The following is a 126,121-nucleotide window of genomic DNA, read 5'->3' on the forward strand; positions in this document are numbered from 1 at the left end:
ATGGTGGAAAAGTTAGGGACAAAGCGCCGGTAATACCCCACCAACCCCAGGAACTGCCTCACCTGTCGTTTCGTGGTGGGAGTGGGGTATTCTCGGAGGGCCTGAATTTTGTCTATTACGGGTTTCACCTGTCCCTTCCCCACCGTATACCCCAAGTAGGTTACCTCTTCTTTCCCTAGGTGACACTTGGCCGGGTTTGCTGTTAACCTGGCTTCCCCTAGGGCCCTCAATACCTCCTCTAAGTGGGTTAGATGTTCCTCCCATCCTTCGCTGTACACAATAATATCATCGATGTACGCCGCTGCATACGCATTGTGGGGTGCCAAGACTTGATCCATCAGCCGCTGACATGTGACAGCGGCTCCATGTAGTCCGAAAGGCATCATCGTGAATTGGTAGAGCCCAAAAGGGGTTGGGAATGCTGTTTTGGCTTTCGTCCTCGGTGTCAACGGGATCTGCCAATATCCTTTAGTGAGATCCAGGGTCGAAATATATCTGGCCCTCCCCAGGCGTTCTAGTAGTACATCTACCCGGGGCATGGGGTAGGCATCGAACTGGGAGATGGCGTTCACCTTGCGGAAGTCAATGCAAAACCTCACTGAGCCATTGGGCTTGGGGACCAGCACTATGGGGCTCCTCCACTCGCTTCGGGATTCTTCCACCACCCCTAGGGCCAACATTTCTTTTAGTTCTTGGCGCACGGTGTCCCACATCTTCCTGGGCAGGGGACGGTGATTATCCCATACTTTCTGCCCCAGTTTTGTGGCAATGTGGTGACTAATTAACGGGGTCCTTCCTGGTTTAGCGGACAACACATGTGGGAATCGCGCTATGAGTTCTTGTAGCTGTTGCTGTTGTCCCTCCTTTAGGTCTTGCCCGACATCTACCTGGGGGCTCTTCATCGAGGCTCCCACTTGTGGTCCCAACTCGTCCTCTGGGGGGAAGGGGGTGATCATCATTGCTTCCCTCTCCTTCCAGGCCTTCAGGAGGTTTACATGGTACACTCGTAAATCTTTCCGCCGCCCTGGTAGCCTCACCTCGTAGTCGACTGGCCCGATCTTCCGCACGACTTCGAAGGGTCCTTGCCACTTTGCTAATAGCTTGGACTCCGAGGAGGGCAATAAGAGTAACACCCGATCCCCGGGTTGAAAGATCTGCATCTTCGCCTTCTGGTTGTAGTGGCGTGCTTGCGTTTCCTGCGCCGTCCGCAGGTTCTCCTGAGCTAGCCGGCCCAATTCTTCTAGCCGCTCCCGTAGTTGTAACACATAGTGGATGGTCCCCTGGGCGCGTCTCTCTTGTCCCTCCCAAGTCTCTCTCAGTAAGTCCAGAATTCCCCGCGGTCGTCGGCCATACAATAATTCGAATGGGGAAAATCCCGTGGAGGCTTGGGGGACCTCCCTTACAGCGAAGAGAAGAGCTGGCAACCACCTGTCCCACTGTCGCGGGTCGTCGTCGACGAATTTCCACAGCATTGACTTCAGCGTCCTGTTGAACCGTTCCATCAGCCCATCCGTCTGGGGGTGGTACACGGAGGTTCTCAGGGAATGAATGTTCAGTAGGTGGCACAACTCCGTTATCAGCTTGGATGTTACGTTAGTTCCCTGGTCTGTTAGGATTGTCGTCGGGAGACCCACCCGGGCGAACACCTTTAAAAGTTCATCAGCAATGGCGCGAGCTGTCGTGACCCGGAGGGGAATCGCCTCTGGGTATCGGGTGGCGTAGTCCACAATGACCAGAATGTATTTGTTCTTATTAGCGCTTCGCTCCAGCAGCCCGACCAAGTCCAACCCTATGCGTTCAAAGGGCGTCCCTACCACGGGTAGAGGGACCAACGGGGCTCGGGGGACCCCTCCGGGGTTAGCCCGCTGGCATTCGGGGCATGATGCACAATAGTCCCTCACTGCATGATGTATTCCCGGCCAGAAGAACCGCTGGGCTAGTCTGCACAACGTCTTTTCCCGGCCAAGGTGGCCTGCCCAGGGCACATCGTGGGCCAATCGCAACACCGTTGTCCAAAGCCGCTGGGGTACCAGCAGCTGGCAGATCTCGGCGTGGGTCTGTGGGTCTTGGGTCAGGCGGTACAACAGGTCACCCCGTATCTCGAACCTCAGGCCTTGGGGCCCCCCTGAGGGGGCCCGGTCCGTCGACTCGGGTCTTCCCGCCTGCTCCCAGGCCCGGCTGAGGGTCGGGTCGTTCCTTTGTTCCTCTAGGAAATCTCCATCCAGGGCGAAGGCTGTTTCTTGGGGATCTATGGGGGGGGGGCGTCAGTTCGAGAGGGTTGTGGGGCTCCCCTCCTGGCCCCTCTTGAGGTCCCTTCCCCGGGGTCTTCTTCCATTGGCAGTTCTGTTAACGCTGCCTGTGGCTGTTCTGGGCCTCCCCCCTCGGGGTCCCCTCGCCTGTAGCCCTGTAGTAGGGTCCAAAAGTGGGGCCAATCCCGCCCTACCACCACGGGGTAAGCCAGTCGGGGGACTACCCCTACCCTGCACATCTCTTCGTGCGCCCCGATCGCTAGCTTCACCTTAGCAGTGGGGTACGTCCTTACCTCCCCGTGAATACACTGCATTCTCACCGGGGGCCCCCATTGCTCTGGGTCGCCAACTAGGTCTTCTTCTATCAGCGTCCGTCCACAACCCGTATCCACCAAGGCTGTGGCCTCCTCCCCTTGCACCTTAACTGGGATGAGTATCTTTGTCCCACCTTCTTTCTGTGGTTGCACCCCAGCTACTAGTACTTGCCCATAGCTACAGGCCCTGGGGGTGCCCCTCTCTTTCCCGGGGTCTCCCTGGCGGCTCCCTGGGCGGCCTGTCACCCTCAGGGCTCCCCCGCCAACCCAGTGCCCTTTCAATAGGGCTACCGCCTGCCCCAACGTCTTGGGCCCCTGTCACCGGATCCACTCCCGGTCCTCCTTGGGCAAACTCTTCAGGAGCTGCCCCACAGCCTCTCTATTACCTTTCTGGGGGCCCATCTTCCCCCAGGTCCCCTCGAGCACCCGCCCGACTAAATCCTGCTCCCCTTTTTTTTTCCCTCTAAGCACCCGAAAAAAAAAAGAAACCCCTCTCTGCGCCCCCTTTTACTCAAGGGAGGGGATTGATACCCACATTCTCCACCAGTTGTGGTGGGGTACCACCCGCCTCCGTCCCCTTTCTCCTGGGAACAAAGCGTGAACCACCAGCCCGGAGGCCTAGTCCAGCACTCGCAGCAGGCCCCGAGGCCTAGTCCAGCACTCGCGGGGTGGGGTAGGGGGGTCCAGGCCCTCCCTCTCCACCAGACCCCAACCCAGGGCCCTAATGGTGGTGGGTGGTTCCCACCACCGGCTCAGCGGGGGGTCCTCCCCCAAAACATGCCAAGCCCACTGGGGGGGGTTTTCCCGGCCCCTTGCCCTGGGTTGCTTCCTACCCCCAATCTGGTGGCCGACGGAGGTCCCACCTGGCGATGCTGGGTTGCCGGCAGCGGCCTCGTCCGCTGGTCTTGTCCCTGGGGCAGCAGCACAGGGGCGTCTTCTGCAGCGGGGCGGGCGGCCACCGGGCGGCGGTGTTGGGGGCGGGCTCGCCCCGGGGCTGGTGGTAGCAGCAGCGGCGCTTCCTCCAGCTCTGGATCTGGTGGCAGGTCCGGCAGCGGGCCTGCAGCTTGGGCCGGAGCTCCTGCCTCCCCAGCGGTCTGCCCCAACTGAGCAGCCCAGCAGTCTTTTATAGCGAGGCTGCACTTCGAGCATGCCCAGTAGGGCTGTGGGGGAGGGGCGTGTTCTGCCCAATAAATGGGCTCCCCTTCCTCCTGCTCAGTGTGGGGCAGGTTAGCCCCGTCACAGGACTCATAAGTTGCAACATCATTAGCATATTTTCTGCTGTTTCTTTTTGCACTGGGGTTTTTGTGCAAAAAGAAGCAGTGTGGATGTTTCCTTTTTGCGCAAAAGCCCCATTTTGTGCAAGATCCTTATGCCTGTCCCCTCGTAATGTAGACGTAGCCTTAGACTCTCTGTACACAGTTTAAATTCTGTTTTCAATTACTCTGGATTTACAGAATATCTCTATTGACTCCACTGGAGTTCCTCTGGAGTCACACACTGCATCTTAGTTAGATCAAAGCAACTACATTTGCTGTGCGCAGGCAATATGGGGCCAAAAAACCCTGGTACAAGCAGATGTGGCTCTAAGATCAGTTAAGTTGTATCTATTTATATCTGGGTAGAACTTGTCCTGTGACGTGTGAATTGTTGAAGAAATAGACAGTCAACTAATAAACAGGTTTTTTTCCTCAGGTTTATCTCATTCTGTAGTACCTACTTCATTATTACTCTTGTGTGAGTGTGGGTATAAATATTAATGTGTATGCTGCATATAGAGACATGCTCTGTGATGAGTCCAATATAAATAGCTACATAGATTAGATATAAACATGTGCTGGAAAGTCCTTGTTTTTCTCCGCACAAGTTAGAAGTACTAACAGCATCTAGAGCTGTAGAAGCAATAGTTAAAAGCTGTTACTGCACCAGAACGTTTTCTTTGGATGGCTCCACGCATACACTGGTGTGCTGCCAATTGAACAACAGAGCGGAGATGATGGGAAGAGTGCCACCAAAATTACATCTTAAAAAGAAGTGAAGGCTGAGAACTATAATATTCTTACTGTGTAGGCCATTTAAAAAAACACAAAACTCCTGCCTTATTGCAATGTTAACATTCCAGATATAGACTCTTCTGGGAAGATTGGTATTATATAGGACCAACCCTTATGAGGATTTCCTGCATTTAAGTAATACAATTACAGGAGCCCAGCTCAATGAAGACACCCTGCTCTTCTCATTCCCTGGTTAGCACAAATGTCAAACATTGTGTGTGCATTTACAGCACAGTCTTGCAAACCCTTCCTGAGATGAGCAGTTCCGCTCAGAGGCCCTGATATTCACTTTCCTGGGTGGATACGCCCCACCACACACACACTCTGTGTGAGGTCCCACCCGTACTTTGTCTCTTTCCACCCTTTTTCCCACACCTCCCTCCTACTGAGCATCACTCTATCTTTTTTCCATGTGCCCTGGAGTCGGCACTTATGATTCTCCTAGGACTTTACATATGAACAAGCCCTTACATTGAACGCTCTTATCTCTATAAAATGAATGCCCCATTGCTGGAACTATCAGATCACAATGGTAGTTCTTAGATACTTGACAGTTGCCTTGGATAACTAACTAAAATGTGCATTTAGCTATTCTCAACGTTCAAGGTATCTCCTACAAGGAAACAATGAAGATTCTGATATAACTGTATTTACCTTGTCAAAATGAAAAGTGTGTTTGGTTTTTTTTTTTTTTTTTTTTTTTTTAACTGATATCACCACTGCTGCTTCACCTAACTTTGCAAAAGTCTACACTTATCTGCAGGATTTCTTTACTGACTTCCATGACAGTTGAAAACAATATCTTCAGTCTCTGCTAAACTCCAAACATGGAGACACATCCAGCTGCCAAGTACTATGAATTCAAGGGAAGTTGCACCTGTGTGTTCAGAAATTCCTGAATATGCTTTATGGAATTAGATCAATACTTTGGCTCAGGTCACCCCTGCTCATGGAAAAACTGGGGCCAGAGGAGAACAAAACTCTACAAGCTTGCAGAATTTCTTGTACAGAATCCCCTCAAAAGGCAAGGAATTGGGAAAGGGATACGTATTTGGGAGGAGATATGGTCTTTCAACCCCATAATTCCTGGGGCCTTTGGAAGGACAACCTTCGCAGTTGCTGAGGCAGACGAGCTGTATGGAGGGTGATAAATGAGCTGATGCTGGTCCCGTGTGCTGGCAGCATAACTCTCTGAGGTCACTGGCTGAGTCATGGCAGCTAAGCAACAGTGGCAGAAGGTACTTAATAGGAGTTAACAGAAAACTGACTATAACAATGGCATTCTAGAATTTCACATCTGTCTTTCAGTGACTCCCAGATCAAGTTTTCTCAGCTTGCTATTTACAGTAGATAGCAGTTGGAATTTGAAGGACAGGAAGAAAAAACATGTAAAGTGAGAAAATTCAGTATGAAATTATTAGAAGGGGAAGGGTGGAACCCCACAATGTCATTTTTACAGTCAGTACTCAGAGCAAAGCGGCACTTCAAAATGATTGTGTGGTTTTGGCTAGATTGGAAATGGATAAAAGAGAGAGGCCAAAATTATCAAACTTGGTTTCTGATCCTGGAATTTGATCATAATGGTGTGGACTTCTCTGCACATGGAACTGTGTAGATCAGATTACAGGATAGGGCTCTCAATGTGGAGTTCAGTGCCAAAATATAGTAAATGGCCTGATTTTTTTTCGCCAAAGATGCTGAGCACTAATTTTTAATAGGAGCGATGAGAGCTTAACACCTCTGAAAATCAGGTCACTTATTAGGTGCCAAGCTATGGAGCTTGAAAATATTGGTCTTACCATCTTAGAGTTCTTTCTGGAGATCATTTATTGACAATGAATAGTCCTGTGGCACCTTAGAGACTAACAAAAATATATAGGATCTTTAAGATGCCACAGGATAACTTGTGGTTTCAGTTACAGACTAACAAGACAACCCCTTAGTGATAAAGAATGATCTTGCAAGATGCAGCTCACATCAGTACTGGAGCCAGAACTTAAATCCTTTTAACTGTACTGGAACAAATTGGGGGAGTGGGGGAACTCTCCCTAGCTAAGTGTCTGAACATTCATGTGTAATGAATGATAGCTGCTCCTCCTGCTGGTCAGCTGAAAAAGTATTACAAATCAAAATGTTGTTAATAAAATCACAAAAATAATGATAGGGCAAATGTATTCCAGGAAACCAGCTTCTTCTCTTTGGCCCTGAACAGTTAGGCTGTGTCTAGACTGGCAAGTTTTTCCGCAAAAGCAGTCGCTTTTGTGCAAAAACTTGCCAGCTGTCTACACTGGCTGCTTGATTTTGCGCAAAAGCACTGACGTTCTACTGTCCAAAGTCAGTGCTTCGGGCAAAAGCCCTTTTCCGGAAATGTTTTTGTGTAAGAGGGCCAGTGTAGACAGCTAAAAACTGTTTTGCACAAAAAAGCCCCAATGGCAAAAATGGCGATCGAGGCTTTCTTGTGCAAAAGTGCTTTTGTGGAAAAGCATCTGTGCCAATCTAGACGCTCTTTTCTGCAAATGCTTTTAACGGAAAAACTTTTCCATTAAAAGCATTTGCGGAAAATCATGCCAGTCTAGATGTAGCCTTAGAGTAATAGGAATTATATAAGTATTCAATAAATACCATATGTTACCAGTGATTGAGAGGAAGCAAAGAAGAGTAAGTAGGAAAGACATTTGCTTATTTATATACATAAGGCACATTTTGGATGCGCTTGCTCACATCATTTTGTGCCTTACCTCACAAATAGTTCCAATTAAGCCAATGAAACTTGTGACCAAATAGTCAGCCGTTAAGGGTTGTAGAGCCTAGTGGTCAGCCCATTGCATGGCCTGGCCCTTTAAGGATCTGAAAGGTGTAATAGGTCCTTAGATATAGTCATATCTATGGGGGATGTGAAAGTGGTCCTAGCAATGAATGCTACATAAGAGGCAATCCTGTCAGTGTATTTCTAAGGCCCTGGGGCTATGTCTGGACTTCAGGCTTCTTTTGGAGGAACCTTTTTTCAGAAGAAATCTTCTGAAAAACCTTCTTCTAAAAGAGAGCATCCACACACACAAACGCATCAAAAAAGCGATGCGCTTTTCCGAAAGAGAGCATTCAGACTGATTGGATGCCCTCCCACCTAAAAGGCCACCTGAAACTACTTCAGGCAGGGCTTTAGGTCACCAGTTGCTTCCGAGTGCTGGTGCCGGAGCCTTGCAGAGACACATGGAGAGGCGATCCCATCCCTCCTCGAGCTGCGGGGTCCTGCCCCTGAGCGTGAGGTGCACTCTCTGGCCCGGACATATCCCTGGCAGGGCTCTTTCACCTTACTCTGGACCTGTTCCAAGGTCCGGGGTGGGTGTCCATGCTCCGCCAGGGACTTGGTCATGCGCTTGAATATCTCGGCATTGCAGCACTTGGAGCAGAGATCCTGCAATGTCTTCTCCTTGCCCCACAGCTTGAGGAGGGACAGGATCTCTGCTCCAGACCACGACGGTGCCCACCTCTTGGTCCTTCTGGATGGGACTTGGGACCCCAGGGCTGCTCCCTGCAGGGACCAGGAAGGTTGTAGGGGGCTTGAGGCTGGGCCATGAGTGGCAAGGCCTGTGGTAGGTAGAGCTGCATAGTGAGGTGTGGCTCTCAGGCCGGCTTCCTGCCACAAGGCTTGTCCAGGGTGCCTGCAGCTTTAAGAGGGACCAGGAGACAGGAACTATAGAGTCCTGATTAATTTGGATGGAGTGGCCACCAGGGCACCTGTGTTATTTCCTGGAGGTCTCTTCTTTCGGGGGGGAAAAAAACCCTCCTCCCTGTCCACACCCACCTTTTTCCAAAAGATCTCTTTCGGAAAAAGGCTTCTTCCTCATAGAAAGAGGATTACCAATGCCAGAAAACCCTTCTGTTCTTCCGATTTACTTTCAGAAGAATGCAATCGCAGCGTGGACGTAACACAGATTTTGTCAGGAAAATGGCCGTTTTTCCAAAAACTCTGTAGTGTAGATATACCCTGGGGCATGGAGACTTGCAAGGAGGGTGATACAAGACTCTCCTCTCTTTAACCACACAGAGAAGGGGAACCAGCTTAAAAGCTGCCTCTGCGCCGGCTCTTCCGGGGTGTAATCTACTCACCACGGGCGAGTAGATTACATTGTTTGTCGAACCCTGCAAATGAGGCTAAGCATGGAATATCGCCAAGCCTCATTTGCATACCTAATGAGCCACCATTTTTGTGGAAGAGGCTCTTGCGTCATTATTCCTGAAAATAATCAGCGTAGCGGCATTGCGTAAGAGGGCTTTTCTTGCGCAAGAAGGGGCGGTGTAGACAGCTCCTTCTGGCGCAAGAGCCTCTTCTGCAAAAATGGCAACTCATTAGGTATGCAAATGAGGCTTGGCGATATTCCACGCATAGCCTCATTTGCATATTTCTGGCACAAGAACCTACCAGTGTAGACATAGCCCTACTGTACTGAGATCTTGGTCCAGGATGGCTCCGCAGTGCTACAGAACAATAGTAGGGCAACACAATGATAGGTGGATTTCGTCATAGAATAGGCAACTCACACTGAACGATGAATAACATTTTAAACTGTATTGAGAATAGAGGAAAATGAATTGTATAAATTGATGGTTTACCATCCCTTGCAATAGTGTGTTCAGTTTTGGTCACTTCTCAACAAGATCATGGCAGTAGGGCAGAAAGGTCTTTGCCTAATCCTCTTAAAATTGTTGCTACTTTTTGAGGGGCAGGGAATGTGGTATCTTCCATACAAGGCAAGGTTTAAAAGCTTAAGGCTGCTTAATGCCCAGTTTTACCATTTATTCATGTTGAATAAGCCCTTCCTCTGAGTAATCTCATTGACTTCAGTGGCACTACATGTGAAGTAAGGAAGGTCACAGAATCTGACCCCCAAGTTTTCCTTTAGTACATACCGTCAGTGCATACTGGAAAGCCTCTGGCATCTTAGGTGCTAAGATACCACAGTGGTGATCGCTATATTAGCAGATACTGATGTCTTTCAGACTAAGGATGTTAAATAACGATTAATTTACTAGTTGAGTAGCTGATGGAATTTCCGATAGGCACTTCTGCATTCCTCCTTTAAAACGTACAAGAGCCCCCACTGGGACACTTATGCATTTCAGATTTGGAACTCATCGTGCAACCTGGGGCCAGTGGGAAATCCCACTGACTCCAGGCTCCACACGGGCGCTTCTGCTTTGAAATGCACAAGACTTCCTGCTGGCCCTGGGTTGCACGCGGCATGCCAGCTTTGAAATATATGAGTCCCCAGCTGACCCCAGGCTCCATGTGGTGCTGCCACTTTGAAATGCCACCCAGGGCTCTGTGCGGCACTTCCCTGGAACCCGGAATCAGCTGGGGATTCCCCAGCTTACTCCGGGTTTTGTGGAAATGCTGCACAGAGCCCGGGGTCAGCTAGGGAATACCCAGCTGACCCCGGACTCCGTGCAGCTCTGCAGCTTTGAAATACTGCGGCGGAGTTTCAAAGGGGCAGCGCTGTATGGAGCTCGGGATCAGCTCTCTGTGGGGCTGCCACTTTGAAACAGTGAGCCTGGGATCAGCTGTGCCGCGCTGCCCCTTTGAAACACCGCCATGGCATTTCACAGCAGGAGCGCCACACAGAGCCTGGGGTACAGGCTCTGTTTGGCACTGTCGCTTTGAAGTACCCCTTTTCCACCACCCCCTTTGCTACCTCTATCTGATAGAGGCAGCAAGGGGGAGGGAGGAAATCGATTAGTCCTTAACATCCTTACTTCAGACTATTGTTCCCTTTCCTCATTTTAGAGTAACAGATGCTGTTCTCTCTTTTTCTTTAGAAACAGGTATTTGTGTTGATATTTGCTGTTATCTTACTGAGTGGTTCCAACAATTTGGTTTTCTATCTAGCTGGTTTCAGTGGCTTGCTTAAATACAACCATTCAAGGAAATAAAATGCTTGGCTGTGGCCACCCACATCTCTGCTCCACATGTGGTAGGGACTGCATGCCTCTCAAACCTTTCCTCCTCTGCAAGGGGAGGGAGAGTAGAGAGTGAATTGAGCATTGACTTTCTCTGCTGGGGTGTGTGGTGGACTAGCATAAGTTACTGCATCCAGGAAACATGAATTGAGTGGAGATGAAATTGAGAGTCACAGTTCCTTCTCCCAGGCCAACACTTATTTAAAAGATTGAGCAAAGGCTCATTCTAATCCTAAATGGTGGCATTCTAACAGCATACATTCTGGAATTGTTGATGAAATGCTGTCAAGTTTAAAGTGCAACAGATTAAATATTCCCCTGATCTGAGTACACTTGATGCTGAGTGAAAACATTTTTGGCCTTTATCTTGGGAGAGGGATTTTTTTTTTGATCTACAGAAAACATTATTTATTCTATAAAGGCTAATGGGGATCATCTCTGAAATCCATCATGCTCTGTGTGGAACTAAACATCTGTTCAAGACTTATTAGAGAAAAATTGTTGTGGTTTATTTTTTTAACTTTTTATATTCTGAATAAAATCTTGATTATGTCTAAGGCCTTGTCTACACTGGCAAGTTTTGTCATCAAGACCTGCCTTTTGGTGACAAAACAGACAGCATTTACACTACAATGCGACTTTTGTTGGGGGCGGGGGGGAACCAATTTTGGCGACAAACTTCCAGGCTTGTAAGAGATGTTTGTCTTTATCCTCCTTTTATTGTTGACAAAAAGCCAGCGTGGACTCTGTTTTGTTGAGAGAACTGGCTTCCACCAGTATCCCACAATACCTGCCCTGCTGACACTGGTCAGTGTTTTGTGATCTCTGCTGCTCTGCAGGCACACACCCCTTCCCTTTTAAAGCTCCAGAAAGTATCTGACAGATGAGTGAGATGCTCTGTTTGAGGAACACACAAAAAGAGCAAATAATTGGCATGCTCACATTCTGCCTTGCTAGAAACATAACAGCAGTCTGCCTGCTGCTACAGGGGAAGGAATGGAAAGATTGATCTGCTGCTTTGAAATTCCTCAGCATGGAGAGCTCAGAGAGCTACTCACGCTGCCACTTCCCGCAGCTCTGAGTGCTGTGGGAGAACTTGGAGGGAATCCCAGGAAGTGCAGAGATCAACTCTCCCTTTCCACAATATTGCGCTGTGGGATGGTTACCCACATTGCTTTACTCTGTCGGTCGACAGGGGAGCTAGCAGTGTGGACATGAAATGTTGGCAATGGGAGGCAGAAAAAACAGTTAGACCAGTTTTCGCTTTTGCATGTCAACAGCACTTTTGTTACCAAACCTTCCCTGTTTAGACATAGCCTTTGACCCCGATTCTGCAGTTGGATACATGCAGGCAGATCCCTACATTGTTCAGTCTTACTGAAGTCAATAGGCTCCATGCAGGCACAAGTTCCTACCTGAAAGGATATAGCTGCAGGACTAGGGTCTAATAATATCCGCTAACAAACTGATGTTTAAGTAAACTTAAAACACAATGATCCTGTAGCATCTTAGAGACTAACCAAAAATATATAGAGACAGTATCATGAGCTTTCGTAGGCACAACCCACTTCTTCAGATGACACGCAACATGACAAATGATGTTTATAGTAAGATCAATAGCACATAGATTTGGAATGAGACAGGTCTGTGATGTTTTTGGACCTGTTTAAATCCCACAATTCAGCAAAACACCTAAGCATGTGCTTAACTTAATGATAAACATGTGCTTAGCCTGTAATTAGAATGCTTTCTCTAAATGATGTGACCCAAAGTTCAGTGTCCATTAAATTGAGCTGATATGTAATTTAAAGAACGTATACTATGCATTTTCTCTAAAAGGCCCTCACAATAATTCAGCAAGTCAGGCTCCATTGTTCAGCAGTTTATAAATATGCATTCTATAAAGTTTGTCCTATATAGCCTGCAACTGAGCAGATGTTTGGGCACATTAAAAATACATGATATGGTAACTAAGCAATACAGATGCTACAGAATTAGTCTGATCCATTTATACAAGTTTTATAGTAAAAATATTTTATTCAGTTCATTGCATTTTTGTTCAAGTTTTGTATTTGACATAAAGATTATTTCATAGAAATAAACCATTTATAAATAGAATGACAGGAACAACCAAAAAAAAGTGGGGGCAACTGATGTGTCCTCTGTTTACATTACTGTCCTTTCAAGGTGAATCTGAAATCACCTCTGTCTGCCATACAGATCCACAAAGTCATGTAGCAGGAATACTGAGCCCCATCCCACCTTGGGATTCATACTGATAAAATCTTCCAGGTTCATCTTGGCATCTAGACAAGAAGCACAAAAGGGGAATATTAAGAGTCTTATATAGAATCTATGTAGCACAGACAAACAGTGGATTCTCTGTAACTTGAAATCTTTAAATCATGATTTGAGGACTTCAGTAACTCTCAGCCAAAAGTTAGGGGCCTATTACACGAGTGGGGGGGGTGAGGTTCTGGGGCCTGTAGGATGTCAAATTAGATGATCATAATGGTCCCTTCTGATCTTAAAGTCTATCAAATACACAAAATCATTCCAGCACTGTTAGAAGTATCTAAACTAGGGTGTGCTTATTCCCCAAGGAAAGCTTGAGTTATTTTGAAATAACCAGCCCAATATTTTGAAATAACAGGTTTGCTTGGTAATGTGTGTTGTAAAGCAGGCTTTTTCTGTCCACGGCCTTCGCGTATAGCCCATCCTGCCACACAAGGCCCCTCACACAAAACCCAGATACTCAGAGGAGCATGGGAAGCACAATGCAGTTTTTGTGAATGGAATTTGACCTTATAGGCATCCTGGAACTCAGAGGCACCAAGAAAATAGGGAGGTAAGCATAACTAGATAACGCCTAGCTGAATTTACAGATAAGCCTCATTTGACCGTAGCTTGACCAGTCTTAGGGGCAAGGGAAAAAGTAAACATAGGGGCTGTGTCCAGACTCCATGCCTCCGTCGACGGAGGCATGTAGATTAGCCAGCTCGGAAGAGGGAAATGAAGCCGCGATTAAAATAATCGCGGCTTCATTTAAATTTAAATGGCTGCCCCGATCTGCCGATCAGCTGTTTGTCGGCAGATCGGGAGAGTCTGGACGCGATGCCCCGACAAAGAAGCCTTTCTTCATCGACACAGGTAAGCCTCGTGAAACCAGGTTTACCTGTGTCGATGAAGAAAGGCTTCTTTGTCGGGGCATCGCGTCCAGACTCTCCCGATCTGCCGACAAACAGCTGATCGGCAGATCGGGGCAGCCATTTAAATTTAAATGAAGCCGCGATTATTTTAATCGCGGCTTCATTTCCCTCTTCCGAGCTGGCTAATCTACATGCCTCCGTCGACGGAGGCATGGAGTCTGGACACAGCCAGGGTAATAAAACACAGTTGTCTCACACTATGCCCCAACTGGTCCTGTCCACGAGGGGATCACGCATACATCACGAAAATTCCTATAGGGCAGTATTGTCATACTACCTCATCACTAGCCTATCAGGCCCTGCCAAATGCAGACCCTAGCATGGCATTAGACACCGAATTTTTGTATAAAAGACCATCTACCCCTTTGTTCGACGGAGGTTCCGTGTATTGAGGGCACGTGTCTTTTTTTTTTGCCCGGCTAAAGGATTGATCACTCTGAGGCTGCCTCCCCACCCTTCGAATCAAATATAGGGGTGCACGAGTCCTGAGCATGCTCCGAGTTCTAGTGTGTCTTTGTGTTGTTATCGTTTCTGGATTTGTAAGTATTGCTTAAATGTATTAGTTATTGGTTTAATAGTCAAATTGTGTTAATTTCACTGTGTAATTCTGTAAAGCGTATCTAAGTTCTGTTAACCACACTGTGTAAATTGTATAATTTTGTGTTGTGTAGTAGTGTTGTATTTAGGTTAAATATAAGTGTTAGAAATAGACGCCCCGGAGTTGTTAAGTTGTAAAAGTAGATTTATGACTAACTCCACCAGCTGCCCTAAAATAACCATAGAGGAGCTGGCTTTAGACAAAGTTTTTATTATCATTATATTGTCTTTGTTTTGTATTTTTGTTAAGCAAATTAGAGACAGTGATTTGGTATAGTTGAATTGTAATCAAAGAAGTTTGTAATTAGTTAAGTACAGCTAAGTTTAGGGTTTTCTACACTGTAAAAGTACTAAGCAATTGCTAGTTTAAAAAAAAACCATTTGCTAATTGTTAGTTTTGATAAAAAAATCATTCTATTTAATAAAAATAATTTGTTTCACCATCATCCAGTAGTTTTCACTGGGTAGTCGGCTTTAACCCTTGAGGCTCCCATCACATCACCGAACCAAGATGTAACAATGTGGACACTCTGCTTGTTTTGAAATAAGGGCTACACTGCAGGCTTCTTGTGCAAGAATGGCCAGTCTTGTGCAAAAGCTTACAGAATGTCTACACTGCACATGCGTACTTGCTTTACTGTAAATTTACTTGCGCCTCGAAATAGAGGGCTTCTTGCGCAAGAGTTATTCCTCTCCCCATGAGGAATAAGCCCTCTTGAGCAAAAGCTCTTGCGCAAAAGGCAGTGTGGACGGGCAACAGGAGTTTCTTGTGCAAGAAATCCCTATGCTAAAATGGCCATCAGAGCTTTCATGCGCAAGAGTGTGTCCACACTGCCATGGACGTTCTTGCGCAAAAGCACATCTCTTGTGCAAAAGCACATGTCAGCAAGGATGCGCTCTTGCGCAAGACCTTTTGACCAAGAACTCTTGTGCAAAACCGTTCTTGCGCAAGAAGCCTGTAGTTAGACGTAGCCCCTTAGTGTAGACCAGGGCCTACAGTGCTATCTGGCATTGTAGCATAGACATAAATCTACTGTATTTACTGTAGTGCCTTACTGCTGTATTTGATTTTTAAAACATGGATTATTTAGATAAATCTGAGGATTCAAAGCCAGAGCCTACTATTGTTTAACTGATAGATATACAAATACAGTATACTGTATAAAATTAACTTCAACTGAGTAATTTGATTTTTTTACTCATTCAGTGCACTAGGGATTTAGAAAGAGTAGAAACCTCTTAAATGCAGAGTCCTCCTCCTGTTCCACCTTTCATTCCAGCCTATGGTAGGGCCTGTGTATAGTGACAGCAAAATAATTATTTAAAAAGTGTTCCTTACATGGTAGGCAAGCCCAGAGGGACACTTGACCAGTTAAGTTACAAACTCTGAAGCGGGGGGAGAGGAAAAGTGATGAGAGTGGGGAGAGGAAAAAGTATTTTTAAACAAGGAAACACAGATGCAACTGTAGGCATTGTGAAAGGATACTGCCACAATCTTTTAGGGGAGTAAAAAAGATTCTTCTAAAAGGTCTATTAAAACAATTTTAATGAAGGGATTTTTTTCCTTTTAAATAGCAGGCCAAAACTTCTAAGTCGACAGTGTTTCAGGTATCAATCAATAAATAAATAGCTGGCACTGAAACTGCATGACAGCGAGTTCCCTTGGCATTGTATGTCTAACAAGTAGCATATCTTGCAATCAGACCTATCAAATATTTTATTAATAAGTCCTTTGTTCTGGTTGCAAGGAAAAAGCCAGGAGAGGAGAAGGCAGCAAGTCGACACCCCCTTGCCAATGATGAGTGGCCATTTCAGACTTCAAGTTTGCCCCTGAGGTAAGGGGCTAGATGATGACTGGCAATGGGTCACTGAAGCAAGGTGGGTATAGGGAAGTTGTGGGTTCCCTGGGAGGGGAGGACCCCAGAGTACAGGGGCACTGACCTAGGACAATCTGAGGAGGAAAGGGCACTGTGGCCAGGAAGGGACACTGAGATCAGTGCAGGTCTGCTGGCTTGAGGCTGGGACATTAACCAGCAGTGGGCACTCTGAGGCAGGAGTGCTGAACCCCAGAGCTGTCAGTGGGAGGTGCTGGGGGAAGGGCGAGTGCTCCCTGTGATTCTGGGGCTTTAATTGAAGTATTTCAAGCTTCATGATAAAAATCATGAAAACAGGCAATCCTGGAAGTGATACAGGAAGTTATATTGGTAATGCTGTAGGTAGCACTTTGCCTTCTGAAGCTATTTCTACACCACCAGATTATTTTGAAATAACTCCTGCTTGTGAAGAGGAATAAGCTTACAGTAATTCCTCATTTAACACTATAGCTACATGTCTGAAAATGTTCATGCTAAGTGAAAATGTGCTATGCGGGGTCAATTTTCCCATTACAAATAATGGAAAAGGTGGGGGTTGTGTTTCAGGTAGTGGTGGCAAAGTCAATTTTCTATTGGAGCTTGGTCATCAACGTCAACATTAGATATCTAGCAACACAAGATGCCGTGGTTTATTAAAACACAAAGATAAATACGTGAGCGAGCGGAGGAGCGCTGTGACCATGTGTATTCATCTGCTCATGCGTATTACCACTGTTTTTACCAACTTATACCGTCGCACAAAGTAGTCCACCACTTGACCGTCCCCAAAATAACACGAAAAAAAATAACACGAAAATAATAGTGTTATTTGAAAAACGTTCCCTAAAAAAAAAACTGGGCTATTGCGAAAACGTGTTAAGCGGGCTCGTGTTAAACGAGTAATTACTGTATTTTGATATAGTTATTATGGGAGTTATTTGAAATAATGGGCTTGGTAGTGTGGATGCTTGCCTTGTTATTTCAAAATAAGGGGGAGTTATTTCAAAATAACTTGCCAGTGTACACATGCCTTGAGTCATCATTGAACCAGTTTCTTAGGGAAAGACACTGTGCTGCTATTTAGAGGTGATGGAATATAACTCCTGACCATTTGGGAGAATTAAAAATCCATAAAAGTGGGGGTGGAAGTGTTCAGTCCTAGTTAAACAGGATAATTCAATTTATTGTATCTACATTTGCTCTTTCATTTCTATTTGATATTCTTTGTCACATTCTGTTGTGCTGTGATCCATTAAGCAGCTGCTACATTCCACATGAAAGTGGAAACATTTCAGTAACAGGAAAAACACATTTCTATCATTTGAGTTTTATAAAAGACTGGATCCTTCAAAATAAAAAGGAACTACAATATTGAATACAAATAGGCTACGTCTAGACTGGCATGATTTTCCGGAAATGCTTTTAACGGAAGTTTTCCATTAAAAGCATTTTTGGAACAGAGCATCTAGATTGGCACGGACGCTTTTCCACAAAAGCACTTTTTGCGGAAAAGCATCCGTGCCAAGCTAGACGCGCTTTTCTGCAAAAAAGCCCCGATCGCCATTTTCGCAATCAGGGCTTTTTTGCACAAAACAAATCTCAGCTGTCTACACTGGCCCTTTTGCACAAAAGTTTTGCGCAAAAGGACTTTTGCCTGAATGGGAGTAGCATAGTATTTCCGCAAGAAGTACTGATTTCTTACAGTAGGAAGTCAGTGCTTTTGCGGAAATTCAAGCGGCCAGTGTAGACAGCTGGCAAGTTTTTCTGGAAAAGTGGCTGATTTTCCGGAAAAACTGGCCAGTCTAGACACAGCCATATTTTGTAGGAGCAGAGCAACAAAACTGATCATCATTAATAAATTATACCTAGATATCTACTCTATATTATAGAGTTTGTCTGTGTCAAAACTGTTCCCCACTGTCGCAGGAGGTGGGGTCCTGCAAGAGACCTTAAAATACCTTGCCCATAAAGGCTTTTGCTTAGACTCAAGGGCACGGATTCCTTGACCTTGGATGGTACACTGCCACCACCCAATTGCGAAAACCTCTTGAAAACCACGAAGATATACTTGGGACTTTCTCTGTAGGATAACCCCAAGCTTTTTAATCCTCCCTCAGGAAAAAGCTTGAAAATAAACTAATCTCTTAATAGCTAACTATCAGTCTCAGAAGCTTCAGGGGGTAGCTGAGTTAGTTTGTACAGGATAAACTTAAAAAACAACAACAAATGGTCTGGTAGCACTTTATAGACTAACAAAACATGTAGATGGTATCGTGAGCTTTCCTTGGCACAGCCCACTTCTTCAGATGACCTGAGTCTAATGACTATTAGTATACGATACCTTACAAATGAACTGATAACACAATAAGCAGGAACAACTTTGCCAACCACTAAAATGCAGTAACCGCTAGAGTGAAATATGTGAGCAATTTAATGAGGAAATGCCATATTTAACCAACTCTGCATGAATTTCTGCAGAGTGAATGAATTCTTGAACTGGAATTTCGTCAGGACACTGGGGCTAACTCCCATAAGGTCTTAAGCACAGGAAGTCAGCCCCCCCTCAGTTTTCTCTCCCCCCAAGTGAGAGAGAAAAGACACCTCCAGAAGAATAGGTTCTTTGTAACAGTGCTGAAATATTAGTTTATTATGGAGTGAGTGAAGAGTGCCACCTACTGATTTACCAGTAGCAAAGTATTTCAGTTTCTTGTCCCACTTCTATCTTCCAAGGACAAACTTTGAATTACAGTTACCTCCAACAAAATTATTAGCAGAACTTTGATTTACAGGGTTCATACTGAGCTTGGGGCTTGAATCATTGGTGACTCAATTTGGGAAGGAAATCAGGCATCTCCCTAACTTTCTAAGCACATGATTAGCTCCACTCCTTAAGAACCTTCTGTTCAAAAAGATGTTTATGAATATCTTAAGTGAATGAAGGAATAAGACTGGAGGAGAAAAAACTGAACCTGGCTAAGAAAGGAAAAAGTATAAGGATAGCAGAGAAGAAGGGAATGAAAACAAAACAAAAGCATCAAGTGTTTACTAGACTGTGTCAGAATATTCTGGACCAAACTACTTCAGCACGTGCTCAACTTCAAACAGAGGCATAACATTTGCACTGAGTGCAACAATACTACTCACCTGCTTAGTGTCAAGCACAAGAGAAAGTGCTTACCTGGAGTGGGGTGAGAGAGCTCAGCAACCTGATTCATATCCCTACAATAAAGCATTCCAGGGTGCCATTTCAGGAGGTGAAGAGGCAGCCACACATGCCAGGATGCCGCTTGCTCTTCTAGTCAGAGGAATGGGAAAAGCAAGCAGTGTCCCAGTATGTGCGGCTGCAGCCCCCACTGCTCTCCCAAAATGGCACCCTTGAAAGCATCCCTACTCAAAGTAAGTACATGCTTAAATCCAAGCCCCACTGAAGACAGTGGGTCTTAAGCACATGATTAAGAGCCATCCTGAATAGAGATGAACTTCTGCATAGGGATTTAAGTTACTAATCAGCTATCTGATAAGCTAAAGCTTATAACACACTAGTCAATTAGTTGCTCCTTCCCCTTCCTGCCTCTATCAGAAAGAGGCAGCAAGGGGGGGATAGAGGAGGGTGTGCTTAAAAGCCAGCTCCTCCAGCTCCGTGGGAGGGGGCAGGAGCACAGCAATGGTGTTCCACCTTTGAAACGTACAAGAATCCTGGCTGGGGTTCTTGTGCATTTCAAAGATTGAAATGCTGCATGGAGTCCCCTGCTGACCCAGGGCTCCTTGTAGCATTTCAAAGGCAGAACACAGTACTGCTACATTTCAAAGGCAGACGTGCAACAGCCATGCCAGCTCTTGCTACATTTCAAAGCAGAAGCACCCTTATTGACCAATCAATTAGTTGATGGAAATTCCATTGACTAGTTGATTAGTCTAATTTTAACATCCCTACTTCTGCACATGCTTAAATGCTTTCCTGAATTAGCTATTTAAAAAAAAAAACAACCACACCCCCACTATGCTTTGAGCCACTGAGCCAAATTAAGGGATAGGCACTGCTGGCTTATTGAAAGCCCTAGCTCCTGGAGCCCCATGACAAGGTCAGAACCTCAACTCTCCTTTTTAAATTATGTTTCTATTCCTCACATATTTAAGCACAAGCTTGAAAATGTGACCTGAGTAACTGAAACCTGATTGGCAGACAACTTAAAACATTAGTTTTGAGAAGAATGAATTGTCCCATTCTTCTGAACTGATAGCTGCGCCATGCCAAGGTGAGGCAGGGCTGTACCATGGGGACAACATATGGGATGTAACTACAGTCCTAGTGTATCTTAACTCAGTCCTCTTACTCACAAGGACATATACTTCCTCCCTGTGAAGAGATTCTGAATACAAGACAGACGCAGGAATTCCTAAATTCCAATCGCAAGTCTATCAGAGATTCACTAAAGGATTGTGAGCAAGTCACTTTATCCTGTGTGCATCAGTTCCTATAATGAGTGGACACTGATGCTTACATGCCCATCTTACACAAGGTGTTGTGAAGTGGGGATGTGAATGATAAATGATAAAATGATAAAATACTAGGACTGGAAGGGACCTCGAGAGGTCATCGAGTCCAGTCCCCTGCCCTCATGGCAGGACCAAGTACTGTCTAGACTATCCCCGATAGACATTTATCTAACCTACTCTTAAATATCTCCAGAGATGGAGATTTCACAACCTCCCTGGGCAATTTATTCCAGTGTTTGACTACCCTGACAGTTAGAAACTTTTTCCTAATGTCCAACCTAAATAAGCAAATGCTTATTGTATAGTCAACACACTCATTGACTAATCAGTCCCCACCCCCTTGCTGCCTCTATCAGAAAGAAGCAACAAGTGGGGGCAGGAGCGGAGAAGAAGAGGTGGTGCCTCAAAGTGGCAGCACCATGTGGAGCCTGGGGACAGGCAATTTGCATCGACTATTTGATTAGCCAAATAATTGAAATTTTACATCCTTATTGTGAAGATTAACGTTCAACAAATGCCAGAAACGGTGTTGAATGTTACATAATCCCATAAGTATATACCAAACATCTTGGGAGTTCATTTTTTCTGAAGAGCTAATAAAGCACTTTGTCTTGAAAGGTGGCAGTGCTTTCATGGTATATTATGGAAGCATAAATATCATGTATGCAACTTCCTCAAATCCTGTTCCTTCTGATTGAAGTAAAAGGGGTAGAGTAGAATGCTGTTTACCTTCAGTTTCAATGCAAGGATAGGAAGGAGGAGGCTTCTGCCAGTGTCCACTAGCATCTTTCATGTGGGATCGGTCAGAAGCAAATGTCTTCAGATACAAGTCTGCTCGCACCAGTCTGACTTTTCTAAATAAACATATAATTAAGAATTGTACTAAGTGATGGAGTTATATAACACTGTTAGACATTACTAACCCTGATCCTGCTCCTGCCCTTGTTGAGTAATAAAAAGTGAGGTATTAATAGTGTCATGTAGCTGAATGACTAACAGGAAGGTACAAAAGGAAATACTTTTTTTTTTTTTTAAAGGGGTGAACTATTGTCTTCTAAAGAGCAGTATCACGTGTTTATTTCCTGCACAGTACTATTGATGCAACCAACATCTTTCTTTGTATGCATAATTGTAGGGCCCTGGCTTTTGTAAAATATTCTGTACCCCAGGGGTTCTCAAACTTTGGGATACCTAAAATGCTAAATGAATTTGTGACCCCTCACCCGCTCTGCCCTGGGTCGCTTCCTCCCCCCTTCTCACCAGACTCCTTGTCCTTCTGGGGTTCCTTCAAGGCATTTGCAGTCCTCAACGCCCTTCCACCTGCAGGCTCCCTTCCCCAGTCTCTTTCTCCTCTGTGCCTCTTTTGCACTCCGTGACCCTTTGGTTCCTTCTCTCTCTTCTCCTCTGTCCTCCACTCCTCCCCCATGTCTTCTCTGCCTCCTCCTCTGACCCCCACGTGCCCTTATTTACTTCCGGGTCCTCCGCCCCAACCCAATCCCCCAGCCCACTGCCTGAGGGATTCTGCCCTCTCCCATCTGGGGAAGCGTTTGGTCACCCAGCCACCATGCCTCTGCCAGCCCCTCGCGTGTCTGCTCCTGCGCCGGCGCCAGCTTCACTCTCCTGCCGCCTCGCCTCCTCCTGCAGCTAAGCCACGCTCCTGGCAGCCCCGGCCACGCTGCACAGCTTGCTGGCACCTGCTTTTTGCCACCCTGCTGCTCTTCGCGGCCCGGGGGGAGAGAGGTCGCAAGTGAAAAACCGAATCCAGCTGTGACCCCTCTCCCCCCCCCCCCCCCCCCCGAGTTGCTCGCGACCTTCCCCTCCCCCCCAGTTTGAGAAATGCTACTGTACCCTGTGTGTGTTAATCTTCTCACCTTCTGAATTCTGGAAGAAGATCATCATCTGATTTAAATGCCTCCTCAATGTAAATGTCAAATGGACATGGAAACGGCAACACGGTGTCAAGATCATAAATGAAGTTCTGGTCTCCACTTGAAAGGTGAAGTAAAACAACATGATAATCCTAGGAATAAATGGCATTGATATTTAAAAGCTGTACATGGTTACAGACAAGCCTCAGGGATATTAAGAAAAAGGGACAAATTGCTTCAAAGCATAACCCGTATGGCTCAGAGAGGAGCTGCAACTGATCTTTCCCTGAGTCTCTTCCGTGGACACTTTTTCCAAGTGGAATTTCACAGCTTATTCCACGTTAGCCTGGATTACCAGGGTGAAAGGCAATTTTATTGCCACCATCCTGTCATACAATTACAGGGCAAACAGTACTTTATACCCCCTTGCAGCCATTCATGAGTGCAACTCAGGTGACAAGTTTCATTACCTTCACCTCTCTCTGGCCCATAAGTCTAAGGCTACGTCTATACAGCACCCTTCTTGTGCAACAGCCTATGCAAATGAAGTGCAGATTAGCATATCATCACGCTTCATTTGCATAATTAATCAGGGGCCATTTTTGTGCAAGAGGCTTTTGCGCAAAAAGGAGCTGTGTAGATGGCTCCTTTTTGTGCAAAACCCACCACTTGCGCAGGAGCCTTTCTTCCTCATTTTTTCAGGAACGGCTCTTGCACAATGGGGGTTTCTGTGGAAAAAGGAGCCATCTACAGAGCTCCTTTTTGCACAAAAGGCTCAGAGTTGCCAAAGGGCTGGAGACCAGCTCACCCTGAGGCAGATAGAGGTGAGACCAAGGCCCCGATCTGCACCGCAGCATCCTCATCCCTGCTCTCGGAAGTCAGCCACAATCTCAAACAATGAAACCAAGGCATATAGTATTCGTACAAAATGATATGAACATCTCAATTGCTATACCCTCATAAAATATTTGGATAACATGTTTTTATGTCAATTCCAAGGACTAGTACAGATAAGAGGTGACATCTTGCTTCTTCTGAAGGGATTACCAGATAACTTTAATGTTGTGTTTGGCCACTCATGATTAATTTTAATTGTACAATACAACTGTAACCTAGTAAAGTGAATACAAAATCCACATATGGAAAGACATGAAGGAGTTTTCTAATGACATTTTCAGTGCTAAATATACGTAACTATTTGAAGCAAGATATTGAAAAGCTCTTGGGCAAATTATTTTCCCATGCTAATGCTTCACTTCTAATTCATGCATCTGCAACAACATTAAATAGTTACAGTGAAAATGGGGGGAAAAGGCAGCTATACTCTTACGCAAGTTTGCATTTGTAGTTGGATTGGCTACCAAAGAACGTTAATACATTTTTGTGGGAAACTCTTAAAATGTGTAATGGCCTTTTCTGTCCATCTTCTGCCTTCCTTCTTGAATCACTTGGAACTCATTAAAACAATTTTAAAGTTAGCTTTTAAATTACACTATTTTTCAGTTACATTTGGAGGCAGGTGGAAAAGGGGTCTAGCAATCATAATTAAAATGGTTCCGTTTTTTCTGGTTTTCCCAAAACAATTTACTCCCAGTCTGAGATGACATGTGCCACTTTTTTAAACTTATAAAATGTATAAGTCCCTGAAAAGGGCATTTATATTGGAAGTCCCCTCTAATCAGTGATGATTCAGAACACAAAATTTCTGTACCAGAATTGGAATAGTACTCCAGTACTGGACAATTCAGATAAAAGTTCAAGAATAATTATGTCCAAAAAGAGAAAAAAGTTTCCCTAATACCATCAATCAGGGTATATGTCTGATACATGCAGCTGTCTAACTCTCACTTATTTCCTGTCCTACGTACTATTTGATATTTTCATTATCCACATAAATATTTGTACTAGTTGGAAGGCTCCTGGTGTCAATAAGCTCTTATGGCAATATATTACACAGATTTATTATATGTTAGAAGTTTGAATTTTGTTGCCTTTTGATTTCATTAGATGTTGCATCTGTTCTTCCATTTACAGTAAAATTTATTTTCTCCATATCATTCATTATTTTGTATACATCTGTTATCTCCCTTGCCAGCCTCCTCTCTAACAATGCTCTAAAACATGTAGTACTCTGTTACTTATTTTTACTGTATTGCCTACATTGGATTTAGTGAACAAAACATAGGGCAGATTTACACTTGCATCAGTGCAGCTGCAACACTTGAGAGCTTGAGTGAAGCCATTCCTATGCCAATGGAAGAATCCTGTAAGCCACGGCTACTCAACTTTGGAAGCCTCAGGGGCCACAATGATACTCACAGCACATGCGGAGGGCCACAAGTTAAGTGTGGTTGCATATACATGCAAATATCTTCTTTCACACTGACAGGTATGAATACAAAGCACTTTCCACAATGCCCCAGCACCTTCTCCCTGGGGGCTAGCAACACTGACACCCTCTACCCATCTGTTCCAGCCAGCCTGTCTGCTTGTGTCTTTAAATGCTCACGCCACCTGGGAGACGCCTCACCATTGTGGAGCGTATTCCCAGTGGAGGCCATGTTCAAAGGATCCCACCCGCAGGCAGTATGTTGAGCCCCGCATAAGCCCAAACAGTACCGCGGGCTGCAAACAGACGGGCCACATGTTGAGTAGCCCTGCTGTAGGCATAGTTAATCTACCTCTACAAAAGGCAGTAGCTATGTCAGTGGGAGAAGCTCACCTGCAGACACAGCAGAGTTTCAAACAAGGGTTAGGTTGATGTAACTCAAAAGGGATTTTTCACACCTTTAAGCTCTGTAGTTCTACTGCTAAGTCTGTAGTGTAGACCTGGGCTTAGAAAAGCACGCATGAGATGTTGTCATGTTAAGAAGTAGGACTGTTAAATGATTAAAAAAAAAAAACTAAAATTAACGGCACTGTTAAAAAATACCCATTATTTATGGATGTTTTCTAAGTTTTCAGCTATATTGATTTAAATTACAACTGAATGGAAAGTGCACAGCATTTGTATCCTATTTGATTACAAATATTTGCCTGGGACACCAGCTACAACAGTGCCACGTGAACGCCTGTTCTCACTTGCAGGTGATATCGTAAACAAGATTGGGCAGCATTATTTCATGCAAATGTGAAACAAACTTGTTTGAGCAATTGACTGAACGAGAAGTAGGACTGAGTGGACTCAGGTTGTTAAATTTTACATTGTTGTTTTTGGGTGCATTTTTTGTTGTTAATTCTACATTTTGGAAGTTCAATTTTTCATGATAGAGATTGCACTACAGTACTAGGAAGGGGGTTGAAATACTGTTTTTACCATGCAAATATTTGTAATCAAATAGGATACAAACCCTGCAGCACCCCAGCTGCTCTGCCCCACAGCTTCCCCAAGTCCGCTGCTGCTGAAACTGACCAGCGGTGGGCTTGGGGAAGCCATGGGGCAGAGCAGCTGAGGTGCTGCCAGGCACCGAGCAGGGGAGTGAGGGGCGGCGCTGCAGGACCAACCCGGCAGCACCCCAGCTGCTCCGCACCACTTCCCCAGGTCCACAGCTGGTCAGTTTCAGCAGCGGCAGCAGCAAACTTGGGGAAGCTGCGCGAGCAGCTCCAGTTGTCCGGCTGGCCGGAGCACTTCCGGGTTCCAGTTGGTGCCGGACTATTGGGAGTTCCGGACCACAGGATGCCGGACAATTGGAGTTTTACTGTAATTTCCATCAAATTACCCCTTCACATAACACATAAACCAGGTGTCAATACCACTTTCTTATTCACTTCCTCTATACAGTTCATGATTTCTCACTTCTATCATATCCTCCCTTCCTTAATCATCTATATAAACTGAACAGCCCCCGGTTTTTTTATTCTGTTTTCTTACAGAAGCTGTTTCATATCCCTAATTATTTTTGTTGCCCTTTTCTATAAGTCTTCCAATTTTAATATTTTTAAATAGGGCAGTCAGAATTGCACACAATAATCAAAGCATGACTAGACTGTGGATTTATATAGTGATATGGTGATATTCTGTCCTATGTATCGTATGCCTTATGGGTCCTATCATTGTTAGCTTTTTTAGACTGCTGCTGCACACTCAGCTGCAGAGCAATATCCACAATGATTCCAAGATTTTTCTTGAGTGGTAACAGATTTAGACCCTGTCTTTATGTATGTAGAGTCAGGATTCTTTTTTCTAATGCTTTGCACATTTGTTAATGCTGAATTTCATCTGCCATTTTCTTGTTCGGTCACCAGTTTTGGGAGATTCTTCATAGTTATCTTTGGACTTGACTGAAGATAGTTATTTTGTATCATTTTCAAAGTTCAACACTTCATTGTTCAACCCTTGTTGAACCGCATTGGTCACAGTACAGATCCTTGGAAAACCTTGCCATTTCCCTTTTTCCACTTGAAAACTGTTTCCAGCTTTTGTTTCCTATCTTTTAACCTGTTACTATTTAATTTTATTTAGTTTGACTATTTGCCATACAACAGCATTCTTAGTGGCCAAGTTATTGATACATGAAAGTATTCAGTTACTCCTTACTTTGCTTAAGAGCAGGCAAAGGGAGTTGTTGCCCTGGGCTCAGTAATTCCCTTTAAATTGGCACGCCAGGTGGCTCTGAAGGCAGAGGAGGGGGGCACTGAGAGCTGGCTTCTCAAGCCCCACCCCTTCTGTCCAAGACCCATCCCTTCCCAGAGTGCACAGCCACTGCTCTCACCCCCCTTGCCCAGAGGCCCTCAGAAGCTTTCAGCATCCCTGCTTAAGAGATTTTGGTGAAGGACCTTGTCAAAGACTTTCTGAAGGTTCTGGTACACTACATACACTGGATCACCCTCATTTGCTGACACCTTCAAAGAATTCTAACAGGTTGGTGAAGTCTGATTATTTTTATTGCTTAACATGTTGGTAGTACTAGAACAATTAAACATGGTACAAGAATCTATATAGACCAGAATGTCTTACCCAAATCACAGGTTCATCTCCACGTCCTGATTGTTGCTTCCACAGTGGTATCTGCAAATTACCAGTTAGAAGCTAATGTTAAGTAAGCTTTAAAAAAAAAAATCTACAATTTGTCTAATATGAGATGATAAAATTAGTGTTTATCTGTGATGCAACACGTAAGCTTTTATCAGATTGTTTTTTAACTTTTGAGCTTAAACTTTGGGCATTGTTTTGGATCACACAGACCATTCAGTCTCCTCCGCTGACTGATAGTAATAAAGGAATCCCTGCTATCCCATTCTCAGGGAGGTGATACTTCTCCAGATGTCCACCCCAAGGGACAGACTACCATACATGACTAAAAGACGTGCCTTTTAGGTTCTTTTCAATATCTGTGTGACCAGGGGGCCCAGGTGAGCTACAGGGGTCTGGCCACATTTGTGCCTGGATTAGGGTTACCAGAGTGTTTCAGAAAAATACCGGACATACATGATCTCACATTGGGGATGAGGGACCAGTTACAGGAAGCAGGGCTGACCAGGAGGGAGAGAAGGGGAAACCGGCCAGCGGGAAGCGGGGCTGGCCCGGGTGCACGGAGATCCCGGGGTGCTGCCCGTCCCGCACACGGTCTTGGCAGGGTGCACAGGTAAGTCCGGCCCTAGGGATTCCATCCCAACCTGGCACCACCCACCTCCTCTCTACTGTGTAGTTGCATACTGCCTGGCCAATAGACACACTCACACAGTGTGAGTGTGTCTACGAGCCAGGCAGTATGCAACTATGTATTGTTACTCATGATAATAATAAAACTTACTTAATTAGAAAATACCAGACATTTATATGTCCGGTATTTTCTCAATTTGTTTCCTAGACAGAAAGCTCAAAACTGGACACATGGCAAACCTAGCCTGGATCCATCTTTCATTCACAGTAAATCGGTTTTGATTCAATAAGGCAACTTATCAACTTACCATCCTTCTTTCATTGGATATGAAAACAGCAAAAAATTCTTCTAAAGGATATTGATCATAGCTTCTGATGTATTCACAAAGTTTCCAAACATTTTCCTCACTGTAAAAATACAAGGTTTTTTTTGTCCCCAGTTCTTGTTTTATTTCTGATTTATACAATAAAAACAGCATGGCTGTTATAACTTTCCCACTTTTGGATTCATTTTTCTGTTGAAGACTTTTTCCCAGCTCCTTTCACACATGTATTTTTAAGCTCTAAAATGTAGGTTCAAGCCTTTAAAAAGGTTTTACACAAATAATTCATAGGTTTTTTTGGCTCTACTATTAGACAGCAAGAAGCATAGCTTGGTTTACTCTGTCATGACATGCTTTAATACCAAATGATTGGTATAGTTAGTGTTTTGTCTTTTCCTTACTGTTTGTGGCAAAGTAGTTTTGATTAAAGTGTCAACAAATTAGGTTAAATAAACATTTTACCTGGAAAGATACATGTCATCAAGTGTATGAAACAACTTGACAAATATAAAATTTTAAATAGACTTCCATCTGATCTTAGTGACATATTAATTTTATATATATATATATATATATAATAGTTTAGCACAATTCTAAAGTAATAATCGTGTATATAACATTTAATACTACTATTAATAGTTTTGCACAATTCTAAATAAACTGTCACTGATAATAGGACAGGATGCACAAATTATTAATGGAACCATAAATTATGTTCTGATAAGCTATTCAGAAAGCCATACAATGATCTTGTATATTGTTATTTGTCAGTAAATCATCCTCCAATCATCTTGGTTAACCAGTACTATGAGTGTCCTAACCAATGCATCCTTTTTTCCTAGAATATCAAATGCTATCATAAGAAAAATAATATTCTATCTCCAGGCTGTTATGACCTCATTTTCTTCTGCTTTGCCTCCTGCAAGAGTATGTACAAGTTTTCTAAAGAAAAATGGAAATATGGGAGATTCCAATGGAAAACAATGACTTTCAGTACATCCACTCTTTGTGCATTAATTCCTTGACTAATGAAAAAGAAGATTTACCCAGCCACATTTCTTACATACCTATTACTACTTACCAATAGCAGCTGGTATACACACAAGCATGCCGAGCAGGGACAGCTGGCTGGTAACCTGCAGCTCCTACTTCTGTCTGTTCCATATGCGACCCTCATCCAGAGATATGGGAGTGCTGGGTTTAATAGGCTAATAGGCTCATACACCTCCCCCAGCTGTATAAAGCACCGGCTCGCTCAGGAAGTGTTTATGCCGGAAGTTAGTGAGTTACAAGCAATTTCTTCCCCCAAGGAAATCCGGATGTTAGTGCTTTCCTATGACTAGGAGCTCAGGCAGGCAGGAGGGAGGGGTTTTATCTTGGATACGAAACAAGATAAGTTTCTAATTGCTCTATTAAACCCCACCATGTTACATCAAAGGCAGGAGAGAAGGGGTCAAGTTGAATCAGAAGGGTGGGAAAAGGGAATTTTTTAACCCAGAATAGGTTGCAAAATTTGAGTCAGGATGAGCAAAAGGGACGTTTTAGCTTAATGAGATGATCCAGAGGCTGCCAAAACAAAGGAGAGGGGGTTTGAGTGGGGAGGTGAGATCCTGAACTTACAATGGAAGGGAGGGAGAGACCAGAACAAGCCTTGACAAGAGGGCAGGGCTGGGCTGGGCTAGCTGATGAAAAGGGAAGATTAATTAAATCTGCACCTGTTAGTGAGGGAAAGGCTGAACATGAGCCACAGGAAAATGCTGGGGATGAAAAGGAAACCTGTTCTCAAAGTGCATAGAAAACATCCCCAGAGAAGTATTTTTTGTCTTAAATGTACAAGGCCAAACAGCTATTTCAAAAGCTTCAGAGGGGTAGCAGAGTTTGTAACAGGAAAACCTTAAAAAACAACAAATAGTTCAGTAGCACCTTAAAGACTAAGAAAATATGTAGATGGTACATGTAGATGTCGCTTTTGTGGGCACAACCCACTTCTTCAGATGACCAGAGTGTTGGAAATTCATATCCAAGAATAAATAAGGGAGGGGGGAGGAGAAGAAAAAAAAGGAGGGGCAGAAAAAATGTGACAGTGAGTAGATAAGCTTTAGAGCAGTGGTCCCCAACCTGTGGAGGTTGCCGGGCGCCAGGGGGCGTGGCAGTTCGCCCGCTGGGCGCCAGGGGGCGGGGATGGGGGCGGGGTCCCCCCATAGCCATGCGCCCGAGGCCGGAGCCCCCTCCCCCCCAAGCTCCGTGTGCCCGGGGCCGGCGCCGCCCCCCTCCAAGCGCCCGGGGCCGGGGCCAGCGCCCCCCCTCCAAGCGCCGCGCGCCCGGGGCCGGCGCTCCCTCCTCCCCCCCCCCAAGCGCCCGGGGCCGGCGCTCACCCCCCATCCCCGCCCCCCGGGGCCGGCGCTCACCCCCCATCCCCGCCCCCTGGGGCCGGCGCTCACCATGCGCCTGGAGCCGGCTCCGGCACTGTGCGTGCACCACGTGCCCAGGGCCAGGCCAGCCCCGAGCACGTGGCGGGCGCACACGAATGCCCCCGCGGGCGCCATGGTGGGGACCACGGCTTTAGAGAGATAGCCAAGTTAGTCTGTAACAGGAAAGACTTAAAAATCAAGAAATAGTCTAGTAGCACTTTACAGACTAAAGCTATTTCAAGTTCAATATATCCATTTCTAGTTGTCTTTTTGTTAAATTAGTGGAAAGAGATCAAGCCCATTTAAAGTCCTGAAAACCTGTGGAAACTTGCATACCCTGGCAAAACCAGTGGCTGCACAAGGGACTTTAATCTCCTGGCCATACAACACACAAAACAGCATACTTTTATACAGTGTTTTTACAGGTAGCACCACACAAAGTCAGGAGGTTTAATAATGTAAAATACTTTTGATATTAAAAAGCTGTATTCGTTGTTGTGCAAAAGTGCTGTACATTTGTCTAGTAGCTATTATGTCTTACCCCATAGTTTGGCAATGGGCAGGACTACCTTCAGGAGGGACTGTGTAGAAAGTTTGACATTTTTTCCCCTAGCACCACAAAACATTTCTTAATTTATTTCCAGGCCGTGACACTTCTGTAAAATGGTGTCACATCAAAACTACAGCAAGTTCTCAATTTTTTATGACTGAGATCACATCAGCATTTTGGCTGTTTGGCTATGAGCTTTGTAGCACACAACTTACTTTTTATTGAAGTGTGCTAAACTTTGCATGATTTTAAACTTTTTGAGAGAATGAAATCTTAATATTCTAAACTTCTATTTGGCTTATTGCACTGGCAGTGGGAAGCAAAATAGAGGAAGTGGGGGCAGGACTTTGCTTAAACAGTTTATTTTGGAGTCAAAATGTGATTATTGCACTCCTGTGATGGAATATGCTAGCTACTAGAGTTATGTCCCCAAGATGGGCCTAGGATAGCCAAAGATCAATATTTTCTAAAATAAGGAATTTACAGATGGGCTGCTTACTAAATCAATGCCCAAACCTCCCCCAATACGAGTTTTGGGGTGTCCACTATTTTTAAAAATCAAACCATAATCCAGGTGTTAAAAAGTGGAATGGGAGTCTAACTTTAGGTCCTTGTTTTTTTAAAAAAAGAGCTTGTTGCTACAAATATTAAAAAGTTGGACTGCAGATGTCACAGGTCCTAGCAGATCACACAAAAGCCAGGTCCTTTACCGTAGGCTCTTGTAAGGACTGCAGCTGCCCCACGCCGGGCTCTTGCTCTGTGATTGAGGAACAGCTGTCTGAAACACGGGCAGTGTCCCTTTAAGGGACGGGCATTTGACTCAGTCCCATTTCAGCGGGAAACACTGGGGCGGGCTGCTGAGCGCCTTTCTTGTAGCCAATCAGAGCCGGGTAAAACAGTCTTCCAACTTTGCACGCGCCAAAAATTCCAAAAGGACGCATCACCTATGCGTGTCTCTCCGCCTCCCTTCGGGAACTAACCTACAGGGAGAAAGAGTCCTAAGAGACAACCGGACGGAACGGTCCGCCTCGGGCTGGCCGAAAAGTCAACGAAGGAGTGTAAGAGCGGGTGCCGTATTTCACTAGTGGCGCTACTCTGCTCTAATGAGAGGTAGAGGCGGAGGGATACGACGGGAGGGCGGTGACGCGGCAGCCCGCGGTTTGTGGCGCCAGAATTCGGAGAGAAGCCGCCGCCCCCTTCTTCAGCCGGGGACGCGCCAGCTCCGGCCATGGTGATGCTACGGAGCAGCACGGGCAGCGGCAGTCCGCTCCAGTCTGCCGCGTCCCGGGGCAGCCAGGCGTCCCTGTACGACCTGATGGACTCGAGTGCCGAGTTCCTGTCCTTGACCCCCGCGCCGCGGAGCCGCAGGATGGGCACCCGCTCGGCCACAGCCGCCTCCGGCAGCAAGTGCGGCAGAGGAGCCAGGAGAGCGCCGTCAGCAGCGGGCAACGTGAGTACAGGGCAGCCTGGCTGTGCAGATCGAGGCGGATGCCGCCTGGAGCGCACGAGAACCCCACCGCCGCACTGGCCTCCGTGGTGAGGGGCGCTGCCAGTGCGCACTAGGTGGGGGAGGGGGAGCTGAGCTCTCCTGGCCGCGGGCGAGAGGGGTGACCCCACCCCGCCTGCAAAAAAATAGAGGCGTGGCCTGCTAAACTCCACCCCCTGGTGCTGGGCGGAGTAGGGAGCCAGCCAGAGTGAGGGCTGAGGGAGCTTGTGGTGGCACGTCGAACTCGTCTTCCTTATTCTGGGGTTGTCTCTGCCCCTGGCTCCTTCTGGCTTTTGGTAACCGGAGTAACCGCGAAGCTGTGGTCGCTCCCCAAGGGCTGGCTCCAGAGCCTCCTGCTCACCTACTGTTTAAGGGTCAGAGCCTGGCCCTTAGGGTTAAAATTGTGTGGCTTTAAGTGCGGGGATAAGTAACATAGGTGAGACAGCGCTTTACACTCTTTCTGATGTAACTTGGTGAGGTCATAACTCTCTTACTGTGGTTGGCTCTGTTTATCTCCTTGCGGCCACTGTTTTGTTTGATTTCAGGATAGTTAATGTTACCTCAGGAGATAACTCATCTTTTTAAAAGCTGAGGCCAAGGCTACAACGATGAAATATTACCGAGGTGGATTGTGCAGATTAACACATAATAAAGCTTAAAATTTTGTTAACTGCAGTCATTAGAGTTCAGTTAACACTTTAAACAAATCAGTGAGGGCAGATCATGTCTTTACACGATGATGGAACCTGCTGAAGCATAAAATTGTAGAGTGCTAGAAAGGAGCAATGAAAGTCGTTTGGTTAGAAAGTTAAACCAGGTCAAAATGCTCCACACAGATCTGTCCCTCTGTTAACTCCTCTGGAATCCATTAAATGTTTCCATATCCACAGTAAAACCATGGGGAATGCCACTCTATAACTTCAACTTTGTAGGAAAATAATTCGTATATGAAAGTCAAATGTTCAAATCTATTTAACTACTAAATGACAGTCTGGACATTTCTGGTCTACGTGACATTCCAACTGAAGGTGTATGTATGTACATGTCACTTCTGAAATGCAAAACAACATGTTTTTCAGTTAATTTCACAGTAGTCATAAAGCTTCATAGTTGCATAATTTAAATTTTAACAGACCTAAATTTTAAACTTTGCCCAGCAGAGTAAGTATGAGATCTGTGCCAAAAGGAACTTTTGGGAGTTAAGTGTTTTAAAGGGATCAGGGTCTGTGGGCATGGGGGCATGTGAAGTCTCCTGGCCTGTAACCATTTCAGAAATTTGTGAAATGGCCCTCCTTCAAAAATTATTGTCCACCTCTATTCTAAAATGTTCTTCCTGGGGAGTAGTCCTAAACCTGGGCTCTGAATAAAGATCTGGGCTGCCTCCTGTTTCTATGGGGATGTAGACTACTCCACTATGAATACTTTCTGAGTTGGAGGATCCCAGAGTGAAAATTGGTAGGAAAGAAGTAATTTTCCCATTTTGCTAAATGCACATACTTCAGCTAAAGCATTTTCTTTTTCTTCATCTTCCTAGGAATTTTCTTCTAACAACACTGAATGTTTCACTGGACATTCCTTAGGTCCAATAAGAAAAAGTAATCTGCACTCTTCAGACTCTAGCTTTGACAAAAATATGGAAATGTTACGGGAGAATGTTAATGGAGGACACTTTACAAGGTAATTGTTCTCCTTCCATATTTCTTAATAATCACTGTTAAATTGTGTTTTCTCTTGTTTAAATGACTGACTTTGAAATATTCCATCAGCTCCTAGATGATCCTAAATTTTGCTCTTTTACAAATAAATGATTTTGGGAGAGGAGAAATATACGTGTCTTCCATTACAATGTTAAGAATCTCTGCAAACAGAGCTGACAGTCCCGTGTGGGGCCAGAAGTGATTTCTAGAAGTGGTAGCCCTGCACAGGGCTGGGGCATCCCTCTGTCCACAGTGGGCCGCTCCCCGGGTATTGTTTAACTGGTGATCCATTCACGTAGCTATTTCAGATCTTTTCCTGATAATATTAACTAGGGATGTGACCATGTAGCCAAGAACATGATTAACCGATGAGCCTGGACTACCTCCTTACCATAGTCAAGCCCAAGGAAAGCCACAGTACTGTTTGACCTTAGAATTTGTTTTTTAAAACTTCAGTAGGGCAAATCCATATGTGTACATGTCTGGAATTACAAATACCTCCCAGATCAATATCTTCATATGGTCCCCTGATTGTTTTTTGTGGTTTTTGGGTCCTGTAAAAATAATGGCTCTTTTGTCTTTATAAGCCTCTGATTTTTTTTTTAAGCTAATTAAATCTTAGAACTTGATGCCCAAATGAGTTAAGCAGTAGCAATAATACTTATTTCCCATTTCTTTGTATAGGCAGTTGGCTAAGCTGCAGGCTGACAAAAAAAATGAGGATTGTAAAGAAGGTAAAGGAAGAAAATAAGTCTTTCCAATTTTTAATTAGTGTTAAGTTTTAAAATGCCTGTGTTGTTGTGTCATTTAAATTGTTTCATTTGAAATCAACCTGCAGTGCTGAATAAATTAACTTAGTATTTTTAAAAGTGGCGAGGAGTCCTGTGGCACCTTATAGACTAACTGCCCACAAAAGCTTATGCTCCAACCCTTCAAAGACCCACTTTGTCAGATGCATCTGACGAAGTGGGTCTTTGCCCACGAAAGCTTATGCTCCAACCCTTCGGTTAGTCTATAAGGTGCCACAGGACTCCTCACCGCTTTTGCAGATTCAGACTAACACGGCTACCCCTCTGATACTTAGTATTTTTAGCTCAGATTCAGGCAACTAACTTTAACAGCAGAATACAGTGTAGGCTGTATTCTGTCATTGAAAGTTACTGATTGCGCATAGCTAAGCTGTCTGAACTTTATATGCATCTCTATGAAGCCAAGAGCAGTACTTGACTGCAAAACCTGTAGTTTGACATACTTCTACTTCTCATTGTTTACTGTAAATTCATAACCCTGTAACCAAGACCTATGTTTATAATCAAGTTTAGGTTTAGTAAAGTGTGATCTAAGTGATTATTTTGTGTGCTGTTTTAACTGTGATACAACAGTGAAATAATTGCTACTGTATGTTAACTATTTAAAAATCAAGCCTTTAATGTGAGGTAACTGATGCCATATATAAATGTTTTCCAGGTTTCTTCAAAAGTGACTTGAGATTTTGAGTGTAGGTGCACAACTAGAAACAAATTAAATCTCCTGAAAGTGTGAACATTGACCCTCTGAAAATGTGATTCTTTTATCTGTTGAGTGCTCAAAAATGGAGGCACCCAAAATGCTAGTAAATAGCTTGACAGCATAAGTGTAGAATATGTAGACTAAAATTGGACACAGTTTGTGTTTTACAAGATAGGAATAATTATCTTAGGTTGCTCTTAGCTATTCTATAAGCTGCATACTTAAATTAGCTGGTTATAGTTTCTAAAATCAGTTAGATATAATGTGTACATGAGTGATTTTTAAGTGTAGAATATAATATGTAGGTGTGTTTATCACTTAAATTTTAAAATTGGAATTTGTGGTCAAAGCAATAATTCACATATTTAAACAAAAGTCCAACACTGGTGGTTTTTTGTGTTTAAAAAAAAAATTCTCTAAATTTGAGGGGGAAATGTGTTCCTTAATATAATGTACATTTATAAACAGTAATTCTAGTCACCAGGTCTTTGAAAACCAGAGCTGATGTGAAAGCTGCCAAACAAGTCCATGGAGGGAATGGGGATGTGGAAGTGCGTCGCAGTGGCAGAATCAGACGAAGTCGTTATAGTACTACAAACCAGTCTGTTTTGTTTGACAAACTTATAACCAAGTAAGTGATCTGTCCTCCAAAAATGGTAGCAATCCCTAATGACTTTGCATGTGCTTGAGTACCATGTGAACTAAACTTATAAAAGTGCTTGCCAAAAATAAATTCACTATGACAGTTCTTTATATATGTCCCCATGACACTGCTGAGTTTCTATAATGCAGTACCCAGTGGAGAATTGGAGAATGCACAATTATCTGCCATGGCATCAAGTTCAGAACCAAAGTTACAAAACAACCATGTGGTCCCAGCCACATTGTTTCCTTCCTGATTGCTGTCAGTTGTAGGGCCTTTCTTCTCTGTTCCAATAACTTGATCTCCAAGCTTTTCCTGTAGTTGATGTTAGTATTTTTAGATATATTAATGTAGTGTTTGCTGTTGTGCAACTAGGCCAGTTTGACCCTGGTTTTAGCCTCTGAACCATTGTGATTAATCCTGTCTTCAAAGAACTACCAAGACTGAGTTTAAAGGAGTGTTTTATATCCTTAGAATATCATGCATACATTTGCCTTGGAGACCCTGTTCCTGGATTGTTGCTTAATATAAAGCCTTCAGTGTTTCCAAAACTGTGTGGTGTACCCCTTAGAGATCACCAAGGATGATGATGGATGATTGGGGTACACAGCCTGTGGCAACCCCGATGGGGGAGGGGTGAATGCCACCCAGCCTCGCCCTGCCCCCGGCTCTGTTCTGACCTCCTGCCTTCCCCCTCTGAGCCAAATCATTACTACGGACCTAGGTTCTCAGCTGCAGAGGGGGGGCGGGTGGACAAGGGTAAGGGGGTTGCAACATGACAAGTTTGGGGGCCATTGCTCTAACCCTGGCTTTATAGGGTCAGGTGAGTCTAGGCTTGTCTTTATAAGCTGGGGTCCTGATTCGCTTTGCAGTCAACAATTGGTTCTACTATCATCTTCAGTTCAGAAAATGCCAATTATGATGAAACCAGTAGCATGGTGTCGAAACAACAAATACTGTCTCTCCTCTGTTCTGATTTAGGAATAAACCATTCCAAGAAAGGAGTTGGTTGATTCGGGGATGTTAGTGATTCTATGAGCATCTTTTATGACCATCTTATGCATCAAAGAAGTATATATCCAAACAATGATGGATTGGTGCAGCAACTTCCTTGGTGTCAGGAGTTCCTTATGTACTAAATAGATTTCATTCCACTTGTGTACAAGTTGTGGCGAGAGGGAGGGTTAAATGATAGAATTTCTCTTGTAGCTAAGGAAAGAATTGATTGGCTTAGGATCTACATAAGTGCTGCAGTTGCCTTTGTATTCTATCCTATAAATGTTTGGTGCTACAGTATGACACTTGTGCAGCCCCTGTCATACTTACCTGGAGATTCAAAGCTCAACAGCAGTAGGATACACAGCTAGTAAGTTAAACAATGGGAAGAATCTAGAAGTACAGTTTTGGGCGAGTAAACATTTTGTTCCAAAAACTGATATAAGAAAAATATTTCTCTATTTTTCCTATTTATGTGAGTTTTTCACAGCAATAAAGGAAAGAAATATCCTTTTAAAAAAAAAAAGGTAAAATATGATTAGTCCATGCATATAGTTGGGGAGAGTAAGTAGCAAGTGCAGCACCTGAACTATTTTTGAACTTATTTTTTAAAGGCTGATTTATGTCAGTTTGACAGTATAATTTTAAGCACATCCCATTGAAATTTCATGCTGATGCACTTTTTTTTTATACTGTCTGAACTCCTCACGTATGTGTCACTTTTTTTATCTCAGCACTGCAGAAGCAGTATTACAAAAAATGGATGACATGAAGAAGATGCGCAGACGTCGAATGATAGACTTGGAAGATCTTGGAGTGTTCAATGATGCGGAGGAAGTAAATATGGACTCATAATGTTTCTTTAGAGGCATAAGGGGATCGTCTTAGATCACCAAATGACTTGTTTGGTTTTTTTTAACTAGCTTATTTACCTGGTGTTGCTCAGGCCCTTAAGGAGGGGTCAGGGTTGGGAAATGAGGAGGGAGTCTGGGCGGGGGATATTTTGTGTAGAGGAGAAGGCGGGGGGGGGGGGGGGCGGGCAAAGCACTCTTTCTCTCTTCCCCCCCCCCCCCCCCAAGATTTGTACCAGAGTTGCTTGCTCTTCACCTTCATGCCCCTGTCAAGGAGCAAGAGCAAAATGCACAGCTCATCTACCCCCTGTGCTTCCCAGCCAGAAAGAGGAATGTAGTACACATTCCTCTTTCTGGCTGGGAAGCACAGGGGGTAGATGAGCTGTGCATTTCTCCCTTTCCTTCCCCCTCCCATTCCTTAACGAAGAACAGCCAGCAATGTCCATATCCAAATCTGGGAAAGGGGCAGCAGCAGTGCCTCTCCACCTCCTCTAAAAAGCATATGTGGAGTGGGAGGTTTGGGGTTGGGGCAGTCCCAGACTGTTGGGGGGGGAAGGGGGCACTCCAGCTGGGTCACGACAGTTGGGGCCCACCTGACTGCCCCTCTTTAATCGATTAACTAGTTAAACATTATATTTAACCGGTTAACCAATTAAACAGGATTTTACATTCCTAATACAGCTTAGGAACTTGGAACTTACGTGTGTAGCTGCATACTTTTCACTGGTGCTGAGAGAAGTTCATTCAGGATACTGATTATCCTTCCTAATTTTATTGTCCATGAAAGAAGGTATTAACTAGGAAGACAAAGGCAAAACAGTGAACTGACTTTTCTAATTCTTCTGTTCCTTAATGCTTATTCTGCTCAGTATCAATATACAATATTTTGATTGAGTTTATGAAAGGAAATGGAACATGTGGGATGTGACTATTAAGAGAAAGTAAACTTGGTCTTCCAATGCTACTTTTAGTTCTACCGAGTATAACCACACTTTAATTTATCCATTTATACATATGCAATATCTTGATAAATATGCTGTGTATATGATGTCCGTGCTGCAGGGTCTGAAGTATGTGTATATTTTATAAAACTGCCACTGTTTTTTTTTTCTGTCCCATAATTAGGAAAATCTAGATATGTACACTCGAGGAAAGCAAAAGAGAGAGCAAAGAACTGATGAAGAAACCACTGATAATCAAGATGGCAGTGCAGGTCGCTGTTTATTTTAATTTTCTTTGTCTTGTAGTGAACATATGTAATATGGTCTTAAAGCAGTGATTTTCAAACTTTTTTTTTCTTATGACCCAGTTAAAGAAAATCGTTGATGCCCGTGACCCAACTTAATTTTCCTAGAGTATGGGTGGGCTCCAGAGTGGAACTGAGGATGGAACTGAGAGCTTTGGGTATAGGAGGAGGCTCCAGCTTTGGGGGTATCACAGCTGTGGCAGAAGAGGCTTCTCTTGAGCGGTTCCTGGTCACCATTGCTTTGGTGGTGCTAAGGCAGGCTTCCTGCCTCCCCTGACACTGATGACCATGCTGCACTCCAGAAACAGCCAGCAGCAGGTTCCCAGCCAATGGGAGTACGGAGCTAGTGCTCAGGGCAGAGGCAGTATGATCATGAGTATGTAGATCTGCCAACTCTCATGTGAACTTTTATTTAAATAATTATTTTCATGACTGTATCAAACTTTGCTTTCCATGCTGGCTTTGGGGTAGGGAGGCTATTTTTTCCTATATACTTGTATTGTATTTAGCAGAATAGGGCTCTGATCTGGTTTAATGCTCTAAAGAAGTGTTTCTCAAACTGTGCTCCGTGGAGCCTGAGACATCTCCAGGTCTCCGCAAGGTTGACAAACTGGAAACATTGATAGGTACTACACATACAATCAGTGGACCGCTGGGGCTCCGGAGCCCAAACAGTTTGAGAACTGCTGCTCTAAAGCATTACTACAGTATACAGTGAAACTCTGATGGTCTGGTACTCCTGATGGTCCGGCACCATCAGGAACCCGGAAGTGCTTTGGGCAGCTGGACCATTGGAGTTGCTCTGCCCCCAGATTCCCCAATTCAGCCGCTGCTAAAACTGACCAGTGGCTGAATCGAGGACGCCTAGGGCAGAGCAGCTGGGGCGCTGCCAGGTTGGTCCCATAGCACTGCCCCTCGGGGCTGGGAACCCAACCCGGCAGCGCCCCAGCTGTCCCCGATTCAGCTGCTGCTGAAACTGACCAGCAGCGGCTGAATCAGGGACACCTGGGGCAGAGCCGGACTATCGGAAGGGGGGGCTATGATGGGCCTGGGGTGGCATCCCCCCACCCCAGCCCAGACCCCTTATAGCCCCCCCTTCTGATAGTCTGGCAAATCTGATAATCCGGCACCCCCTGGGTCCTAAAGGTGCCGGATTATCGGAAGTTTACTGTACATAGTAGACGTTAATCATGTTTAGATTTTCATTGTACTTTTTCTTAACTTACTCTTTTCACAATATGAGTAAAAATTATCAGATTCTAGTCCCAGATCAGCTTTTTACCCACATTCACCAGGATTTTAACATTTTACATTATATATAAAGGCAGTTGACAAGTATGTATTTTGGGTACACTGCGGCATTGCTTAAAAAGGGCAGAGTTAAGCTTGCATTGTCATGAACCTTTAAGTTTGTATTTCAAACCTCTGAAAAAGCAGAAGATTTTGCTGAACTTAAAATTCTGGAAGGGCAAGAAATACTATTGGGTTATGTTAACTATTAATCATTTTTTGTCAGTGTATTTCATAGTTGGTACTTCTGTTTAACTGAAAGAAGTGTCTTTTGTAGGAGTTAATATTCATTTAGGTCAGGGTGGGCAAAAGGGCCTACTCAGGCCAGATCCTGCCTTGCAAGCGGGTTGATCTGGCCCACAGAGGCCCTGCCATTCCCACGACCCCAGGCCAATTAGGATCTGGTCACAGGAGGGAAGTGCATGAAGTTTCCTCCACCCTGCCAGGAGCACGGAGTGGTTTGAAGTGGCTTCGCCTGCTCTCCTGCCCCCAGGCTCTGATTGGTCTGGGGGCGGGGTAGGGTTGCCTGATGGTTTCAACGAAGATACCAGACACACTTGACATTACATCACAGTCTACATTACATCTTTAGAAAATACCGAACACTTATATTTTCTAATTTATATTTTCTTAATTTGTTTCCCAAACAGAGAGCTCAAATACCGGACTATTCAAAAATGGACACCTGGCAGTCCTAGGGTGGGGGAGCACAGGACGTCTCTTCTCACCGCCAGGGGCATGGGTGTCTAGGGGGAACCTGACGGGGAGCAAAGGGGCTACCCCAGGCCAATCATGGTCTGTGGGTGGGGAAGCCCAAAAGCATCATGGCCCTACTCCTTCTGGTGTGGCCTGGGGCTACTAAAATTTTTTTAAGTGGCCCCCAGCAAAAAATTATTGCCCACTCCGATTTAGGTAAAATTATTGCCCACTCCGATATTGAAGGCTTCAATATCTGAGACATAGGTGAGAGGATTATTCTAAGAGGGGTGGGCGAGATTCTGTGGCCTGCGCTGTGCAGGGGGTCAGACTAGATGATCATAATGGTCCCTTCTGACCTTAAAGTCTATGAGTCTATGAGGTAGTTGTATTTCTTCCCTTTATTTTCAGTTGAGGTGCTACTGTGGTTAGCCAAAGGTAAACACTTATGAATGGCTGTCCCACCTCCTGTTCAGTTTGTTATGGTGGACTGGTATAATGATTATGCTTTGAAATGTTTGGAGGGTGAAGGTGCTGACAGGTCAGAAAGAAATCAGACATAATCTGTTTCGAAAAGTCTTGACTCTTCTTTTCATGTTGGTAACATTAACTTAGAGTATGTGAAAAGACCAGTATGATGTTCACCTCCTTTTCTCCCTCCCTGTATCATGTAGCCTCCTTGTCAGATTTTTCAGCTCAGCCTTCCTTTTCCATCCAATTAAATTATTAGTGCATGAAAAGTTGCTCCTTGCTGTCTGGTGTCCTCTGCTGATGAATAAACATCACTGGCAGCAGATCACTAGAAGTTTTGTATGCTACCTGGTTATATAAATTAAGCCACAAGCTGGGTTATTTGAGGCTTGGGGTTTATGTCCTACTGCAGCCAGGCCCTCCCTTCAAGTTGATTGCTTTCCCCCATGCTTTGGCAAGCCCCTCTACCCATTGTGGGGATGGCATGTCCTTAACAATTCATTCACTGCTTTTTGAAAGTTTAATATGAGCTACTTTTATGAGCTGCCTAGATACCAGCACACACACACACGGGAAAGGGAGAGGGCCTCTCATCACCTTAGAAAGGCATGGGCCTCAGAGCCCATGTGATTGGCAGGGGGAGAATCTCCAAACTACCCATCAGGTCCCTATCCTCACAAAATCCTGGCACACGTATGGAAAGGAAGACTATGGTGTTGGCCACTTCATCTTGCTTGCTTTCTGCCTGGGTGCATCTGTACAGCACCCCTAGCTCGAAATAAGATACACAATTTGCACTACACAAATTGCATAGCTTAGTTTGATACTATTTCGAAATAGCTTATTTCAAAATAATTCACTATTCCAAAATTCCCCTTAACCCTCATGGAATAAGGATTACCAGGATGTCGGAATAAGCTGCCTGTTGTTTTGAAATAAATTTCAAAACATAACGGGCTCCTTCAATAGATGCCGAGTAGCTAGTTTGGGATACTTTCAGTATCCCAAAATATCTCCACGGTATAGACATACCTCCAAGTTCCTAATCCAGTGATGGGCAAGCAAGGATAATGAGTAGGCCACATGAATGGCCCTCCTCCATCTCAGTGGGCCACAAGATTGAAATTGGGCATGTGCTGTGACCATAACTCTGAGAATAAGATGAAATACATTGCATTTAATTCTTGTTTTTTCATGGCTTTTTCAATATAATGTGATCCATTATTGGGGCAAATTAAATTGCTAGCAAAAGTAACAAAGCAGAGGGAGTGCACGACTCAGTGTTTGCTATCAGCATGTAACTAACATGGGCCCTTGCTTTAAATGTATGTCACTTCTCATTTTACCAGGGACTGATCCACCCTCTTCTCTGCTGAAGACCCCATTTCCACTCCACCTTTTTCCTTAAACCCCCACCTAGCCTCTTCCTTGCCTCCTACCCCAAGCATGTCCAGTTCCTGCTCTCCCACCCAGCATTTCCAGAAAGCCATGAATAATCTGATTCACAGTGAGATGAAAGTGCTGGGAGGGAGGAGAAGTAGGTAAGTGCAGAGCCCTTAGCCTCCAGGGGCACAGAGGGAGGGTGCACAGGCTGTACTAGAACCACAGTGGAGCCACATGCAGCCTGGAGGTTACCTACTACTGACCTTGTCCTTTTCCCCTTTCCACCAAGACCCTTCCTCCCTTATTCTCATAATCCCCCAAACCCTTTTTCTCTTTACTCTTCAACTTCCTGGTGTAACATCCACATGTTTACTTTATTAGTTTGCCTTCTGAACTATCTCCTGTACTCCCCAAAAAGAGCTCAACAGATGCATATTTAAAAACATGCCTAAGGTTTTCTCAGATTTCTGCAAAGAAGGGCTTTCAAGCATAAGATGTCTCAGTGTATTTCAGATTTCATGGCCCCAGCATGTCCCTTTGAGCCACACAGGTCAAGTGACTTTTCTGGCTGGAAATTCTCTTGGATAGTCTTTCTGTACATGTCCATGTAATGTATGTTTAGAGCATACGTAGTTAACTCCTTTCCTTACCAATTTCAGTGTTGCTTCTCCAAAGAGGTAGTGGGTGCCATGTAGTATCTGGAGAAACAGTGAAGTGATTGAGAACATTTGGATGACAATCAGAACCTAGGTTTGATCGCCAGGCATTGTCTCAAAAAAAAAAAAATAGTAGTAGTCTGTCAACCTTAAGAAATGCAGGTTTTGATGGAAAGCTGTGTTTTGGGAACTCTGCTCAGATAACTCCATATTTGCATGACAAACTCCACGTGGCATCCCTGTGAAGCACATCAAATGTTAAGGCAATCCAAATAATTGAGGATTTTAGAGCATTTTGAAGAGTCTTCCTTTTAATAGAAAGGGCTTCTGAACCTTAACATTGAAGAATATGAAGGGCATTTCTTTTGTATCAGTTAGCTAGATTTATGTTAAATATGCTTGATATTAATGGTATATGTTATCAATGAATTAAGGTTCTGTTGTTTTCCATTAAACTAAGAGAAAGTGTAATTTATTAATATTAGAATCATCTGAAGAAGAAGCTGAAGACCAGGAGGATGAGGATGGAGAAGATAACCAAAAGCGCTATGATCTTAGACAGAGGAAAACTGTTGTACGCTACCAAGCACCATTGGAAAGTAGGTCGTACATGTCTTTTCTGGTGACCTTGTTTCTTGTCTATAGTTATAGGCTTCAGAAACACCCATCTTTGGCAAAACACATTTTCATTTTCTTAGCTTTCCCTCCTTTGTTCTGAGATATCTGGCCTCTTTTATTCTCTCCTGCATCTTCTCCACTCTGTTTTGCACTCAGTTGACTAGTAATGCTCCACTTTTTGTCTTTTTTATAAATCTGTATGTTCCAAATTGAACAGATAATGCAGTATTTAATCAGAATTAGCTTCCATGGTGTTAACCTACAAAAGATCTTGTGATTAAGATCACTGCATAATTCAACCTATATATTTTATTTATTTCCAGTTTACAACACAATTACTCTTCGACTACATTTTTATAAGTTTCTAATAAATTACAAATTAATTCTACATATGCCTACTGTTTCTTAATGAAGGGTTTTGTTTTTTTTAAGATCAAGATTAGGAAAGCCATTCTATATACTCCTGAAGGAACAGTAACAAATAAAAACTACTTGCCAGTAACTTTCCAGTGTTACTGTTTTCTATTGTTTTTCATGACTTATCTTAAATCTAAACACATTTTGGCATTAACAAAAGAAATGTAATTCCTAGTTATTACTGTAATCTGCCATATAATAATTAATTTGTGGTATTTACTCTGATTTTAAAGATGTAAAAATATCCTAAATAAACTGCTTTTAATAGAGCCAAGGCACCAAAGAAAGCCCAAGCTGTTCTACACTGGTCCATCCTCTCCTGTGAGACGAAGATTCCCTTTTAGCCCTGCAGGGCCTCGAAGTCCATACTGCAAAAGGATTAACAGGTTGGTATATGGATGGTGATTATTCTCATTTATCGGTATTGGTGGCAGTCACATCATGTAAAGTCGCTTAATGACTTTCAGAATAATAGTAATTAGAAGACTTACCCAGCATTGCCTGGGTCCTTCAGGGCAGGGGGGAGGTGTGTGTGTGTGAGTGATTTGGGGGAGGGCTAGGGATATGGAACGGGGTCCGATAGTGAGGGTTGGAGGTGAGGAAGGTTTCAGGATGGGGGGGGGTCCCATTGGCCTTTTCTCCCCCTTCCTCAGTTCTTCTATCAGAGAGGCAGCAAGCTGGGGGGAGCCAGTTTAAAAGCCAGCACCCCCCCCCCCCCCCCAGCACCATCTCAGCAGAGGCGTAGTGGGGGGGACCAGGCGCACGCTGGTAATCCGCATTGTTCACTGAGAACTTAAAATTTATACTTTTGAGGATGAAAACTTTTTGTCCGGGATCTTCAAAAGTGACTAGTGGTTATTGGATGTCTTAACTTTTTATCCCCAACTTGAAAATCTTAAAGGATCCTGTGTTTCTGGTAATATGCTCTGTGCTTTCTGAAAAACAGGATCCTTAAGGTGGTGTTTTATGTAATTAAAATCAGTAGCGCATTTGAAATCTTTGATATATTTTACATGTTTACTGTAAACATTTTTACTTTTTTTGGTACTAAAACAATTTTGCATCAGTGAGGATTTTTATATCCCCTAAGGGAAGTGTATAACAAATAGGAAACCAATCCTATATTTACAGGGAATGTGCTGAATAACCTAATGGATCTGTACCCTCAGTACATTATGAGGTAGAATTTGGAATAATTAGTAACTTGACTCTTTTTTTTTTTTTTTTTTTTTAAGAGCAAGCACATACTTAAGCTTGTTACTGGTTTTCTTTAAATATTTTATTACAGACGAAAGCATGCAATCCATAACAGTGACTCCACATCTTCCTCCTCTTCGTCTGATGATGAGCAACATTTTGAAAGGCGTAGGAAATGTAGTCGTAACAGAGCATTAAGTCGGTAAGTATAATTAAGTAGCTTCTTCCCTCCTGTGGGAGAACTGGCATCTGCACATTTGTAAAATGTTAGTCTCTTAATATAGAGAAGCTGACATATAAGAATTGTGACAACTTATAGCTAAATTTGTATATTACTGCATTAGATTCCTTAGTCCGCCATAGAACTAGAATGTACCATAAATTTGGGGCATTTGCTGCAAATTTAGGTCCATTGTTTCACAGTGGTATAGAAACTGCAGGCCTGATCCAAAGGTTATTTGGATCCACAGCAGACATTGAAACAACAAACCTATCCTGTTGACGTTCCAGCACTGGGTATAGAAATAACCAATCTGTGAAAGTTTTAATGATGGAAATCATTCTAATTTAAGTTCACAATGTCCAAAAATGAGTACAGGCAGTCCCCGAGTTACGAACGGGGCCCTTCCTCTCCCTGGTCTCCAGCAGACCAGGGAGAGGAAGCAAAGCGGCGGAACACGCGGGCAGCGGACAGCCCAGACGGGTCTGGGCTGTCAGCTGGCCGCGTGTTCCGCCGCTTTGCTCCCCGTCCCCCTGGTCTGCAGACCAGGGGGACGGGGAGCAAAGCAGAGCAAAGCCACGGAGCCCAAGGGCAGCAGGATAGCCACGGCGCGTCTGGGCTGTCCCGCTGCCCCCGTGCTCCGCGGCTTTGCTTCGGACGCCTGTGGTACAGCAGCTGGGGCGCTGCTGGTTGGTCCCGTAGCGCCGCTCTGGGCGCCACTGGACCAACCCAGCAGCACCTGAGCTGCTCTGCCCCAGGTGTCCCCAAGTCAGCTGCTGCTGAAACTGACCAGTGGCTGACTACAGGAAGCCCCTGCCCCGGGCTTCCTGGAATCAGCTGCTGATCAGTTTCAGCGGCTGCTGACTTGGGGATGCCCGGGGTTCTTAAGTTGAATCTGTATGTAAGTCAGAACTGGCCTCCAGATTCAGCCGCTGTTGAAACTGATCAGATTCAGCCGCTGTTGAAACTGATCAGTTTCAGCAGCGGCTGAATCTGGACGCCAGTTCCGACTTGCATACAGATTCAACTTAAGAACAAACCTACAGTCCCTATCTTGTACGTAACCCGGGGACTGCCTGTATAGGGAGACGGCTAGTTATTCCAGATACCACTTGTAATGTGGTTGGCACCCTCCTCTCTCAAGTACCCCCACAAGTGGGCAGGGTTGAGTTCTTCAGCTCTGGTGACCTCTTTCAGTGGTTCTCTGGTGGGTTTGGGGGGCGGGAAATAAGTGACAGCACTCCAGCTGAGTTGCACCCTATCTTTGCATTAACCAGACCCAGATCCCTTCTGGAATATATAATCCACGTGGATCTGTCTCTCTCTAGCCCTTCCTGGGCTTTGGTTGTTAAATATTCCAGCCCTGGTATGGGGCTGTATCCCCACAGTGTCCTCCCTGGAGACTCTTATCTTTTTGCTGCTCTCCCCAGGCTCAGTCTCTACTAATTTTCTGGTAGCCAGACAGGACCGTTTTGCTCCCTTGGTCCATCCCTGCCAGCATACTGTCTTTGGCTCAGTCCTAGCAATCAACCAAGAGCATTTTGCTCCCGTGGTCCCTACCCACGCTGAGCTGTACTTGGCACTGCTGCTCTTCCAGGAAGCCAGGCCCGCAGTCCTTGCTTCTCCAGTTCTAAGCAACAGCTAACTATTGCTCTAGAGCTCGTTTTGTATAGCCCTGCTGGACCCTGAATGGCTGCTTCCCTGCAGTCATTCTAACTTGCTTGAAACACCTCTTTACTGCTCCCTTCCTGGGATGAGTGTGGCAGAGAGGTCTTCACCAGGGGGCCTTTGGGCCTAGATCACCCCCATCATATCGCTTAACTTCCTTGGAGTGGGATTTTCAAAAGTCCCCAAGTATTTAGAAGCACACATATTTAGGCACCTCCAGGAAGTTGGTAGTATTTAGGATAACTGGTCCTCTTTCTTGTTCATATTTGGACATTGTGAGCTTAATTCAGTTCAGGGATGTGTTAGTGCAAAGCTGCTTATTGTAAGACCATATAATTTGCCAACCAAAATCTGGTTATATCTTTCATAATACCGATCTTCCCCTTTCTTTGACTTTCAAACCAGGTGTCTTCCACTAAACTTTCGGAAAGATGAATTAAAAGGAGTTCACAGGGATCGGATGAAAATTGGAGCAAGCTTGGCTGATGTTGATCCAATGCAAATAGATTTTTCAGTAAGTACTTTGTCAGTTGATACCCACTTATTGAAAGAGTAGCTTAGTAGAGCTTTTCCATTTAAAAAAATCTCTTTACAGCTACCTTTGTATATGTCTCCCATTTCCCCCCCCCCCCCAATTGTATGATAGCCTAGAATATTTTCTTTTATAATGGCATATATCTTCTATTCTTGCATGCTTAGTATAGTTGTGCAGTTGATCCTTGCTTGCTTTGAAGTGTGTATGAAATACATTATTTGTTTTTTAACTCTTCCTAAATTAGGTACGATTTGATAGTGTGGGTGGACTATCCAGCCACATCTCGGCTCTAAAAGAGATGGTGGTTTTTCCATTGCTTTATCCAGAAGTATTTGAGAGATTCAGAATTCAGCCTCCAAGGTACTGTGATGTGTATTGCAATTTGAAAACTTAGCCTTTTGTTTAAAGAATAATGTTGCATTTTAAATATCTGTCCACCTTTTCATGTCGCAAAGCATTCATGTGTGAACTTTATTGAAGTAACACTAAAAGACAACTTCTTTAAGCAGACAAAACCCAGAATGCACAGTTTCAAGTTTCCGTATAGTTCCTAATCAGAATTAATGTCTGAAAAGTGATTCAGTTAAAAATGCCATTTTTACTATCTATATATGAATCTTCTATTTCATATAGTTTGTTTAGTTTACAAGTGAAGGATTTTCTAGCTACCAGCTCTTTCACTAATTCTGTCATCAGTCAAGTCCTTCTGTCAGTCATGATGGATAACCGACAATACTTTTGTCATCCTATCTCCAAGATGGAGCAAGAGTCCGGTCCTTATACGTGGAAACACTAAGGGTGTATCTAAACCATACCCCTCTGTTCGCAGAGGCATGTAAATTAGACACATCGAAAGTGCAAATGAAGCTGGAATTTAAATATCCCGTGCTTCATTTGCATAATGGCGGCCGCCACTTTTTTCGAAACGGGGCTTTTTTTGGGGGGGAAAAAAGGCAGTTTAGATGGGGCATTTTCGACAGAAATGCCCCATTTCGGAAGATCCTGTACTCCTCAAAAAATGGGGGGGGGGGGGGGGGGGCAGGGGAATGGAAATGTCCTGTTTTGAAAAAAGCGGTGGCCACTATTATGCAAATAAAGCATGGGATATTTTAATCCCGACTTCATTTGCACTTTCGATGTGTCTAATTTACATTCCTCTGCTGACGGGGTGTAGTTTAGACGTACCCTAAGGCTATGAAACTGGTGCATTTCCCATCCGACAGAAATAACAGTAGTCTACTACACCTCCCAAATGCAATTGCAAACTCCACGGGCAGTTGGTGCAGCTAGGGCTGGGGAGATACAGGCCCCCAGCCCCACATACAGGCATGCCCCATCTGAGGCCCCACCTCTACCACAGGGAAGGGACAAGCATGCGGGGGGTGGGGGGGTGCACCCCAGCCTCCCCAGTCCTGGAACATCGGGGAGGGAGGAGACCACATGGCTCCAGTATTCCCAGCCCTGGAGCACCAGAAGGGCAGGTGTTGGGGGCAGCAACACTCCACCCCAGAAGACCTACAGCAGGTGTTCTCTGGGCGGAGTGTGGGTGGGGCCATGCCTGGTGGTTTGGGAAGGCTGTGATTTTCCCCCACCTCGGCTATCGAACATCCATGGAAGAGTCATTTAGCAGACATTTCTGGCATTATCGTGAATGGGAGATCTTCAGACAGTGTTCCGCAGCATCTGCCAAATGTGGAAAACAGAGGGGTGAAATGTTACCTGTTCTGCTACAAGGGATGTCATTGTTGCAACTCTCTCTCAGGGATGACATGGTAACACCATGTCCATATAGTCTCCTTTGTGCTTACCTATCTATACCACTGATCCTCAAGATACTATAAGAAGGAGCAAGAGGTGTCTTTGTCACATGCTTGGCCAAGACTGATATGGAGGCATCACACCTCAGACATCTTATCAGCAAGGACCTCTTGATGTAGAACTCGGGAACCCTTACCTTTCTCAAGTAGAGATGTTAGAAATTGTTTAATTTCGTGATTGTTTAATCGCAACAATTCTTAGCAGTTACATGATTATTCAATGACCCGTGGGGACAGGACTGACAGCCAATGTACTCCTGGCACCACTCTTAGGGTATCAGAGGCAGCAGCATGGGGTGGAAAGCAGGAGCCGGTCTGTGAGGAGAGCCATTTTAACAATCAGCAGCGTGATGGCGTGGCTTCCCTGCGTGTGCTGTTCTAGCAAGGGATGTAATAGTGTCGTTAACTAACGAATAAGCAAAAGCTTATAGGTTAATGCTATAGATTACATGCATTTCTGACTCATGCCGGGAGCGGGACCTACCCCCGCTGTGGCTCCGCATTTAAAGCGTATTAAGAGCTGGGTGGGCAGGCAGCCCAGCTCAGTTCCAGTTTGTGCTGGGTCCGGGAGCTTAGACCCTGCCTCCCTGCAGACAGGGGCTTCTGCCGCCTTGCACTGCTGCCTCTTTATCAGAGGCAGCAGCGCAGGACAACAAGCAGCTGGTCCTCAAGAGGAGCTGGTTTTTAAACTGGCTCCCCTCAAGGACTAGCTCCCTCCTGGCACCCCACACTGCTGCTGTTTGGATAGAATTCAGTCAGATACTTTATTGAATAGGAAGCCCAGTACTTGCAAAGACCTACCTCCCAAAGGAGGAATCCCTTCCAATCCTGATGTTCCCTCCATTGTCTAAAGTCTTGCGAATGCTGTTTTCTAAGATCTCGGACTGCCTATTCAAATGAAAAACACAGGATTGCTCAATGAACTCTCTCTGAGGGTGTGTCTAGACTACTGAGGATTTTTTCGGGGGGGGGGGTTGTGGTGGGGTTTTTTGTTTGTTTTTGTTTTTAAACTTCACCTGCATTTAGACTGCTGTCACGTTCTTTTGAAATTAAATGGAAAGAATGCAGCAGTCTTTTTGAAATTGGTACTTTTATCAGGAAGAACAACTTTTTTTGAAACCCTTATGACTGTGTACACAATCTCTTTCGAAAGAGGCTTTTTCGAAAAAGCTTCTTTCAAAAGAGGCTTGTAGTCTAGACATACCCAATGGCTGTGTCTACACTGGCATCCCTTCCGGAAAAGGGATGCTAATGTAGCACGTTGGAATAGGCAAATCTGCGGGGGATTTAAATATCCCCCGCGGCATTTGCATTAACATGGCTGCCGCTTTTTTCCGGCTTGGGGATGCATAAGATGGTCATAAAAGATGGAATAAAAATTATTCAAGTAGGAATAAAAGATCCTCCGGAAAAGGGTTTATTTTCTGGAGACTCACGTCTAGACTGGCGCTTTTCTCCGGCTTATCCCCAAGCCGGAAAAAAGCGGCAGCCATGTTAATGCAAATGCCGCGGGGGATATTTAAATCCCCTGCGGATTTGCCTATTCCAACGTGCTACATTAGCATCCCTTTTCCGGAAGGGATGCCAGTGTAGACGTAGCCAATGTGTACATGTGGCTGCCCTCAAGCCTCCAACTTATCCATCCAGAGCTTCTCAGTTTTTGCCCACACTACGACAACCAGATTTCTCAAGGTCCTGTGCAATTTGTTTCTTCCCAACTGACACTCAGCCTACCAGCGAGACCGCAGCCTTGTTGTAAACCTAAGGAAACTCCCTTATTCAAACCAATGACATGCACTTTCTTTCACAACTTAATTTCTGATCACCTCCGTGAGAGAGCTGGGAGCACTCGTGACAGATTCACCGTACATCATCATCTACAAAAAACAAATCTATGTCCTCATTCTTGTTTTCTTACAAATGACTCCTCCAAACATAACATTAGCCAGAACATTTTCTTAAGTTTTCTACCCCAAATTTCATGCATCCAGAGAGAAATCAAGTTTTCATTCACTGGATGTCAGAAGGCCCTTGCCTCTTATCTGTACAAGACTAAACCATTTTGGGTGTCTCCCAGGCTATTTGTATTATCTACAGGCATGACAAAGGGCCAATCGATTTCAGCGCAAGCAGTGTTGAAATGGTTTTGTGTTGCATCTTGACTTGTTATGAAAATACTGGGTAGCAGCCTCCTCACAGAGCAGCGTTCCACCTGAACTCAAATCCACCTTTGTAGCTCTTCCGAAGGATATTGCCACAGATCAATTATCAGAACTGCAGATTTCTACTGTTTCTTTGGCAATGCAGTCTTTTGAACTTTCCTGAGTTTAGTCTTCTCATGTACCCCCCCTTAAGTGATTCCTTTTTTGTCTACTGTGGTGGAGCATCCATTGGGGACATATATAAGAAATAGTAGAGGTTACTTAACTTACAATAACTTGAGCTCTTTAATAGGTTTGTCCCTATGGGTACTGCACTTCTCATCCTCCTTTCCTTATATTGTGAAATTCTGGCTTCATGATTGAGAAGAAAAAGTAGAGGCAAGCTTGTGCCTTACTAAATGCTCTCATTCGGAGCACAAGGTGCTGTTCTGCCAGACATGGATATACAGACACTACTTTGCAGTCTCCCATTGAGAGAACATGGATGTGCACACATTTTATGATCTGGACAAAGCATTTCAAATAACTCAAATTACTGCCAGTTAAATGTGTTCTTCTCTCCACTGGGTGAAATCTTTTGACCTTTATTATGCAAGAGGTTAGACTAGATGATCATAGTAATCCCTTCAAGCCTTTAAATCTGTTTATCTAACTCAATATATTTATCTAAGCATATTTAGAGAATTTATTTTGTTAAATAACTGTATATATGTCAAATTAGTACATATTTTTAATCCTTTATGCCCCCTTTCTATCCTTTTTCCCTTCCACTTCCCTTCTCCCATTCTGCCTTCATATATTACTATTTTATTATCTTGCGCCTTAAACTCTTTGGAACAGATACTGTTCCGTTTCATAATGTATCACAACTGAAACATGAGAAATTTTGTATTTTACAGGGGCTGTCTATTTTACGGTCCACCTGGTACTGGAAAGACCCTTGTGGCTAGGGCACTTGCTAATGAATGCAGTCAGGGTGATAGAAGAGTAGCCTTCTTTATGAGAAAAGGTGCTGATTGTCTCAGTAAATGGGTGGGAGAATCAGAACGACAACTTCGTTTATTATTTGATCAGGTAATATTGGACAATACACTTTTATTATATGGGGGGCTAGTATTGACATCTATAGTTAAGGTTGAAGAACATTTTCCATTATAAGGCCCTGGTTTTTTTTTTCTAATAACTTTGGAAGACTTTAATTGTTGGGGCCGAAAATTTCTATGCTGGTTCTTGTCTCAATTTTTTTTAGAAGTTCCAGTAAAAATTGTTCAGATGTTTTGCAGAGTATGATTATGGGGAACACGGGGAGAAAATATATTTTTGTCTGTTGGTTTATTTATTTTTGTTAAGTATTAAGTGCTTCATTGAAGTTCTAGTGGCTCCATGCTTTTGTGAGATACTTGAAATGACAGGCACACGGGGTTTTGGAGCTGGGATGGTACGACAAAAGGGACAAAAACACCCTTCACTGAGTGCAAAAGGGGGAAGGACACAGGCTGAAGGCTGAGAACATGGGGTCAGGCAAGCCTATATCTACTCAGGCATGCCCACCTCCAGAACCTAGAACTGAACCCCAGGTTTTGGAGTCTCCAACATATTCTCATGAGCATGTAGCTGTGAGCTGACTGGCAAAGAGTGTGTCTCATCTGCTCATAGTGGTTGGTTCATAGAGAAAATAACTGCCTACTACTGCTACCAGTTACCTCAAGTGGTAGTAGTCTGTGCTGTGGCTATGAAGGCCTGAATCTTCCTGATGATCCATGTGGGACAGGTGGATAAATATAGTTGTATATGATAGAATTTGTTTTTATCAAGATGGGGTAGGTTTTTTTTGTTTTTAGAACTTTAATAGGAAATTGCATCCAGGAATGTGAGACACATTATTTCCAGTGCTTTTTACTTAAGTGCCTAATGGTTTTTCTATTGTAGGTTTTTTTGGATGCATTATTTTTTGGATGCAGTATTCCTAAGTCTGTACTTTCCTTTTAGGCCTATCAGATGCGTCCTTCAATTATTTTCTTTGACGAGATAGATGGCTTGGCTCCTGTACGATCCAGTAGACAAGACCAAATTCACAGGTATTAACTTTCTATATTTTAAAAATAGAAGAATTAAAATCTGCAGGAGCCTTATAAGAGGGGATGCTATAATGTAGTGGTGTTTGTATGTATGTGTACACATATAAAAACATGGGCATTAGCAGGGTTTGACAAAGGGCGGCAAAAACCGCTCACCGGCCCCGTACTGTGCATGCACAAGAGCCGCATTGCGCATGCGTGTGCTGCGAATCAACGGGGTGTGTGGTTGAAATCTACTCGCCACGGGTGAGTAGATTTTATAGTTTGTCGAGCCCTAGGCATTAGGAGGCCTCTAGTAGTGTTAAGTTGCAAGTAATTAGATCTAGTAGTGGTACCAAGCTCAGTGAAGTGTTCATGTTTTATAATTTAGTTTCTCTGACACATGCCTGTGTTTTTGTATAAAATGCCAAATAAAACTATATTTCCAGTCTGTCCATTTGTTTTCCTTGTGGATTTGGGATACAGAGGCGGGCGGGGAAGGGGGGGCAGAGTGTGTGTAGTCACAAGATTAACCAGTAAGCTGGGGCTTATCAATTAATCGTGTACTGATCTATACATTGACATCCCTAACTACAATTAATACTTCAAAAGTTTCAGAGGGATAGCTGTGTTAGTCTCTAAGGTGCTGCAAGACTATTTGTTGTTTAAGTTTTTCCAGTTACAGACTAACAAAAAATATAGATGGTGGTATGAGTTTTCATGGGCAAAATCTACTTCTTCGTATGAAAGGAGTTTAATGGGTTGGTCCAGTTTTCAGATACAGGCAGTCCCTGGGTTACACGGATCCGAGGTGCGGTGCTGCGGGGACCTACCCGGTAGCGCCCCAGCTGCTCTGTCCCAGGCGTCCAGATTCAGCCTGTTGAAACTGATCGGCAGCTGATTCCAGGAAGCCCGGGGCAGAGAAACTCTGCCTCGGGCTTTCTGTAGTCAGCCGCTGGTCAGTTTCAGCAGAGGCTGAATCTGGACGCCAGTTCTGACTTATGTACAAATTCAACTTAAGAACAAACCTACAGACCCCATCTTGTACGTAACCCGGGGACTGCCTGTAGCCCTGAGAAGGCATGGGGGGAGAGGAGGAAAAAGGAGGGAAAGAAATTGTCAGTTAGAATATTCATGCTAAATGAAGCTGATATTTTTATTGTAGTGCCTAGAGGCCCCATTATGTTGTACTAGGAGGTTCTTTGTAGACATGTGTTCTTTGGGGTAGGGATCATACTTAGTTTGCTTTTTTGGATCCCAAAGGTAAAAATTGTAATTGCTGTCTAAGGTTTGTTCAAGACCTAATTCTATCATGATGTGTTTTTGGTCTTTGCTTATCTGAAAAACAAAAAAACCTTTAGTCAAGAGCCTTTTATGATCTGTGCAAAACAAGTTTGCTAACTAAAAAATAATTCCACCAACAAAAGCTTTTCCTATGTTGATTAAAACTTGGAAGGAGAAAGTGAATAAAAGCATTTTTCTATTAGTTCTATTGTATCTACACTGTTGGCTCTTATGGATGGGTTGGATAGCAGAGGAGAGATTGTGGTAATTGGAGCAACCAACAGACTGGATTCAATAGATCCTGCTTTACGAAGACCTGGGCGTTTTGACAGAGAATTCCTTTTCACCTTGCCAGATAAGGAGGTAAACTCTTTATTTCAACTTCAGCGCTAAGATGTCAAACTATTTTATTGCATAAGCCATAGTTTATTGTGAGGGTAATGAAGGATGTTTGGGAATGGTGAAGCTGGGATTGTGCTTTACAATTTGAGTGATGGAGGTAATATATTGTTTCTTGTGGAGTATAGGAATGTTACTGAAAACAGTACTTGTACATAACCCTTTCATTGATCATTAATTTTGTAGCACTAATTTCATTCTGACCAAGCAGAAAAGTTGAATGTCGCCAATTTAATGATGCAATAAGCTGTTGGGAGGAGGGACTAAAGCATTAGTAAAGCCACTGTGAAAGCAGTAAGCCCCATTCTCCACCCCATTTTGCAGGTAGGAACATAAGCAGGCCTCAAAGGAGGAAACACTGTTTCCTGCTCGACTGTATTAATACTGCTAAAAGTGGGACCATGCCCCAGAAGGTACCACAATCCAGTAGGAAGTGGTCTATAAGGCAGTGTAATTTGGAGAGGACAAAGTGGTCCAGACAGTGCACCACTCTTTTAGGGCCCTAGATTGGGACCAGTGTTCCCTCTTAGGTGCGCGCCTATGCAGGCTCCCACCAAGAATTTAAGGGCTGCTCACCTCCTCAGCAGAACCATGCAGTGGCTGCTCGGCTGCTCTAGGATGGGGCTGCATGGTAGGCGGCTGCCCCACCCTAGGAGCAGCAGGGCAGCCACTACACTGCCCTGGCCCTAACTTCAGCCCTTCCCTAGGGCTGGAGCTGCAAGGCAGCATTGTGGGCAACTGGTGGCGGCTTCTCCTCTGGTGGCTGGAGCCAGAGCTAGAGCTGTGTTGGGGTGGCTGGTGACAGCTGCTCCTCTGGCAGTCCTGGCCAGAGCTAGAGCCGGAGCTGCATCAAGGTGGGGACTGGCGGCGGCTGCTTCTCCAGCGGCTGGGGCCTGAGCTGGAACCATATTGCAGGCAGCCAGCAGCTGCTCTGGTGGCCCCAGATGGGATCAGAGTACCACCTAAGTAAAATTCTGGTCCCTTGTCTTACCATCAAATCCTTTGTGTTAATCTTTTATTATACATCTTCAGTTGTTAATTCTTGTCTTGATTTAGGTCTGATCTGACTTCCATTGGTTTTATCATATTACCAGTGAGTAGGCTGGGAAGTGGGTGATTGTTAAAGCCCTTATTTTACAGATGCTTATGCACCAGCTTAACACTACTCATAAGAATAGTCCCACTGACATAAAGAATTGATCACATGAGTAAAGTTAGCCATATATGTATGTTTTTGTAGGTGGAGGGTCTAAAATGTACAATAGGATTTTCAGAATAGCTCAGTATTGAGAGCACTGCAAAATTCCCATGAAGTCAATGGGAGCAGAGTTCCCAATGTTTTGGGAACATTTCACAGTTTACGAAATCTAATAGCAGTATTCTTCAAATGAAGTTTAATGAAAAAACCCATAATAAGGAAAATGTGTACATGGACTCAGGGAGATGGGGTGAAAGTTGTTTCCTACTGACTAGAAACTAATAATACAATTTTTTAACATTTATTTTTATAGAAGTAACAAGACTCATGTTTAAATATGAATCTTCATGGCACACAGCCAAATAAGTGCACATGATGTTAATATTTGGTGCACAAGACCAAACTCGCTCTGCTCATGGATACCAAAATCTTAGAGGGAACACTGGTTGGGTCTTTTTTCCCCTCTGTGTCAGAACCCCAAAAGGGAAAGAAGTATACAAAAGGAACTGTGACCCACTGTATATAACCCAGTAGTGCTCCCTCCAGAATGAGCAGACTATGGAGCTGATCACTGTGACAGCTTGCTGTTGAACTGACATACTGTACTATTAATGTGCCCTAAAACGGATAAAAACATTCTTCACCTATTTAGATTAATTTTGGCTCTTTCTGGTAGGTGGAGTGTGTGTTGGGAGGGGGTTAAAATAGGTTGACTATAAGATAAATATCTGAAGTACTAGTACTTCTGTTAATGTATTAGAATCTACTTTACAATGGCAAGGACTCCAAATCTAGATAAAGCTGATTGAATAGCTAAATCCTCACTTTATACCTCCAAGAGTAATATGTGAGGGGCAAAGTAGTGTGCATACTGAAAATCATTTTGATCTAACTTCGCAGTTCCGAGATTACTTGGCAGTCACTGGATGTCTGTCGTCCTAGTTTTCAGCTGCTTCATTAAGTGTCCAAAGTTTTCATTGTGTGAAACATCTTGGAATCCTGTGAAAATAATAGGAAGCAAAATTGGAGGAACTAGCTTTACCTGCTTATACTAATCACGGTTGTGAGGAGAAGGAAATGAAACAAACAGTAAACGAGGGCTACCAACTAGCAATGGAAGAAGAATGTCCAGGGATGAAGGGAACCAATTGAGAGGAAGGACGTTTGTGCAGTGGGAGACCAGGTAGCAGAGAGACAGTGGAAGACCAGGTAGCAGAGAGACCAGGTAGCATGTTATCAAAGTGGGTGAGCATGGAAAGAAGAGAATAGAGAGGAGGGGCTATGAAATGAAAAGCAAAAAATACACTGTGACTGGCAGTTTTTGAGCAAGGCCAAAAAGTGTAGTGGGTTAGACTAGTAAATATATTTCTTTAAAATAGTCACCATAGTTCCCATACAGATGCTGTGATGATAAATTGGAAAGGAGGAGATCTTAAAATATAATTTGTATATTATGTGGATAACACTGGGAATTCGACAGAAGCTGATCTAATTTATTAATCTGAATGCCTGTAAATATTTCAGGAGTCATTGAATTTAGCCAGAGATTGACAGAATGGGTATGGTGCACCCCTTGCAAGTTTCTAGTTCAGTGACCATTATTTAGGCCAGGTAATAGGAATTATTATCATTGAGACTTGTAGTAATCACTACTGTTAGTCTAAATTTAAAATATAAAGCCAAGATCACTTTGTGAAAAATAAGAAAGTCTTTCACTGGCAGGGGAAATTAACTAGGCAGTGTATTTTAAAGAAAAATTGTATTTATTTTTTTAAATTTTTAAGTCAGATTTTGTTAAGTTTTGACTTTTTAAAAATAAACATTAAAATGAAATCTGAATTTAGGTCTTGATATATTCTGTATTAAACTTTTATTATAAAGTCTCTTAAAAATTTTAAATAAATAAATACGCTGAATCCGTGAGCCACTATCCAAAACCCTGAATTAAAGTTGAGTTTGCATTATGAAAAATGAGGGGGGGGGGGTATTTAACTTTTTAAGATCAAGCTTTATAAATATAGCATGACACTAGTTAATAAGCAATGTATTCACTGTTTTTAACACACTAAAATGTATGATTAATAAACTGAAAATGTTAAGCTTTGTAGTTGTTCAAGTAAAGGCATCTAGTGTACGCTTCTAGGTAGTAAAATGATGTACCAAATCTTATATAATGGCTTATGGAGTTGTAAATCAACCGGTTGAATGGTTATATAAACCAAGGAGAATGCACCTCTCTTTAGAAAATAACTGGAGTACAAACTGAAAAATTGATTAATTTTCATTATCTAAAGGCTTTTTTTCTTGATGATTAAATCTTTTAAATTGCCCTGATTTTTAATCAGTCCACCCTGAATGTAGCTGACCTAACAGGTTTTCTGTCTTGAACTTCTGATTCTATAATTTTGGGAAATATTCCTTTGGAAAAATAAATTACCAACCTTAGCTAGAAGTGCGATCTCGTCCAAGATCTTTAAGCTTAAACTACTTAAGAGAACTCGCTTTCCTGGGAGCTTTTCATGGAAGAAAAGAGCTGATTATAATGTCATCTACTTAAACTAAAGATTTTTACAGGGGAAAAAACCAGGATTTTTTTTGAAAGTCTTTGTTTTCTAGGCTAGAAAAGAAATTCTCAAGATTCACACGAGAGACTGGACCCCTAAGCCACTGGACACGTTTCTTGAAGAATTAGCAGAAAAATGTGTTGGTAAGATTAAGAACCAAAAAGGAGTTCTCAGAATATAAGTGGCTAACTTACAGTTTAGCACGTGTTAAACAAAAATTGTTCTCTAACAGCTTAGTACTATGCTTATTTCATTCAAATATTTTTTTAAAATATTTTTTGTAATCCACTAAATGTTATAGTTTTATGTGAATATAGACCTTCTTTTATCTACACTCACACTTTCATCGTGGCAAAGGGGACTAGATGGTCTTCTGTCTTAGGCTCTGACTACACAGCAGCTTTATTTCTGAATAACTGACACTATTCCTAAATAAAATAGCCTGCATCTACACTACGAGCAGTTATTTCAACATAATGTCAAAATAATATTGAGCTGGAGCACTTCTTACTCCGACTCCCATAACCCTCATTTTACGATGACTAAGAGGAGTAGAAAGGAGAGTGCTCATTCTTGGACTTCCTGCTGTGTAGACAGTGTCAAAAGCTGAAATAAGCTATTTCGATTAATCAATTGATGTAGCTCAGGTTGCATAGCTTATTTAGGCTTTAGCTCTGCAGTGTAGACATACTTTTAGTGGTTTAGATGGACTTCTAAGAACCTAAATTTATTAGTCTGTCTGTGGCCCAACTGTGGCCTTTGCACGAGCAGAGAAGACCACCAGCAGTATAGTTGGGCAGATAGCAAAATGAGGCATTCCTTACCTATATTCCTTTTCTCCTACAAGTTTGAGCATGCTGTGTCTGTTAGACTTCATCTCCTGCTGGGCCAGAGAGTTCTGTGTCCAATCACCAAAAAAGCTCTAGAAGCAGCATATGCAAAGTTACAGTACATAACTTAACTGTCACTTATTTGTTCATAGGATATTGTGGTGCAGATATAAAGTCCATATGTTCTGAAGCTGCTTTGTGTGCTTTACGCCGACGTTATCCTCAGATATACACTAGCAGTGAGAAGTTGCAATTGGATATTTCTTCTATTAAAATAACAGCCAAGGATTTTGTTGTGGCTATGCAGAAGACTATACCAGCTTCTCAAAGAGCTGTGACTTCACCTGGCCAAGCACTCTCAGCCATTTCAAAACCATTGCTTGAAAACACACTTCAGAGAATTTTAGGAGCCTTACAAAGAGTGTTTCCTCATGTGGAGCTTGGAATAAATAAAGGACAGAAGACAGGTAAAAACTCCCATTATTATTATTTTCCGGGCTCAACAAATTGCTGTTTTTACTCGCCTGTAGTAAGTAGTTTTCAGCCAGTTGCCCCATTCACCGGCGGTGCGTGCATGCGGGTCTTGCGCATGTGCAGTGTGGGACTGGCGAGTAGATTTCGCCACCGTTTGTCAAGCCCTGATTATTATTTATTTCCACCAAGGTAAAAGCTGTTACACATGTGTGACTTCACATTGGTGAACATTCCTAAGAAGCAGACAAATGGAGAAAAATTGCCTCCAACAAGCATTTATACCTTCTGTCAAGATGGCAAGTCATTAAGCAATGAAATGGTTTCAAAATGACTAAAAGCATCTCAAATTATCCACCTTTATCAGGCATATATGTGTCTTAGAGAATGAATTGATCACACCAATTATGTGTGAAATACTCCTGCTACTGAAATGCATATGTGCGCAAACCAAATGCTTACCATCTTGCAAATGTTTGGTCACCATCGTGCCTTGTACAGAGATGCAAGTGCAGCACAGATGAGGATCAAAGTAACAATATATTCAGTCGTAGCATCCTAGACAAAGACTACCTTGATCAATAAATGTTCTTCTTCGAGAGGTTCCTGTGGGTGCTCCACGGTAGGTCAGTGCGCCGCCACCGAGCCTCAGTGTAGAGATTTTGTAGCAGTGTCTCTGGAGCTGTACATGCACCCACCTGCAGCCACACGCTCTTAGGCTGCAGGCATCGCAAATGTGTTAAACCTGCCTCCCCCCCCCCCCCCGCCCCCCACACACACACTCCTTCGTTCCTTCTCTGCCGCCTCCAGCTACAGACTCAGCAGTGCTCCCTAGCTTCTTCACGTCTAGATGATTATACTTAAAATCAGTAAAATTCATTATAGTAGTTATTAGTGAGTTTGAATACTTAGTTAATTACTTTGTTAATTTAAAAAAAATCTAGGTTAGTATAAAGATTTTTTTTCTCTTTCTCCCAGTTAATCCCTTTCTGCAGTCTGACTGTTTCTACAGGCATGCCTGGTTCACGGGGGTTTAAGTGCTGCACTTCAAGTAAAGCGCCTATCCCAATATCGCATGGTCACTCACAATGCGTCCACTGCCTCAGAACAGCATAACGCTCAGAAATGACCTCATTCTGCAAAGCTAAAATTGTGGGCACAGGAAGACAGAGACCTCCAGCTCAAGTTATTTTTGTATTTTTTTTGAAAACTCACTTATACCAGCCTCTGATCTGGGCTAGTAACCCAAGGAACTTAAGCAGCGGGGATGCAGAAAGCCTGCCAAAAAAGCGAGCTGCCTCAGCACTTCTAGGGGCTACAGCACCAAAGCAGCCATCTCCCTCACCACCAGTGCCGAGAGCAGCGCCGGCACTGTGCCGCAGCACGTGTGACACCTCTGACGTCTTTGGAGCCCCCAGTGGAGACGAACAGCATGCATGCGCTAAATCACGCTCTGAGGTAACAGGCTTCAAGGTGCCTGCCTCATTAGCTGCAGCACCATCCGGCAATGATACAAACTTGCCAACACTGCATGAGAGCACGGCACCAACCACGTTAACAGATGCCTCAGTTTCCTCACCATTTTTACAAACTGAGCGCTCTCTGCTATGTTCACATCAGAGATTGCTCTCTCAAGAAAAAATTGCATCCGAATCTGATGATGATTTCTCTAGGGGATTTTTCACCAAAGAATTCTCCTTACATGGCTAGAGTATTTACTCTTCCAGATTTGGGAATATTCCTTCATATTATGGCAATCCCTGGGTACCTCCACCTGAGCCTTACCCCTAGTGCCAATACTGGTATAAATGGCAATATTATCACAAACATCAGCATGACCAGAAATGACAGAGTGCAGTATTCCCTCTCCAAACAAATACAAGAAGGGGACCCACTCATACAGGAGGCAGTGCCCCCTCCTGACCCAAATAATCTCTCTCCAGTGGAGGGAGGGTCTCAAGCTTCAACTTCACATTTCCAAGACCTTTTTTAATGTATAGCTGCTGCATTAAACATTCCTTTTCATGACGTTGTGCAAAATCAGCACAAGTTAATAGACATACTGCACTCAGTAACACCAAAAATACCATTGCCAATTCATCCAGAAATAATGGAACCGGCAAAGATGGTGTGGCAAACTCTGGTGCAAACTCTTCAACGGTTAAGAGAACTGATAAGAAATATTATGTCCCACCCAAGGGTTCTGAATTTTTTTTCTCACCCAGCGCCAAATTCCCTCGTGATGGAAGCTGCACCATTTAAAATCTAAGCAGCAACAATACTGGTCTACCCCATCAGACCGTGATAGCAAAAGGCTTGATGCATTCTGGCGTGAGATATGTACATCGTCTACTTTACAATTTTGCATTTCAAATTACACAGCTTTATTGAAGAAATATGATTACAGAAATTACTCCAAACTGAATGATTTTGTTGCAGACATCCTTGAAGCTAAGAGGCAACACTACACGATTGCAAGAATGACATTACAGGCTGCCTTAGAAGCTGCTGACATGCCTGTACGTTCTACAGCAACAGCGGTACTAATGAGGCGGGCATCATGGTTTAGCTCCGTTCCCCAGGGAGATTAAATCTACAGTAGAAGATCTGCCTTTCAACAGCCAGAAATTGTTTGCAGCTAACACCAACGAAATTCTCCACTCCATGAAAGATTCCAGAGTGACTCTTTAGTGATCCACAGTCAAGAACCTAAAGAAGGCAATATAGGTATCAGCCCTACCTGAGACCTTGATACCCCCCCATATATACAACACTACAATAGACAAGACCAGCAGCAACAGAACAAAGGGAGAGGCAGAAACCAATGATGATGCCCTTCCTCTACCAATTCTCAACAGTCGCAGCAAGCAAACTTGATCATCAGGTCAAGGGTCTGGAGAGCCTCTCTCCTATTCCAATGCCATCAACACAAGCAAATCTCTTCCAGCATCAATTATTGACCTTCTTCAACAACTGGCAATGTATAACCTCTGATAGATGGCTCCTGCAGATAACTGAAAAAGGCTACCTTATTCCCTTTGTGTCCATACCCTCTTTCAACTCCCCTTCCCTGTCCCTTTTCAGGGACCGCTCTCACGAGATTCTTCCTCAACAAGAAGTCGAGCACCTCTTACACATAGGGGTGATTGAACCAGTTCCCACACAGTTTAGGGACAAGGGGTTCTACTCCTATTACTACTTGACTGGGGGAAAAAAAAGTCTGAGGCTAGAGGCCCATTCTAGACCTTTAAGCCCTCAATAAATTCATTAAAAAACAAAATTCAAAATAGTAACGCTTGCTACTATATTACTGGCATTGAAACAGGATGATTGGTTCTCGTCCCTCGACTTGCAAGATGCATACGTTCACATTGCCATTCACCCTACTCACAGGCGTTTTCTTAGTTTCATTGTAGGTTCTCAATACTACCAATACAAAGTGCTTCCATTCGAACTCTCTGTGGTCTTGAGGGTGTTCTCAAAGGCGCTGGTGGTTGTCACAGCATACCTGAGGAAATCGAGCTACTATATTTCCTTACCTAGACGACTGCCTCCAAGTCGTGTTCACACGTCGATTCCTGCCATTCTCTGTCGGTCACAAGACACTTATTCTGGCACCTGGGCCTTCAGGTGAATGAAACCAAATTGATGCTCTCTCCTACACAAAACATACAGTTTATAGGATCATGCCTCAATTTGACAGCGGCCACCGCATCACTGCCTACAGACCATTTCTAAAAAATTATGGCCTTGGTAAATACCTTACGATCCAGCCCCCCCAAAACCGCACTCAAATGCCTTTGGCTGGTGGGGCACATGGCAGCATACAACATTGTAGTCAGCAATACGCATCTGCATATGAGATGTTTACAGAGCTGGCTGGGACAGGTGTACAAAACCAATGTCCATCCGCCCTTCCAGAAATAGCAAAGGAATCCTTACGCTGGTGGCTGAGCCCATGGAATCTTGGTTCCAGAGTCCCCTTCCATCCCCCAGAACCATCCATCTCGAGGAAGACAGATGATTCTCGTACAGGATGGGGCGCCCACTTACAACATCATAACTGCCAGGGCTTGTGGTCCAGCACCGACAAGAACTTTTACATAAACGTCTTACAACTGTGGGTAGTCAGGAATGCATGCATCTCATTCCTCCCATTCATTGCCAACAGGCTCGTCGGACTATATATAGACAACGTCACAGCATTGTTTTACATAAATCGTCATGGCGGAGCCTGATCTCAAGTACTTTGCACAGAGGCCATAGCGCTTTTGAACTGATGCCTGAAATACAACACAATTATCATTGCAGTGCATCTTCCTGGCATCCTGAATAGAACAGTAGATGCACTCAGCAGAGCCCTCCCGGTTGAACACGAGTGGCAAATGAACCCACACATATTCGCGGACATCTTCTGCCTGTGGGGTCACCCTACCATAGTCCTTTTTGCCAATCAGTCCAACAGCCAGTGCCCCCTATTCTGTTCCAGGGCGGGAATAGGCAAGGGATCAATGGGAGATGACTTCCTCTTTGCATGGATATCTCACCTGTTCTACACATTTCCTCCTATACCCCTATTGTACAGAGTAGTTCACGAGAGGGAGGGACAGGGCTCATCTCATACTTATAGCACCAACATGTCCACTCCAGCCATGATTTCCCTTCCTAGTGGCAATGTCCTGCACCCCACTGATTCACATACTTTGCGTGAGGGATCTCCTCCTTCACCCGGGCTCCCACGACGGCCATCTGAACCTCCTGAAGGCGTGGCTCCTGGATGGTTCTCAGACCTAGAGTTGACCTGCTCACAGCAAGAACAAATGGTCCTTCTGCACATTAGGGTGCAGAGCACCTGCAAGAATTACCTTCAGAAATGGATACTCAATGTGGTGTGCTCGTCACCAGCTGGTTCCTTCAACATCCTCCTTACCTACCATCCTGGACTGTCTTCTGCACCTTAAACAAGTGGTCCTCACAATAAGCTCCATTAAAATTCACCTTGCGGTTACTACGACATTCTACTGTAAGATAGATGACTTGTCCGTATTTGCTCATCCACTCACCAAGAGGTTCTTAAAGGGCCTGCAGGCACTTTATCCAGATATCATTCCACCAATGCAACGGGGAGACTTGCATTTAGTATTGAATGCTCTGCTTATGCTGCCTTTCGAACCAATGGCGACCACCTCATTATTATACTTGTCTATGAAAACTGTTTTCCTCATAGCTACTATCTCCGCCAGACGGGTTGGGGAGATCACAGCCCTAATGGCAGATCCCCCATATGCCACCTTTTTTAAAGACAAGGTCACTTTATGTAAACCTCCCAAATTCCTCCCCAAAGTACATTCATCCTTTCACATCAACCAGACAATACACCTTCCCACCTTCTTCCCCAAACCACATGCCAACTTTCGAGATGAAAATGCATACTCTTGACTTGTGCAGAGCGTTCTGTTTTTTACCTGCCGCGAACATGACTGTTCCGAGCATCTCCCAGGCTATTTATTTGTTTCAGTAGCAAACTGCAATAAGGACCAGGCTGTCTCATCACAGAGACTCTCCCATTGGATCTCAGATTGCTGTGCACAGTCAGACATGCTGCCTCCAGAGAGCATAAGGGAACACTCAACCAGAGCCATGGCTACCTCAGTAGCATTCCTCCATAAAGTACCCAGAAGAGACATTTACACAGCTGCCACGTAGTCCTCTGACCACACATTTGCAAACCATTATGCACTTATGCAGGGATGTCTTTCTGACCTGAAGCTAGCTAAGGTGGTTCTTTCCACCGCTTTTCTACCAGATCCGAAGTATCTATTTCCCTAAAGGGAAATTGCTTTGTAGTCGCCTAATGTGGCACACGCACAGGGACATCTCTCTCTCTCTCTCTCTCTCTCTCTCTCTGAGGAGGTTACTTACCTCAGTAGTAACTGACGTTCTTCGAGATGAGTGTCCCCAGGGATACTCCACAACATTCCCATCCTCCTCTCTACTTCGGGATCCTGGCTTTCTCAAGCCATTGTTTTGGGGTTGAGGAGGGAAAGGGGGGGGCGGCTTGTGCATGCAGGATGTCTGCAGTCTAATAGCACATGGCTACTGGTTTGTACATATGCAGCCCCAGGAACATTGCTACAAAACCTCCGCTCTGTGGCTCGGCAGTAGCGCACCGACCTAATGTGGAGCACCCACAGGGACACTCCTCTCGATGAATAACCTCCTCTTTTCAATACTGAACATCAAGGGCTAACTTGCATAAGATTATCAAAGATTAAGGGTTTTTTATTGTAGTCAGTGCATTCCTGTGTTAATTTTTAAACTTTTAAATTGTACATTAACATTTCTAATGTATATCTACATAGTTGTTTTAAGCTTGTCATATTTAGTACTATAATGTTCACAGGAGAAAGGGCTTTCAAATAAGATCCAACTCAACTAATTTCCCATGACACTCAAAATTTCCACCAACTAAAGGATGAGGATGAGGAGCTGGGAGGGCAGTGAATACTGCCTTCCCCACCCATCATCACATAGCAGAGTGACCACTAAAACCCAAGGAGTGATATTTTACTACATTAAATTCCCAAACTGAATATAACAAAAAATGCAGATACTATATAGCTGTGTGAATATTTATTCTTAAGAGGCATAAAAGCTTTGTGTGGGATTGCCACTTACAGTGCAAAAAGTAAATACAATTATAAATTGGATTATAAAATTTCTCAGGGCAAAAAATCCATTGTTTCTAAGCATGAAAACAGCCAGGTGTGTATGCACAAGTCAAACTTGTGCACCCTGCATAACAAACTTCAGTTCTGCAGAAAAGAGTTGCTTCACCCTCACCCCACGTTGCTGCCTAAGGTGATGTCCCACTTCCACCTCTGGGGACATTTTTTTCCTACGGGTCTTTTACCCAAAACACCTCAGTTCTGGGGTAAAAGCAGGCTTTACACACCTTAGATGTTAGGTGAGCCATAGTCTTTTATTTGGAAAGGACCAAACCCTTTCATAAGTCGTGTCTCTGTCCCGTCCCCCCGCCCGATATTTGTGTTAATAGCTGACAGCACGAAGGGCCTGCCAGTGTCAGCCCAACATATTTTGTCCTGGATCGCTTCCTGTATCAAAGCATGCTATAAGCTGGTGCAGGTTCCAGCCTCGCCTATCCACGGCCCATTTGACCAGGATTCTACTGCCTTTGTAGCTCAGGTGCCCATCATAGAGATCTGCAGGGCAGCCACCTGGTCATCAGTGCACACTTCTGCAAATTGCTATGCCATAGCGCAGTACTCCAGGGAGGACGCAGCAGCGGGCAGGGCTGTATTAAGTCCGTGTCTTTGTAGGCTCTGACCCCACCTCCTTGGGTTTGGCATTGGAGTCATCTCAGTGGACTGGACGTAAGCAAGTACATGAAGAAAAAACGGTTACTTACCTTTGTAATTGTTGTTCTTCAAAATATGTTGCTCATGTCCATTCCATATCCCACCTGCCTCCCCTGAGTCGGAGGATTCCAGCAAGAAGGAACTGAAGGGGGTGGGGAGCCAGTAGGGGTATTTATACGCCATTCTGTATGGGCTCCTCTGCTGGCCCGATGGGTACCACTAAGGGAAAACTCTCTGACAATCTGCGCACGTGATGTGCGCGCACACACGCCTAAGTGGAATGGACATGAGCAACACATCTCGAAGGACAACTGTTACGAAGGTAAGTAACCAGTTTTTCTTGCCCACAGAATCACACGTGCTCCCAGGCTAATGTTTATTTATATAAAGTGTTTTAAAATTATTGTCTTTGGATTAAACAAACCACAGACTAGCATGCTGAATTTTAAATACAATATTTTCTTTGCAAGTGAGTGAGTGATGCAAAATTCTGGGATAGTTAACAAACTTTTTTGTTTTTCAGATGTTGCAAGTCATATTTTAGAAAGTGACTTAATGTTCAGTGATGAGGAAGCACCTTCAGTGTTTGAAAATCGACTTTCCCAGAAAACGCCTAATAAGCAGAAAGGAAATATCCTTAATTTTAATAGGTACTTGTCTTTTGTCATTCAGGCTGTTTTAGGCTGCTGGGAGATTGTTCTGGGCTTTTATTTTTGTTTGTGTGGGCGAAGTGTTTTGCTTTCTTGCATCAGTCTTTTCCAGAAATAAAGAAACAAGGAGATAATGTCATGTGCCAGTTCCGATCAGGTACTGTGCAGTTAAAGGAAAGGGTTCTGATCCTTCAAGGAGATTCACAGGCTTGGGCACAGATTTATAGATTCATCCCACCCATCCCCTAGAGCACGTTACAGGACTGAGATCTAAAGTATGTAGTTTAGCCTGTGTCTCAGGGTATGTCTGCACTGCCACCCTAGTTCGAACTAGGGTGACTAATGTAGGCATTCGAAGTTGCAAATGAAGCCCGGGATTTAAATATCCCGGGCTTCATTTGCATCTTGCCGGGCACCGCCATTTTTAAATCTCCCTTAGTGCGGACTCCGTGACCGCGGCTACACGCGGCACGGAGTAGGTTGTTCGAATTAGGCTCTCTAATTCGAATTACCGGTACCATAACGGTAGTTCGAATTAGAGAGCCTAATTCAAACTACCTACTCTGTGCCGCGTGTAGCCGCGGGCACGGAGTCCGCACTAAGGGGGATTTAAAAATGGCGGCGCCCGGCAAGATGCAAATGAAGCCCGGGATATTTAAATCCCGGGCTTCATTTGCAACTTCGAATGCCTACATTAGCCACCCTGGTTCGAACTAGGGTGGCAGTGTAGACATACCCTCAGTCACATTGATAGATTATTCATTTAAAAAAAAAAATTTCCCTCTTCTTGGTGCCCTCCTTTTCCATGTTATGGAAAATAGTCCCATTCCAGGACCTTCTGGTTGGCCTAGTACAATCAAAACCTGATCATTCTTTATATTAAGAGATGAGGAAGCTGCATACCCAGTTTGGTAGTGGTAGTTCTTACCATTTAGGAGGAATTCTTGAAAAAACAGATTCATAGACAGATGGAATCTGACAGATGCACAAATCTCTAAGATTATGTATAGGGTAGTTTTTCTTCAAGTGATTGCTCATGTGCATTCTAAGTAAGATGTGTGCACAAAACAATTAAAAACTAAACAACTTAGTTTGGTCATTAATGTAAAACAATCAGCAATGTGGAAAGACTGAACAATATACAACTTTGATAAGGCCATTAGAGGTTTGAGCAGGAAAGAGGCTGGAGCAGGAGAGGGACAAAATGCAAGTATTTCCAAGGCCTTTTATAACTTCAGCCACGTGGAAGGAAACCCATTGGTTCAAACAAAGCCTTCAGTGCAGCTAGGGGAAAATTACAGGAAAAAGATGGGAGTTTGGAATCACATGGGCAACTTACGTGTCCATGCATAATTTTGCTTAGTCATAGCAGCGGACATTACCTATACGTCACATGAAATGTCCACAGGAAAGTCCATTTAGTGTATATGGGTGTCTCCCATGATCTGTTGTGACTAACATGTCTTTTTGATGGATAACTCAATGCGAATAATCCCTCCAAGATGTGATGATTGACTGCCTTCTCTTCATTGCCATAAAAGCAAACATTTGAAATATAGATTTAGAGCAACTACTCATAATTTTAAATACAAAAATGATACATTCATACAACAATTCATCAAATCATAACCTTTTTGTGGGCATCTTAAATGCCACATTTTCTACAAGTTTTGTTGCAATGTAATAGGATGACTGCTTACTCGGTTAACTAGATAAGCCTGGACTTACTGGTTACACACAGGCTCCCACCCCACACTGCTGCCTCTGTTTATAGAGGCAGCAGCACAGGGCAGCAGCCAATTCTTTGGGAAGGGCTGGCAGGTGGAAGCTGGTATATGCCAGGAGCCAGCTTGAAAGCTGGCTCCCAGCATGCACTGGCTCCTGGGGAGCTGGCTACCACCCCGTGCTCTAGGTACATATAACCTTGTAATCACTGAAAATTTCAATGCTTACACGGTTATCCAATTACCCACTTTTTAATATCCCTTAAATATACAATAGTATCTGAATCAATAATCTATATGATAATTTAATCCGATAATGTCACTGAAGTAATGTAAGTATATGTATTTTCTGTAATCCATAACCTAAACCAGTGTTTCTTAAACTATGTTCCATGGAACACTAGTGTTCCATGAACAACTTGCAGGTATGCCGCAACCTTTTCTTTGTGTGTTTTTTGTCTGACAACAACAAAATTGAAGAAAATTTTCATAGGTTTTCCACATAAACATTATTGTTTCATGTTCTGTGGTCTCAAAGTTTAAGAAACACTGACCTAGACTACTGAAGCTTTACTGTTTTTTCTAGTATAGCTGATGTATCTTATTTTCTTACATAAGCCTTGTTGACAGCACACATTTATTTATTTTTTTAAAATTACAATAGAATAGAGAGACTCGATGCCTGTGCATTCATGCATTGATGGAATTGTTTAAGATCTGTCCCAGGGAGTGCTCCACTATAGGTGTTGGTGCATTCCAGCACCGCAGACTGTATTCTTCACAGCAGTACTTAGTGGGGCTGCACATGCACAGTGAGCAGGTTGCGTGGACACAGTGCAGTTGCATATGTGTCTCTTCTTCCCCATCGGTTCCTTTTAGCATCCATGCCTTAAGACTGAGCTCGGCAGTGTTTTTCACTCTTTATCAAATCCTGTAGATGAGTACTTAAATTTTGGTTATTTCTTCTCTGCTTATCATACCTTATCCAAGTTAGTCTTCCTTAAAAAAAGGGGGGGGAGGTTACTCCACGTTCTTCTCTCGTTGTTGTTGTTGCTGTTCACCACAGTGAACAGTGCCGGGGGTCTCTGGGCTTTAAATGCTGATCAGCCTGTAATGACGCCATTCCCATCTCCGACGGACATTCAGAATGCATTATGTATCTCGGCGAGTTCCGTGTCCAGCAGGACTGCTAGCACTGTGCTAAGCTTACAGCATGAACGCACAGAGACCAGGACCTTTGCCTTAAAATGCTCATGATGGAAAAGGAGTAACATCCATCCTCTGATCCAGGCATGGAACACCCTGACAAACCAAGACCTGAAAAGGGAAAAAAATCCCCAAAGAAACATGCCTCGCAAGGCTCAATTGCACAAATGGCACACAACCGGAAGATTTGCACTGAGGGCTGAAAGGGCACCATGCCTCAGTACTTCTGATGCCCTGGGCATTTCCAGCGCTGATCAGGCTCTCTCCAAGCGTGGGACGCATAGAGCCTGCACCAAGGCTACAGGTCTTACTGTGCCTGCCTCCTGTACCTCAGGGCCCACTGCAGCTCTGAGTAACCAGAGTACAGACAAGTTGGCACTGATGCCCATTGATACAGTACCATAGCACCACCCAACAGTGTCGCGATTACCTCAGCACTGCAACTCAAATCGCTACCAACTGTCTCCACGTCTGCACCAGTACCGATCACAGCGCCACCCATCATGGCATTGTCCACTGAGGCACTAGAGAGACCTCAGGTTTTCGTCTACATTTAATTCCCCTTTCACAGTACTGACATGTTACCAGCTTCAGTGACACCAAAACATGTCTCACTGCCTATACTTATGTAGGGATGATGACGACAATGGGGAAGTAACATTTGCACCCCAATTGTCACCTGGTTACCGAGATACCTGTGCTTTCGACCCATCGTAGCTTCAGGCAGCCCCATCAGCACAGGCATTCCTCCCAGGGTCCACACCAAGGGATGATGCTGCCACCACCACCTGTCCCTTATACCTCCCACTGGCAACGTTGGAGTCCATGGAAATATGACTATAGCGGAGTGGGGAACCTTTTTTGGGTTGGGGCCACTAACCCACAGAGATATCAACTGGGGGCTGTACACAAGTAAGAAGTAAAAAAAAAAACACACACACACACACACACACAACACCCCTTGATGTGGTGTGGGTGTGGTATGTTTTTTTGTTTGTTTGTTTTTGTATTTAGAATTTTAGTGTGATGGCTGAGTTTGCTTTTCCTTGGGCAGCTGTGACCATCCCTTCCTCCCTTTTTTTAGCTCCCCATGCTGGGAAGGGGTTCTGGGGCTTGACCACCTGTGGACACCCCTTCCTCCCTAAAGGCATTCCTCCCTTCCCCCAATATCCTCTTTAGCTGTGAAGGGGGCACTGCTGGCAGTGTGTGGCCACCATATGCAGGGAAGTTATCGGGGGGGGGGGGGGGAAGCTGGCCCCGCTGTGGCCTCCTCCATACAGGGAAGGAGGACTCAGGGGTTTCCTTTCCTTCCCACTCCAGATATGGATTTCTTTCTCCCCTTTCCTTCCCAGTCCCTACATGCCTACTTAACTATTCCAGCCTCTTCACAGCTGCGTGGTGCGGAGAGGAATGGGGGACAGCAAGCACAGAAATGCCAGCACATGGAGCTTCCCCTCCAGCCAGGTCTCCTGCATACAGGAGAGGAACTGGAAGTGTCCACCCATGCTGCAAAGGAGGCTGGAAGAAATAAAGCGGCCCCTGTGACTCCCAGCAGCATTTCATGGCTGCTGGACCCCCCTCCCCATTCCACGGGCAAGATTAAATTATTTGGCAGGCCAGATTCAGTCCACGGGCCAGAGGTTTGCCACCCCTGCACTATAGAAAGAAACACACAAAAAAGAAGGAAGCTCAGTCTGTTCCCTCTCCACCACAATCGGAGGATGTAGCAGAAGACAGCGGATCCACATTCTCATGAGTTGGGCCCAGATAAGTCCCTGGGGACACACTCATCCTCTTTATCTGATGAGGCAGTCATGCCACCACCTCCCAGTGCAGCTGACAACTTCACATCCTTTCAGGATCTTATCAAGGGGGTGACGACTGATCTTAATATTGCTATGGAGGAGATGCTGGAGATATAGCATGAGTTTACCAATATCCTCCAGGCTACTGCATTGGCCAAGAATGCTTTGCCTATAAATCCAGCCATTATGGATCCTGCCACTGTCTCCCCACCACCACTTGTAAGAGCGTGTATAGGAAATACTACGTTCCCTCAAGGGGGTCCAAATTCTCTGGTGGTGGAGGTGACCCATTAGAGGAATAAGCAGCACTAGCCCTGCTCCACTCAGGATGATAAAGACTGCAAGCAGTTGGATTTGTTCAGCAGGAAAGTTTACACATCATCCACCTTGCAATTCAGAGTTGCTAATTATGCAGCACTGCTCAGCAAATATGATTTTGACTACTCAAAATTCAATACCTTTATTGAAGATATACCGGAGGCCAAGAAACAGCAATTCAAGGATATCATTATGGAGGCCATGCCATATCACAGACCGCTCTACAAGCTGCTCTTGGTGCTGAGTATATGTTCACCAGATCGACAGCAACCGCAGTTGTCATGAGACGAGCCTCCTGGTTCAGCTCTTTGGCGTTCCCCCATGAGATCTAGTCAACTGTGGAATATTCTCTGTTCGGGGGCAAGAACTTGTTTTTGGCTAAAACCAATGAGGTCCTTCACTCCATGAAGGATTCCAGGGCACTATTACGATCTCTTGGTCCATACACCTGTAACTAGAAGGAGGCAGTATAGCTATCAACCTTACCCTAGACCAAGACATCCAGCATACACGTACCAGCAACAAAGACAGGACCACAAGCTGCAGCATCCCCCTCACGGGATGGGGCGCGCATATGAAAGGGTGCACAACTCAGGGTCTGTGGACACCGATAGAATGGGCTCTCCACATAAACGCTGTCGAGCTCAGAGCTGTACGGCTTGCCTGCCAACACTTTTTTTTTTAACTGGCAATATCTGGAAAATACGTCAATACATACCAACAACATCGCCAGCATGTTTTATATAAACACGCAAGGTGGTGCCCATTCTCATGTCTTATGTATGGAGGCTGTTGCCCTGGGGAGCTGGTGCCTCACTCATGCTATTGCCATAAGCTTACGTCACTTTCTTAGTGCCTTAAATACCACAGCTGATGCTCTAAGTTAGAACCCTTCCTCAGGAACATGGGTGGCAGGCAGATCACAGAATTCTTGCAATAATCTTGAACCAGTGGGGATACCCTCTGATAGACCTTTTAGCCACAAAGGCAGACAAAAAGTGTCTCCAGTACTGTTCCAGGGCTGGCAATGACATGGGTTCCTTTGGAAATGCCTTCATTCTCAAGTGGAACCACCACCTACTATATGCCTTGCCTCCCATTCCCCTTTTCAACAAGACAATTCTCAAGATAAGGAAGGTACAAGGTGAGGATAATTCTTGTCGGAGCCAGCATGGGGCTGCAGGCTTGGTTTCCCTTCCTGAACAGAATAGCTGTGTCTCTCCCCAGTCCCATTCCCACACAAGCCAAAACTCTTACTTCAACCTGGGCTCCAGACTCAGCAACCACAGTTTCTCACACTGCACTTGAAAGCGTGGTACTTAGATGGCTCTCCGGGATAGAGCTGCAGTGTTCGACTCAGGTACAAAACATTTGTCTACACAGTAGGGCTCCTTCAACTCGAAAGACATATTGTTACAAATGGTCGTGATTTGTTCACTGGGCACCTCCCCACAACATCTCTCCAGAAAAGGCCCCATTACCTGTGATATTGGACTGCTTATTGCACCTTAAACAGTCGCATCTCTCTGTCAGCTACATTAAAATACACTTGGCAGCTATTACGACATTCCATACAAAAATTGGTACTACAATATTTGCATATCCAATGGTGAAATGATTCATGAAAGGCCTAGAAGCGCTATACTCTGATGTGAGCCCTCCACGTCAACCCTGGGATTTGCATTTGGTGCTACACACCCTTACAAAACTGCCATTTGAACCAATGGCTACATGTTCATTCTTCCACTTGTCACTAAAAACTGAATTCCTAGTGGCTATAACATCAGTCCGGTGAATAGGCGAGAGAGCTGCCATAATGCAGATCCCCCATATACTACTTTCTTCAAAGATAAAGTGTTTCTGTCCATCCACCCCAAGGTGAAGCATTCATCCTTTCACATCAGACTATTCACCTACCTGTATTCTTTCCCAAACCTCATGCCAATACTTTCAAGGCACAAATGCATACCCTTGATGTATTCAGGGCACTTTCCTTTTACCTCCATAGAACAAGGCCTTTCAGAGCTTTGTCCAGCCTGTTTGTTTATATAGCAGAACACAGTAAAGGACAGCAGATATCCTCTCAGGTTACCACCATAACCAATTGTCACCATCTACCTTGATACGTGCCCTTTCCACCAGAGCAGTGGTCACATCAGTTGCCTACATTTGCATGGTCCCCATTGAGGATGTATATGCTGCGGCCACATGGACCTTTGATCAAATGTTTGCCAAATATTACACACTTTTGCAGGGACCTCTCTCTTACAGAGTGGCCAAAGCCGTATTGTCTATGGCGTACTTACCAGATCCAAAGTCCCTACCTCCATAGGACATATTGCTTTGCAATCACCTGCTGTGGAGCACCTACAGGGACTTCTCTTGAAGAAGAGGAGAAGGTTACTCCCCTTCAGCAGTAACTGACATTCTTCAAGATGAGTATCCTTGTGGGTGCTCCACTGCCCTTCCTTCCTCCTCTCTACTTTGGAGACCTTTTTTGTCAGGTTTCCAGGTAGAGAAAGAACGGGGGGGGAGGGGCAGGAGGGCTGCACATACATTATCATGGTGCCTGCATGATCTGCTTCACCGCACATGCGTAGTCTCCGTTCCCACCAAGGCACTGCTTTGAAGAATCTGGTCTGCGGTTCTGGGACGCACTGACACCTGCTGTGGAGCACCCACAGGGATGCTCATCTTGAAGAATGTCAGTTACTGCTAAAGGTGGGTAACCTCTTTTTATTTCTTGGTATTTTGTTTTGTTAACTATTTAAGATTTCCTGTCCATGTTTTAGAAGTGCTTATCATCAGCCAACATCTTATAGACCACGGCTCTTGATAGTTGGAGAGCCCGGATTTGGACAGGGCTCTCATCTGGCACCAGCAGTAATACATGCTTTGGAAAAGTTCACAGTTTACACGTTGGATCTTTCCATTTTGTTTGGAATCAGTACCACATCACCAGAAGAAACATGTGCACAGGTATTTTTTTTTAATCTGATAGGAATAATAAATGATGTTTTCCAGAGTTGTTTTGAAGCAACATTTATTCAAGTGAGTCTAGCAAAACTCTGGCTTGTTTCAGTTTTAATTGATGTATTCTGACATTATGTGAGCATGTCTGTTTCTACTAGCCAATAGCCTGTCATGAAATGGGATTTTCGGGTTTCTCCTCCCTCCCTCCCTCTCTCTCTCTCTCAGCTCTCCCCTGCCTCTTTCCTCTCTGTCTCTTTCTCTTCTTCCCCTCCTGCCTCTCACTCGGGGGACTGTGGAGCCCAAACAGCTGTTTGGGCTTTGCGCTCCCCGTGCGGGGGCAAGCAACATAAGTGGCCGTTTGGGCTCCACCGCGACAGCCCAGCTGAGCGGCACAGAAGTCAGCCGAGCGCCACGGCGGGAGGGAAATGGGGGCGGGGCGGTTACGTACACAGCTGGGCCCCGCCACCTGGCCGTGTACGTCATGTCACCGCCCTGCCCCCCCTTTCCCCTGCCACCGCTGACCTTTGCACTGCTTGCCCCCGCACGGGGAGCACGGAGCCCAAACAGCCATTTGGGCTCCGTGGTCCCCTGAGTGAGAGGCAGGAGGGGAAGAAGAGAAAGAGACGGGGGGAGAGAGTCAGGAGGCGGGAGAGCCCAAACGGCTGCTTGCTCCCCCGCGGCAGCCTGGCTGAGCGGTGCAGAAGTCAGCCGAGCTCCAGGGCAAGAGGCAACAGCGCCCCCCAGAGGCAAGACTTAACGCTACAGCGTTAGTCACAGACATTGGGCTTCTATATATATGTATAGTATGTGTATATATTTATACAGGGCTCACCAGCTTCTCTGTCCAGCGATCTGCGAATGCGCAGCTCGCCCGAACCCGGCTCTTCCGGGTTGAGATTGTTGAGCCCTGAATAAAAATATATATATACACACTAAACTTTTAATCTCAGTTTGTAAAACGGTTCCTTTCTTTGGGTAATGATCAGCCAGCTAAGATGGATTATTTTTCTTTTTTAGTTTTCTGCAATGAAGAAATTTTTATAACAGAATGGAGCCTCACATAAAACATGGGAATGCTGTAGCACACCTACTTCCAAGATTAAACATTTAAACAATAGAACTTGAATCAGTTACATGGTTAAGTTTAACATGCTATTTACATCTGTAGTGCAAGACTCTCCTCCATCCTTGATTGGCTGATGTCATATGGGAGGATGTGGAGGTAGAGGACTCCCAATAGCCTCTATTTCAGTGAGAGGGTTCTCCTACACACTACTTTGGGAATCCACCTTCACACGGGGAAGATCTCACTGGTCAGCAAGGTTGGAGGAACAAGTCTTGTATGCGATCCTATTTCCTAATGGACCTCTACAATGGCCATATTGGGACCCATGAATTGCTTAGTGATAGCAGTTTAACATGCTACCCATACAGTCCTTCAGGGAGACCATGGTTTCACATCCTTCCCTATCCATGCATGACAAGAGAAAGTGTTTGAAGAGCACAAGGCTAGTGTATGTCATCCTGAAGCTTTGTTACTGGATGAGGTGATTTATGCTTCTACCACCTTCCATGGACACAGTTTCAGGGTTTACATTAGAAGGGTAGCAGACACCCTCCCAATCCATCTGGAGGATATCAAGATTGGCAAAAGCTGTTTGATGTTTTACAGTTGGGAACACCCTCCAGAGTGGCACTTTCTATTCTTAAGGCTCTCCTGGATCTGGCTAAAACAGTATGGCAAATGCCTGCCACTATTTCCCCAACAGGCAGAAGGCTGGATAAAAAGTACTATGCGCCCCTTAAGGATTCTGACCTCTTATTTTCCAATCCTTCACCTAACTCCCTATGGTGGATGCAGTGAATGAATGGGGTAGGCAGTACTTTGAGATCTGTTTCCTAAGACAAAGACCAAAAGTGGCTGGGTATCTTTAAATGTTGTCTTACTCCTCATCCATGATACTGCAGTTCTGGATTACAAACTACCAGCCGGTTATGGACAGTTTGACTTCACTAATTACAAAAAGCTCGTGGCCTTTAATGCCACAGAGCCTTGTGAATAGGTAGTACAGGAAGCAGTTCCTGTCTGTAGTTGCAGAGGGTCAGCTCTTCACCAGAAATATTCTCTAAGCAGCTCTAGCTACTGAATACACACATGCCAGATCCCTCTCCATGGTGGTAGTTATGTATATGGTGTCATGACTCCAATTCTGGGCTTTCCCAAAGAGGTTCAAAACACTGTAGAGGACTTTCTGTTAATGGTTATAAGCTTTTCCTAGAGATCATGAATGACTTTTTCCTACACCTGGAGACCATGTAAGGACTCAGGTATCACTCTACATTTCTTGGGCACGTACACCCATGTATGCAAGGTATATTTTAGAAGTTAGGATTACCTAGAGGTCATGCCCTGCCCAGTTTTTGGGATACCGTAGAATCCTGGAGTCCTCCCAGAAAAAGATATTGGTTTCAGAGCAGGAGGGCTGCCCAGCTGCCTTCCACAAACACCCAGGGTAATGTAAAAAAGCAGTTTTGATGGGCTGGTCAAGGATTCAAATCCTCCTTCCTTCCTTCTATGAATTTACAGTTGTGCCCTTTAGCTCATCTCTCTCTTTGGGGACCACATTTTCCATTTCCACAAGGCTTGGGAGCAGATGATCACAGATCAGTAAGTTTTTCTTTATTTAGGTACATATGTGGCCCTATCACAGTAATATCTGAGTGTTTTGTAATCTTCAATGTGGTATTTAATCTCTCTCTGTGATGAAGGAAAGCGCTCTCTGTGGTGATGAAGGAAAGCGCTATCTCCATTTCACAGATGGGGACTTGAGACCTAAAGAGACTAAGTTACCTACCTAAGGTCACATAGGATATTTTGTTGCAGAGCAGGTTAATTGAACATAGGTCCAAGTTAGCACTCTAACCATTGGGTCAACCATCCTGCCTCCCTGTCTGATATCGGACACACATGTTCTCATCTTAAAATGATTAATCTTTTTTTGCTCCCAGTTTGACCCATCTTTCCAGAAGGAAGATAGAAGACAGTTTTCCAAAATACGTGTTGATTTTTCATTAGAATCCATGTTGTCAGGCTCACAGTGATTATCCTTATCCAATGAAAATTAATTCTTCCCCCATACCACTTTCTTGCTGCCTATACTACTAAACTGTGCACAACAGGAAAGTAATTAAAATCCCAAAGCAAAGTGTTTAGTTTTAAAATTCCATGACACATGTCAATGCAATTTTTTTTTTATAATTTTACCTCCCTTGGGAATAGTTAAATCCTATGACCATATTGGAATCCATGGGCTGCCCATTGATAGCAGTTTAACAAACTATCAGTAATATTCAACTAGGCTTCAGTCCTGGGGGATTTTTTTCTACTCTAGGTGAGACATTAATTGTAATGAAACACAAACTAATAAATATACAATAAAATACAAATAATTTATAATTGTGTTTGTTTCATAGCTAATTCAAGAAGAAAGCTTGCCTCTGTATTAAGAATTGTTCTTTTCTCAGTTGCAGATACAGATTAACACAGCTACCCCTCTGAGTCTTTCCCAGTTGTTTAGTATGTTTGCTGTGAAATAGGAGTGACTAATTGATCTTTAATTATTTGTCAGTGACTTATTCATGTGTTTCCCAAATATTTTTTTACTAGTTGATCCGTGAAGCCAAAAGAACAGCACCAAGTATATTATATATTCCACATGTTCACTTATGGTGGGAAACTGTTGGATTCACTTTGAAAGCTACATTTACGACATTATTACAGGATATTCCATCATTTGCTCCAGTTCTACTGCTTGCAACATCCGATTTACATCATTCAGCTCTTCCAGAAGAGGTACTGTTTGTCAGTGCATTTAATATTCTCATTTCTTCTGTTGAAATTTGATATTAATTTAGTTTGGGTGGTTTATGAACCTGTCAATATTGTGATCTTTTGGGCAAACGTAGTAAAAAGCAGATGTTAATAGCCTTGGTAACGGTAAATTTAATTTTAAAAAAATAGTATTCTTGGTGTTCTTACTCATGTCCATTTAACATAGCTGTGCGTTGCCACCATGTGCACTGGTGCTGAAGGAGTTTCCTACAGGAGTACCTGTAGGGGCCAGCTTTGACACCCCCTGGAGTGGTGCACATATACTGCACTACATAGGGTAGTATGTACTTCCCATCACATGCCCAGCTGGGGTGTTGTGGCGCCTTTATTAAGGATGTTAAGGACTAGTTGACTAGTCGATTTTCTCCCTCCCCCTTCCCCCCCCCCCCCCACTGCCTCTGTTAGAGGCAGCAAAGGGGAGGAAGAAGGGGTAGTTGAAAGCGGCAGCACCGCACAGCTGAGTCACCACTTTGAAACCGCAACCCCGTGTTCTGGGAAAATACTGAGCAGAACGCGGGGTCAGCCGGGGACTCCCCAGCTGACCCTGGGCTCCACAGTGCTGCCCCTTTGAAATGCCGAGAAGGAGTTTCAAAGGGGCAACGCTGCACAGATGATCCACAACTCCGCTGTGCAGTGGCTGCCCCTTTGAAATGCCACATTGGTGTTTCAAAGGAGCAGCACCATGGAACTTGAGGTCAGCTGGGGACTCCGTGCAGCATTTTAGCGGAACCCGGGATCAGCTGGGGAGTCCCCAGCTAATCCCGGGTTCCACTGAAATGCCACTGAAACGCTGACCCTGGGTTCCATGAGGGTACTATGGCTTTGAAATGCACAAGAGCCCCTGCTTTGGAGACTCTTGTACATTTCAAAGCCGGCAAGCCCGCATGCAGCCCAGAGTCAGTGGGACTTCCCACTGGCCCCAGGCTGCAGGCAGAATTCTGCATTTGTCCTTTGACATGTACAAGAACCCCATTGGGGGCTCTTGTACTTTTCAAAGGAGGAATGCGGACGTACCTATCGACTAGAAGAGTACTCGATGGAAATTCCATTGATTCCTTGACTAGTCAGTTAACCGCAATTTAACATCCTTACTCCTTACAGTCCTGTTCTGCTTCATGACACCAGTTTGCAGTCCTCCTGTTTGGCCTGTCTACTGCCCCATGTGTGTTTACCAAATGTACGTTGGTGGGAGCAGCTTTCCTCTGGCATCAGGGAGTGCACATCTACTCATATCTTAACAACTGGCTCATCAGTGGCAAGGTGCCTCTCATCAGCTCAGCCTGCTCATTCATGCAGACATGTCAACATATTAGGGCCAGTACAGAACTTTGAATTTATCAGGGCAGTATTCTGTCTCTGACCCGGGCGAGGGTTTTGCTCCACCCAGATAGGTCTTGCTCCCTGGTAGATCTCATTGACAGTCTCCACTCATCACGGTAAGGGTATGTCTACATCTTCTTGGTCACGTGTCATACAGCATCTGTACATGCAGCCATGCCAAGCTTAGGCTGCATCCTCTCCAACCATGGCTGTCATCCGTCTTCTCCCCATCTGGGCAACCTCTGGATTGGGTTATGACCTTCCTTCCCTTGATCCTCTTAACACACTCCCTAGTGGATGAGTAGGGCAAATGTTACGGAAGGTGTCCTTTAACTGAACTACTACGCATATGTAATTTGTAACAATGTAATGACTCAATCAGTGGGTAGCTCTCTGCCCCCTAAATCATTCAAAGACTGTCCACCCAAGACACCACTTGATATACAGGTACAAACAAGTTACACGTTTCGCCTGAGGTATCAGGTTGCCACCCTCTGATATCAGATTACCACTCCCCTCTAAAGCTGCTTAGATACCACCCATCACCCTGTACCTTATGGTTTGATTAGAAGATCATCTCTTTCCATCATGCATTTTAGAGCCTTTCCTGAACTGGGGTCTGTATGTTCGGAGTGTGGATTCCAAGGTATTTTTTAATGACCAGTACCAATTACTGTTTTACAGTCGGTATCTAGAACCAATTATGCCACACCTGTGCCTTATACCAGTTAGTGTCGTTCATATTCTCAGCCCTGTTCGTGCCAAGTTCTATGAGCTGGGCCTGCCTCTTGCTCACAGTTTAGTTTTGCTTTGTTAGCTATGTTTTGTCCATTGTTAGCCAGGCCTCAGACCAGGCCTGTGCTACATATGATAGGCCTTCATCTTACTACATTGTGGTGTTAATTTTTCATTCAATTAACAATTTTTTTATTATCTCTTACACGCGCAGACCACAATTTTCAAAAAGCTAAAGTTGTTGATTACAAATATTGTATGGGCCATTTGCTTACCAGTGTCTTTCAGTTTGTGATTATCTCACAGATGATAAAGAGGTCCTTGATTTATCTTTTAGCATAAATATTTCTTTTAGAATTTTCTTTCTAGTAGAAAAAAATATCTTTATGTAGAATCTGAATTTCTGCAGATCAAGAAATTTAAGGCTGATGTGGGGGGGGGGGGAGTTAGAAATTTAAAAATTAAAATGAATTTTAAAACTTTTTTAACCTTAACTTTAAAAAAATTATCTTAATGCAGAACCCCAGTTATTTCCTAATTAGTTGTCTGTGTAGTGCAGTTGACAGTTCAGTGAGGCACTTTTAATACAGTAGTCTTCAGTGGGAGCCAAGCTAAACAAATGTTCCATATGTGGCCACGTCCATGAAGGGCTAATTTTAAGGAAATCTAACTGCCGCCTTCCAGTGATTGCTCATGTCCATTGCATTGAGGTGTGTGCATGCCCCGCATGCATGATTATTAGAAGGATTTTTTCTGCTCCATGGTACCTATTGGGCCAGCAGGGGAACCCACTGGAGTGGTGCCTCTGTGGCATTGCATATATATCCCTGCTGGCCCTGTGCCCCCTCAGTTGCTTCTTATCGCCTGTGACAGTTATTGGAATATTCTGGTAATTGCTAGTGCAAGTGCTTCCTTAGTGGTTCTTTTGTAAATCGAATATCTTATCTAGGTGTAGCTATATTTGTAGTTGCTAATGGTGTTACTTAGTGGGGTTTCCCACCCCACATTAGCTTCCCCATAGCCTCAGGGCTTTAAGCCCTGTACAAAGTGCTTTACATTCATGCCCTGCAGTAACTATTGAAACGGTTGGCCCAAAATTTGCTTTTGGGTGTGCAAGCCATAGAGATGTCAGGAGTCTGACCCAGTGGTGGACGTTCTGACAGCCAAGCGTCCATCTAGAGTGGCCCTACCACTTAAGTTGGTGATTAACGTGACCAAGAGCTGTGTCAGATGCTGACATGGTAAACTGTGCCCACTTCCAGCGTTTTTACCAAAGGTGATGTCCTAATTTCATGTAAATCGGAATATCTTCCAGTTTTCTTTCCTGAACTGCACGCTAATAATAAAAAACGAGATTTCCGTATCTTGGATATGAGACATACTTCGGTTTTTTATTTAGACAGAACAAAATCATTCTATTAGGGATTTGACAGTGTAAACATGAAAACAGTTAACTGATGAGCCCAGTTAACCATTAAACTTTACGGTTACATGCAGCTGCCCCTCACACTGCTGCCTCTGATGCCCCTCCCCCCTTGTGTAAAACCAAAATAAACGCATTTTAATATCCCTATATTCCAGAGGTTCCCCCAACTCTTCATCTTTATAGCAGAAAGGATGAAGGGTCTGCTAGTTTCTGCTAGGGATGTAAGCGACTAATCAACTATCTGATAAACAAAAACTTATTGGATAGTTGACACACTAGTTGCTCTATCGGATAGAGGCAGCAAAGGGGAGGAAAGAGGACAGGGCGCAGGGAGGAACCGGCTTAAAAGTTCCTCCCTCGCCTCGGCAGCGTTCCACCTTTGAAATGTACAAGATACCCCATTTGAGCTCTTGTATGTTTCAAAGCAGAAGTACCTCATGGAGCCTGGGGCCAGTGGGGGACGTGTTCTCTTGAGTCCCCCACTGGCCCCAGGCTTCACACTGCATTACAGTTCCCGCTGGCGCTTTTGTACATTTCAAAGCGTAAGTGCTGCATGAGTACTGCTGAGGGGGAAAAACATTCCTACAGTTGTGCACATGGCTGACATGCATTAAAATGGAATAGACCTGAGCAACACATCTCTAAGAACAGTTACAAAAGTTAGGTAACACTTTTTTTTCCTCTAATTTATTTACCACTGTTGCTTCTGTATTGTGCTCTTCAGATTGTTCTTCTATCTAGTATAAAAATGCACATGAATTGCACTTTTTTGTAATGTTACAGGATTTTTTTTTTAATTTTATAACTAACCTTTCTTCCTCCCACCCGTAGGTGCAAGAATTATTTGCTGATGATTTTGGAGAAGTTTTCACTGTCCAGTTACCTAACGATGAAGAAAGGAGGAAATTTTTTGAAGATTTAATTCTGAATCAAGCCTCTAAGCCTCCTGTATCAAAAAAGAAAGCAGGTTAGGATGTGTTACACACATCATTTTACCAGCTGTGCTCTAACGTTACTAAAATTACACACTGGAGTATGGCTATGAACGAGTAGTCGACTAATTGATTAACCGGTTCCCCCAGCACTGGCTCCATGGTGTCATTTTCTTCCCTCCACGCCCCCCAAAGTGGCTGTGCAGGGGCAGTGGGGTTGCTGCAAAGCAGCCTCTGCAAGCAGCAGACCCGGGCTCATCACAGGTAGAGACTGCTTTGTGGTAGCCTCTCCCATCCCTTTCTCCCCTAGCTGCCTCTGTCCGCAGGGAACTTGGACCCCCACAGACAGGGACTGCTGCCACCCCACGCTGCTGCCTCTGTATCAGAAGCAGCTGTGTGGGATGGCAAGCAGCCAGTTTTTTAAACTGGCTCCCCTCGTGGACCGGTTCCTGCCTGGCATCCCACCCCTGGGGACTGTATAATAGTCAACTAACTGCTAAGAATTCTAGCCATTAGTTGACTATTCAATTAACTAATAGCTAACATCCCTACATTGGAGTGTTTCAGAATGTACTGATTGAAAAACTAGCCCTGTAAATTGGCTTAAATCATCTGTTTGACTAAAGTTTTGCAGGCATTAGAAGTCCTTCCAGTAGCACCACCACCTGAGCCACGACAGTTAACAGCAGAGGAAGTGAAACGACTTGAGGAACAAGAGGAGGATACATTACGTGAACTGCGGATTTTTTTAAGGAATGTTACACACAGACTTGCCATTGATAAACGTTTCAGAGCATTTACAAAACCTGTTGATCTAGATGAGGTAAATTTAAGGTTGATCTAAACATTTAGCATTCAGAAAAAGATCCTTCCTTGCTTTTGTGAAACTCAAACTGGGTGCAACCACAGGTGTAGCAATTTCTAGGTCTAGGCACAGGCCTCCAACCCTTGGTATCTAGTCTCCTGTAAGTTCCCGGTGCCCACCCCTGCAGCAACCAGAATAGTCTCCTCTGCTACTTGGCAAAATGAGACATCCAGGCTCTCCTATAAACACCCATCTTTCAAATCTCCACCCACAATTTCTCAGTCTCAATATAGGTACAGTTTGTCCAGTCTATTCACACTTCCTCTTGTATCAGACTGCATGTTCTCCACCATATGAAATGAGGTCAAGGACTCAACGCTGTGGCTCCTCTTGCTAGTTACTCAAGAATTAGCTTTGTCCTTAGCATGGCATTCCCTCCTGTCCATTGTGTCTCACATTGTCGCGCTCTTCACCCTCTGGTCTGGACCTACATCACTCCTAGGTCCAAGGTGTCCTCTTCAGGACACTGCCCACCACTGTGGCTTCTCTGCCACCCTTCCGGGGGGTATCAGCAGTCCTCAGTCTTGCACCTATTCCTATGGCCACCTGCAGAGCCAGCCTAGCCCCTCACTCAGGCAAGCAACAGATCATGCAAACCATTCTCTCTGGTAACAGGGTGTGATATAAGTGGGTAGTGGGGGACCCAGGCCTGCCCACTACTCTGGGTCCTGGCTCTCAGGCCCTCTGGTGGCATCCTTCTCCTGCCTTCCTACTCTTCCCCTCTACTGCCGCTTACCCTGTGACCCTTACACCCTACTGACCCCTTGTATCAAAGTCTGCAGCCTGGCAAGCATCAAGCTGGAGTTTCTCTTACTCTGCTCTTCTGAGTCTGCCCATGATTGTACTGTCCCAGGTACTTCCTCCTGGAAACCAATCATGCACCCTCCTTGGTCAGACCCCAATTGCCCACCGCTCTGCTGAGCAGCTCCTTATAACCAGAGCTGCCTCAACAAGCCACCTTCCATGGACGACTTCTAAGCATTTCCTTGTGCAGAGCCCTGGACAATCATGTTCTTTCCAGCCTGCTTTAACCCCTTCCCTGCCAGAGTGGGGCAAGTGCCCCCTTACAAGAGGATAGTATGATATTTACCTACAGTCGCATATGGCCTATGTGTGATTGCTGATAACAAATATATCCACTGGCTAGAGGTAGGACATTTGATGGCGAGGGCTCTAAGCGGTGCTTTTTTTTGTGACGGTACTGCTTGGTACGGCATACCGTCACCTATTTTCCCAGCATACAGCAGAGGAATAGCATTTCCCCTCTGTGCTTTCCGACACCTGTTTTTCTGGCCCTGCTCATCTCCTGACAGAAGCCTGCTTGGGACGCAAGGCGGTTTCTTTCCGGCTACCAGCACAGCATTGTGGCTCTTAAAGGGGCTGCAACCGCGTACTGACCTTTCCCCCTCCCCCAACAACTTTGAACCTGGAGTACCGGCACCTTTTTTCTTAGAAAAAAAAAAAGCACTGGCTCTCAGTTACTAGAAAGTATTATTTCCCAGGTGCTTAACTGGTAGGTACTGTCCATATTCTCAGAGTTTAAATGATCACAATTCAGGATCAGGAATTAATTTTCCAACAAGTAAGATTGATAGAGATCCCCGGGGATTTCACCTTCCTCTGCAGTGTGGGGCATGGTTCACTGAAGTAAATGGTGAATTCTCAGTAACTTGAAATCTTACTTGAAAGTAATTCAGACAGAGGTTGAGTCTATTACAGGGATGGTGGGTAAAATTCTGTGCAGGAGATCAGTCTGTTATCATTATGGTCTTTTCTAGCCTTAGTCTGAGAGAAGCTAAGAAGAATCTCATTGCTGAGCTAGGCAGGACAATGTCTGGTTTCCCTTGGGGGTAAGGAAAGTAATGGGTTTAGTATTTTGGGGGCCAGGTTAACTTTATGAAATGATGGGAACCACTTGCAGTTCTTGACAGAAGAAAATTGAACTTAGAAATATTCTTAGAGAGAGTAAAGAATTAAAATTTTGAACCTCCGATAAAGAAAATCTGTCTGATTAAATATGGTAACTTATTGAGATGCAGCAACTATAGGTTATTTAGAAATAAAAAAAGATTTAGTCATTACAATACAAGGAGGAGAACTTGGAAACTATATATAAACATACCAAAACTATTTTTCAAGAAACGTCATAGTAAATCTGAGTAACTTCTGCAGAAAACAGTATAGATACCCAGCATTGTTTGGGGCAACTCATTTAACTGAGGGTGTATCCTTAATTTGTCAGCTCTGAAGAAAGTTTAGTTATAAAACTTCTGAATACGTTTTTATATTTGATGTATAGGTACCTGATTATGTCACAGTTATCAAACAGCCAATGGATCTTTCAACAGTTATCTGTAAAATTGACCTGCACCAATATCTGACTGCAAGAGATTATTTGAGAGATATTGATCTAATCTGTAGCAATGCTTTAGAGTACAATCCAGATAGAGACCCGGGAGGTAAGAATTCTTTTTATTCCATTACTGTGAACAACCTTTAAAAATGAAGTAACAATACTGTATCTTTAATAATGTGGATTAAATTACTTGAATGTCCACTGGGGAACATTGCTCACTACATTTTAGCAAGTATTGGTGTACAGTAGACTTCCAGTAATCCGGAACCTATGGGACCTAGGTGGTGCCGGATTATCAGATATGCCGGACTATCAGGAGGTACTATAAGATGGTTTTTACACACACACACACACACACACACACACACACACACACACACACACACACACACACACACACACACACTACATTATATACTGTATATAAAGTGTTCCTAACCCTTTTTATTGTACATACTGTATACAGTATACTGTAATGTTTTAGTTTTTTTTAAGCCTCTTTTACCCTTTTTGCTCAGTTCAGCTGCTGCTGTTACCTTGTGACTCATTTTTTTGCCGAAGCTCACTCACTAGGCTCTTGCCATTTTGATGCCGGACTATCAGGAGTGCCGGACTATTGGAGTTTTATTGTATTAAACTTTGGCCCTGAATTATCTGATGCTAATTTAAATTGATATTTAGCATTTGCTTCAGATTAAATTAACTTAAATTTTGTGTGACAAAAGCAAAAAACATCACTGGAAAGTATTTATCTCTGCCCATTAATTTTCAGATCGTCTCATCAGACATAGAGCCTGTACTCTCAGAGATACTGCATATGCAATAGTCAAAGAAGAAATGGACGAAGACTTTGAACAATTGTGTGAAGAGATTCAGGAATCTCGCAAGAAAAGAGGTTTGTTTAATGCCAGGAATAATAAAGCATGTCTAAATATCTGTGTCAAGAAACAGACAATCTTTTATTGTATAATGTTTTTCGTTTCAAGGTTGCAGCTCTTCAAAATATGCTCCATCGTACTACTATGTGATGCCAAAGCAGAGCTCCATATCTGAATGTAAGAAATTGGATCTTGAATGTAGTGAAAAATTGAAGATATCCACTATGCCTGTGGATTCCAGCACACCATCTCTTTCTAATGGCAAGTTCTCTTCATAATAATTTGAACATACTGGGTCAATTTGTGAATATTTTAAAACAAAATTCTCCATTTAATAGTTTAACAACATTTCATATTTTTAAGTTGGCTCAGGGTTTCCCAACCTATGGGTCGCCATTACATTTCAAAAGTGTCGCCAGGTGTCTCCCCAGTGGCTCTTAAGGAGCCGTTCACACTTTTTTTAATTGCCCTGGGTCACCAAGTCTTCCTGAATTGTCAGAATGGGTCCCCATCTGGAAAAGGTTGGGAACCACTGAGTTAGAGATTAGTCTTAATCTTTTTTCTTCCCTGATAACTTTCCCTCCCTCAAATCTGAGCCATAATGCTCCCTTGTAATGCAATTCCCCGTTTCATACCAAAACTCCTAACAAGAATGACTGCACACCTACAAAATAAGCAAATAAATGTGGGAGCGTAAATTGAAGATATCTGAAGAGAAGAGAGTTTCATTTTCACCTTTTCCATATTCTGTGAAAAGGAGTTGAAACACAAGTAAGTTTAGCTTCCTATTTGATTTAGGTGTAAACCAGATTAGACATGATATCATGGGCCCAATGTAGTGCAATAGCAAAACTCCCATAGATTTCACTGGGGCCAAGATTTCACCAATGTTCTCTATATTCTTTGTTTTGATTGAGTGCAGTATAGGAAAAAGAATCTTCTGCAGTAGAAGACATGTAAGCAAATTCCAGTCTGTGCAAGTTAAATAGTTCTGGGTAAAGTTTCTTAAGTAATCTGGAAAGTATTTAGTACGAGGACTCCTAAACCTTGTAAGTTAGATCAGCCCATAAAACCATGTACTCCATGAGACTTTTCTAATTTTAGTTGTCTTGTTAATGGTCTGTGTATGGCTACAGCTATACTATTGACTTTTGCTGCAAGAACCTATGCAAATGAAGCATGGATTAGCATTTTCCTGCGCTTCATTTGCCTACTCTCTTTCGGTCTGTTTTTGCACTAGGCATTTTTGCCTCTCCGGGACGGGCATAAGGATCTTGTGGGAAAAGGGGGTTTTGCGCAAAAGGGCCGCTGCCATACTGCCTGTTTTGCACAAAAAACCCCTAGCGCAAAAATGGACTGAAAGAGTATGCAAATAAAACACGAGAAAATGCTAATCAGAGCTTCATTTGCATAGGCTCTTGCGGCAAATCTTGTAGTGTAGACAAAGCCAATATGTGTGCTTACCTGAATAATTGTCCCAATTGTTTATCTTCACAGTGAGCCCAAATCTGTTTGTGCCAGAACATGGGTCTTAGTCAGTGTTTTATAAAGTGATTTTTGTTTTGTTTTGTCACAACTATAATTGAATAACATTTGGTGAATGCTATTACATAATTAACTTTGAATGCTTTTACGTCTAAGAGCAAATCTGTGTCTTGAAGCTCTGATTTAGCATTAAAATATTTACATTCTTCAAGTAATGTCCTTCTGGATACTCCCCTGTAGGTGCAGCAACATCTCTGTGCCTGGGATTGGAGATGTCTGATAGCAGTTCCCATTGGACTGTACATGCTTTATTCCCTTTTTCCTGCTGTGTGTTTGGGGGGGCGGGGGGGTGTATCTGTATATAGCACTGTGTAGTTCAGCCACTTTCAGTTCCTTCTCAGTCACCTTTGATCTAGAACCAAATAAGGAGCATAGCTGTTCTACCTCTTTAATATGTAGAGATACTCTCATTAACTTACTTTTACATTAGTAATTAGCCATTTCTGTTCATTTTCTCCCCTTAAAAAACTTTTTAGTTATTCTTCACTCCCCCTTACCTTATGCATTACCCTGTCATTCCCAAATGAGAGTTTGTCCTTCCCCTCCTTCTGGGGCTATATCAGGATCTCCTAGGTTCAAGAAATGCCTCTTTCTGGAAGACCCTTTCCAGGGTGTTGATAACTCCCAGTGCATCTGCTCCCTCAGTGAGGGACATGTCACACAGAAGTGCACCCACTCCATTAACTTGACTGCTTGGGCCCAAAAGGACTACGAAATCAGCCCATGGCTATGTCTATACAGGAGCATTATTTCAGAATAACTGACATTATTCCAAAATAACAAAGAATGTGTCTACACTGCAAGCCATTATTTTGAAATAATGGCAAGCTGAAGGATGACTTATTCCAGCTCCTGTAACCCTCATTTTATAGGAGTAAGAGAAGTCAATGGAAGAGTTGTTCTTCCTTTGACTTCCTGCTATGTAGACAGTGCCAAAAGCCGAATTAAGCTATTTTGACGTAGCTGAAGTTGCGTAGCTTAATTCAACTTTTGACCTGCTGTGCAGACATGCCCATGGAGGGTTCTCTACAGCCAGCTTCCTGCCCCTAACCTTTACATACTTCTGGTGCACCTCTCACATTTGGTTTCATCAGCTGAACCCCACTCACTACAGCCATCCAAGAGGAAATGCTTTCCTGCTCAGATAGGAAAAAACTGGCTAGTACATTGCCTTTCAATGAGCTGCTTCAGAGAGAGCCATCCCTTATGAGGTCAGTTACCTTAATATCATCATGGTGAAACTGCTTCTACAACCTTCCAGGTACCTCTGGTACTGAAGAAAGACACAAGTCTAGGGATCTTAAAGGGGTCAGACCACAGATGGGCACGCTATCTCTTGGGACTAAGAACACAATGCAAGAGCTTCTGAAATGGTACAAAGTGTCTCATCCAAGACAACCTTGGGTGCTTAGGCTTCAACCGCATTCCTGGCACCAATGAGACTCTTGGCGCTGGGCAAGCCATCTCCACTATCTACTGGCCGCTCCAAGGGAATAAATTCTGCCCTTGACACTGATAGTTCCTTCACTTTCCAGGCAGCCACTGGTGCCGATGATGCTCTTGCCTGCTCCGCAGGAGTACAGCTATCCAAGGGACCTGGTCATCTGATATACCTGATTCTCTACTCCTCTGTAGCAAGATCAGGACAGCTCAAGCTTCTTCCCCAGCTTCACCACTCTTCCCCTGCATCACTGAGAACTGTACTACCCTCCCCCAATGAGGAGGAAGATGAAATGTACTGCATTCTACCCACACTTCCAGATTACCCATGCAGACACTCCTCTGCTAGTCCATGTTATCCCGAGCCTGGAATCAAACCAGGACCCTGATATGGTCACCCAAGGATGCAACCCCACAGACCTGTTCCTCCACATTGATCCTCCTGGTACCCTTGTATGTGTTATGTGTAGGGTGTAGTTTCCAAAAATGCCCATAAAATGGAGCCAGGAAGGTTCACAATTGCCAACTTCATCCATCTCTCAACTACCTGATGTCAATCCAGTAATGATGGAGGAACAGCAGGAAGAAATGGAGGGAAGAATTTGCACTACCACACTACTTCTCTTCCCTTAATGAGGCCATCATGCCACCATCTCCTACGTCAGCAGATGATTTCAGACATTTTCAAGAAGTATTCAACAGAATCATGAAATCTCAAATTTCATGGTAAAAAGCAAAAATGCAAGCTGCTCAATATTCCATCTGCCTTGACATCTGCAAAGATAGCCCTTCCTATTAAGACGCTGTCAGGGTGCTCTGGGAAACTCCAGTGTTCATCCTGCCGACCAGCAAGCAAGTGGTCAAAAAATACCATGTCCCCATTTAAGGAACTGGAATTTTTTCATAGCCAACTTCAAATACAATGTGGTCAACAAAGTGGTACATAAAAAAAAGACTCCAACACTACCCCAGGGCAACTAGGCCTGTTGTAGGGAGATGCAGCTATACTTGTTTGGTTGCAAAGCATGTGTTTCTGCAATGCTCAGGTTTCATATCGCCAATTACAAGGCTCTCTTTTATGGCTAAATACAATTATTATGAACTGTTCTGAATTACAGTAATTCATCTGTTCCTGCCAGACAAGAAGTAGGAGCAATTCCAGGCATTCACGCTGAAGGACAGGGGGTAGGGTAGTTAAAGGTGGTTTTGGAATAAATTGATAAATTAAACAGTAATAAGTGACCAGGACCAGATGGTATTCGCCCAAAAGTTGGGAAGGAACTGCTTTTTCACATTTGAGAACTACTAACTGTAGTCTGTAAGCTATCATTTAAATCAGAATCTCTGCCAAATGACTGGAAGATAGCTGCTGTAACACCAACTTTTATAAAGAGCTTCTGAGCTGGTCCTGGCAATTACAGGCCAGTAAGCTTGAATTCAGTACTCAGTAAACTGGTTGAAACTATAGTTAAGAACAATATCGTCAAACATGTAGATGAACGCATTTTGCTGAAGAAGAGTCAACATAGTGATTGTAAAGGGAAATCATACTTCTCCAATTTACTAAATTCTTTGAGGGGGTCAACGAGTATGTGGATGGGGGGATCAAGTGGTACCTAGATTTTCATGAAGCTTGGCAGGGTCCTGTACCAAAGGCTCTTTAAGCAAAAAAGGCTGCCATAGGATAAGAGGAAAGGTCCTCTCATACATTGGTAACTGTTTAAAAGATAGGAAAACAAAGAGTAGTTCTCAGAATGAAGAGAGGTAACTAGTGGTGTCATCTAGAAGTCTGTTCCAGGACCACCCTTATTCAATATATTCATAATTGATCTGGAAAAAGAGTAAAGAGCAAGGTGTCAAAATTTACAGATGATACAAAATTACTTAAGATAGTTAAGTCCTAGGCAGACTGTGAAAAGCTACAAAAGGATCTCTCAGCATTAGGCTGACTGGACAACAATATGTGAAGGGGAAAAAAATTTACGTTGACAAATGCAGAGTAACGCATATTGGAAAATATCCCAACTTTTTATATAGATATATAAATAAAATGATGGGGTCTAAATTAGCAATTACCTCTTCAGAGAGAGAGATCTTAGAGTCATTCTGGATATAGTTCTCTGCAAAAATCCATTCAATGGAACCCCCATCCCTAGGACTACGCATCCCATGCCTTCCAGTAGATGGTGTTCCCTTCCAGTTTCTTCCTTGTGAGGTCCCTTCCAAAGCATTCACCACCACAGAGCCTGTGGGGAGAGCCTGAAAACGACTACTTATCTCTATAGCATTGTGGGATTCCTGTGCTGGCCTTTTTCTCCTTCTAGAAGTTACATGCTGCCAGTTCTCTTCCTGGTCTTGTACTGCTCTTTCTGGCTCTTCTGCCTGCCATGCTTGTAGGATTAAACGCTGCCTTCTATTGAGGAAGTCTTCGTCCTCTCTGATCGAGCGTACGGTCGACACTTGGGTCTCCAGTCCTCTAATTTTTTCTTCCAAAATGGTGACCAGCTTGCATTTAGTGCAGATGAAATCCGTTCTTTCTTCTGGGAGGAAGACAAACATGGCACATGCAGTGCAGGTAACAACAGCAGACCTATCACCATCCATACCTGCTGTCCTGGAGAACTCCCTCTCCAAACTCCCTGTTAGCATTCACTTATCCGTCCTCCCTGTTGAAGGGAAAGGACTGGGCAGGGATCGTTGAATTAAGGAAGTAAATGCGTGGTTGCACAGGTGGTGTCGGAGAGAGGGCTCTGGTTTCTTTGACCATGGGACTCTGTTCCAGGCACAAGGATTGTTAGGAAGAGATGGGATCCACTTAACAAAGAGAGGAAGGAGCATCTTCGCGGGCAGGCTTGCAAACCTAGTTAGGAGGGCTTTAAACTAGGTTAGTTGGGGAGCGGTGACCAAAACCCTGAGGGGAGTAGTGGAAAAGTTGGATACCGGGAAGAAATGCAAAGAGGAACGAGAAAGAAAGGAGGACCCCTGATTCAAATGGAGAAGATAGGGGGATCAACTGGTTATCTGAGGTGTTTGTACACCAATGCGAGTAGCCTGGGCAACAAACAGGAAGACTTGAAGGCTCTGGCCCAGTCCAAGAAATATGATTTAATTGGGATAACAGGCTTGGTGGGATGACTTGCATGACTGGAGCGCTGACATGGAAGGGTACAGCCTGTTCAGGAAGAACAGGTGGGGAGAAAAGGAGGAGGAGTTGCACTGTGTGTAAGAGAGCACTATGATTACTCAGAAGTCCAGTATATAGAGGGAGAAAAGCCTGTGGAGAGTCTATGGGTTAAGTTTAGAGGTGCAAACAACAGCAGTGATGTTGAGGTTGGTGTCTACTACAGGCCACCGAATAGTGTGGATGAGGTAGATGAGTCTTTCTTCGGACAACTGAGAGAAGCTTCCAGATCAGAGGCCCTGGTTCTTGTGGGGGACTCTAATCACCCTGACATCTGTTGGGAAACCAATACGGCAGTACACAGGCAATCCAGGAAGTTTTTGGAGAATGTTGGGGATAACTTCTTGGTACAAGTGCTGAAGGACCTGACCAGGGGCCATGCGCAGCTTGACCTTCTGCTCGCAAACAGGGAGGAACTAATAGGGGAAGTAGGGGTAGGTGACAACCTTGGAAGCAGTGATCATGAGATGGTAAATTTCAGGATCCTGACCAAAGGAAGAAACGAGAGTAGTAAAATATACACCTTGAACTTTAGGAAAGCAGATTTTGACTCCCTCAGAGACCTGATGGACAGAATCCCCTGGGATGCTAACATGAAGGGGAAAGGAGTCCAGGAGAGTATTTTAAAGAAGCCTTATTGAAGGCACAGAAAGAAACCATCCCAATGTGTAGCAAGAGAAGCAAACATGGTAGGAGACTGGATTGGCTTACAGGGGAAATCCTTGGTCAATTTAAGCACAAAAAGAAAGCTTACAAAAAGTGGAAACTTGGACAATGACCGGGGGTGGGGGTATCAGGAAGGGGAGAGCATAATTGGAATTGCCACTGGCAAAGGATGTGAAGGATAACAAGAAAACATGCCTGTAGAAACCTAAGAAGAAGAAGGACATCAGAGAGGGTGTAGGGCCCCTACTGGATGAAGGTGGTCACCTAGTGACAGATGATGTGGAGAAAGCTGAAGTACTCAATGCTTTCTTTGCCTCTGTCTTCATGGACAAGGTCGGCTCCTGGACTAATGTGCTAAGTGACGCAAGATGGGATGAAGATGGACAGCCCTTGGTGGAGAAAACAGGTTAGGAACTATTTAGAAAAGCTAAACGTACACAAATCCATGGGTCCGGACTGAGGGAGTTGGCAAATGTCATTGAGGAGCCTTTGGTCATTATCTTTGAAAAGTCGTGGAGATCGGGAGAGATCCCGGATGATTGGAAAAAGGCAAATGTAGTGCCCATCTTCAAAAAAGGGAAGAAGGACGATCTAGAGAACTATAGGCCGGTCAGTCTTACCTTGGTCCCTGGAAAAATCATGGAAGGGATCCTTAAGGAATCCATTTTGAGGCACTTGGAAGAGGGGAAAGTGATCAGGAATAGTAAGCATGGATTCACAAAGGGTAAGTCATGCCTGACCAATCTGATTAGCTTCTATGATAAGGTAACTGGCTCTGTGAACAATGGAAAGTCAGTGGATGTGTTATACCTTGACTTAGGAAGGCTTTTGATACTGTCTCCCACAATATTCTTGCCAGCAAGTTAAGGGAATGTGGATTGAATAAAAGAACGGTAAGATGGATAGAAAGCTGGCTAGAAGGCCAGGACCAGCAGGTAGTGACCAATGGCTCGGTGTCAGGTTGGTGGTCAGTTTCTAGCGGAGTGCCCCAAGGTTCAGTTCTAGGACCGGTTTTGTTCAATATCTTTATTAATGACCTGGATGAGAGGATGGATTGTACCCTCAGCAAGTTTGCAGATGACACTAAGCTAGGGGGCAAGGTAGATACACTCGAGGGCAGAGATAGGGTCCAGAGTGACACAGACAAATTGGAGGATTGAGCCACAAGAAATCTGATGAGGTTCAACAAGGACAAGTACAGAGTCCTGCACTTGTGATGGAAGAATCCCAAGCATTGTTACAGGCTGGGGACCAACCAGCTAAGTAGTAGTTCTTCAGAAAAGGACCTGGGGATTACAGAAACTGGATATGAGTCAACAGTGTGCCCTTGTAGCCAAGAAGGCTAATGGCATATCAGGTTGCATTAGGAAAAGCATTGCCAGCAGATCCAGAGATGTGATTATTCCCCTTTTTTGGCTCTTGTGAGGCCACATCTGGAGTATTGTGTCCAGTTCTGGGCCCCCCACTACAAAAAGGATGTGGATGCATTGGAGAGGGTCCAGCAGAGGGCAACCAAAATGATTAGGGTGCTGGAGCATATGACCTACGAGGAGACGCTGAGGGAGTTGAGTCTGTTTAGTCTGCAGAAGCGAAGAGTGAGGGGGGATTTGATAGCAGCCTTCAACTTCCTGAAGGGAGGTTCCAAAGAGGCTGGAGAAAGGTTGTTCTCAGTAGTGGTGGATGGCAGAACAAGGAACAATGGTCTCAGGTTGTGGTGGGAGAGGTCAAGGTTGGATATTAGGAAAAACTGTTTCATTAGGAGAGTGGTGAAGCACTGGAATGGGTTACCTAGGGAAGTAGTGGAGTCTCCATCCCTAGAGATTTTTAAGTCTCGGCTTGACAAAGGCATTGGTCCTGCCTAGGGCAGGGGGCTGGACTTGATTACCTTCTGAGATCTTTTCCAGCTCTATTGTTCTGATTCTAATGTGCAACAGCAGTCAAAAAAGCTAATAGAATGTTGGGAATAATTAAAGAGGTCGATAATAAAACAAAATATCATATTGCCTCTAAATACATGATATGACTGCATGCAGGTGTGGTCACCCTATTTAAAAAAAGGTATATTGGAATTGGAAAAGATTCAGAAAAGGGCAACAAAAATGATTAAGGATATTGAATGGCTGCCATATGAGGAGGAGTAATAAAACTGGGACTCCAGCTTGAAAAAGACACAACTAAAGGGGGTGGGGGGGGGCATATTAGAGGTCTATGATGACTGAAATAGAGAAAGTAGATACAGAAGTGTTATTTACTACTACTTCTGAACACACGAACGAGGGATCACCAATGAAATGAACAGTTAACAGGTTTAAAACAAAAAAGTATTTCTTCACACGATGTACAGCAAACCTATGGAATTCTCTTCCTTTTTGGACACCGTTCTGAAGCTCCAGCCTTCCATCTAAGGGTATTGTTTTGAGGGTGGATTGATTTAAATTACAATGTAAATAACAAGAACAAAAACAAAAAAAAAGTAAGACTGTACTTAGAGTGCACTTAATTTTGGAGTAAGCCCCATTGAACTCACTGGCAGTTGTCGTTTTCTTAAAACCCCAAGAGTATAGAATAGAGTTAACTAATTGAACAAGCCATAAGTATTAGCAAGCTAAACTTTTTTCCCCCCAGCAACACCCAAAATAGTAAACAGCTTGGAAATTTACTTGTCAAATCTCACTTCTACTCAAAGACACAGAGAGAGAGAGTCTTGAAGAATGATACATTACAAAGTGAATTAGTTACTAACCAATTGATCCAGTCAGCCATATCCATGTCTTCATCCACAATAAGCAGTTTTCCTTATGATGTTTCATTCTTGCAGTCAGCCCCTGCATCATATTCTTGCACTGCTTACACTTAACAAGTTTTCCTTTTTTACCCAGGGAACAAATTTCTTCAAATTATTCCCAGATAGAGGGTCTCTTATGCCCAGAAGTTGACAGTTTTTCTTTGGCAAAAGTGAGGGAGGACATAAAAAGCTCTGACTCTGCTGAATGTCATCCCTTTTCTTTCCAGTCCTCTCCACTGTGCCTTTCTATGCTGCCTCTATCCTTTTTTATATATTGTCTCTCTGTCTGGGTCATGTCTATGCTAAATGGAGAATGCTGAGGTTGATTTTTCCAAAGTTTGATTTAGTGGGTCTAGAAAGGACCTGCTAAATTGAATACTGAAGGTACTTCTGTCAACTCTGGAACTCCTCACAGTCTCAAGGAATAAGGGAAGTCCCATTGGCCTCCCACTGTTGTGGGGCCACTAGAAAAATTTGGCTTAAGGTAAGTCAATTTCAGCTACGTTATTTACATTACTGGAGTTGCATATCTTAAGCTGAATTTCCAGTTTATGTAGATTTTTCTTAAGACAATGCCTTAACTACTCCTCTGCCATGCTTGGCCAAGATCCACCACCACCACATTGGCACAGAACAAAAACAATCCTATCCAGCTTAGGGGGATGTGAACAGCTAGTCAGCTATCTGATAAGCAAATGCTTATCGGATAGTTGACAGGCTAACTGACCAGTTGCTCTCCCCACCCCACCCCCATCAGAAAGATGCAGCAAGAGGGGGAAGGGGTACTTGAAAGCAGCAGTGCTGCATGGAGCCTGGTGTCAGCGGTGGAGTCCCCAGCTGACCCTGGGCTACACATGGCACTGCTGCTTTGAAACACCATTGGGAGCACAGGGCCGGTGGGGGACTGCCCAGCTGATCCCATGCTCCCCACAGCACTTTCACCTTTGAAGTGTAGCAACACTCCTATTCAATTAGTCAATTACTTGCAATTTAACATCCGTAATCCAGCTTGTCTTTCTTTGCACATTACTTTTTACTCTGCTGAGAATCAGAAATTGGAAGCCGAGAAATTTCAAGAAGCAAGAGCTAGCAGTTAAGCTGGACAGACTAGAGACATTAATTCATTTTTTGAGACTATATTTGTGGGTGTAGCATGTTTGTGATATTTAATTGTAACTAAGAAATGTAATATCGATTTAAAAAAAAATCCAATTTAAATTAAAAAATTAGGCTTTTTTTTGTTGTTGTTGTTTTTAAATCATCCATTTTTATCTACCCTGATTGTTCTACAGTCCCCTACAGTGGACCATGTATAGGGATGTTACTTGAAGAATAAGAGAAAGTTACTCACCGTATGCAGTAACTGACATTTTTTGAGATGTGTGCCCCTATGGGTGCTCCACTACCTGTCCTCCTCCCTTCTGCCTCAGTGCTCAAAGATACATTTTATGGTATAGAAAGAACTGAGAACAGTTGGATCCCGCACAGCATTTTTATATGTATATCATAAAAATACACATGCAGCTCATGGTACAAAATGGGAAAGAGCACATGGTCAGCCCAATGGTCATTGCTACCAAAGATTTCCAAAACCAGGCAAAATGGGCACTGCCACACCTTCAGTGGAGCACTTATATCAGTGGTCCCCAACCTTTTGGGGCTGCTGGGCACCCGGGGGCGGGGCGGGGCTGGCCCCGATCACTCAGTGGGTGCACATAAATGGCCCGGCGGGCGCCGCATTGGGGACCACTGACTTATAAAAGACCCATCTTAAAGAACCTCAGTTACTGCACATGGTGAGTAACCTTCTATTTCTTTGATTATTTTTCTTGTTAAGTAAGAAAGTCTTAGGGGCAAGATATCATTTTTGCCAAATATTTTTGGGTTACTCTTGTGGGGGTTTTTGTAACTCTCTTTTGTAGCTTTATCAAAGAAAAAACCTCGCAGAAGGAAAAAGTGGTCCTTGGGTAGTTTAACAAAGAAGAGGAAGATTTCTCAGTTCAATAAAGAGAACAAAATTCCAGAGGAAGAGCAGGATGATCTTGAGAGTGATGTAGAAGTGTTTCTAGAAAATCATGATTCTAGTGTGGATCAGACTGAAACTGAAGTTACACGTGATTCTTCAATGGAAGAAGGAGAAACTGCTCTTCGGGAACTGCAGGCAAATGATTGTGAAAATAAGTCTGAGGCAGAAGGTGGGAAAGAGAGAGACATCTGTGACAATGCTAAGCATGGATTTGAAAAGGAAACCAATAAGACTCCTGTATTTTTAGAACTGAGAAGAGAAAGTGAAGGCTGTAATGGAGAAATTCTCAATTCTCAAATAATGGAAAACTCTGAAGAGAAGGATTGCAATGGTAAGTGGATAGTCACTGAATCTAGAGATGGAAAGACCTTAACTCATTAATCCCCTATTCTTGTTAATGAAATTATTTCCTGTGGTACATTTATTAATCTTAAACTTCTCAATTTCATCCAGTATTTTTATTCTAAATTATGCTTTGCTGTTCTGAATGTTCATATTTTTCAGATATTTTTTAAACTGTTCTAACCAAGCCAATCTCTTGTCATTGCTTAACCAACCTTTGTTTAACTCTCAAGTCTTTCCTCTTAAATCAGTCCTCCTAGCTGCACCTCTGTTGCTCTTCATTGAGTTGTTTTTATTATATTAGTATTTTCCTGATAATATGGTGCCCTGAATTAAATCAGATATCCCAGGTGCAGTTGTATTTCTACAGCAGCTAGTGCGGCTGTCCAAACAAGTCCTCCGAGGTCCCAGAAAGACACTGAATCCATGACCATTTTGGCAGACTTGCAGCCTTAGTCCCATGCACAATTAATATTTTCTCTCTGTCCTGTGATGTAATGCCTCTTAATTCTTTTCAGACTTGCCTTTCATATACTGCCATATAATCATTCAGACTTGTGCCTAATTTGCCTTGTTTCTTTTTATGCAGCTCAGTTTTTTTATCATCTGATAAGCATTTTCAAGTGTATTTGCATGTATTTCTTAAAGTTGAAGTCTCACTTTATTTTCCTATTTTTTCTACATTTTTATCTTTATTGGCATTCAAAATGTTTGCATCTCTTCCCACATTAATATTTTTATTTTATTAAGAATCTGTTTATTCTCCTTCTCAGATCCCTTTTTATTAGCCATTTAGAAACATTTCTGTCATCCAGAAAACTGGCAATTTCTAATACCCCTTTGTGTGTAGAATTTCAGCTAGATTCCAGTTTATGCAATATTGTTCATATCCAGGCAAGTGGTGGAATTGAGAGGTTTTTCAGAGGTTTAAGTTAAATGCTCAACTAAAATCCACATACATTACTGACTCCCTTATTTTTCTTAGATATCTATCACCAGCATATTTATAAAATATGACAAGTTCAGCATGCAGTTCTCATTAGAATATCCTTTGGAAGTACATTGTTCCAAATGATTGTTCCTATGGCACTAATTGGGGCTGGGGAGCAGACTTAGCTTTTCCCTCTTATTTTTTTTCTTCCCCGCTTTCTTGTCTGGAACTGGTTACTGTATCCCAGATGTTTGACTGGTCAAAATTGAGAGCATAAGTGTCAAGTGAATAATCTGCTAACAAAAATGTATGGTCTTTCTGTGTCTCTCCAAAACCAAAAAAGCTCCACCAGCTACTGGTAGCAAGACTTGTCTATATTGAAGAAGCACTAGCGATGATCTGGGGAATTTAGACCAATAATACGTATTATATCTGTAGATGATACATTAGTTGGAAAAATTGAAAAAAATAAACAGTCGATAAAGTGGAACCAGTTGATATAGTTTATTTAGACTTTGAAAAGCTTTTGGCAAGGTACCCTCACACAAAAAATTACTGACAAAAATAAATAGTGAGGATGTTTAGAGGCAAAGTGTGGTCATAGATCAAAAACTGCCTAAGACACAAGAAACAAAGAATAGGAGTAAAGGGTCGGCCTTCATCATGGTGAAAGATTAGTTGCAGGATGCTTTATGGTTCTATACTAGGTCCCATATTATTTAGTATATTTATTAATGTTCTGGAACTTTGTGAGCAGTAAGGTAGCAAAAGTTGCACATCAGAAAAGTGATTTAGGTTAATCCAATTGAGAACAAATTGTGAGGAACTTCAGAGGGAAGTTAGGAAAGTATCAAGCTAGGAAAGTAGGCACCAGGGTGGCAACTTAACTTCTTCGTTGTTGAGATGCTAATTGAGGTACATCACAGAAAAATCTTTTAACTACTCAGATACCTTAAAGTTGTCTAAATTAATTGTTTCAACTTTGGAAGAGATATGGATGTCATTTGGACAGCCCGGTGAAGACCGTCTGCTCACTGTGTAGCTGCAGTCAGAAAAGCAAACAATATAGTGGGGTGGAGAAGAACATGGGAAATGCATAATACAACAGTGCCATATTCTCTAGAAAAATGTTTCTTACTGACTGGTCAGTGAACCAGTGCTGGTCCCTGAGACTTCCTGAACGCAGTTTAGGAAAACAGCAAGCAGGTCTCTGGTATTAAAGAGATTGAGAAACACTGCCCTAGAATACTCTGTGCTGTGGTGGTCACTCACCTTTTAAAAAAAAAAAGAAAAAGGAAAAAAAAAAAGAATCTGGAGGTTCTGAAAAGGGTGATTTTTTTTAAAATGATTAATGACATGGAAAAACTTTATATAAAGATAAATTGAAGAGACTGGGATTGTTTACCTTCAAAAAAGACTAATAAGAGGGGGTGTAATAAAAGTAGATTGGGAGTTTTTCATCTTTTGACACAAAAACAAGGAGTTCAATAAAAAATGGCAAATTGAAAAGGAATATAAAGAAATACTTTCTCAAATAGTATATAATTAAACTGTAGAACTTATTGTCCTAGAATGTTGTTGAGGCAAAAAAATTATCTAAATTCAAAAATAATATGAACACTAGCATTAATAATAGAATTCTGCATAATAGGAATATCCAGAGTTATAGTTATTGCTAACAATTCTTAAGAGATGTTAAGACTAGTGCTCTAAATTGTTTTTAACTGCTAGGGATTAATTGGGTGGGGCGTGATTATTCCAGATCTGCCTTATGTAAGGTTTTTTGCACCTTCCTCTGAAGTATCTAGTGTTGGTTACTGGACTGGATGGTCTGTGGATCTGTTCCAATATGACAATTTCTATGTGCCTATAAATGTTACCTAATTCTGATTTTCTCTACAGTCTTTCCCGTTTGAGAAACCATTTGAATAATTTTTACATTGGCTGCTTTTAAGTCCATGTATATAGTTAAATTTTGTAAGATTGTCAGAGTTAAGAATTTATGTATCATCAGCTAATGAGATTTTAGCATTTCATTACAGCTTTAAATGCTTTCATCTATAGAGTTTTTTTGGCCATAGAATGGTGAAATCTGAACTGCCTCTTGTGTGTACTAGAAAAGAAGCACAAACCAGACATCTCAAACTTGTAAATGCCAATAACAGGAAATCACTGGGCAATGCATTTTCTGTTTTGAAGACCTCTTGGTGGCTCTCCAGAGAGAGAACATTGTCTAGTTCAACAGAGATGTTGGATGTTTTGGCCATGAATTAATCCAGATAGTTTGACAGAAATCCTGATTTTAAAGTTAATTTTTCATTCTAGATGTGTGTGTACTTCGTATGACACGTGGTAGACGTTCTCAAGTTGAACAGCAGCAGCTAATCAGTGTTGAGAAAGCCATAGAGATCCTCACTGAGCCAGCTTCCCCGCTTATAGTGGACTATGGAGATCTTAAAGTATGTATACTTTCTATTTTCTGAACATGAAATAGGGTTAAATAATCTAATAACTTGCTATTGCTGGCATGGGTTAATTTAAGGATCTACTGATGATGTGAGAATAATCTTTCTTTTTCCTGATATAAAGATGGCGATGATCTATTTCAGCTTCCATGAATTTCTAGAAAAAATGTTTCTTCCCAGTCCTCACTTCCTGGGACCATTTTTGTTCCAAAGAAAGAGGCTATTTCAAGAATGCAGGTCATTCTACCATCCTACCTTCCAGTCTCAGTATGCAGGCATACCTACTGTCAGTTCCATCAGTAATCCAAGATCCAGCCTTTTCTTCCTATTAGCAAGAAGCACCTCAGGAGTCTGTGTAGCACTACATAGAGGTGGCCTTGGACAGTAGCCCTAAGATGATCATGAGCCTCACCTTGGGACAGATATTGACCCTACAAGTGGTACCATGTGCCAAGGAGTCCTTCTCCTATGCCAGTTAATCTCTCCTACTGGCACTGCTGGGAGGCATGGGAGCCCTACTCTAGAGCCCCAAGATTGAAACATGAGCCATGTTTACTATTGTGAGGCCTACACCAACCAGCCCATTGGAGTATTTGGAAGATGAAAGCAAGTTAATTCTGAAGGCAGTTTCATGATTTTCATTAGATGAGGCAGTTAGTCCATCTTTAGGCAGAATCAATGCACAGGGTGATGTCCAAGTTCTAGATTTAGTTTAAGGAAGTTCAGGAGACTCAACACAGTTCCTGAATATTGTGCAGCCATTCAGTCCCAGCTGGATTGGGTGGCTCTCTCAATCAACAAGACCATCATGGACCCAGCAAAGCTTCTGCTTCTTGTGCTCTTATCTCAAAGAGGGCAGAAAAGCATTCCTTTGTTCCATTCACTTGTATTTATTCTTGCACCCACCACCTAACTCTTTGATAATACAAGGAAATCAAGGAAGCAACACCCAAAGGCTATTCTGCTTAATGGATATAAGCTGCCTGACATTATGGGAAGAAAAGTCTTCTCTTCCACCTCCCTCCATTTCTGGATCTCAAACTATTTTCTAGCTAAATATGATTTTGCTAATTATGCCAAGTGTTGTTTTCTGTAATCTTTTGAGTCTGTGCATGCCACAGTTTCCCATATGCTATATTGTTACCTGTTAAATGGAAGAAAGGGCTGTTGTGCTGGCTGGTTAGGACAGTGTGTGGGGTTACCTACCTGTCTGAGCCCTGAATCCCCATATCAGTGAAACATCTCTGAAGATAATGGCACATCCAATCATCAGGACATAGACACCTCACACTCAATAACACAAAATATATAGATTTTTCCCATCTTTTTGCTGAGGAGTTGAGCAACATTTCCCAGCTTGAGAACAAAGGACTGGAGAGGTGGGGGATAAGAGCTGGTTGTTGGAAGGAGTCAGGTCTCTCATCTGGAGTTTAGTCAATGAGGTCAGACAGACACCCCCACCTTGAGCAATGAGGTTCATTACACCTTCTCTGGAATAACCAGAGTTGTCACGCCATGTTCATAGTTGTCAGAAGCTTCCCCCCCCCCCAGTTAGTTTAGACATCCCCCTGGTATTCTATCTTCATGGTGTCACATAAGAACCCTGCCAACCTTCAAGCTCCTCAGTTCCATCTTGCCACCAGTGAGTGAGTGTGTGTGTGTTTTTTTTTGTTTGTTGGTTTGTTTTTCCCCTTGCTTTGGCAAGCATTCCCTTGGTGACTTCTATACTTTTAGCTTGTAAATAGTTAAATTTCACTAAGTTTGTGCTTGAGAGGCTCCGTTTCTTTCCCCTAGTTGGGGTTTGGGTCATGCCTAAATCCCAAGGTTTTAAACTATGCAGTACTTGACACAAACCAATGCCAAAGGGCAGTTCCCACCAGTATTGCTTAAAGTGCTTGGGGGAATCCCATCAAATAGGTCAGTGCAAGATTTTCAAGGGATTCTGCCCTCAAACCAAGGAAAGGGATTTCAGGCTTAAGCAGTTGCACATAGAGGCAGCCCTTTATACTCTAGCCAACCTCGGGCTAGCTGGACCTGGCACCCAACACATCCATGCAGAGTGCACCAACCTCAGAGAGGCTCTGCACTAAGGAAAGACTGCATATAGAGACTCTCTGGTACCAACACTCCCTAGTACCAAAGTACACATCTGTAGTGGCAGCATGACCATGTTCCTTCTCAGTGCATCACAAGAGGCAAAAGAAAACTGATTCAGGGCACTCGTCGACAAAGAGCTGCTGGGACAGTCAACACTAGTGCTGTGCATCCTGTAGATGGGCATCTTGTGCTTGTCTCACAGGAGGTGGCACTGTTGACTTCAGGCCAGCAGAAGCGTCCATCAAGTTCAGTGCAAGTCCCACGCCATGTTAGTGCCAGTTCAGTGCCAGTTAAGAGAATGGAGAGCTGGAGCTCCTTTCTACCTTGGATGTCTTCAGAGCAGCCAGAGATCTGCTTGCCATGATGACACTGCAAGGGAGACCTCCACCATCACAAGTGGGTGCAGAAGCAAACTGGCAATGACGTTGCGTCACTCACCTTCCCTTTGGCACCATTTTCTGTAACAATCACACTCAGCACCACTGTGTTCTCCACACTTGGAGTTTCAAACATGACTTAGAGTCAGAGTCATACTGCTTGAGGTACAGCCGGCACTGTTCAGAATGGCACTACTATATGCAGGAGGCAGGTCAAGGCCCCTCCTTATGGTGCAGGGCAGCAGCCTGCTTGTTGGCCATTCTGGACATTGCAGACATGCCATCACCCACATGATCTCTTCTCCAAAGGCTTTGTTTGTAACCTCTGAAGCACATGCTTCTCCACTGCCCAGGGACTGTTTCCCACCACAAGGCACCAAGATGGGTTCAGACTTTAGCACAATGACTTGTGCAGATGCCAGCACTGTGACTGGCACTGAGACCATCCCTGGCATGGAACAACAGGGCACTGTGCAGGACAGCCTGCCACACCATCTTTGGCTCTGCTGTACTCTCTGTAGTAACATACTGCATAACGAAGCCCCAGTCCCCCTTGGGTTTACTGCTGTGATGTCACCTATAGTGGAACATCTATAGCAGGGGTGGTCAACCCACAGGCTCGTGAGCCGCGTGCAGCTCTTAAAAGAAAAAATTTTTAGCTCCCGCACTCGTGGCTCTTAAAGGAGCAAATTGTGGTGGTGTGGTGTTGGGTTTTTTTGCTAAACACCTTTTTTCCTTCGGCACTTTGCATTGTATCCACTACTATTTTGGCTCTTCGTCTGTAATGGGTTGGCCACCCCCAATTGATAGGGACATTACTCTAAGAAGAAGATGAAGTAACTTACCCTTTGCAGTAATGACAGTTCTTCAAGGTGTGCCCTACAGATGCTTCACAACCCATTATCCTACTCTACTTTGGAGTTAATTCGTACTCCTAGGAGTTCTGCACCAAAACATTAAATTTGGTGCACAATATGTTGATCTGAAAAAAATGCATATTTTGTGTCAAACACAGTATAATCGCTCCAGCTTCAAATATTTTGGTTGGTTATTTCAAAATTCCAGTTATCAACTACTCTAACAATCTATACAACAAAAAAGATTTCTCCCTGGGAGTAGATGTTAAAGAAGGCCTTGTACCAACCCAGTTCCAGTTGGAGTGTGTTACAGGGGACTTTGTGGGCCCTTGGAGACCAGACACCTGTGCTCCCCAGAGCCCAGATTTGGGGGAACCCCACGGCCCAGATACCCACACATCTTTCCCCCCAGAGCCCACCATGTGCAGTCCTGGGCCCAGAAACTTGCATTTCCAGAGCCTTTACTCTCTCACAGCTTCTTTACTTAACACACCAGGTGAGTTGGTGGTGCAGTGCTGCACTTCTCTTACAAAAGATGGGGCTGGGTCTCCCAGGCTGTCTCCTGTATCCTGGACAATGAGGATCATGCAAGACAGAGTATACAGAGCTTCATTCCTGCTAGGCTGGACACTCGGCTCACTGTGAGCAGGCCTCTGCAGAGTTCATTGTCCCCTAGGGGCAGCCAGATGCTCTGTGGCCCCAATTCTGTATGAGAAATGGAATTCTACATTTCACAGTGGTGTGGGATTCTCCCAGGAGTAAATATGGGGCTATGCAGTAGAGAAGGAACTTTGAAGGATCAAAATTTCTGGGGCTCTTTACCCCAGATGGGACTTCCTAACTGAGCTCCTTCTGTTTTTCTCATCTCTTGTGCCACAATAGACAGACCAGATGGGGCAAGTTGAAGACCCTCAGTCCCTTTGCCCTGGAACAGTGTCTGTGAGCTTCAAGTGCTCCCAGCCACTCACTCTGGGTTATCTGGCTTTATTTCCATGGGGTGAATGAGACTAAAGGGTACAGGGTACCTTAAGGCCAGACAACCACTCCTGAAGGCCCTGCATTGCAACATCCATTCCTCTTGTCAAGTGAGGCAAGATGTAGCTATTGCTGGAATGGCTTAATCACTGAAGAGTCACTTCCTGCTGTTCTAGGGAAAAAGTTAATTTGTAATACCTCACATGACAGTGCTGTGCTTTTCTTGGTCTGGCTCCGAATATACAGGCTTCCTTTTTCTCTGAAGTATAAAAAAATTAACTTTTTGCTTAAGACTGTCATAACTCAGTTATTTCTGATAACTATTATCTTGTGTGTTTACTGTTAATGATGAAAGAATATAATTCTCTAGTTATGTTGCCACTGAAATGTATTGTTATGAGATTCTGAACATGTCAAAAGTCTATTCAGACATTATCATATTTTTAAATGTATACATTTTCCCCCCCCAGAAACTGTTAAAGATGGTCACTGATAAAAGTAGAGGCTACAATATATTTCACTTGGAAAAACTTTATGCAATACTTAGCCAATGTATTTATCAACATCGCAAAGACTATGACAAGACCAAATTAATACAGGTAAAAAATTTTAAATGTTAAAAATTAAATCGTTCTTTTAAATATTAAATAAAATGCATTCTACTATACAACTGATGAGTATTCCTGATGTAAAGACTGTCTTGTTTCATTTTCACTAATCTCTCCTCAGCTTAGTAGCCTGTCTGAAATAAATTACTGATTTCAGTCTAAAGGGCAAGTATCCATATCACAAAATCCTATCATATTTAGCACAATTGGTACAAATTCAGCAGACAAAAACAATTGACTGAACATGGAGATAGTCTCACCTACATAACGTTTTGAAAACATTAAATCACATATATTTTCTTCAGAGCCAGCATTTTGGGACAACAGATATACTAAAAAGGTCCCACTACCAAAATCTGTTACTTCTTCGAGTAGTGTCCCCGTGGGTGCTCCACTCTAGGTGAAGGGTCGCCCTGAGCAGCAGATCGGAGGTTTGCAAAGCAGTTTCCCCCCTGTTGAGTTGCGCATACTCAGAAGGCATCTTGAGCCCTTCCCGCCCTCTGTAGTGCGCGGCTCAACCCCCTCTCTTTCAGTTCCTCTTCAACTGCCCTCATCAGCGGACAGAGCGAGTAGGAGCTCCCTCTCAGTCTCTGACTGCATTTCTAATAGTTAGCTTACCACAGTCTTTCCCCTCTTATATTCCAAATTAGTTTTTTTCCTTGTTTCTCTTTAAAATAACAACAACAAATTTTTTCTGTTATAAAAAGAACAAAACTATCTATCTCCCTTCGGGGACTGAAATTCGCCTCAGACCGGAGCCCCGGTGAACCGTGGCGCGCACTCTCTCAGCTTCTCAGCTGGAAAAACAAATAAACCACATAAAAAGAAAGAAAGGACTATAACAACAGTCACAAATAAATAAAACTCTGAAAACATCAACAGTTTAAGAAAATAAGAATCTCCCGAACTATGTCTGCCTCCTCAGGCTTTAAAAAATGTGAGCAGTGCCGCGAGCCTATGCCGGCTTCTGACGGCCACACGAAATGTATTAGATGCTTGGGGGAAACTCACTCACCTCACAGCTGCATACATTGTGCTTCCCTCACGGCGAGAGCTAGAAAGGATAGAGAGCTCCGCCTGAGGATGATTCTGTTTGAAAAGGCTCTGCAGCCTACAGAGCAGGGGGAACCGCAGCATGAAACCCCCCCGCCGCCAAAAACTACAAGGCAGAGAGCCTCACCGTCGTGCTCTCTCCTGCCTTCTTCCTCCCCAAAGACACAGGGAAAGGGGCAAGTAAGTCTGAGGACCCCTGCTAGCAAAGCAGAGGGAAGATCCTCCCGTTCGGCACCGGCACCGGGACCGGTGCGCGCTGCCTCCGAGCCGTCCCAGGAACATGCTAACCACCCGGGGTGGAAAGAAAAGCCGGCGCCGCTTCAAACAGCGGTGCCGCTGCAAGCCCTGGCGCTGCTTCAAGCCCCGGCACCGCAAAAAACTCCGGCTCAGCTTAAAGGGACAGTGCTGCTCAAACCGTTGGCACCGCACCAAAAGAAAACCCATACACAGCCAGCACCGGCTGCAACTGTAAACCAGATCTCTACACCGGTGCCGGCAGCAGACAGCGAGAGGCACCCTCAAGAGTCTGCTACAGAACACTCTAAGACAGCGTCTGACACTCACAGCAGGCAGCAGCATTCATGCCTGCCTCCCACTGACTGCTCACCTGGGAGATCCTTGGCAAGGCATTCCCCTCCCAGATCTGTGTCTCCAGTGTCCTTGCAAGACACTCCCTTACAGGATGATGACAGATATACGACATATTCTTCACGACACACGTCGCCAAGGGGGTCTCGCTCATACTACCATAGGACTAGACCACAACAAAGCCCATGGCATCCTTATTGGTCCTACCCACCCCAATGGGGGCCCTGGGATCATTGGGACCCATACAGACGCTGGTCCTCAGCCCATTCCTCACCATCTCGAAGGAGCCTGCCTCATCTACAGCCCCTACCTCCGGCAACACACGCAGAGGAGGAGGAACGAATTTTGGACAATGAATCCGATATTCAATCAATAAACATCACACACCTTGACGACCTAAGTGCCCAGCAAGACGAGGCAGTTATACCATCAGATACAGTAGCGATCGACGACCTCAAACAGTTTCAAGAATTATTCAAGCGAGTAGCGACAAGTCAGCATGTCTCCCTCCAAAAAGTGCAAAAGAAACAACATCACTTGTTAAAGAACCTGCATCCTACATTGCACAGTAAGATTGCCCTGCCAATTAACGAGGCAATCATGGAAACATCTGAGGATCTGTGGAAGACACCCGCGTCCATCCAGCCGACTTAATAAAAAGATTGACAGAAAATACTTCGTTCCACCAAAAGACAATGATTTCCTGTTTACGCATTCACAAGCCAACTCCTTAGTTGTTAAATCAGCACAGCAAAGAGCGAAGTTGCCGCAATACAAAAATGGCAATATGGATAAGGACCATAAAAAGCCAGACTTCTTTGGCAAGAAGATATACTCCTCTTCTACACTACAACTAAGAATATCAAATTATTCTGCCCTCTTAGTGAATCATGACTTCGATAATTATTCGAAGTTGAGAGAACTAATACCACATCTCCCTGAATCCAAAAGATCTATCTTGAAAGCGATAGTCCATGAAGGCCATACGATCGCTCGCACCGCTCTCCAAACCGCAACCAGGACTACAGCTATGGCGGTAGTCATGCGCAGAATTTCCTGGCTACAGTCATCTGGAGTTCCCGGAGAACTTCAGCCCAAAATAGAAGACTTACCATTTGATAGGCAAAAATTATTTGCAGCTTCTACAGATGAAATGCTATACAACAGTAAGAATTCGAAAACCACTCTTCGTACATTGGGCATGTACACACCGCCTTTCAAATGCAGGTGATACACCCCATATAACACATACAATCGCTACAGGTATGGGCAAAACAAGCGACCACAGAGACCGTATGAAGACACTAGGTCAAGACAACGACCTCAGAGGAGGCGCCCTAATCAGGGCCGCCCACCAACTGCTCAGTCCTCTAAGCAACAAATTTGAAGATGTGGTCGAAGGTCTGCAATACCTCCCTCACGATCTAGCAACAATGCAACAGGGCCATCTTTTTACCCACTGTTTACGGCCGTTCCTTCCACAATGGGAATCTATAACATTGGACCGATGGGTTCTAGACATAATTCGAGTCTGCTACACCATCCCATTTACCACTACCCCACCTACCCTTCCCCCTACCCCGTCTCTTTTCAGGGACCCCTCTCACGAAACTCGACTAAGACAAGAGATCGATCGACTCCTTTTAATCGGAGCCATAGAAAGAGTACCAGTAGAGTTTCACGGGAAAGGATTTTACTCGAACTATTTTTTGATCGAGGAAAAAACGGGGGGCTGGAGGACCATATTAGACCTCTGCAAACTGAACAAGTTTCTCAGGAAACAACGTTACAAAATGGTCACACTTACAACAATCATTCCTGTGCTAGATCAAGGGGACTGGTTCGCAGTCCTCAACCTGCAAGATGCGTATTTCCATGTAACTATCCATCCTACCCACAGACGCTATCTACGCTTTACGCTCGGCCCAGATCATTTTCAGTATAATGTTCTCCCCTTTCGCCTCTCGTCAGCTCCGAGAGTATTTTCAAAGGTACTAGCAGTCATCGCTGCGTACCTCAGAAGACAAAAGGTCATTATATTCCCCTACCTAGACAACTGCCTTTTAAAGGGCTCGACACAGGATGAAACCGCCTCCATGATAAGTACGACCACATCCCTCCTCAATCGTCTAGGTCTTCTAGTCAACGAAAGCAAATCAACGCTTTACCCAGTTCAAGATATAGAGTTCATCGGGGCACGCCTGGACTCAATCACAGCTCGAGCATACCTACCTCGACAACGTTTCAGAACTATACAAGAAATTATAAGTGCAGTGTTTACAACTCCTAACACTACAGTACTTACTTTTCTCTGACTAATGGGACACATGGCTTCCACCACCTATGTAGTCCACCACGCTCGTCTGCATTTTTCGATGCTTCCAACTCTGGATAGCAATTGTGTATATACCGTCACGACACTCCCTCAACAAGACAGTGATTATTCCACCAAACATTATTGCATCCTTACAATGGTGGACGGTACCGAACAACCTCCTTGCAGGCGTTTCATTCCAACAAATCGAACCCACTATACAGATTACCACGGATGCTTCCCTCCTTGGCTGGGGAGCACATATGAACAATCAAGGGGTTCAGGGAAGGTGGTCCCCATCCGAGGCACGACTACACGTCAACCTCCTCGAACTGCGGGCAGTAAGGAATGCCTGTGCACACTTTGCCCCCAACATTGCCAATCAGACAGTCCGCATCCTAACGGACAACATCTGCACAACGTTATACATAAACAGGCAGGGTGGAGCCCGCTCCTGCTCCCTCTTCGCGGAAGCTATCCGCCTGTGGAACTCTTGCATCAGCAACCATGTCACCCTCATAGCATCCTACCTGCCCGGGGTGAACAACACCAGAGCAGATTCACTCAGCCGCAACTTCACCTCGGATCACGAGTGGGAGTTACACACGGAGGTCGCAAACTCAATCTTCCACCGATGGCCATCTATGGGGATGGCCATCTATAGACCTTTTTGCGTCTGCCCAGAACGCCAAATGCCCCCAGTTCTGCTCACACGCAGGACTTGGCAGACATTCCCTGGGGGATGCCTTTCTAATCAAATGGACGGCCCCCCTACACTATGCCTTCCCCCCCCATACCGCTCATCCCAAGAATCCTACGCAAGATCTGCAGAGACGGAGCCCTAGTCATTCTGATAGCCCCGTCGTGGCCCCGACAAACTTGGTACCCGTACCTGCACAAGCTAGCAGTTCACCCTCCTTATCTACTACCAAACCGTGTAGACCTGATATCTCAGAGCAATGGCACGATACTACACCCACAGCTCCATACCCTACACCTTCAGGCTTGGCTGCTCTCTGGTTCTCGGAGATAGAAAATCACTGTTCCTAGCAAGTGAAGGACATCCTCCTCCACAGTAGGAGACAGTCCACTCGAAAAACTTACTTGCAAAAAAGACACGATTCTCTCACTGGTGCCAGTGAACCAAAGTAGAACCCCGTGTTGCCCCACTGAATACGATCCTGGACTACATTCTAGACCTTAAAGTATCAGGACTGTCAATCTCTTTCTTAAGAGTTCATCTTTCCACAATAGCAGCGTTCCATACCTTGATTGACGGCTTCTCCATATTTGCCCATCCTATCACTAAAAGATTCCTTAAAGAGCTCCACAACGTATACCCGCCCTACAAGGCCCCCCCCCCTTCTTATGGGACCTAAATCTTGTTCTCCACCACCTCACCAGACCTCCTTTTGAGCCTCTGGCTACAGTACCACTCCCCTTTCTCTTTATGAAAGTCTGCTTCTTATTAGCTATCACGTCAGTCAGACGGGTGAGTGAACTCAGGGCACTAATGTCAGAACCCCCCTACACAGTTTTTATGAAGGACAGGGTCATACTTAGACCTCACCCAGCATTCCTGCCAAAGGTCTGTACAGAATTCCATGTCAACAAACCAATTGTACTACCTACCTTTTTCCCAAAACCGCATGCTTCACAGAAGGACACCACCCTGCATACTCTGGACATTCGGAGGACTCTCGCCTTCTTCCTGGAGAGAACAAAACCATTTCGTAAATCCGAAAGGCTTTTTATATCCATCGCTGAGCGTTCCAAAGGAACACCTCTATCATCACAACGAATCTCAAGATGGATCTCGACATGCATAGTCAAGTGCCACACCCTGGGCAATAAGCCGTTACAAGGCCCAGCACGAGTGCATTCAACTCGAGCCACGGCTGCTTCTACAGCCTTTTTGAACAATGTCCCCTTAAGGGATATTTACCGAGCAGCAACATGGTCTTCAGACCATACCTTTGCCAGACATTATGCTATCCTACCACAACTTAAACATGACTCAGCAGTTGCTACGGCGGTGCTCTCTACCACCGCTAAACATTGACTCTGGCTCCCTCCAGCCATATATTGAATACTGCTTTGTAGTCACCTAGAGTGGAGCACCGACGGGGACACTACTCAAAAAAGAAAAGGGAGTTACTCACCTCGTGCAGTAACACGTGTTCTTTGAGATGTGTGTCCCCATGGGTGCTCCATGACCCTCCCGTCCTCCCCTCTGCACGGAGTCTAAATTACTCGGGCAGAGACGAGGAACTGAAAGGGAGGGAGTTGAGCCGCGCGCTACAAAGGGCGAGAAGGGCTCGAGACGCCTTCTGAGCATGCGCTGCTCAACAGGGGGGAAACTGCTTTGCAAAGCTCCAATCTGCGGCTCAGGGCGACCCTTCACCTAGAGTGGAGCACCCACGGGGGGACACATCTCGAAGAACACTCGTTACTGCATGAGGTGAGTAACTCCCTTTTCCTCTCTTTCAGCCTGCTAGTGCAGGCATGTAATCAAACCTGTTACTGCAGAGGATTCATTGTACTATTTTGCAAGTAGTCATTTAAGATTTTTTTTTAACATAGTGCTTAGGTTTATGTTAATGAAGGATTCATCTACTTTTAGACGTGGACCAGCAAAGGGTGTTCCTCTTGTACCATTAAATTGCCTCTCCATTTTGGACTGTTGAATTTTTGAACATTTTAAACCCAGTCACTTCATAAAGAATGTTTTCTACCTGTGCAGATTTACAATAACTATGTAGAAAGAGAAGAGCCATAATTCTCAAGTTCTCATAGAAAAGGCTTTATGTTCAGCCATACTTGAACATAAATTTTCAGGAGGCATCAAAGGTCCAGGCTGGGCAAGTCCAACTGTAATGGGGTTGCATTCATTTCTCACAACCCTTGCCCCCGGCCAAGTGCATGTATCTGCACTCTTTTTCTTTTATGGTGGCTCTTTGGTGACTTAGCCATCTGGCCGAGTCACACACAGTCTATGCAAAATAAAACAAACCCCTTCTAGGGTACAAGTTAGGGGTGTGTTAGTATACATATTTAAACAATTAACTGATGAGCCTTCATGATTATATGCGAGTCTTCTCACCTTAAATACAGAGGCAGAAGTGCTGGTGGGGGGCAGGCAGCTCTGTGGGAGCCAGTGTTTGCAGGGCTCCCTCTCTGCCTCCCCCTCCCCCATGTGTAAACATGTAACCACTTGAAAAATCCAGCAGTTATGCATTTACCCAAAAAACAAACAAACAAAAAAACCCTTCCATTTTTTAACATACCTAGTACAAGTCCAGCAAAACCTCTCTTGAGATAGGGATGCAAATGTAGCCGACCGAAATTGCTAATGAAGCAGGGATTTAAATATCCCGTGCTTCATTAGCATAATCTCGCCTGCACACTATTCCAATCGCCAGCTGATTCGAACCAGGAAGTGTGCTCCGAGACGTGTTAGTTCGAATCAAACCCCTTGGTTTGAACTAACGTTACTCCTCAAAAAATGAGGAGTAACATTAGTTCGAACCAAGGGGTTTCATTTGAACTAACGTGTCCTGGAGCACACTTCCTGGTTCGAATCAGCTGGCGATCGGAATAGCGTGCGGGCAAGATTATGCTAATGAAGTGTAGGATATTTAAATCCCCATTTCATAAGCAATTTTTGGTCAGATACATTTGCATCCCTATCTCGAGATAGGGAGCAAGTGTAAACGTACCCTTATTGCCCTCTTTAATAGCTGTTTGTTCCCACTCTGGAATAGAGCAGTGCCCCCCAAAGCTTCCTTCTGGGAAATGTGTCCTCATCCTCTCAGGACAGCTCTGCTTTCAGCTCTTTGGCTAGGTCTCTATAGTTCAATTCCCTCTCTGGGGTGCCTCAGTATCCAGGCCACTTCTCCTAGTAGGTAATGGACCCTGGAGATGTGGGGGAAGAACCTGGTTTTCTTCTTCGAGGATGTCCCCGCAGGTGCTCCACTATGGGTGCTGGGCTTGCCCCGGCACCGCAGACAGAGGCTTGTCAGAAGCAGTATTCAGCGCATGTGCCACGGGGCTCACGGCTTTTGCATTCTGCAGCTCCTTTTATAAGGCCTTCCTGGCCTCTAATTGGCTGTTTCCCCTGCTGCACTCTAGCCTTCTTGGAGGACCTCTCTTTCTAGTGGGCTGATGTGGGGCAGGACCAAAAGGCCTCCAGCGAGGGGCCTCAGGAGCTAGTCTACCCCATCACACCAGCATTGAGACTCTCTTAAGTGGTCTGAAAACTTGCTTGTCCTAGTGTTTGAGGTATTCATCTGTGACTGACTCGGTTATTCTGGTCTTTCTACATCTTCTCTTAAAAATAAAAATTTTCCTCCAGGCATTGGTCATCCAGATCTAGTCTTCCACATCTGACAGAAAGAATCAATCCTCTGTTCTGATTGTGCAACAATGCAGATAGCTTCATTGGATCTGAACAGAGTACTGAAATGGATGCAGAATTCATTTATAGAGACATGTTTGAGCGTAGGAGGGGAACTCATTTAGAACGTTGGAGGGCTAATGGAACCCATAGAATGCACTTATCTTTTGGAGTTTGGGGGGGAGGGGTAATTTTTTTTTTTAAACACACAGAGGCTGTTAATTTTTTCTCTAATCCAAAGAAGGAAAGGCAGTGCAGATTGCTCTAGTATTATTTGGGGAAACATGCTGGTTGAACAGGCAGGGTCTGTCTTTTATATCAAGAGGTAGAATGTCCAGGAATGACGCTGAGTAATTTCTTCATGAAAGCAGCCAGTTATACATAGGACAGAGCCAGAGCTGATCAGTGAAAGTATTGCCTCTCCAAATCAACCTTTGGTTCTCCAGCTTTCTAAAATAATTTTATATATGTACGGTTGTGTCAGAAGCTAGAGAGGAACTAAAGGACAGTTAAGTGGCTTTTACAGTAAAACTCCATTGGTCCGGCATCCAATGCTCCGGCACTCCTGATGGTCTGGCACCATCAGGAACCTGGAAGTGCTCTGGCTGCCAGACAATTGGAGCTGGTCTGCGCCTGGCTTCCCCCGATTCAGCCGCTGCTGAAACTGACCAGCAGCTGAATTGGGAAGCTGAGGGCAGAGCAGCTGGGGTGCTGCCGGGTTGGTCCCATAGTGCTGCCCCTTGGGGCTGTGGGACCAACCTGGCAGCACCCCAGCTGCTCTTGGGGGTGCCTGGGGGAGAGCAGCTGGAGTGCTGCCAGGTTGGTCCCGCAGCGCTGAGGGGCGGCGCTACTGGACCAACCCGGCAGCACGCCAGCTGCTCTGCCCCAAGCGTCCCGGATTCAGCCGCTGCTGAAACTGACCAGCAGCAGCAGCTGAATCCGGGACGCCTGGGGCAGAGCCAGACTATCAGAAGGGGGGGCTATGAGAGATCTGGGGTGGCATGCACCCCACCCCAGACCTCTCATAGCCCCCCCCCTTCCGATAGTCCGGCATATCTGATAATCCGGCACCCCCTGGGTCCTAAAGGTGACGAATTATCAGAAGTTTACTGTATTACATTGATTCTAAAATCATGTATGTGTCCAGAAAGAACTGTTTCATGTGGCAGGGCACGTAACTCTCAAGTGTAGATAGCAAAAGGCAATACATTTCTAGAAAAAAATTACTGATGAGTAAAGGTTTTCTTATTATAGTTATTTTTAGTTGAGCCTTTGTCAAATATATACAGCTGTTAGTGATTTAAAAAAGAGAGAGAGAGAGAGAGAAAACAAATACAAGGTTTCCAGCAGTTTCTACTCGTTTTTTTTTCTCTTTCAGGAAATGAAAAAAGAAATTACAGTCTTCAAGCAAACTTAAGATCATAATATCTAAAATTAACTGATTTCTACTTTTCTAATCTATTTCTTTAATTTTATGCTCCTTTGTTGCCTGTGCATAGTCAATATCAGAGTGCATATACATGTATAAATATATTAAAATATATTGACAATCTATTGCTTATTTCTAAGTTTTTTTTTTAAATTGCTTATTTCTAAGTTTTTAATGCTACCTCTAGTGTAGAAATTGGAAGAGCAGGAGGGGTTTTGGTCTACTGAGATCAGTCAGCCCAGCAGTTCCCTCCCACATGCTCACTCAAAAGAGCTGCATAAGTCAATACATACTGTACAATTATGACAAACGAACAAATGAAAATACGAAGTAATTAAAACTAACATACTTTTAAGAAATAATATTATATAACTAAGGAGTTGTGTAATGCACACTCAGAAAGAGGCAGTGTCGCAGATTTGTTTTCAGATTGATGTAGCATTTCAGTTTTTCAGATCTCAAACTATCCAACGTTAAGTTGGGGAGGGGGCACTGTACAAAACACAGATCTTCATTGTTTGGTGCTGTGTAGGATCATCTAGCTGATTTTTCTGTACTCTAATCACAGGATATTTTGATGTTACAATCTGTTCTTTAAGACTGAAAACATGGGCATGTAGCTATTCTAAATTGTGAATGAATTACCTTATTCAAATTTAGCATTCATACATCAGTTAATACTGTGGCAGAGGGGACCTGAAAGACTGGGAGAAAGCATGTATGTGGAGTAGGGATGTTAAAATTAGGTTCATCAACTAATCAAATAGTCGATGGAATTTTCATCAATTTGATTAGTAAATAAGGGTGCTTCCACTTTGAAATGTAGTAAGAGCCTGCCCAGCTGTTGCTACATTTCAAAGATTGAAACACTGCTGGCCCCGCGCTCCATGCAGCACTTCTGCTTTGAAATGTACAAGAGCCCCAGCAGGTGGAACACCACTGCTGCACCTCTGCCCTCTCCCACGGAGCTGGAGCTGGGAGCAACCAGCTTTTAAGCCATCCCTCCCCCCAAAACCCTTCCTTCCCCCCCCTTGGTGCCTTTTTCTTATAGAGGTAGTATGGGGGGAGTGACTAGTCGACTAGTGTGTTGACTATCGAATAAGCTTTTGCTAAACTAGACAATTAGTCACTTACATCCCTAATGTGGAGAATCCAGTTCCTTTTATTCTTTATGCCTTGCCTTATCTTGACTCCCTACATAAGCAGCCACTGTCCTAGGTATTGACAGGATTGGCATATCTAGTTCACTCATCTGGTTCGCTAAATCCAAATAGGTGTACCACAAGTGCAAATAAGAACATAGGTGAGAAAATAATTGGCGGAGCAAAAAGTTGGAAGATGAACGAAAGAAAGTTCTGTGCATTTTTGGAATAATATTATGCTTAAAAAACAGCAGTTTCTGTTACACAGATTCTTTTCTTGTTCATTGCAAATGGGTAATTCCTCTCGTGAGTGGAATTCCAAGGTGGTCCAGAGTTAATGAGGCTCCAAGACTAACCTGCACCCTTCAACATAGGCCGGTACAACTTGCTCCTAACATGGAACAAGTTGGTAGTTCAGTTTTTCTCAGCTACTTTGTTTTCTAGTTTTAATTTTCTTCATCATGTAGTAGCAGATCCATTTCAATCCTAGCTTTGTTTTCCCTTTCCTGAAGTAAGGAATCATCAGATTGAGACTCTATCTGGTACCTCTTGTGTAGTATATCTCCCAGGGGATTCCTCTGCCTCCCACCACAGCAGCAAAGAAGCTTTTCAAGTATAGGTGGTTCTTCAAGAACCTTAGAGGGAGAGGGTGAGCTAAGGTCTGCTGCCACAAGCTGTTGACTCTTGTTCTACCAGAATGAGGTTCTTCTTCGAGTGGTTGCTCATGTCCATTCAAAGTAGGTGTGCGCACCGCATCTTCCGGAGCGTTTTCCCTAGCGGTACCCGTAGCGCCGGCAGGGCGCCCTCTGGAGTGGCGCCGCCATGGTGGGGTATAAGTACCCCTGCCGGCACTGCCCCACCTCAGTTCCTTCTTACCGCAGCGACGGTCATTGGAGGGTCTCCATATCTCCCAGCTTAGTTAATTAATGGTTCCCATTTTTCACATTCGTTGTAAATAGTTCTCATAGTTAGGTTATTTGCTTTGTTCCTTCCCCCTTGGGGGTAAGAAATGCCAGGGCCACAAGGCTTTAAGACATGCGCTGACTGCAGGAAGTTTATGCCCAGGGGCAACCCTCATGACAGTTGCCTTAAGTGCCTGGGTGAGGCTCATCTGGCTATTGCCTGTAAAATCTGTAAGTCCTTCAAGCCTCGTACCAGAAAAGAGAGGGTTTCCCACTTAAAACTGCTTCTCATGGAGTCAGTGCTTCAGCCGGTGCTGCCGGACCAGCCTGCGGTACTCAGCACACCGGCCTCGACGCGGGACGCCTCTCACCAGCACCGCGCGTCGACGTCCCAGCACCAATCACACTCTCCTCCAACTAAAAGAATGAAGAAGTCCCGGGGAAGGTCTTCGTCGAAGAAGACAACGTCGGTGGGGCACCGCACCATGGGCTCTCCGGTGCGCGTATCGTCCCCTCAGCGCGGCCACTTACCTCCGCGTCGACTGTCGATGCTGGATACGTTCGAGGCAGCGCAGGATCTTATTAGCCTCTCGACCTCCCCGCCATCCTCGGTGGACTTGGAAGGGTCGAGGTCACCATCCTCGGAGGCTCAGCTAACTACGGCTTCTCCCCAGCATGGCCCAGGTCGGCATGCTAAAGTGGCTTACACGTCGGGACCATCCCGTGTGGGATCAGTACCGATTGTTACCTCGGCTTCCCTATCGTCGCCAAGCCATCATTCCCAGGGAGCTTCCAGCCATGCGCGGCCTGAGCCACAGCTGAGCTTGCCAGCTCCCTGCATGGTGGTACCGGTGCTGTATCTGAGTAGCCATGTGGCATCCACTCAGACATCTCTCTCTTCCATGGAGGTCATGAAGGGGCCGGCGTCCATCTCCGTGCCCTCACCCGCACCGGCATCAACCCAGTGGTCTCGCCAGGCACCGGGCCTGGGTACCCCGGTGCCGCAACCGCTGAACACAACTCAACCGGCACCGGGTTTGAGCACCTCGGTGCCGCAACCTTGGGCACCGTTTCAACCGGCACCGAGCCTTAGCACCTCGGTGCCACAGCCGCTGACAACTCACCTGGCATCGGGCCTGGGCACCCCGGTACCGCAACTCCTGGCGACTCACCCGGCACGGGCACCCCGGTACCGCAACTCCTGGTGACTCAGCTGGCACCAGGCCTGGGCACCCCCCGGTGCTGCAACTGCTGGTGACTCAGACCGCGCCGGGCACTGTTCAACAATCGGCTCCGGGCCTGGGCACCCCGGTACCACAACTGGGTGCCGTTGAACAGTCGGCACCGGGCCTGGGTCCCCCGGTGCCGCAAGCGTCATTGGGCCTTCCGGCACATGCCATGGGTCCTCCGGCCCCACAGATAGCGCGGCCTAGACGTACTCATGCGGGCAAGCCAGAGTCAATGGCGAAGTTTGCCCCGCTCTCTGCATCGGCTCCACCCTTGCCGGAGTCCGATTATTCCTCGGACTCGGATGCTTCCTCCGTCCGTTCGGACTCGTCGAGGGCATCCTCGACCCACAGATCGAGGTCCAGACATAGGAAGGACCACACTCAACAAACATGGCCTCCACACCCGCAGTGGCCTTTCTGGACCCCCTGGGCCTACCACCAATGGCAGGGTCAGCTGCCTCCTTCTCTGGGGTTGGGGACGTCAGGGCACCGTTCCCGCCCATCTGCGTGCCTGTCTCGAGCCCCTCCCTCCCCCCTCCGGGAGCGCAACCCAACCCACTGGCATCGCAGCCATCGGCTCCAGAGGTGGACCCATCGGGAGCACAGGGTAAAACCCCACCCAGGGTGAAGGCACACTCCACCAGGGCGCAGGCATCCTCTGTGGCCTTTGGTGCCCGGGTCCCAATCACAGAAATCTGCAGGGCAGCCACCTGGTCTTCCCTCCACACATTTGCAACACATTATGTGCTACCTCAACAGGCCAGGGAGGATGCAAGGGTGGGTTCCGCAGTCCTTGAATCTGTAATGTAAAAATGTAAAGTTATACATCTGGTTGTCTTGTTCTGGGTTGGTGACCTGGCACTGTTTGTTGTTCAAATAAATCTGTTTTAGTGTTCACCTTCCTTTATGACTCTGGTGCTATGACTGTTCCGACCCCTCCTCCTTGGGGTTAGCTTGGTAGTCGCCTACTTTGAATGGACATGAGCAACCACTCGAAGAAGAAAAGAACGGTTACCTGTAACTGTTGTTCTTCGAGATGTGTTGCTCATGTCCATTCGACTCCCACCCTACCTCCCCTTTGTCGGAATATCCGGCAAGAAGGAACTGAGGTGGGGCAGCGCCGGCAGGGGTACTTATGCCCCGCCATGGCGGCGCCACTCCAGAGGGCGCTCTGCCGGCGCTACAGGTACCGCTAGGGAAAACACTCCGGAAGATGCGGTGCGCACACCTACTTCGAATGGACATGAGCAACACATCTTGAAGAACAACAGTTACAGGTAAGTAACCGTTCTTTTCTGAGTCAGTCAGGCATGGCTCAGGCTTTGATATCCTTCTCCCATGAAGGATATAATGCATGAAGTCAGTACTTCACCATGAGAAGGCTCAAACAGAAACATGCAAATTCTCTAGTACTTGAATGGCAGCCAGCTTGGGATGCTAGATCTCTTCTGTAAACAACCAGATGAAATACATACACATAGCACCAAAAAATACCCTGCATGGCTCATAGGTCAGGAAGCCAGTGGTCAACAATGAGTTAATTTTAAAAAAAATCTTTGCTTTTCAAGTATTATTAAACACAAGGTTTCCTGCATATGCAAAAATATTAAAAGCATTATATAAAACCAAAACATTTCCCTAGGTTTTTGGAAACCTAAGTTTAGTGCAGCTGTATAATATCAATGGAAGACACATCACACCTTCAAAAAACTATTTCTTTCCCATAAGTCACATAGAGCAAAGATACAGACCAGAAATTTCAGAGTCTCAGCTATAGCCATTGTCAACAGACCTGGTCTACATTATAAAGTTGGCTCTATATAAGTTGCCTTCCATCAGCCTAGTTGTGCACTAAAATTTGTCTCTAGCTAGCATAGGCATCTAATTATGGTGAAAAAGTAAAGCCACTTTCTTTGGTGACAGAGCTATGGTTGACTCTGATTGTAGACAGTGCAAAACCTATAGCAGCTGTTCCACAATGCCCTGTTCCCTTCTACAGTGACCACTCTGGTCATAGTTTTAAGCTTCATTGTTCATAGGTGATGGGGCTGGAATGGTTAACCACTAAGCCTCACCCTTAACGGTTTACCAGTAAGGGCTAGTGCAGCTCCTAGCCTGCCGCAGGGATGGAGGTGCTCCAATCCTTTGGGGCTGGCCTAAATAGCCCCCATCCGCAGTGGGCGCTCTATTGTCCCCCTTAATTGGTTAACCAGTTAGACATAAGGGTTATCAAATTAAAGTGGATTTTACATCCCTAATTCTCCCAAGTCCCTTGTATGTTTTTTGGAAAAAAAATGTTCCTGCTTTTCCACCTTGAGTGCACCTTGGAGCTTTTCTTTGTTGTGTGCAACCGACCAGGCTGTTTCACAGCTCCTGTAAAACTCTTGTAATTATAAATGCTCAATTACTAACACCCAAAGCTTCAGGCCCAGAGAACAGTCCAGCACAGAACAGCGAGGCTGACTGTTAAA

The 126,121-nt window shown here is 44.3% G+C and overlaps 2 protein-coding genes and 1 long non-coding RNA gene across 8 annotated transcripts; 2 read left to right on the forward strand and 1 right to left on the reverse strand.

Moving 5' to 3' along the window:
* Positions 1–5,021: 5,021 nt before the first annotated feature.
* LOC142826946 (uncharacterized) lies at positions 5,022–28,539 on the forward strand. 3 transcript variants are annotated; one of them, XR_012901232.1, is made up of 4 exons: positions 5,022–6,007; positions 14,207–14,320; positions 16,127–16,256; positions 28,407–28,533. It is a non-coding gene; the product is annotated as an uncharacterized LOC142826946 (long non-coding RNA). The 3 variants fall into 3 exon arrangements; XR_012901231.1 differs by lacking the exon at positions 5,022–6,007 and having other exon boundaries at positions 14,010–14,320; positions 16,127–16,213; positions 28,407–28,539; XR_012901230.1 differs by lacking the exon at positions 5,022–6,007 and having other exon boundaries at positions 14,010–14,320.
* On the reverse strand, positions 12,440–30,137 carry NTAQ1 (N-terminal glutamine amidase 1). Its single transcript, XM_006137485.4, has 6 exons — positions 29,603–30,137; positions 28,507–28,606; positions 27,554–27,604; positions 22,600–22,748; positions 21,458–21,582; positions 12,440–12,878 (listed from the first exon to the last, which is right to left on the reverse strand). The coding sequence occupies exons 1-6, from the start codon at positions 29,683–29,685 to the stop codon at positions 12,772–12,774; spliced, it is 615 nt and encodes a 204-aa protein (XP_006137547.2). The 5' UTR covers positions 29,686–30,137; the 3' UTR covers positions 12,440–12,771.
* A 2,134-nt stretch (positions 30,138–32,271) lies between these two features.
* On the forward strand, positions 32,272–120,502 carry ATAD2 (ATPase family AAA domain containing 2). Of its 4 annotated transcripts, XM_025178690.2 has the most exons (29): positions 32,272–32,932; positions 34,503–34,645; positions 35,350–35,399; positions 36,652–36,805; positions 38,548–38,650; positions 39,790–39,877; positions 44,892–45,005; positions 45,710–45,827; positions 46,730–46,840; positions 48,932–49,040; positions 49,306–49,421; positions 53,940–54,114; positions 55,030–55,118; positions 56,585–56,744; positions 60,595–60,685; positions 61,525–61,839; positions 69,746–69,872; positions 77,718–77,904; positions 81,566–81,751; positions 86,103–86,238; positions 86,830–87,026; positions 89,368–89,527; positions 90,197–90,319; positions 90,411–90,563; positions 101,842–102,114; positions 102,193–102,276; positions 105,544–105,677; positions 110,460–110,588; positions 120,327–120,502. In XM_025178690.2, the coding sequence occupies exons 1-29, from the start codon at positions 32,711–32,713 to the stop codon at positions 120,363–120,365; spliced, it is 4,086 nt and encodes a 1,361-aa protein (XP_025034475.2). In that variant the 5' UTR covers positions 32,272–32,710; the 3' UTR covers positions 120,366–120,502. The 4 variants fall into 4 exon arrangements, with proteins under 4 accessions (XP_025034475.2, XP_075776280.1, XP_075776279.1 ...); XM_075920164.1 differs by lacking the exon at positions 101,842–102,114 and having other exon boundaries at positions 32,275–32,932; XM_075920163.1 differs by having other exon boundaries at positions 32,277–32,932; positions 101,842–102,276.
* The last annotated feature ends 5,619 nt before the right edge of the window (positions 120,503–126,121 follow it).

This window comes from Pelodiscus sinensis, chromosome 2, assembly GCF_049634645.1.
Source record: "Pelodiscus sinensis isolate JC-2024 chromosome 2, ASM4963464v1, whole genome shotgun sequence".
NCBI lineage: Eukaryota > Metazoa > Chordata > Testudines > Trionychidae > Pelodiscus > Pelodiscus sinensis.

Excerpts from the sequence above, each read along its gene's own strand:
- ATAD2 (XM_075920163.1), top strand. The coding sequence starts at position 32,711 with ATGGTGATGCTACGGAGCAGCACGGGCAGCGGCAGTCCGCTCCAGTCT. Across the intron at positions 45,828-46,729 it reads TACTGCAAAAGGATTAACAG|ACGAAAGCATGCAATCCATA; the intron begins GTTGGTATATGG and ends ATTTTATTACAG. Across the intron at positions 105,678-110,459 it reads TGGACTATGGAGATCTTAAA|AAACTGTTAAAGATGGTCAC; the intron begins GTATGTATACTT and ends TTCCCCCCCCAG.
- NTAQ1 (XM_006137485.4), bottom strand. The coding sequence starts at position 29,685 with ATGGAACAGACAGAAGTAGGAGCTGCAGGTTACCAGCCAGCTGTCCCT. Across the intron at positions 28,607-29,602 it reads GTGTATACCAGCTGCTATTG|TGAGGAAAATGTTTGGAAAC; the intron begins GTAAGTAGTAAT and ends GTATTTTTACAG. Across the intron at positions 12,879-21,457 it reads TCCTTGCATTGAAACTGAAG|ATGCCAAGATGAACCTGGAA; the intron begins GTAAACAGCATT and ends CTTCTTGTCTAG.